Source organism: Arvicanthis niloticus, chromosome 6 (assembly GCF_011762505.2).
Source record: "Arvicanthis niloticus isolate mArvNil1 chromosome 6, mArvNil1.pat.X, whole genome shotgun sequence".
Lineage (NCBI taxonomy): Eukaryota > Metazoa > Chordata > Mammalia > Rodentia > Muridae > Arvicanthis > Arvicanthis niloticus.
Genome location: NC_047663.1, coordinates 19,852,041 through 19,994,419, shown reverse-complemented (window position 1 = coordinate 19,994,419; position 142,379 = coordinate 19,852,041). Strand labels below are relative to the sequence as shown.

The window sequence follows — 142,379 nt, the reverse complement described above, 5'->3', positions numbered from 1 at the left end:
GGCTTGGGACCAAACCTTTGGTATCTCATTCACCTGTGAAATGGGGCTCATAGTCCCCACCCTTACAGACAGACCCTGTGATGTGGTGCAGTACAGACATTCACAGCTCACTGGATTCTCATCTTTCTACCCTTCCTTCCAGCTCCTCGCAGCCCCACAGTCGGGAAGACTGTAGTGTCCACAGTCCAGGTTGCTCTCATTTCCATGGTCCATGGCGGCCACCTGGTCCTGAGTGCCCCTGACCACAGAGGGGTTCTAAGTTCAAGGCAATTCAGAGACATGGGGTCGCCTAGCTTCCCCCAATCTTCACATGCAGAGGAAAGTCCATGGTGGGGAAAGTGCCCCCCACACTCGCAGGGCTCATGTCACAGGGAGGAATCCATCACCACCAAGGTCACTGATCTTGTAGTGACCACTTTCTAGAGAAGAAGAGTCCCAGTGTCTTTAGACGTGATGGGGGGGGGGGGCAGCATCAAGAGGAGCTGAGTTCCTGTGTTTTGTTTGGTCGGAGTTCGGGCTTTTTTTTTCCCCCTGCTAACTTTATTGGAATCAGATTTTATATCACTAAGCTTTTAGTCAGAGCATTTAATTAGAGAATGAATCTCTCTGTCCTAAATAAGTGCAATTTGGTTATAAAAATTCTTGCAGCTAAATCGTGATGGAGAACGAGCCGGCAGCTTATTGGGAAATTACCCCTTGGGTTTGTTTGCATGTCTACTACCACCCAGGCTTCCTGGACACCTGAGGATTGGGCAGTACCCTATAAAAATGACCAGGATCAGATAATTAAAATAGCTGGTGGGAAGCGGAGCAGGGGCCACAGCTCTTTGTGCAGGGAAGACGTCTGGCTGGCTGACCCCAGCACACCTCCAGGCATTAGAGAAAGGGCTGAGTCTTGACCCTGATCTGCTGGAATGGGAGAACAAGAGGGCAGCTCTGGGTCCCACTAAAGTTCCCACCAGGGGTTCACACACGCCAGCACGGTCGGTGCAGTGACAGGTGAGAAGTCAACATGGCTACCACTATCCAAGAGAGATGACAGCTTATGCTGGGACAGGAATATCTTGACCCTGACCCTGTTAAGTGGCTACTTTCCCAAATCCCTTTTGTGGCAGCCCCTAGCCTGGCTGCTAAGCTACTCCCCAGCTCTCTCCAGCCCAGGGTGCCACTCCAGTTCCAATATCTAATATCCAATATCTCTTTCTTCCTAAAGAGGGATACTCTGTCTGCAGCAGGACTTAAGGCCAGAGGTCTTGAGAAGGACACAGCGCTGGGTCAGGGTCACATTAGGCTTGGATCTGACATGTCCCCTCACAAGAGGCTCCAGTGTGGAAGGTTTGGTCCATAGTTGGTGATGCCATTGAAGAGTGCTAACATCCTTAAAGTTAACCCACACCACAGGGCAGCGGTGTCGCACACCTTTAATCCCAGCACTCAGGTGGCAGAGGCAGGTGGATCTTGAGTTGGAGGCCAGCCTGGTCTACAGAGAGTTCCAGGATAGCCAGAGCTACACAGGGAAATGGGATCATAGCTTAAAGGTAGGGCCTTTTGGAAGGATATATCTTATCCCCAACACACTCTGTCCCCTTGTCTTTTGTCTCTCCTAAATGCCAAGGGGTTCAGCCTCATCCAAGTCCCAAAAAAATGGAGCCAGTCAACTTTGAATCCCAAAATGTTGGAAACTGAGCCAAAACTATATATATATATATGTGTGTGTGTGTGTGTGTGTGTGTGTGTATGTATATATATGTGTGTGTGTGTATATATATATATATATATATTTATCTTGCATGTATGTGGATGTGAATGCACAGAAGCATGGAAGTGGAAGTGGAATGGGGTTCATGCGGCAGTCATAAGACAACTTACTAGACTCAGTTCTGTCCTCCCATGTACGGGCTCCCAGGGATTGGACGCAGGTCATCAGGCATGATGCAAAACTCTCTTAGCTCAGCCATTAAACCATCTCACCAGCCCAGGTTTGTTTCTGTTGTTTTGAATTTAACTAGACTAACAAGGGAGGCTCCTGGAAACCTGTTCAAATTTCAGTCCCACATTTATTTATTTATTTATTTATTTATTTATTTATTTGAGACAGGGTTTCTCTGTATAGCCCTGGCTGTCCTGGAACTCACTTTGTAGACCAGGCTGGCCTCAAACTCACAAATTCGCCTGCCTCTGCCTCCCAAGTGCTGGGATTAAAGGCGTGGGCCACCACTGCCCAGCTCCACATTTTTAATGAGCATGGGTAATTTGTTTTTTTGCATGTATGTCTATGCACCACATGTGTGACTGATGCCTATGAGAACCAGAGAAGGTATCAGATTCTGTGGAACTGGACTTACAGTTGTGAGCTGTCATTTGGGAGCCGGGAATGGAACTTTGGTTCTCTGGAAGAGCAGCCAGTGCTCTGAGCTGCTGAGCCATCTCTCGGCCTCCTAGTCCCATCTTGAACTAGAGTAGACATGCTGTTTCTGAGACTGTGCAGCTGGCATGTAATGTTTATGATGAGGAAGGGTTCCAGGAATTCACATTGTATCTCGAGGGCCAGGGATTGAGACAAGATCTTGTTATCTACCCCAAGTTGTAGTCCAGGCTGGCACTGAACTTGAAGCAATTCTCCTGTCTCAGCTTTCTTTTTGTTTTGTTTTGTTTTTTTTTTCCTTTTTTAAAAAAATTAGATATTTTTTTAATTTACATTTTAAATGCTATCCCCTTTCCTGGTCCCCTCACTCTGGAATCCCCCTATTCCCTCCCCTCTCCCCCTGCTTCTATGAAGGTGTTCCTCCACCCACCCACCCACTCCCGCCTCCCTGCCCTGGCATCTGTCTCAGCCTTGTGAGTGCTGGAATCATAGGCTCTCACCAGCAGGCCTGGCTGGCACTGCATTTTAAATCAGAGAAGCCGGAGGCTATGAGGAATCCAGGCTTAGCATTCATGACAGGAGGCTACATCTTTTTCCACGTCCAGAGCAAATGAAAATGCAGGGTCCCTTTGTTTGAAAAGTATTCAGAACTTCATGGGCAGAGGTGTATTTAAGGACAGAGCACTTGTACAGTGTACGTGAATGAGGTCTTAGCTTTCATCCTCAATACAGAAAAGAAAATGGAATTTCAAGAAGCCTATTGGAGCCCAGCATGCTTGCACCTATGTTTGGTCCTGGCACTTGGGAGGCAGAGACAAGTGGGTATCTGTGACTTTGAGGCCTGCTTGGTCTGCATAGGGAGCTCCAGGTCAGATAGGGCTGCATAATGAGACTCTGACTCAAAACAAACAAACTAACTAACAAACTAACAAACAAACTAACTAACAAAATGTCTAAAGGAGAGAATCAACCAAGCCCATGGCTGTGGTCACTTCCTTGTCAAGGTGCCCCTGCCTCAACCATGGACACTGTATATCTCCTGAGCCCACCAGACCTCAGCCTGAGTGTTTCTGGGCCTCAGTTTCCCTCTCTGTGAAGTGAGGGGAATCCCTGGGCCCCAGTCTTCCTTCCAAGCTAACTTTCTGGGACCACCTCCCAGGATCCTAGTCTCCCCCTCTCCTATCCCGACCATGGAAGATGAGTGACCATATGACTCAGTTTATACAGGAGGTACTGGGTCCCCTGTTAAACCAGTCTTTTGCGCTGTGACTCATCCTATCTTGTGTGTCCTGGAGCCAGGGCTGGAAGGCCTGTCTCAAGAGGAAGACAGGGGCCTGGGAAAGGAGGGCAAGAACTGCTTGTGACAGCATGACTCAGGCAAGAGAGGCAAAGTGGAGGGATGGGAGGCTGGGCTGCTTCTGTGCTCTCTCTAGCCTTGTCCTTCCAAGGTTAAGCAGATACAGCAAGTAAAAACACAAGACCACCAGTAAAATTTCAGTTTCAGATACACAGTGAATACTTTCCCAGTGTGTCTCAAGTGCTGCAAGGGTCGTGTTTTTTGTTGTTGTTATTAATTGTCTTTATCTTTATTTTGTGCATGAGACATACTTACGCTGAAGGAAACTTACCTTTAGAGTTGGGTGTGGCACCACATGCTTCCCATCCCAACCCTCAGAAAGCAGAGGCAGGAGGATCACTAAGACTTTGAGGCCAGCTTGGTCTTCATAGTGAGTTCCAGGCCAGCCAAGGCTATGTCCATCCATAATGAGACCCTGTCTCAAGAACAATCAAATGAATAGTGAAATTCAATTTAAATGGGCATTCTATATTTTTATCTGGGATGTCAAGATCCTGGGGACTGGGGAGCCCCCACTCAGATATAGTCATGGCTCTTCCATTGGGACAGAGCAGTAATCCTGGCTGAAGAAAGCCTGAGAGACTGTTGAAAAACTAGGGGGAGGCTGAGAGAAGAAGAGCACACTGAAGGCTGTACTGGTCTGGTCCTGCGGAAAGCACAGAGGAGGGTAAGGGTGTGTGTGTAACTTTCCTGGGGACAGCTATGCTTCCATCATCCAAAGCAGGACATCCTGGCACTGCGTAGCCTCATGCCAGCGCCAGCATAGATTTGGCATCTGGGCACCAGGCTGAAAATGGACAGTATGCATTAATAATAGTGACAGAGTTAGGACTTCACGCACAAGTATGCACATGACTTGGGGCCATACCCAGTCCCTATTTATAAATTCTGACCAGGCAAGGGGAAAGACAAAAAAAGAAAAACAAACAAACAAAAAAAAAAAAGCAGAAGTCACAAAGGAAAAATTGATGATGCAATGTCACAAAACACAAGTGACAGCTAGGAGGCAATGGCTGCAAAATATGTAATACCCAGAACACCAGAGCACTTTGTCCAGTAAAAGGAAAGCAAGGCAGAGGGTAACTGTGTGCATCCCTCTGCGTGTGTTGAATAATACTGAGTTTAGGTCAGTGGTTTCTGGGTAGAACAAACTGCCCTTCATCATGCGAGTGAGGCTCCTTTAATCCATGGAAGGCCTGAATCATACAAAAAGATGGGCCTGGAATTTCCCTCTACCATTAGTTTTCTTGGTGCTTGAACCTCCCAGCGACTTCTAAAGACTTAAGACAGGGACTGGAGGTGTGGCTCAGGGGTAGACCGATTGCTGGACATACTCCAAGATTATAAAAAAAAAAAAATTAAACAAAACAGAGGCGAGGGATGGAGCGATGGCTCAGCAGGTCAGGTGCTCGTAATGTGAGGATTATGAACATCCATTGCCATGAGGGAGGAAGTGGAGACAGGTATATTCCAGGGGCCCAGGGCAAACCAGAAGGCTGAAATGGCTGTTTACTGGTTCTGTGGGTGACCGAGGCTGTATCAAAAGATTAGGTAAAACTGAGCACAGTTCCACGTACCTTTAATGCTAGCACTTATGAGGCAGAGGCAGGTGGATCTCTGTGAATTCCAGGCCAGGCTAGTCTACAGAAGTTTACACAGTGAGACCCTATCTCAAAGAAAAAAAAAAGTTGGGGAGAACTGAAATCCCTGTGTGTTTGTTGCTGGAGGGAATACAAAACGGTATGGCCACTTTGGACAAACATTCTCACAATCGCTCAAAAGGTTCAGCACAGAATTGAGGTCACTATAGTCACTATAAGACCTCAGATTTTCACTGCTATGTAAGAGGAATGGGAAGATGGACATGCAAAGCTGAATATTCATAGCGGTACTATTTGCAATAGCAGAAACAACCAAGGTGCTCATCACTTAATGAATGACATCCAGGAGGGACCAGTACTGACATCCAGTCAACAGTCCTTAGTATCCTGGATGGTGGATCTGCTCACCTGGAGAATGTGGTTAGCTGGCAGACACAAAGGGCTGCAGTCAGACTGCTCACTGCTACTTTTAGGAAGCACCTGGATCAGAGTCTGATGTGGCACAAGGGACATCTTCACAGAAACGGTGGGCTTCCTGGGATCCATACTTGGGTTTTCTAGAACCAAGTTATGAAGGACCTTTTTTATGCTGTGTGACTTTTGAGACTTGAACAAATATCTGATCACTCCTGTTAGGCCACTAATGTCAGACCAGAATCAACCAATTTTAACTTAGTGAACACCTGGGAGTGTAGGTGATTCAAAGACAGCTGTATCACCAAAAAGGTCACCCAAGTATTAGAGATACCCCAGGAAAGCTGTATCTCTAGAGCTCCCTGGTGACATGACCTTCGGATGTTGCTCTGTGAATCTTGTAATTTTCAGGATTTTCCTGTGCCTTGTAAGTTGAATTTTCCTCTTGGGCATCTGTCTACATTTTTTTTTTTCACTTCTTAAATCTTATGCAAGCTTTCTTTTTCTCTCTAAGAGGTGATGTTTCATTTCTGGGGAACTAGCTACACAACACCCCAATATTTCTGCTTTTTAGCAAAATTTTCATACTATCCTATTTTATTTATTTTATTAAATATGTTTTAGTAGCCCCAGAATATAATTTTGCATTTTCAACAAGCACTTACAAAACTAAGTTCTAGGGCTGGAGAGTCAGCTCAGCTGTTAGAAACACTTACTGCTCTTGTAGAGGATTTGGCTGCAGCACTCACATTGTGCTCTGACTCCAGCTTTAGGGATCCAATACCCTCTCGCCCCCAAAGGCTCCTGCACACACGATACATATAAAGTGCATGCATGCATGCATACATACATATATACGTATAGCTTAAATTTTTTTTTTACAAAGCTTACAACCTATCTAAGTTCTAAAATAGTAACTGAGAAGATGGCAAATTGGATAAAGGGGCTCAAAATCTGTAATCCCAGCACTTAAGAAGCTGAGGCACCAGGATCAAGGGCAGGAAGTTCAATGCTAGTCTAAGGTACAAAATGAGTTTGAGGCCTGAGAGACTGTCTCTAAAGGGGAGTGGGGAGGATGAGGCAGAGCCTGTTGGTTCATGTCTATCATCAAGGTCTATATGGGCTACATAGTGAGTTCAAGGCTAGCCTGGAAAATTTAGGGAGACTCCATCTCAAAATGAAAAGAGGCTGATCTCCTATGGCTAGATGGGAGGCAGAGTCAAGAAAATCATTTGGAGACTTAAGGGCCGGGTAGCATGAAGCACATACATACATACATACATACATACATACACAGCACAGAGGCAAAAACAATGAGAGACCTTGCATTAAAGACAAGCTGCTGGTGGTGGCGGTGGTGGCACAGGCCTCCGAATCCCAGCACTCAAGAGGCAGAGGCAGGTGGATCTCTGTGAGTCTGAGACCAGCCTGGTCTACAGAGCAAGTTCCAGGCTAGCCAGAACTACACAGAGAAACCCTGTCTTGAAAAGCAAACCAAGGTGGACAGAGAGACTGACTGGCTAAATGTTGTTCTGTGCTAGAAGCAAGCCTCTTCTGGCTCGCTCCCTCCTTCAGATGGAAACCAGAAGCTCTCACTCGTGCTAACTGAGAGCACTACCAGTAAGCAGTAGCCCCAGTAAGTCTGTGGGCGGACTAACGCTATGGTGCACATGCAGAAGTCAGGAGTCATGGTTTCTGCGAGTCATTCTTGTCTTTCCTTTTTCTTTTTTATTGCCATGTGAGTTAAAGGGATCAGGTTTGTTGATAAGTGACTTTTCCTGCTGAGCTTGCTGACTGCCCTCCCCCCTCTTTTTTTTTCTCTTGAGACAGTGCTGGGATGTAGCTCAGTCGGGAGCACTTGCTTAGCATGCACAAGGCCCTAGGTCTAATCCCAGCACGGCACAAACTAAACATGGCTCTCTGCACTTGCAATCCTGGCGCTTGGGAGGTGGGTGCAGAAAATGAGAAATTCTGGGTCATCCTCAGCTATCTATCAAGTTGAAGCTAGTCTGGAACACAGGGAACTCTGACTTAGAGGGAGAGCTGCAATGGTCTGAGGCTCTAACCCCTTCCTCAGCCTCCCCAGCATGGCTGTGTCTCACTAGAAGCATAAGCAACGGTCTGTGTTGGGGATACCTATATGAATGCCATGGGACACCTATGCTAATGTCATGGGCGGGGGCCAGAATGATGCTAGATTCTCCACACCAGTCTTACACACTTTCCGGGATTCCATAGCTCCAGCGTAAGAAACCCTTATGGAATTCCACAATCCTGTCCTGCTCTCTATGCAAGACTCCCACTGTCCTGAATTGGACATAGGGCTGACCCACCCCTATGGTCCTGGCTGGCCTCCCAGTAAAGGTCCCTGGCTTGGGGTGGGGGTAACCTACCTTCCGCTCTGAAAGCAAACACAACCTTTTCTCCAAGGCCCTGCCTTGGCCTTTCTTAGAGCCTGTCTTCTTGGCTCATCTCCAATCACCGGTCTCGGTCTGGCCCAGGCCCTTTGGCACTCAGCTGTCTGGCTCTTGTTTCTGGCTAATCTGTTCTACTGCTAAAATTTCTCTATTTACCCACCATAACAATTCCTCGAAGGTGGGGACAGCTGAAAACAAGGAAAGTACTTCCATTTCGACAGCCACCAGCCTGCTCCACAAGTACACGCCATTAGCTCATGTCCAATGGCCCGTATGCCCGAACGCCCTTATCTTGAACGTGGTTTTCAGCCCTTGCTAGAGGCTGTCTTTCCCGTCTAGTTTCAAGTTCCTCTTTCCTGCCTAATCAGCCACTTAAAATTCTTCCAGATTCAACTTAATGCAGCGCTATGAAGCTGGATTTAAATCTCTTCTTCCCCCACCTTGAGCCAATCTCCTGCCTCCTCCCTACACACATCTACAGTGCCTGGTACTCGCCACTGAACCTTTATTAGATTTAGCCTAAGCCACTCTCCCTATTCAAACCTGGGGACTATTTTCATCCTCACACCCATCTTTCAACTTGTTTGAGTCCTGGCTGCCGGGCGTGAAAAGACAGAGAATTTACAAAAGTCCGGATTCAGAAGCAGACACTCTTCCCGTGAACGACCTTGAACGTGTGCCCTCAGGGCAGTTCTCTTAACTGTCGGTGGATTTAGGCTCGTCTTGTCTCAGCTCTGGAACACCCTGCTGGGCGCCGCCAGAACCCGGGGATGGGGGGTGGGGGGTGGGAGGAAGCAACCGAACGAGCAAGCACTGCCCTGGAGGAGGCGGGCTATGCTGTCATATGATTCTCTAATCACATGATCGTTAGAAATGGGGTATAGGGAGAGAGAGGAAAGGGAGGAGGAATGTGAACTGAGTAGAAAAGAAACACAGCATTTCAGAAGAGTCCCGCCTCTACGTAGACAAGTAACCAATGGAAGCCCTGTATCTCCAAGAACTGGCTAATGGAAATTGAGGTGGGCGGGCCACCGCGCGGCCAAGCCCTAGTCCTGGAGCTGAGCGCCAGATGCCTCCCAGGGAGCGCGGACCCCGACGCAGGTAGGAGGACGCTTTGCAGACATCTCCCCGGCCACTGTCCAGAGGCCTGACCAGGCTGCTGTGCAACTGAGGGTCCTCTGGAGTCTCAGCTCAGAGACAAGAGAAGACCAGCCTCTTGAAACTCCCCTAGGGGTTTCTGATGCACTAATGAGGTTGTTTTTTCTTTTCCTTTTTGGAGGGCGGGGGAGCAGTTGTAGACACCCCCCCCCCAATAAGAGGCTTCCCTTGCCCAGCATGTCGGAAAGCTTCAGGCCTTTCTTTAGGACAGGAACCACCCCTCTCTTAGGCCACCACCTCTGTCTCCAGGTCCCGGCTCTTTCTCTTTCTGATGCTGTAAGTGTTCGCGGCGTGCAGTGGGTGTGGATCTCCCACCCTTGGTCTCCAGAGCTCAGAGGGGTTGGGAGCAGGACCTGGGCGTGATGGCTGAATCCCTGGGTTGTGTCAGCTTTATTTCCTTTCTCGGGGGCGAGAGAGCTAACTTCCGCCTCTCCCCGCCACTTTTCCCTGCTCCCTTTCATCTGGATTGGCTTACCTTTTAGGAAATTCATCTCCCCTTGACACTCGGAGTTAGGGGGTGCCACCTAGTGGAAGATGTCGGAGCTAGGGCTTCGAAAGACTCCTGTTCTTTAGCTGTGTAGTATAGAGGTGGCCAGGGGCTCACCACTCCCTAGCCCTATTGAGAAGAATCCAGTCTCCCCTACCACTTCCTGGTTAGGAGATGGCTTCTGGGATGTTCTTTGAGTTAAGTGAAAGGGCACTTGAAAAAAAACCTAAAGAAAGAAAGAGAGACAGATAACAGATTCTGAGAGAGAGAGAGAGAGAGAGAGAGAGAGAGAGAGAGAGAGCGCGAGAGAGCGCCACAGATCCTTCTAAGTAGCCAAGGCTGGCCTGGGATTCACCTTGTAGCCCAAGTTGACCTGGCGCTTACAACCCTCCTACCTCAGCCTCCCAAATGCTGGGATCAAAAGCATGCCTGCCATTCGTGGGTGGTACTTCCTGCCTTTCATAGCCACCAGTGTCCAGGCAGAGATTGAAGAATTGAGACACAGGGTACAATTTCTAAGACTCTCAGCCATAGATTAGAGTGTCACTTCCAGGACTAAACCCCAAGTGCAGATTCTACGAAGTTCTGTACCCACCCTGCTTGGGTCACCTGCCGGAGAAATGCTCTGCCCTGTCCCTCTGTTTGGACCTCTAGCCTCTGGGATTCAGAGTCCTTCCCTGGCAGGTGTTCAGGGACACCAGTTGGCATATGAATCCAGTCCAATATCCTGTCTCTTTTCCCTGACTTGATCCTTAGGCATGAATTTGAAAAGTGAAAGTAATATTATAATTACTGCTTTGCATAGTTGTTGCAGAGAAATACAATAAGGAGAGGGAAAATGGCTCTCTCGAGGGCCTTTGAATATTGCTGGGTTTGCAGCCCCAGGCACAGTAGTGTCATTCTGAGTTGCTGGGTAGGCCAGCTGAGCTGGAAAGAGGCTTATTAGGGAAGTGAGAGGCAGTGAAGCAGGGTACTGACTGGGTCTTCCCACTTGCAGTTGAGTTTCGATTTCTGAGCAGGGAGAGACAGAGGCGGTCTGTTTGAGGAGTCCAAAAGGGCCCTGGTGATGTCAGGAAGGGTTCATCATGAGATTAGCTTTGAGGCTGACCCAGCCTCTGTGTCCCCTTCCCTTGGGTGGGGTGGGAACAGTTGTGGGTAGGCAGTGGCTGGTCTGTAGGGAAGTCAGCCCAGACCCCACTGGCCACTGTACTTCTGGTTTTTACAACTTTCTCCACTGCTCGGTTTCCCATATGATCATGTGACTGATGACTGTCCCTCAAGGCTTTTGAAAGCTGCAGGTGGCAGTTCAGTACCAAGCCAGGGGTGGGGGCTGGCCATGCGCCTGTGTCTGCTAAAGTCTCCCCTGCCTCTCAGTTAGCCCACAGTCCCATAGATCAACGCCACAAAAGCCATATGCCTTCCTGACTGCCACAACTACCCCAACCCCCTCCACTCACCCAGAGTCTCGGGTGTCAGGACATAAAGTGTCGATTCATGGCCTCACGAATGGCCTAACACCTGAGACTGTTCATGCCAGGGTTCACGCTCACAGTGTGCGCATGTGCGGCACACATAGGTAGGACGCTGACTCACACATCTGCTTGCTTTTCTGTTCACTTGTTGAGAAGACTCAATAAACCCAGGGCCTTGGCTGGGGCACAGGGGAGTGCATGGCTTCAGAGTAGAAGGTGCCACAGGCTTCAAGATGGCTGCCAAACTTTGCTTGGCATTTGCAGGCAGACCATGTGGATCCTGGTGAGCTGGCTGGCCTTAGCGGCAGGGCTGGTGGCTGGAACACAGTGTCCAGATGGTCAATTCTGTCCCGTTGCCTGCTGTCTTGACCAGAGAGGAGCCAACTACAGCTGCTGTAACCCTCTTCTGGTGAGTGTCTCATGTCCCAGTTGGCAGCCCGGGGCTTCTGAAGGGCTGGCTACCTTGGATTGGCCAGAGGAGGACTGGCACGGATCCTTTGGTTGATGTCATCTCTTCTTTCCAGGACACATGGCCTATAATAACAAGCCATCGTCTAGATGGCTCCTGCCAGATCCGTGGCCACTGTCCTGCTGGCTACTCTTGTCTTCTCACTGTGTCCGGGACTTCTAGCTGCTGTCCATTCTCCAAGGTGACAGCGCCATTGGCTTGGGGAATTGAGGGGGGGGGGTTGCTTAAAATCTGGATTTACCTCTTTCCTTCACTCTAATAGTCCCAGGCAGAAGAGTCTTGCTCACACGGGCTTCTCCATGTCCATAGGGTGTATCTTGCGGTGATGGCCACCACTGCTGTCCCCAGGGCTTCCACTGTAGTGTGGATGGGAAATCCTGCTTCCGAATATCAGGTGCTGTGGGGCACAGGGGAGGGGGATATGTGGGGAGGGACATCGGGTGGTACTTGAAGTGCCCAGGATCCCAACTGCCTGGGTGGCCCTGATTCCTGAACAGAGGGGCAATTCTGAGAGAAGAAGATGACAGACAAGGATGCAGAACTCCAGGGGGCTTGGGGATATGGAGAGGCCATGCTGGAGTGATTTAACACCACCCCAGCTTCACTGGATGCCTTAGTTGTCTATCTGCAGTAGGGGGTAGCTGCTGGGATCCTGGGAGATCACCTAAGCCCTCGGACCGATCACTAAATCTCCTGTAGCTGGACCTGCAGTTCTTCAGTTATGGTACTGGGGATGATCTTTACTGACTGGATTAATGGAATTCTGGATTCTTCTCTCTGCAGATAACCTCTTGGGTGCTGTCCAGTGTCCTGGTAGTCAGTTCGAATGTCCCGAGTCCACCACCTGCTGCGTTATGGTTGATGGTTCCTGGGGATGCTGTCCCATGCCCCAGGTATGGGGAAATGATGGTGACTAGCCGCTAGAGGGGTAGACCTGGGAGCTGGGGCCAATGCTGATGGATTTAGGACCATCTGCTTTGTCTCAGGCCTCTTGCTGTGAAGACAGAGTGCATTGCTGTCCCCATGGGGCCTCCTGTGATCTGGTCCACACCCGGTGCATTTCGCCTACGGGCACCCACAGCCTACTAAAGAAGTTCCCTGCACAAAAGACCAACAGGGCAGGTGAGGAGGCCAGAAGCCACCCAGCCAGTCCCCAGGGGTGAAGCCACATTTGACTCTTGGCTGGGAAAAAGTTCCCTCCATCCTGGCAGCCCCTCCCTCATGCCTCATTGCTCTTTCAGTGGCTTTGCCTTTTTCTGTGGTGTGCCCTGATGCTCAGACCCAGTGCCCTGATGATTCTACCTGCTGTGAGCTACCCACTGGGAAGTATGGCTGCTGTCCAATGCCTAACGTGAGTGAATGGCTGGATCCCCCTGGGCCGGGACATATCCTTACAAGGGGACTCCAGGCACTGGGCTGATCTCTGAGAGCCTTAAGGCTCATGCTGCCCCCTAGTGGTGGATTGGAGCAGTGTATGCTATCTGCCTGGTTTCTCTCTATGCTCACTAAAGACTGAAGTTCAGAGACTTATTCTTGTCCCAACCTAGGCCATCTGCTGTTCGGACCACCTGCACTGCTGCCCCCAAGACACTATATGTGACCTGATCCAGAGTAAGTGCCTATCCAAGGACTACACCACGGATCTCCTGACCAAGCTGCCTGGATACCCAGGTACAGGACTAGACTGGACCCCATTTCATCTGCTCAATAAAGAGGGGTTCTCCTCAGTTATGGAAAGGGGATTGGGTGGGTTTTGATGGCTGCATGGAGGGGCTGGGCAGGTGCAGCCCCTCTACACTGGCCTGGCATGAGATTCACTGTGGCAGGGATAGCTACGTGCTCCATTCTCGACACCTGGTCCCATTGCCTTTGATAACTTGGTCTTTACTCGCCTCACAGTGAAGGAGGTGAAGTGTGACATGGAGGTGAGCTGCCCTGATGGATACACCTGCTGCCGCCTCAACACTGGGGCCTGGGGCTGCTGTCCGTTTGCCAAGGTACTTGGGAGCAGTGGGCACAGCGGTCCAAGCCAAGGGGGCAGCTAGCTTGGCTCCAGTGTTTATTGGCTTCTCTCTGTCTACCTTAGGCCGTGTGTTGTGAGGACCACATTCACTGCTGCCCGGCAGGGTTTCAGTGTCACACAGAGAAAGGAATCTGTGAACTGGGTGTCCTCCAGGTACCCTGGATGAAGAAGGTCACAGCCCCCCTCATCTGGCCAGACCCACAAATCTTGAAGAGTGGTGTCCTCTGTGATGGTTTCACTAGCTGTCCTACAGATAATACCTGCTGCAGACTCAGTTCTGGGGACTGGGGATGCTGTCCCATCCCAGAGGTAACGTGGGAAGAGGGGCAGCTCTGAGGGGGTGGAGATAGCGTCTTGGCCTGGGCAGGTGGGTGGTAAGGGTCTGGTGGCCTTATTCTTCTGCACTCTGCCTAGTCCAAGGTTGCACCCAGTGTTGTGACTTGTCCCCAGCGGGAGAAGCTATGAGCAAGAGAGGTAGACTCCCATGGTCCTCTGTAGGAACATTTTTCTCTGCCCACCCCTAGGCTGTCTGCTGCTTAGAACACCAGCATTGTTGCCCTCGGGGTTTCACATGCCTGGCTGAGGGGAACTGTCAGAAGGGAGACATTATAGTGGCTGGCCTGGAGAAGATGCCCGCCCGCCAGACAGCCCTGCTCCAAACTGGAGATATCGGTTGTGACCAGCATACCAGCTGCCCAGTAGGGCAAACCTGCTGTCCAAGCCTGAAGGGAAGTTGGGCCTGCTGCCAGCTGCCCCATGTGAGTCTCCACCCACTGCCCTGGGAGAAGGGAGCTGTGTTGTTGGGATCCGACTGTGATGCCGTTCCCTCACTCCACAGGCTGTGTGTTGTGAGGACCGGCAGCACTGCTGCCCGACTGGGTACACCTGCAACGTGAAGGCGAGGACCTGTGAGAAGGATGCCGGCTCCATCCAGCCTTCAGTGGGCCTGACCGTCAGTCCTAAGGTTGGGAATGTGAAGTGCGGAGACGGCCATTTCTGCCATGATAACCAGACCTGTTGTAAAGACAGCCAAGGAGGCTGGGCCTGCTGTCCCTACCTAAAGGTCGGTGCTGTCCCTAACCCTGGGGCTGGGTGTGGCCACGGGCTGTGTTCTGCTTTGTCCAGTACTTACTCTCCCTTGACCATCCAGGGTGTCTGCTGTATAGATGGGCGTCACTGTTGCCCTGTTGGCTTCCGCTGCTCAGCCAAAGGAACTAAGTGTTTGCGAAAGAAGACCCCTCGCTGGGACATGTTTTTGAGGGATCCAGCCGCAAGACCGCTACTATAAGGAAGGGTTACAGACTAAAGAACTCCACAGTCCTGGGAACCCTGTTCCGAGGGTATCCACCACTCAGGCCTCTCTAGCACCTCTTCCCCTCGAGTCTCCCGGCCTACTCATTCTGAGTGACCCCATCACCATGGGAGGTGGGGCCTCAAACTAAGACCTTCTTTTATGAAAAGAAGGCCGTGGCAAAAGCCCCGTATCAAACTGCCATTTCTTCCGGTTTCTGTGGACCTCGTGGCCAGGTGCTCTTCCCCGATCCACAGGTGTTGTGTGAGCTTGCTTGTGTGTGTGTGTGTGCGGTGCGCGTGCGCGTGTTGCTCCAATAAAGTTTGTACACTTTAACAGTGTCTGATTTGATGCGCCAGGGCCCTCCGGTACCAGCATTCCCATAGGAAAAAAAAAAAAACAACCACACATAGGAAAAAAAAAAATACACACACACACAGTTTCAACCTCACCAGCTTTATATTTTTTTTGTTGTTGTCCAGAGTGTTATCACATCCTCTAGTCCCCAGGACCGCCCCAGCCACCAGCCCTGTGACACCCAAGCAGCACCCCTCCCCTCCCAAGGGTCCACAGAGATTGTCCCTCCCTTCCCAGCCCTCACCCTAGCAGCTGAGGCTGGCTCGCCCCTCCTGCTCGCCCACAATAGATCTTTCTATGTACAGCCTCGTTTATCCAGGCACTGCTCCCCCACCCCAGCCCTCCTCCCCAGCCCCTCCCATAGGGGACCGGGTCCCTCCCACCTCCCTCTGCTTGGAGGCTAATCCAGGGTCCCTTCCCAAGACACTTCCCCAGCACATACCACAGATGAGCTCAGTAGACCCCTGAGCTCCCGGCTAAGAGCGCGTACCCCTCCGCCGCAGCATCCCGGGGCACGCACTCTGGGGACCTGCAGGGGCAGTGGGTGATCCCCGGGCCGCACTACTTGACATTGAACACCATTAGCGGCCGCTCCTCCCGCCGCTGCCACGGGCTCTTCTTGTCGCCAGCCTCGTCGCCCACCTCCGCCCCCAGCTCGTCCTCCGGGCTGGTGAGCGAATCGCGCCGCAGCTCACTGGCGCTGCTGCGGGAACTGTCCCCACGGCTGCGGCCCCGACCCCTGGGTACCGTAGCTGCCCGGCCTTCGGGTGCCACCACCTCGTCCAGCAGTGGCGTTAGCGAGTTGTCCTCTGGCGAGCAGAGGCCGGTGCGGCTCTCGCTGCTGCTGGGCTCTGTGTCTTCGCTGAGCGCCAGGCGCGCGGGCGCGGGCGGCGGCGGCGCGGGCGGCTGTGCGCGCTCCCGCTCCTCCCTCGCGGGCCGGCGGCGCGCAGGTCGAGCCTCGTGCACGTCGACGCCTGAGTCCAGGCTGGCATCGGTGCTGCGGCCGCCGCCGCCCGCCTGCAGGTCGATGTAGGAGTGGCGCACTTGCGAGTTGGAACGTCCGTCCAGGGACACGAACCAGGCGCGCGGGTGAGGCTTCACGCCCAGTTCCAGCAGCTTCTTCTCGGTCAGAGCCTGCAGCTCGCCGTTCAGCTGCGCCATGGTGGACTCGTTGAACAGCACCGGAATGGTGACCGAGCCGCTGACCGGTGCGGAGCGCCCGCCGCCCCAGCCCTCGCCGCCACCGCCGTCGCCTCCCGCACCCGCGTGGCCCTGCATCAGGGGGCGCTGGGGGTCGGGTTGAGGGAAGGGGCGCGCGGGGCCGGCGGTCGAGCCCTCCGGCGGGGTAGCCTCGTCGCCCACTCCCGAGGCGCCCGCCTCTCCGCCCAGACGCACATAGTGTGCGGGGATCACCAGGGTGGGCATGACATTGCGGTACACGTTGTCCTTGAGGTGGTCGATGGAACCGCAGAAAATGAGCTGGCCGGGCTGGCTGAGGGACGGCGGCCGCGCCAGCTGGTCCACCGACTGTGACAGCAGAAAGTCGGGGGTCTTGCTCTCGGCCGCCCCCTTGTGGCCCATATAATGGTCGAAGGACGGCGGCGGCGAGGGAGGCTCATGCATGAAGGCAGCGGCCCCCGCTGGACCCCGCCGGTATTCGTCCAGGCTGGGCTCCAGCCCGCCAGGACCCTCGACAGAGCGGGCGCCCTTGAGCCCGGCACCCTCAACGCTGCGGGCACCAGGAGGCTCGGCGGCCGGTCGACTGGAGGAGCGCGGTTTGGCACGGAAGAAATCATCCCTGGAGGATGCTAAGTCTCGGGAGCTGGAGAAGGCCGAGTGTAGGGAGCCTGGGGGAGGGGCCTCGGGGTCTCCCGACGACGTGGGCTCCAGAGGTCCCCCGCAGATGAGATGGAGTTGAGACATCGACGTAGCCTGATCTCGTTTGTTGTCCGAGGGGCCGGAGAGCTGCAGCTTGCGGTGTTGTTGTCTTGGCTTCAAGCAGCGTCTTCTGCAGAAGGGGAAAGAGACAGGCGCTCAGGAATGCTGAAAGTAAAGGTTATCTCCGTAAACCCCCACAGCCAACACAAGGGATGAAGACAGCATTGGGTTGGAGATGGCAGATGCCTGGGACGTTCAAGAGAAATGGTGGGGGACCCAGATGATGCCTGGAAGCTGCTCGTAGAAAGAGGATCGTTCATCCGGGAGCTGCACCCACTCAGCTTCATGGGGGTAAACTGGCATGCACACTAGCTAGGAGTGCCTGCTCTGGGGGTCCCCTGGGAGCGACAGCTGGGCTGGTTGGAGCCGCTGTAGATGGTCTCTCTGCAGAGGCAAGACCTGCAGATCCTGCCATCTGTCACCCCTTTCCCTAAAGCCACCAGTCTCTGGAGTCTTAGCTCTTGCATTGCCATTCTTTCCTGGGAGCACTTTGAGGATCTTCTAGAAGCATCTTTGGGACCCCAGTGCAGAGCACAAGCGCAGGCCTAGGGATCTGGTGAGAGAAGGCAGGGCGGGCCCCGGGCGTACTCACCGGCAGTAGTAGATCAGTAGACACAGCAGAATGAGCACCAGCAGGGCTAGGGCTGCCAGGATGGTCAACAGGAAGATTGTGTGGTAGGTGCCGATGTCCTGAATGCCTGAGGTGATGGTAACCAGCCCTGTGCCAGGCAAGGGCTTAGGATGCCCTTTTTGCCTTTCACAAGGCCTGAGCTCTCCCAGACTGAGCTCTCCATAATGCCCCTCCCCCACTGTCCCTCCCCCGCTGCCCCACCAATCTCACCAGATGTAGGGGAGGCCATGGCAGCTACCCAGTACCCTAGCTGCGGGGAGACAAAAGTCCAGTAGAGCTGTCGGCCTTCCTTCCGAATCACACCAGTGCCATTTCGTACCCACAGCCCTGGAAAGAGGTCAGAGGACTTCATCAAACTCAATGTTCTGCCACCTCTAACAGAAGCCCCCGCCGCTGGCACAGTCACCCAGCCCCTAACACTTACCACTCTTGGGGTCAAACCTCCAGGCTGGAATGCTGGTGCCCACAGCAAGGGCACGAGGCTCTGAGGGCACTGGCAGGGACAGGTGAATGGGGCCTGAGAGAGGCACCTCTGTCCCATTGCCCGTTAGCAGATGTACGCTCACAGCAGCCAGGGGTATCAGTTCCAGCCAGGAGCCATTGCCTGAGGGAAGAGGACCCTGGTACTAATGGCTGTGTCCTTAAAGAAGGAAGGTGTTGGCCGGGCAGTGGTGGCCCACACCTTTAATCCCAGCACTTGGGAGGCAGAGGCAGGTGGATTTCTGGGTTCGAGGCCAGCCTGGTCTACAGAGTGAATTCCAGGACAGCCAGGGCTACACAGAGAAACCCTGTCTCGAAAAAACAAAAAAAGAAAAAAAAAAAAAGAAAAAAAAAAAAAAAAAAAGAAAAGAAGGAAGGTGTCTCCCCTCTACATTAAGTACACGGCTTACCTGAGCTGGAGGCTTCGGTGCCCAGGAAGGCAGGGAAAGCCCGCATTTCCTGCTGGGTACTGGCAGGTGTGAGCGAAGCCCAAAGCTGGCTGTAGGTGGAGCTGACGGGCAGGCGCGCAGCTCTCCGCTGGAACTGCACCCAGGGCTGGGAGCGGGCACCTGGATGGAAAGCGGGCACAGTGGTAGCCTGACCCAGACCAAAGCAGAAAGCAAGTATCCGAAAAAAGAGAACCACTGGGTTAGGTGGATCGGAAAGGCCAGGGAGGGTGGGAATATAGAGAGAACTGGATAGCCACAGATTGTTAACTTGAAGGGATGTGATACCGGAAACCCCCAGTCCTGGTGACTGTGTGACCTTCCACAAATTACTCACTTCCTCTGAAGTTTCCTTATAAACATATAAATGATGAGGGTCGTGGCGCTGAAGAGAAGGTGATTTAGAGGGCGACTGCTCTGGGTTTTTATTCCCAGCACCTACATGGCAGCTCACAGCCACCTGTAATTCTAGTTCCAGGAGACCCAATACCTTTTCTGTACATGGTACACAGAAATACACTCAAGCGCGCGTGCGCGCGCGCACACACACAAACGCACACACACACACACACACACACACACACACACACACACACACACACGTCATGTCCTGAGCTAACAACATCTGAGTGCCGGCTTTGAGTTAGGTTATGGGATACAGAACTAAGATTCCCTGTCTTCATGCTCAGGTCTCTCTCTCTCTCTCTCTCTCTCTCTCTCTCTCTCTCTCTCTCATTATTTATCTATTCTGGTTTTGTGGGGGTTTTTTGGGTTTTTTTTTGAGACAGGGTCTCACTATGTAGGTCTGGCTCTCCTGACACTCACACTGTAGACCAGGCTGTCCTGGAGCTAACAGACATCCTCCTGCCTCTGCCTCCTGTATCTGCTGTTCTTTACAGTTTCTCTAGAACCTTCCGCCATAATAGAAAGAAGTGTTTTGCTTGGACTGTCATTTAGCACCTCACTGAATACATGTGGCAAGTGAGCCTGGCCTGGTGTACACACGTGTAACGTCAGCACATGTGTAACATCAGCACATGAGAGTTTGCAGCAGGGTGAGAAGTCTTGGGCCAGAATGCTGAACTACAGAGTTCTGAGATACTGTCTCAAAAATTAGAAGAAAAAAAAGAGAGAGAGAAAAGTGGCTGAGGAACAGAATTTACCTTTCAAAAATTATTTTTCCTTTATTTTTATGTGCATGAGTGTTTCGTCTGTATGTCTGTACACCACAGGTGTGCAGTGCTCTTAGAGGCCAGAAGAGGGTGTGAGATTTCCCCCTGACAAGTTAGTCTGTGAAGTACCATGTGGGTGCTGGGAATCCAATAGGACCCAAGTCCTTGGAAAAGCAACAAGTGCTCTTAAGCACTGAACCATCTCTCTAGCCCCAAATTGTTTCCATTTAGATAGACACACACTAGCTTACATTTCTCTCTCTCTCTCTCTCTCTCTCTCTCTCTCTCTCTCTCTGTCTCTCTCTCTCTCTCTCTCTGGTGTTGGGGCTGTGGGAACAGACATATAAACAGAATTCCAATCCTCTGTGGTCATAGGTAACATTTATTAAGTTTCAAAATATGCTGGGTGCTGTCCTAAGCAGGCTATGTATCATAACCCCTAATAACCCTAATAACCCCTAATAACCCCTGAGGTATCAACTCCATTTTACCGATGCAGAAATGAAACTAGAACTTCGGCAACATACCAGGGCCACCATCCTGAAGCCTGACCCTGTCACCCCACACCCCTCCACACAACTCTATCCTGTTCTTTTACTAAATGTTGGGAGCCTGGGCTACCATGTGGGGTGTTGTAGGGTAAGGGGGAAAAAAAGTTGCCTTTCTGGACATGGAGGAGAGAGGCCCAGAGGCCACAGGCTACAATGGTGTAGTGGCTGGGGTAGTCTGACCAGTATTGCCAACTCTCTGCACTTCACACCAAAAGCCGAGGAAGCCACGAGGGGGCGGTAAACTCTGAGGCAACAAAGATCCATTTGGCATTTTAGAGTCCCTGGGGGACATTGGAGGCCTCTGGTATGGGCTCATCCAGATGCAGATGGCAAACAATCAATCTGCCAATAATTCAATAAGAATTTAAACTGGGGAGGGCTCTCTCAAGCTCCAAACCTCACGGTGGCTCTGTAGTATTGGCCAAGCACCTTATACTGCATACCAGGCCAGAAAGTACCCTGAGCCCTCACTGCCCCACCTGCCTGCCTGCCAACTCCACCCACCTCTCTCTGCAGCCAGATGCCTCGACTTGCCCTCCGCTCCCTTTATTAGCTCCACCGGACTTCCCCCCAAAGGTGAGGGGCGTTTCTGTCACCGCCCACCTGCTCTGTAATGCTCCCCGGGTTTGCAATGGTGTTTGTCTGTCTTCCTGTTTGCCCATGACTACAAGGCAGGCTGTGGGTCTGTTCTTCCTCAGCCCCATGCCCAGCACCAGCCCTGTGCACAGAGCAGGTGCAGAATAGGAGATTAAAGCCTTGTGCAAACGGACCGTCGAGGACGGCTCCAGGCCACTGGATAGCTGTCCAGTTGCCCTAGAAAGCCCTCATGGTTTCAGAACAGCCAGGCACCCAGTAGGTGCACAACAAATACATGTAGATCCACTGAAGATAAACAGGTCAGGGAGGTGGGAAGCGGGAGAGAAATCACAAAAGCCCCAAGGAAACTATAAATATTTATTAAATACCTGGGTTTTTTTTTCCTCTTAACACATTTGATGCAATTTTTTTTACCTTAATTTGATGAAATAAGTATTACCCTTCCACATCTCATACATGCATTAAGTATGGCTCAGAGAGGTTAAGTAACTTGCCCAAGGACACCCAGCTACTATGTGAAGAAGCAGAGGTTTCTGCTACAGGTCAAGGGAGAGGAGCTATGGAACGAAGGGCAGGGTGGGGCTTACCTGGAGAGCCTAGGAGGATGTGCACAAGGTCCTCATAGAGGATGAGGGTGGCTGGCCGCTCCGGGAGAAGGTAGAGGCTAACCGATGCATACACTGCAAGACGGGTGGTCTGTCAGCTCTAGAAGAAGCATTCCCTAGGTACCCCCTTCGTCTTCGTCCCAGAGGCTCCATCCTCCCACAGCCCAGTATGCCCCAGCCCAGGCAGCAGCTGCTGGGGAACTGCCCCTCCACCCCCAAGGACTATTTTGGGAAGGGGCTGATGGTGGGTCAGCTGCTGTCCAACCCGCACCCCCCCTCCACCTGCCCCTGCACTCACGCGGCAACTTGTCAACACGCCATGGCACGGAGTTGGTGAGGAAACCTGGGCGGGCAGCAGTGACCAACACCCAGGTACCCAGGCGGTAACTGAGGGGTAGTGTGGCCACGCCCTCCGAGTCCGTGGTACCAGCAGCCAGTAGAGTGCGGTTCCCAAACACGTCTACTGAGGCCCGGGCCAGGGGCACCAGTTCCCCGCTCACATATACCTGTACCTTGATCAGGATCTCTGTGGGAAGACGGGATGAGGGGATGAGGAATGAGGAGAGGGGCTGCTGGGGGAGAGAGGTTTGGGGGCTGACTCCAGCGCGGTGCTGGGGATCAAATCCAGGGCCTCTGTCAGTGGGTTGTGCTCTCTGCCAAAGCCAGCAGAGGAGGAGAGAGGGCTATCCCCTTTCACCAGCGCTAGCCCATGCACACTTTCACATTTCTAAACTCGGGCCATGCCTGTAATGGGTGATGTCATCGTTATAATTGACAGCATTCCCACCCCCATTCTTACTGGGTCACAAAATAGGAATATATCTTAACAACCAGCAAAATGCTATGTTTGTTAAAATATGCCCTCAGCCCATTTTACAGATAAAGAAAGTGAGGTTTAGAAAGTGTTAAGTCCTTGTACTAGAATTAAGTGAGAAATCTGAACTCTGAACCTAGTAGTGTACTTCTAGAATATAAAATGTTTGTCAGTCGACCCTAAGAGACCAATGGTCTATGGAGAGGAGAAGAGAGTCCAAGAAAGAACAAGTTGAGGTGGAGGGGAGAGGGCAAGATCAAGTAACTTAGAGGAAGGATGGGACCTGGGTCTCCGCTTGAGTTCTCAAGTAAGAAAAAAAAAAAAAAATCGAGTCAGGCCACTAAAGAACCTGTCACTTCTTGCACACACTCCCTTTCCAGGGTCCTTTCCAAAACCTGTTTTCCTTCAAATTTAGGGACCAACCCCAGCTCCTAAGCCCAAAAGAGTATCTTCATCCCTCCCTTCCTGTCTATAGCTGGTCAGCTACAGTCAGTCACCATGGCAACGCCCTCATTCCTCCCAAGGGATCAAGCAAAGGAGCTGGGGCCCTGATGAGGAAGGGCTACATGGAAAAGCAGATCCAGGCCCAAGGGAAATAGTGTGCAGGGGACTGGGAGGGAAGCATAAACTTCTAGATTCCCAGGCTGTCTGTGACCCCCCCTCCCGAACCTCCACGTCTCCAGGGTAACCTGGCCACGCTGACCCTGAAGGTGAGGTGCTCGTGTTCGGATGGGTGACTTGAGTTACTCTCATGGATTTCAACAGGTTGCCTTGTCATCTAACCCTTCCACTCAACGCCAGCTTCTCCCTCAAGACGGGGCCCCGCCCCTCCCTTCCTAATGAGTGCCAAAGATGGAGAGGTTAAGCCGCTCAGGAGGCAAGTGGAGGATGCACTGGATGCTGGGGGAAATCCCTTGTAGAGACGGAGTCTGGAGCCTGGAGCTGAGAGCAGAAGGGGCGGGGCCGGGGGCGTGGGCAACCACAGAACCTCAAGGAGGCCTTTCCCTGACTTGACACTCAACAGTGACAGGTGTCTCTTCTCAGGCTTCCAACGCAGAATACCACGCCTGGTCCTGGCATCCCATCCAGCTATTCCCAGAGCCCACCTCCCTCTCCAGGATAGGCCAGAGTCTAGCTTTTCAGGGTGGGGCACCCACTCTGCCCACTCCCACGCTGGCTCTCCAAGGAGTGGCAGTCTCCTGCCCCAGTAGGAATTCTGAGAAGCTAAAAAAGTCTGACTGCTCCCGGCCCCCATCCTAGGCTAGGAACAGCTGGAGAGAGCAGCTGGGAAGAGGGCATCCAGGAGTCTGAAATTTTGTCGCTTGAGGGAGGCCTTTTGGCTAAAGGGCCAAAGCCTCAAAAGAGGGGAGGGACCTGGGAAACAAAACAGAGGTGGGCAGGTAAGGCCCGAAGGAGCATCAGTGCCAAGCTAGGAGGTGGGGCAGGTGTCTAGCAGACTTGTTTCCTCTCTTCCTCACAGCCTGGGCTCCCAGCCAGCTGCCAGAAAGAGCCCCCAATTCTGGCTCTATTCCAACCAATTCCCTGGGCCCTTCCTCCCCTGGGGTGCAGCGTCTTGGAGGAGGAGCTTCCTAAGAAGCTTGGGCCTCTTCTCCGAGAAATCAGGGGAGACTGAGGCACCGGAAGATCCCTTTCTACCCTCAAAGCTTGACATTCCATACAGCGTCGGCATCTCTCCACTTAGCCCTGCCTCATTTCAGAGGAAATCCGACCTCCTCCCTTCATCCGGACCCTACTTCCCTCAACTAGACCCCCCCCCCTCCGCCTTTCCTGCTAGCTTCTGGTGTGTGTGTAGGGGGGTGGCGTAAGGAGCAAAGAACACTGTTCCAGGATGGAGTCACAGGCAGAAGGAACAGCAATTGTGGGGTGGTGGCGAAGGGATCAGAAAGGTGGGAGAGGAAAGCAGGGATAAGGAGGGGAGAGGCCCAGCGCACCCAGGAGTGAGCTGTGGAGTCAGGGTCTCCAGCTCCCACCGCAGGGGTTGGCTCTACCCTCACCTCACACACCCATGTGGGCCAGGTTAGGCGTTAGGAGGGTCAGGGTCTCCTTTGGGGGCGGGGGAATAGGTGAAATGAAGAGGGGGAGATCTGGAAGCTGGTAGAGGAGAGGTAGCAAGAGACAGGCTGGACAAGGACCCAGACACCTGCCCTCTCAGCTGGTACTGTCCACAGCTCGCCAGCCAGCTCAGCATGGCTCCGTGACCACAGCCCTGCCATGCGCCCTGAGCTGGGAATCACAATAACGCCTGTTTTCAGCCTCCCCTCAATGCATCCCCTCCCTCTAGCATGAGCTGATCGGTGTTTATTTGGTGTACCCCAAATTCTAAACCTGGGGGTTTGGCTGGAAGCTGTCAGGCTCCTGGGTGAAAACCCTATCTGAGCAGTCAATCCCGCCCACAGCCTCACCCACTCCCCCTCTCCCCTCCCCCCTTGCAGCCCAGCTCTAAGCTCCCAGCCCCAGTCCGGCCAGGGTGGCAGGCGATGCCTGCGCCCCCACCCAGCCTCGGTCGCAGCTAGGGACCCGCGGGGGGCTGCGGAGCCGGCGCCTGCCCCAGCCCGCCCCTGGGCGGGTGTCTTCCGCAGACAATAGCTCTGGCTGCAGTGCCTCGCGGACCAGGAGGGAGAAAAACAAGTCGGAGGAGGCGGCAGCGCCGAGCCTGGAGACCCTCGCCCTCCCCATTGTGTTTCCCCAAGACCCCCCCGCAGCAAACAGTCCCCCAGTCTCTCCCCCAGAAGCACCGATCTCAGGTCGCCTTCCCCCCATCCTGGGAGCAGAATGCACCCCAAGTCACTAGCAACGTGAAAAGGGGGCCGGCGGTGGCAGCCGATCACGGGGTACAGGCCCACGATCGCCGCCCCTCGAGGCCGAGACTCACCCTGCGGGCTGGGGGGCTCCGGCGGAGACTTGCCGGGAGCTCGGGAGGCGCCGCCGAGCAGCAGCCCCAGCAGCGGCAGCAGCCGCGCGAGGACGCCGGGGCCATTCGGCGGCGGCATCGCGGGGCTCGGCCGGGCCCTAGCGGTCCATCGCTGCCGCCCGGCCCTGCTCGGCCGGCCCCGCTCAGCCCCAGCTCTGCACCGCTCTGTGCAGCTCCGGGTTGGGCTCCCGCTCCGGCTGCGGCGCCCGCTCGGCGCGATTGTCTCCGCCCGGAGCGGCCGCCAGCGCCCCCTGCAGTCGGCACCCGGCACGGCGGGCCAGCGGGCCAGCGGGCACCGCCCCCTCGAGGCCCAGCTCTGCCTGCAGCCCACCCGGCAGCCCCCACCCGGTAACCCAAGACTCCAGACAGCAATGGAGTGCAGCGATTAGGGGGCAATTAGCCGGGTTGGGGTTGGAGAGCTCTTGAGTTGTGGTGTAAAATTGAGGGGTAGGAGAATGGCTATTGCCTATTCCTAAGGGCTGTAGTTGGAAAGAGTGAGAATCACCTTCTCCCACATGGAGAACTCAGTAGTGTTAAGGAGGCTGCGGTCACCATCCAGTATTGGGAAGCTGACCTGTGGTCATGTCAGCGCCTTCACCCCACCCTCAATGACTTCCTTTCAGAAAAAGGCTAGGCAAGACAAGTTCCTTACACCCTTCCTGGCCTCTCTCTTGCTTCAAACAGGATGGTCTGAAGTTCACTAGGTAGCCCAGACTGGCCTTGAACTCATGGCCCTTTTCCTGCCTCTGCTTCCAGAGTGTTGGGAATTCAAATGTGAGCCTCTCTATTCAGCCTCACTTATCCTTTAAAGTGACAATCATAATAATCTCTACCTAGTAGTGTGGCTGAGATGCCCGGGTGTGTGTGTGTTGGGGGATGGAGGGGAGGGATGCCATGCACCTTTAATTCAGGCAGCCAGAGCTCTGGGAGTTCAAGGCCACCTTGATCTGCATAGCCGGTTCCTGGAACTCCAACACAAGTCTGACGGGAGCACCGGTGCAATAAATGGTGCTATTGTTGGCGGGGGGAGGGGGTTGCCCCCTTGGAGTAATAAGACCCCCTTCTTCTGCAGAAGACCTCTGGCTAGAGAGGTTTTGGAGAGGTGGAAGCAGACGCCTCTCCCACAAGAGAATCTCATTGGTTCCGGCATCATGACTGACAAACTGGATCTTCCTTCGATGAACACCACGTTTGAAGACTAGCCCCTTAACAATCTTTCTCTCCTCATTTCTGGCTGTCACCATCCCTTAGCTTCTCTTTTGCATGGTTCTCTCTGTCATGAAGTTACTTCTTCAGCACAGCCTGCTACCCAGGAGGAGACCTATGACAAGGATGGCTTTCCCTAGAGGACACAGCAGGCTTCTCTCCACTTAAGGGGGCAAAGCCACGAGGCCTTCCTTCTTCTTTTTTTTTTTTCGAGACAGGGTTTCTCTGTGTAGCCCTGGCTGTCCTGGAACTCACTCTGTAGACCAGGCTGGCCTCAAACTCAGAAATCCGCCTGCCTCTGCCTCCCAAGTGCTGGGATTAAAGGCGTGCGACACCACTGCCTGGTTCTTTTCCTTCTTTCTTTCCCCTCCCCTCACTTCCATCTGTTTCCTCTTCCTCCTCCTTTTTTGGCAGTGTCTCACTATACAGACTAAGCTGTCTTTGAACTCACTGTCCCTGCTCCCCCAATCCCTCCCCACCTCAGACCCTGGAGTAGCCAGCCAAGCCTAGAGGGGATCGAATGGATCTCCCCCTTTTTAATAGAAATTCCCATGTAACCATATTTCCCAGTCCTGTGCTTATGTAACCATTTTTTTTTTTTTAAACCTAAGCACAGGCGTTAGCACTGATCCTTGGTGAGCTTCATCCTGTTGGTCTCAAGCCGACTTCACAATCTGTCAGGGCTCCCTCAGATCTGCCTCACTTGCCCACTGTGTCATCCCTGCGACGGATGAAGCCAGTAGCTATCTGTGGGGCAGAGAGGCTTCTGCCGCCTCCATCCAAGGATCTCCTAATGTCTCTAGGCAGCCCAGAGTTGGCGTGGAGCTGAGACATCCCAGAAAGATCCCCCCCCACTGCACCCCAGTTTTAAAATCATTCAGATCTAAATCCCAGCCACTACGATCCCGCTCCTATTTCTCTTGTCTGTGAGGGCCAAGGCTAAAGTGCTTTGCTCGATCAAGATAGGTGGTCTGGGCCATCCAGTTGCAATGACTGACTGACTGACTTGAGAGGAAATTTGGCTGGTGTTCAAGGATCACGGCTTAATCTTTACTTAAATATTCAGTCACCTAACTAGAAACCTGTTCTGGAACTTGCCATGCGTGGATGTCAAAATCCTTGCTTTCAGAATTTACCACTTACCCCTCTGGGTACAAACAAGTACTGGTTCTGGTGAGAGGAGTCTACACACCTATCCTGTCCCTGGACACGTAGGTAGCATTGAGTTCAATGTTCAAGGTGTGTCTCCTCAGCCACCACCCCTGCCTCTCTAACAGACATGTGCCCAGGGCCCTCTCCACCCGGCTACAGCTACCGTGATTCCCCTCTTTGCCAGAACTTGCTCCCTTGTTGCTGGCAGAAATCTCTTTGCTGAACACTTGGCTCCATGCAGCAGCATGGCTCTTCCATTTCTCAATCAAGCACCAGAACCCTGTCACTGGCTACCTGACTACCCTTTGAAAACTGCAAAGTGGCGACTCCACCAGCACCCACTGATGTCCTTGCCTCACCACTCCACCCCTCCCTCTTCCTCCCCTCCCTCATCTCCTCTCCCTTCTCCTCATCCACACCCCTCCCCCCTTTCTCTGTCTTTCTGCCCACCCTCAGTAGATTGAACTCAGAATCTTGGACATAGTAGGCAGAGGCTCTCCCACTGAATGATGTCTCAGCTTTCTTTTTTCTTACTTTTTAAAAATGTGATAGAAAGGGCTGGAGAGATGGCTCAGTGGTTAGGAGCACAGATTGCTCTTCCAGAGGTCCTGAGTTCAATTGCCAGCAACCACAGGGTGGCTCACAGCCATCTGTAATGGGATCTGATGCCCTCTTCTGGTGCGTCTAAAGACAGTGACAGCGTACTCATAACTAAAAGAATAAACAAATCTTTTTTAAAAATGTGATAGAGATAGGGACCTTTATTAAGAAAGAATGGGAGTAGGGTATGCTGAGGAAAGGCATTGTCTTAGAGTTTCTGCTGCCTTGACAAAAACACCATGACAAAAAAGCAAGTTGGGAAGGAAAGGGTTTATTTGGCTTACCCTTCCAGATCACAGTCCATCTTTGGAGAAAGTCAGGACAGGAACTCAAGCAGGGCAGGAACCTGGCGGTAGGAGCTGATGCAGAGGCCATGGAAGGGTGCTGCTTACTGGCTTGCTTTCCCTGGCTTGGTAGTCTGCTTTCTTATAAAACCCAGGACCACCAGCCCAGGGTTGGCACTGCCCACAATGGGCTGGGCCCTCCCATTGATGGCTAGTGTGTTAGAATTGAAAGAGTGTCCTACAGCTGGATGTCATGGAGGCATTTTCTCAACCAAGGCTCCTTCCTTTCTGATGACTCTAGCTTGTGTCAAGTTGACATGCAATAGCAGCCAGTACAGGCATACACTCAAAGCCCTTTCTTTTGAGACAGAATCTAATGTAGCCCAGGCTAGCCTCAAACTCTTAACTCAATCAAGCTTCTGATCCTACTCTCTCCATTGCATGAATTTAACCTGTATGTGCTACCGCTCCTGGTTTACACAATGTCATGGACTGAACCTGACCAGAGTTTCCTGTATGCTAGGTGAATACCCTAACAGAGCTATATATCTCTAGCCATAATACACACACACACACACACACACACACACGCATTCACGATTACTTTTTGAGACATCCTCTCAGAATAAGCTGTCCATGCTATTCCTGAACTCACTCTGTAGCCTAAGCTGGCCTTGAACTCACTCTGTAGCCTAAGCTAGCCTTGAACTCATTCTGTAGCCTAAGCTGGCCCTGAACTCACTCTGTAGCCTAAGCTAGCCTTGAACTCACTCTGTACCCTAAGCTGGCCCTGAACTCACTCTGTAGCCTAAGCTAGGCTTGAACTCACTCTGTAGCCTAAGCTGGCCCTGAACTCACTCTGTAGCCTAAGCTGGCCCTGAACTCACTCTGTAGCCTAAGCTGGCCCTGAACTCACTCTGTAGCCTAAGCTGGCCCTGAACTCACTCTGTAGCCTAAGCTGGCCCTGAACTCACTCTGTAGCCTAAGCTGGCCCTGAACTCACTCTGTAGCCTAAGCTGGCCTTGAACTCATTCTGTAGCCTAAGCTGGCCTTGAACTCACTCTGTAGCCTAAGCTAGCCTTGAACTCATTCTGTAGCCTAAGCTAGCCCTGAACTCACTCTGTAGCCTAAGCTAGCCCTGAACTAACTCTGTAGCCTAAGCTAGGCTTGAACTCACTCTGTAGCCTAAGCTGGCCCTGAACTCACTCTGTAGCCTAAGCTGGCCCTGAACTCACTCTGCAGCCCAGGGAGGCTGTGAACTTGTGATCCTCCTGCCTCTACCTCTAGAAGAGCTGGGATTACAGATCCAGATCGTTCTCTCCATTTTTATCCACAGCCCTGACCAGCACTGACTACACCTTTATTTCCTGGTTTACTTCATTCATCTTCTTGAACGTGGGTCCCATGGGCTAGAGACTTAGCTTTATTTACTGCTCAGCCCAGCTCTGGAATAGTCCAAGCACATGTTAGGTGCTCAACAACCATTTCTGGCACATGTGAACCAACAAACCCCACCTGACTCCAGAGGACAGCCTGACCTCTACCCCCCACCCCTGATCCCCACAACTGGAAATCTGCCTTCTGTACCTCATCACCTTTAAAGTGGAAGATCTGTCTCCTCAGAAAGATCAGCATCAGGGGGCAGCAGGGGACATCTGCTGTCCCCTCCCTGGAGTGATAACTGTCCTCCCCAAGCTTAGCCCAGCTGGCTTCTTCCGCCTCTCTTCCTTCAAAATAGCACTTTAAAGGCCTTTGTTGGGGGAAAGAGAGGAAAGCGGTGAAGGTTATTTTCCCAAGTCTTGGACTATTTGAAGTCTGTCCCTCCAAAACTATGCAAAATGAATAGCTTAAAGCTGCACACTGGGGAGCCAGGCATTGATGGCTCAAGTCTTTAATTCCAGTACCTGGGAAGTTGAAGTAGATGGATCTCTCTGAGTTCAGAGCCAGCCTGGTCTACACAATGACCTCTTGGTCAGCTAGGGCTATGTAATGAGAGTCTGTCTCAACACAAAAGAGATACAAAGCTGCCTACCAGGGACCCTGCAGTACTTCTCTGGGGCTCCTTATCCCCAACTTACTGCCCACTGAGTCTCATGGGAGGCTCTTCTGATTCCTCCCTCTCTCGATCACCCCTGCCACCACCCTGCTCTCTGCTCTGGGACAGCCATTTTCTGCCCTGTCAGTACTGACTCTGTTCAAGCTGCTACTGAAAGGTCCGGGACTCCCCAGAAGGGGGGTCCACTTAAGTCACAGGATAGCATGCACCCAAAGGACACACGAGAGACCGTCTTGCTGTAAAGCACGTGAGGTGGTTTATTAAATCAGAGCTCTGGGCCAGCCCATATCCCCATATCTCACATAGGGGATAGAGGGACTGACCTCGTGGCTCAGGGGTCTAGCGCTTATATATGGGCGGGGTAGGGAAAAAGGGAACTTTCTCGCGGGTGCACAGGATTGGTTGTTTTACTTTTTTTTGAACACTAGTAGGCTGTACCATGGGGCAGGGTGTAGTTCTTCCCTTGGCCAGTCAGTTTCTGGGATGTTCTTAACAGGCCTTTGTACTGTAACTTCCCCTCCTCTGTAACTAATTAGATGGACCCAAACCTGCTGGCAGGTGCTTTTCTGCCCAAGGTCTAAGGCGAAAAATTTACACATATTTCATAAGATGGCCTTTATAATTTTTCACTCTACACTACCAGCCTTAATCCCCACAGATATCCCTCGAGCTCCCACTTATTCTCAGACCCGAAGGCAGCATGGTGGACATTGGTGTCAAGCTCTTTATTAGGTAGTAGGAAAGGGGACACACCCAGTGTGCTGGGAAGCGGAGGCCCCATGGATTAGTTCCAACCCATGGAGTTCTGAGCAGAGGCAACTGGCTGGAACAGGAAGCAGACACTCAGGCTTCCCACAGCCCCCACACCCATTCTGCTGTTATTCCTCATCCTCTTCCTCCAGAGGTGGTCGGTTCCGCTTGAAGAAGCCAGCCTAGAGGGGGAGGGGCACAGGAGCTGAGGTCAGGGCACAGGGACAGGTTACCTGCTCCATCAGCTGCCTCAAAACCCATGCAATGGAGCTGTATCCCCAGCATCTGAGAAGTGGGATTTTTAAAATTGGGAGATGCTTCCTTCATCGATTAAAGAAAAAAGTTATATTTTATTTATTTATGCATGTGCATGTTTGAAGATCAGACGACAGCTTTTAAATATTGGTTCTCTCAGCTGGGCAGTGGTGGTGCATGCTTTTAGTCCCAGCACTAAAGGAGGCAGAGGCAGGCAGATTTCTGAGTTCGAGGCCAGCCTGGTCTACAGAGTGAGTTCCAGGACAGCCAGGGATACACAGAGAAACCCTGTCTCAAAACCAACAACAACCAAAAGGTTCTCTCCTAATATGTGGGTCCCAGAGTTAGAACTCAAGTCATTAGACTTGGTGGCAAGTGTACCTTTATCTCCTGAGCCGTCAGCAGCCCCTGTTTTGTTTTGTTTTGAGACAGGCTCTCCTGCAGCCCAGGCTGTCCTAGCACGCTCTGTGCAGCGTGTACTCCCAGACATTAGGATTACGTTTTTGTCACCATGCTTGGCTTTAACCTTTTTCCCTCTCTACATAACTCATCCTTATGTTTCCCAGCACACAGAAATGAGTGACCCTCTTAGGAACCAGGGCCAGGGTCTAGACAGGAGGTTCTCAGCCTGTGGGTCCAGACTGCTTTGGGAGTTGAAAACCCTTTCACATTTTAAGTCCATTGGAAAACATCGGATATTTACATTACAATTCATAATCGTGGCAAAATTATAGTCATGAAGTAGCAACAAAAATAATTTGATGCTTTGGGGTCACCACAACGCAGGGAACTGTATATGAGGGGTCGCAGCGTTAGGAAGGTGGAGAACCACTGGTCTAGATCCTTGAGCTTCTCCTCTCACTAAGGGGAAAGACAGTACTGAACTCGGTCATAGTCAGCTTCAGTAGTTTGACACAAACCTAAAGTCACCTGGGAAGAGGGAACCTTAAAAATTACCCAGGTCAGTCAGGCATGATGGTGCACACCTCTTATCCCAGCAGTTGGGAGACAGAAACGGGGGATCTCTGACTTCCAGTCTAGCCTGGTCTACAGAGCAAGTTCCAAGGCAGCCAGGACTACACAGAGAAACCCTGACTCAGAAAAACAAACAAAAGAAACAAAATCACCCAGACAGATCAGCCGGTGGCCATATGCCTTTGAGGCATTCTCTTTTTATAAAAATGTAACTTAAATTTTATTTCATATGTTTGAGCATTTTCATTTTGCCTGCATGTGTGTCTGTGCATGTCTGGTGCTGAAGGAACCTGAAGAGGCAGCCAGATCCCCTGGAACTGGAGTTACATAGGGTTGTAAGCTACTACGTGGGTGTTGGAACGGAATGCTGTCTTAGCCCATCCTTACAGTCCCATGAGACTTTTTCTTAATTGCTAACTGATGCAGGGGCCCAGCCCACTGTGTGGTGCTCTCCCTGGGCAGCCGGGCCTGGGCCATATAAGAAAGCAAGAAAGGAAGTAAGCCTCCGAGTCTCTATTCACTTCTGTTCCTGCCTCCACTTCCTGCCTTGTTTTATCTCGCTTACTGCGAAGTGTAAAATTAAATAAATCTTTTTCTCCCCAAGTTTCTTTTAGTCATGGTGTTTTATCACTGCAACAGAAACCTAACTAGGTCAGGAGGTGAGCCCTGCCCACAGCAGTCAGGAAACTCTGAGGGCAGGTCTCAGTTCCCTCAGACTTCCTGACAGCAGGGGGTTGTGGGGGAAGGAATCTGAAGGCCTGTAGATTTCAGGCGTTCTGCTGTGGGTGGGGGGAACGGTACTTGCCCAGCACAAGTCCTCAGAGAAATGGCATTCTAATAGCGGATATGGAGATGAGACAGGTCTTGTACCCCCATCTGCTAGACTATGGCCACCTGGGAAGTCTGTGCCTCCTTTTCAGCCTCACCTTCCACATGGCGAAAACTAGCAGGGTCAGCAGCAGCAGACCGCCCAGCACGCCCACCAGCACCCACCAGACAGGAACGGCCTTCTCCAAGGCCCGAAGCAGCTGTGTCTGCACCTGAGGGCAAACTGGATGTCACTTCACCGGGCCTGTGACCGGAATGCCCAGCCAAACCATCTCCTAGTAACCGTATCTCGGTCCTACAGAGGCCCCGCCCCTCTTCCTCGGACCTTGTCCTTCAATCCAGGGAGGTCCCGCCCCACGCTGGCTGGGAGCTGACAGCAGGAGAACTAGGGTCTCTTACCAGAGCTTGCCCGCTGGGCAAGCTGATCACCGGCACCGAGTAAGGTAGGGAGGAGACGTTGAACCAGGCGTGCGACTGCAGCACAAACTGCTCTTGCGGCCTCTGTAAGGGGCGGGGATGACGGTCGCTTACCGCAGCTACTCCAGGCCTGGAGATGGCCGCAATCCAAGCCCGGGACTCCCTGCTTTTGAGTTCCGCCCGGGTTTTACCCCATCCCCGCCCCAAGGCAAATCTTCCCTAGGCCTGTGTGAACGGACTTAAACCCAGAGCAAACTCCCAGCCCCGAGTCCAAAGGCCCTGCCTCCACAGACCCCGCCTCCACAGGCCCCGCCCCAGTCCCCGCCCACCCACGTCCAGCCCCACCTGGCGGAGGCTGGGTAGCCCCAGCATTGCTTGTACTGTGACCATGGCCCGCTGCCCGCGCACCATCTCCCGCAGCTCACACTCCACCACGGTACAGGGCGCTGAGCCGTCGCAGGTCTGAGGGGGATGTGTCATAAGTTCACAGGCCCTCCTGCTAATCATCCCCCATCAATCAAGGACCCAACACGAAGAGCCAGGAAGCACTGGTCTCTGGCTGAGCTTCATTCGATGGTTTCCTCTATATTCTGTTTGCTCAACAGTCCAAGGATATAGGGACGAGGCCCAGAAGGCAGGGGTCATCCATAGCCTGCGGTACTCGGTGTTTTTGTGACATTGGTTTGGCATCTTTTTTTCCCGGTTTTCGAGACAGGGTTTCTCTATGTAACCCCGTGGCTATTCTGGAACTAGTTCTGTAGATCAGACTGGCCTCCAACTCAGTGATCTAATTGACTCTGCCTCCCGATTGCTGGGATTAAAGGCGTGTACTACCATTGGCTCGCTTTGGTATTTCTTCAAACGAAAACAAAAGGACACACACACACACACACACACACACACACACACACACGGACACACACACACACAGAACCCACGTGTCCCCTCTATCCCAGCCAGCCCAGCATCTCACCAACACCACTGTCCTTGCTTCCCACCTCCTCTGGCTTCTAAGGGCCCCAGCTGGAACCCACTGAGCCTTCTCACCACCAGAACTGGGTCCTGCTGTCCCGGAGGCTTGGGTCCCTGCAGGGATGCCTGTCTGCGATCACGCTCATGATGGACCAGGGGAATGAAAGAAGGGCTGGGAGTGGGTAGCCTCTGGTCCACCTTGGGGGACAAGGGAATAATCAATTCACTTCCAGTGTATGCACCCACACCCTGTTCTGGCTGTCGGTCTGGTGTCTCTTAAAGCCCCTTCTCTCTCCCAGAACCTTACCTTGAGAAGCTTGGGGGCCGGCTGTGTGGAGCATAGGAGACCCCCCTGCGGCTCCACATCCAGGATGTAGAGTAGGTCCGAGGGCCGGGACTGGCCAGGAAGGTGGATGACGAGTCTGAGGCCATTCACAGTGCCAGGGCCATTGTTGTGGAGCTTGTGGGTAGAGACAGTGGGGTGGCTGGTGGCTCAACTGCCAGGCTGTAGTCCCCTAATCCCCCTTACCCAGAGGCTCCTCCCTACCTCATAGGTGTGTTCCACCCTGGAGACCCAGCTGTCCAAGCCATTCTGCTCCCTGTCACCTTCTTCTGCTGCCACCACCAGGGAGGCAGGGAAGGAGTTCCTGCAAGTGCCCAAGCCCCCAGAGTGCATCTGACTCCCTGACAGACCTCTGGTGGATCCTCCAGGACCCCACAAACTTTACCCTTTGTGAAATCCCTTCCACATGCTAATCACGGGTTATACCAAGCTACACGCCCACCTCCTCCTACGAACCGTAGGCCCCCCCCTGCCATTTCCTCTTCTCATGCCTTGTCTCTCACCCCCGAAGCTCCACTGTGGCTTCAGCTTGGACTGCCACAGACAACAGCAGAGCCTCACTGTTTGGATTCTGGCTGTTCTTGCTGGAGGGAAGAAGGCAGCAGAATTTCAGATGGCTCAGGGAAAGTTAATCCTACCCCAAAGAGCATACCACACTGGTTAGACCTGGAAATGGATGTCCACCAGGAGCCCAAGACCCAGAAACAAGTCACTGAAGAAGAATGGGAACAGGGCTCTTGGAAGGCCTTCCGGTGTGGGAGGGTTTCTGTATGAGGGTCGGATGGAGGAAGGCTGGTAGGCAGCTGCGCGACCCAGCTCAGTACCTTCTGATCTGCAACTGGAAGGACACAGACTCTCCAGCTTCTTCCAGGTTCTCAACGCTCACCAACATCGTAATTCCTATCTGGAAGAGGGAAAATCCAAAGTCACCACCTGAGTGTCCACCCTGGGCCCATTCCTCCTGCTCCAAAGCCACCATCATTATCCTCCACCTTCATGCCCCCAGGAGCTTCTCCACCCTGGGCTGTAGCTAGAGTTCCATCATGAAGCCCTTACCTGGGTGTCCTTTTTCATGGGGTTACCCAGCTCACAGAGTGCTACCCTGGACTCATTCTCCTTCTTCTGAGCACAGACAAGCCTCTCAAAGCCCTGGAGGTGCACAGACAGGTGGGACGGAGCAGCGTGGGTGTGGGGTGTCCTATATGTCTACAGAAGACTTGCCGGTCAGTCGTGGGGGAGGGGGGATTTCAAGGGACTGCCACCTTCTATTTCTGTACTGCTCTACTGCTGCGTCATTTTTGCTATTTTTAAAGGATTATCATTTTGGAAATAAAAAAAATATATTGCCCAGAGTGACCTAGTTGCTAAATTATATCAACAAAATAAAGCCAGATGTGGTGGTGCACACCTTTAATTCCAGCACTTGGGAGGCAGAGGCAGGCGGTTTTCTGAGTTCGAGGCCAGCCTGGTCTACAGAGTGAGTTCCAGGACAGACAGGACTACATAGAGAAACCTTGTCTCAAAAAAAGGGGTGGGGGTGGGGCTGAAGAGATGGCTCAGCGGTTAAGATCACTGACTGTTCTTTTAGAGGTTCTGAGTTCAATTTCCCAGCAACCACATGGTGGCTCACAACCATCTGTAATGGGATCCAATGCCCTCTTCTGGTGTGTGTGAAGACAGTTACAGTGGACTCACATACATAAAATAAATTTTTAAAAAAATGACATAGAACTGATCTCTGGCTTCCACAGGCATGTACACACATGTTATATGCATCCTTGCATGGCTGTATACATATGCACATATCTGCATGCACAAAGTCTGAATTTGACTTAATTTAAATGTTTTTTTTTTTTCTATAAGTGCCTGGCAACATTAGAGGGAAAGATGAAGTCTGCAGATTGTACATGTGGTGTGTGCTCGAGGATGTGGAAACCAGAGGTTGATTATTGGGTATCCTCAATAGCTGTTTATTTATTGAGGCAGGGCTTCATGGGTGTGGCTAGCCTGCCTGGCCAATGAGCTTCAGGGATGTGCCCATCGCCAAATCCCAGCACTAGGGTTCCAGGCTCACACTGCCATGGCCGGCTTTCCCTGCAGGTTCTGGGAAGCCAAAGCCAGGTTCTCTACTTGGGTGAAGAGAACTTGAACAGCTGAGCTGTCCCCAGCAGATGTGAAAGTGATTTTGATGAACATTTGCTTCCTGAGCCTTTTCGGTGATTTTGAAACAAACGGGATTCTAGACATTTGAACCAGTGGTCCTCATATGTACATTGCACCTATATGTGTCTAAAAGCTGAAAAATGCATACGTCTTTATAGCCAAGGAATTAGTGCAGTGTATCTTTGGGTGGGAGGCTGGAGTCAAGGCTGCTGGCTGCCTGTGCCCCAAGGTGGCACCTCACCTCAATGTTGCTGAGAGCCCGCATGTAGTGGGCACCTGGAGGCAGGTGCACAGCCAGCTCCGCCTCATAGGCCCCCTCGCCGTCATTGGCTGCTTCAATCTTCAGCTCCAACACGTTGTCAGCACCAATTAGCAGTGGGGAGTCCCCCCTGTATGGGGAGTGCTTGGTTTAGGACTGAAGGCCAGGGGTGTGAGAAAGGACTCAGGTAAGGAGTGGGTCCCCCGGGGCATGGAGGTTCAGGGTAGGTAGAATAGAAGACTCTCACGCTGTAGCTGTGAGCCGGAGCTCAGGCACACACAGGTCGTCTTCCCCACAGTCCAGGATGATTCGAGTCTAGGGGATGCAATAGAATGTGGGTGTAAGCTGAGGGCTTATGAGGTTTAGGGGTCACCTCAGAGCTCAGAGAGCAACCATAGCTCCAGGGGGGCCTCTTCAGACTTTAAAGAGTAAGGGCTGGAGCAAACGAAAGGGATTTCAGATGGTGCCCAAGTTCTGGTGATAGTTGGCTTAGGAGTTACAACAATGTTTGGGGGACACTGGGATTTGGGATGACTTCAAGGTTTGGAATGCACGGTTTTAAGTCCTTCCCCACCAGGGATCTTGCTCGCCCCCTGTTCCTACCTGCTCCTGGACATGGGTATCTCCATGCAACACCACAGCCGGGGCTTTTCCAGTCTCTTCCGGGGGCAGCGACACGTTGAAGCTTAGCACAATTGGGCTCAGCTTGTCCCGGAAGTCGGCCTCATCCTAGCACATGGCAAGAGTCTGGCTATCTGTTGCTGTGCCCACACCCTTTGCTGGAGTCCTGGGGCTGGCTCCAGGAGAACCCTGTACACACCCAGCTCCTCCCATTTTAGCCTGAGCATACTCGAAGGAAGGCCCTGGTGGTGTGGCAGATAGGTCTGGTTTTTTCACCCAGGTCCAGGCTCAGGGTGAGGCTAGCCTGTTGAGAGGCCAGCAGGAGCACCCGGCGGCCCTGAAGGGGCTTCTGTAGGTCCAGCTGCAGCTCTGCCTTTAGATCTGCAGGGCAAGCAGGAAGGATTCAGGTCTCCCTCTAGTGGGACACCCAAATCTCCCTTCCTCCGACCCATGCCACTCACTCAGCTTCTGAGGAATGTTATGTCCTGTGACTCCCACACACATCTGGATGTCAAAGCTGCAAAGATGAGGGCAGGTTTGTGGGTTAGGGCCTCTTAAGGTCCCAAACCCTGCCAAGTCTGTGCCCTCCACCTCCTCACCAGCTGACTGGTGTTTTTGTCGGTTCCAGGACACAGTTCTTCAGTGTGGGATTCAGGAAGTCTTGAACCATCAGGATGGCAGTGGCCATCACCACAGGCTGAGCTCTGATGGGATTGGAGGAGGCTCAGCACTCTGTTCTTCCTGACTCAGCCCCTCTGATGTGGCCCCTCCCCCCTAGCCCGTGCTCACCTGTACACAGCCACCTTGCTAGCCCCATATGCGCCCACAACCAGGTCTACAGGTGGAGGGAGAAAAGTCAAAAGGCGCCATCAGTGTAGGGCAGAGAGCAAGTCCTTATCTTCCAAAAATTCTTCATACCATCAACCCCCTGGAAGTTCAAGTTGTCTTGTAGCCAAACCCAATCATCCCAGGTGTGTACACAAATTAGAGCCCCATCTGGCACCAGGTCAGACACGCACCCCCCAGCCGAGCGTTTCTCCACAAGTGCTCAAAGGCCTATCTTGACTGGCTGGCTGCAACCCACAGTCACCTGGGTATCCGTTGTCGTCGATGTCCACAGCGCCACGAAGGGAGAAGCCAAAGCCAGAGCCTGTGGGGAAGGGGCTGTCCAGGACCTGGGAGGGGCGGGGACTCAGCCCTTCACTCTGACCCAGGTATATCAGCACTTGGCCCTGATCACTGGGACCCCCGTAGGGGGCAGCCACAGCAACATCTGGAAGGAGAAAGCAAGTGTGGCTGTTTGTGATTGAGTCTCCCCAGGGGATTCTGCCAGTGTCTCCAGAGCTGCTTCTCTAGCCCTGTTCTCTAGGTCCTGGAAGACCAAGAAAAGGGTGCAAATCCTCCAGGTACTAACAGATCGTTACAAAGTTCCAACAGTCTTCACTGTCTATCAAGGGAAATGCACTGAGAAGATTCCATTTACTCAGCCCAGTGGTGGCCCAGGACTTTGGTTTTAGTGATCTGGAGGCAGAGGCAGGTGGATCTCTGTGAGTTTGAGGCCAGCCTGATCCAGAGTGAGTTCCAGGACAGCCAGGGCTACACACACACACACACACACACACACACACACACACACACAAAACCTTGTCTCAACAAACAAACAAACAAACAAACAAACAAAATATTCCATTTATTCCTGATAATTGGGTGTTTTATCCTGTTTCCTGTTATTATTGTTAATTTGAGACAGGGTTTTGGTTTTCTAAGAAAAGGTCTCTCTCTCTGTAGCCCTCCTGTTCTGGAATTTGTTATGTTAGACCAGGCTGGCCTTAAATTCTCAAGAGATCTGCCTGCTTTGGCCTCCTTAGTGCTGGGATTAAAGGTGTGTGCCACCATGCTCCTGACACAGGTTGGCATATGTCACACGCTGGCCTCTAGTTCTTTATGTAGCTGAGTCATTTGTTCTGACTTTGAGCTTCTGGTCCTCCTGGCTTTACCTCCGTTGTCTAGGAGGACCGGCATGGGCACTGTCAAACCCGGTCTATCTATGGTGGGCTGGAGCTTCGTGCATGTTAGGCAAGCTCTCTGTAAGCTCAGCCACGTCTCTGCCCTGAGTTCCAGAAGATTCAATAACTGAGCCTAGGCTGAGGTAAAGAACTTCCTAATGCACATGAGGTCCTCCATTCAATCCCCAGTGAGGGGGCGGCGGTAGGCCTGGTACACTGCGGTGTGCATTTGCTCCCAGCACTCAGGAGGCAGAGGCAGGCAGATTTCCGTGAAATCTGGTGTATATATTGAATTCCAGGCCAGCCCAGGCTACATAGTGAGACCCTGTTTCAAAATACAAAACAGAACCGAGAAATAAATAAATAAATACGAACTGAACCCTATTCTCCAGATGTTAACCGTGTAAAACTATCACAGCCACATCACTGGCTCAGTGACACTAAAGACTTTAAGACCTTCCCTGAAAGTGTGTCTTTTAGCATAACCTCATTATATTATTGTATGATCTCTTTGCATAAGACTAAGTTAGATCCATGTCTATGTATCTTAACTGTCCTCCCTTTGTTTTCTGATTTTGTTTTCAGCATGTCTTGTTGTTTTCTAGATCATTGTATACTTGATTCAAATAAAAGTATTTCATCCCAGTCTTCAGGTTGCAGAGGCAGGTGGATCTCTGTGAGTTCAAGGTCAGCCTGGTCTACATAGAGAGTTCCAGGCCAGCTACACCTATACAGGGAGACCTTGTCTCAAAAACACAACCGACAGAGACCTCTGACTACAATGGTATCCTCCAGTCCCATGGCTCCTCTGTCTCCGTCTTTGTCTCACTTGGTCTTCATGAATTTTCTAACCATTTGGTTTGCTGTTCATTTCTTCAGTTTTCTTGCCCCATGGCTAGTTTTGGGGCAGCCTGGCCAGACTTTCTCTGCAGCTAATTCAGCCCAGGGTAGCAGGAAATGCAGAGCAGATGGGGCTCCCACTGTAGCCTTCCTCGGAACCCTTGGGGCTTCTCATCCATCTTGTGGACTTCCTCATAGTACTTCTTTTTAGTTATCTCCCTTCTTCCGGGCTGTCAGCCCACGGCCATCAGTAAGGGATCCATTGCACAGTTTCTTCCTGCTTTCCCCGTGTGACCTTTGAATTAATATCTCCTGCCTCTGGATGGAATGTCTGCATCCACAGGCATTAGAGGGACCCTGCTCAGGCTGACCCCTCCAGTTCTTTGAAATACTACTTTCCTTTGTATCCACACACTCCCCATCCTTCCAAATTAAAGATGACCCTCCCATGGTTCCCATCCCCGTTGCATGATGGCCCTGCTTTTCCTTTCTTAGTCAGATTGAGAAGAGAGCTGTCTGCATTGCCCACCGAGTGCTTCACCTCTATTCATATCCTGCCCCATCCGCTGTGGCCTTCTGCTTTATGTCCCTAAGCTGCCCTTCACTGGCTGGCTGGTTTTTTGAGAGAGGGTTTAATGTATCCCAGACTGCTCTCCAACCTCATCTGTAGCAGAGGATGATGACCTTGGACTTCTGATCCTCCTGCCTCCACTCCTTGAGTGCTGGGATTGCTGGTATGCACCACCATACCTGGTCTTGGTTGGTTCCTGTCACCGCCACCAATGAGCTCATTCTTGCTAAAGCAGTCCCATTTAACTGCTCCTTTCAGGAGGGAGGGTCCCTCAGACCATTCCTTCCTCCTGTTCAAACGTTTTGTGTTTTGAACAAAACTCTGCTTTGAACTCTGCTTTGTGGGCCGCTGATCTCCTGGTCTCTCTCCCATCCATCTGAACATTCTGTCTGTTTCCCAACATCACCTCTGGGTGTTTCCCTAAACGCCTTTACTTCTCCGAGTTCCACACTGGACCTCTTCCTGTTTCACAGCCCCCAGATCCCATTGCTCTCCCAAATTCTCTATCTTGCCCTGGCCTCTTCTCATGGAAGTGGGGGAAGTCAATGATGGCAGTTCTCAGTATTATTTCTGCTTAATATTCCCAAGCCCTTCAAACTCAGCTAGCCCAGAACTGAGCTACAAAGCCCCTGCTCTCGCTCCTGCCCCACTCCCCTTCCTGTCTGACCATATTCCATATTCCATTCCCCACCCAGCACTAAAAGTCCAAGCCCTAAACTCTGTAAAGTCACCTCATCTCTAACTCCATTCTGCATGCAGGGGTCACCATGCTGGCCTCTAGACAACTGTCTCAACTGGATTCCTTGAACTCTGGTACCCACGTTCCACTCAGCAGTCAAGCCTTTTCTAGGCCTAGGTGTCCAAGGTGTTTCTGTGCCTCAGCCTCTCTCACACTGGGATTACAGGTGTACTCCATCATACATGGCGTAAGTCCATCTTTTTGTGAGGGCTTCTAGTCCTCTTATGGCCAAATGCAGCCCCTCTACTCACCATTATAGCCGTCTCGGTTGAGGTCACCCAGGGGTGCAATGGCAGATCCAAATCTCCCATAGAGCTGAGTGCCAGTCAGCAGGAGAGTGGGTGTGCTCAGAGCTTGGGGGCCCTTAGGCTGCAGAAACAAATATACTCGGCCCACCTCGGCCAGCTTGAGGTCTGTCCTGCTCTCCATGTACAGTGGAGCCCCCACCAGTAGATCATGCCGCCTGTGGACCAGATGGGCAAAGTTAGGTACAGCTGAGCAAGGAAGATGCTGGGAATGAGGGCGATTCTTGGGCACCCTTGGGAGAAGATGGTAACTCCCGCCTCTGGCCATTAAAAACCCAACTGGGTAAGGGTGGGACAGTCCCTCTTCTTACCCGTCCCCATTGACGTCAGTGACTGCCACCGAGTGCCCGAAATATGAAGCCAGCTACAAGACGAAGAGCATTTCAGCCTGTGCTTCTGCACTCAGCATCTTCTCTTAGCCATCACTCTCAAATCCCATGAACTAGCTTGGGTGTGTGGGTTTCGGTTCCCTAACCTTGGCCACCCCCACGGGGTTACTGCCCCCACCTGCTCTCCATGCAGCCGGTGCAGGGGCTGGTAGTAGGAGTCCAAAATTTCCACCTGCATGGAGGGACACACCGAAATGTATCTTTCATGTTCCCTCAGGGGGTTCTCACTCTCACTGAGAAAAGGCAGGGCACTAGGGTCAGGGGGCTCGGAATGCCAAGCAGTCAGAGAGCTGCTACTCACCGCTCCTAAGGTCCAGCTCCAAGTGGGGGCACCAAGTATATATTCTGGGGAGAGCAAGGCTCAGCAAATCAGACCCTCAGTATCCACTTACTCAGTTCTCGCACCAGGACCCAGGGGAAATTGTGCGGAGGTTGCTCCTGCCCAGGGCTCCACTCCCTCCCGCCCGCCCCCCCCCCCCACCCACCCCCAATAACTGCATTCCTTGCCTGTAGTGTGCGGATCCCCATCGAACTCGCCCACAGCTACCGAATATCCTGAAGACACAGCACAGTTTAGCAGTTTCCGAGTAAAGGAAGGAGAAAGAGCTCAAGGGTCATGAGTACCGAGGTCATTAGTACAAACTGCCTTGTGCAGCTAGGAGAACTGAGGCGTGCCCGAGATCTCGCTAGAATCCACAGCAAGAAGGGCGAGCCAGTGTGGATGGGAACTGGACATGTGTGGGGAAGAGGCAGGGATAGAGGGCGGGGTGCCTTTGTGCTGGGGTTGCCTAGCTAAGATTGGCATAGAGGCTTGAACAGAGGCAGGACCTGACTCAGGGTTTTGGGAAGCCTAGAAAGGAGCTGCCAGGGTTACCCCGGTAACCGTGGGAATACACTTCGCTGCCGTAGTCATGGGTGAAGCGCTGGTTGGGAACATGCCACAAAAGGGTACCCGGGCGGTACCTCGAGATGATAGTCTCAATTGGAACGCGAGCCAGGAGACCTGGGAAGGGCACAGGGACAGGACTATGGAAGCCCAGAAACATGAGTCTACCCAGACTGCGAGATGGGAGTGGGTTGGATTACTGGGCACATACCTACAAAAAAGTAGCCTCCAGGGGCTCCAAGCACTAGCTCCCCAGCCTGAAAAAGAAGTCCTGGTCGTGAGAGGATCTCCTATGGAACAACCCTAAACCGCTTTAAATCGCTTTCCCAGTCGTTGCCCCCTTTCTCGCACCCCGCCCCAATTCCTCATCCCATTCCTCTTCCCCTTGCCTCCCAAAGGGTGCTCCTCACCAGGCCTCCCCCTTTCCTGGAGCCTTTATGGTATTGCCTGCATGGTATTCTCGTATTCATTTATTTATTTTTTTTTCTTGTTTTTTTTTTTTCGCTTTTTTTTTTCTCGTATTCATTTATTATCATCCTCCACACCCCACCCCGTCTCCTTTTAAGAGCAGTCTCACTTTGAAGCTCAGGCTTGCCTCCAACTTGCTATATAGCTCAGGCTGACCTCAAACTCGCGATCCCCCTGCCTCAATCACCAAGCTGAGCGCTCTTATTTGCTTTTGCCTATGACTTGCCTGGGTCACCGCCAAGCTGAAGCCTGCTTCACAGTGTCGCTTGTCAGTTCCTACAAGAGGCAAGCGGGGGATCAGCCAAGGGTGGAGGCTCCCTGAACTCGCGCTTAAGCCAAGAGTCCTGTGTGGGCAGGCGAAACTATGCAGAACGGGGAGGGCGCGGAGGCGGGGCCCAGGGGGCGTGGTGTACTGGAAGGGCGGGGTTCCCAGAGCACGAGGTTGGTGGTGGTAGTACGGGGTTTGCAGCAACTAGTGGGCAGAGCGAATGGAGGACCAGCACTTACTAAAACCCTTTTCGTAAACGGAGTTCATGGTGTTGTCGCGACAGGGCGAGTACTCTGCGCGAGCCCCGCTTTGGACCTGAGCCAGGAAGCAGCCTCCTACCGGAGTCTTCTCTGCCTCATCGAACTTTTCTAGAACATTCCAGTGCTGCCAGGGGGCACAGGCCTAGAGCAGAGCCACAGGAGAGTGGAGGAAGGGAGCTTATTTGGGCTTCCCCCAACATGTCCCTGCCCTGGACCTGCTTCCCTTTGACCTGTCCTCAGTGCCCACCACAATGACGTCATTCCAGCTGATGACTGATGCCCCAAGTCCTTGCCCGGTCTTGAAGGTATAATAAGTTTGGAAGCTCGAGTTTCGTGTCTCATCCCCTGGAGGGCACAAGAAAAGGTGGAGCTCTGGAGCCCGGCCATCTATTTCCACCTGGCTCCCCCTTTCCTTCCATGCTTGAGACTCACTGAGGTCGAAGAGCAACGGGTTGCACGTGCCGCCACTGGCCTTCCAGGGGCACAGGAACACGCCTCCAGTCTCCTCTTGACTTGCGTTTAGGGCCCTGGGGGCGCCCACCACGATGGACACGCTGTGTAGAAAAGCTGGCTGAGCACAGGTTGTGGTCTTTCTATCCTGCCCAGTGCCCACTACCCCAGCAGTACCTGGAAGGAGGTGTGGCAAAGGAAAAACTGGACCATCTTTCCTCACAGATAGTCCATTAAGACCAACCTCTTCATTTTAGCTGAAAGTGGGCTCTTAGGAAATTAACCTGAGACTAAACCAGTTGGTTTGGTTTGCTTAGGAAGCCTTTAATAATTTCCCGTACCCCCACTCCCTCCCAACAAGAGTCAAACAAAATGTCTGCCTGTCAAACTTGTAGAGAGATCCCTTAGTGAGACCTGGTTAGAAGGGGGAAGGCTGGGGAGAGCTAACTGGGATGTGTGGTGCTGACATGGTTGAGGAGCCTAGCAGATTTCTGTTTAAATCAGGCCCGCCATATGTAAAGTGGCGGTAACTGCAACCAATTCTGCTGTTGGAAGAGGAAATACAATAAAAGTATGAGAGGTATTTAGTGTGCCCTGGCAACATGTCTTTGTAAAAGTGCGTGTGTTAATAAACATACAGGATGCTTATTAAATTGTGTCCATGTGACCAGACTTTGGGGAAAGAAGCAGGAGACAGAGGAAGACAAGACAGGAGTTGAACTGAAACACTCAGGAGCTCTGAAGCCAGGAGGGTTTCATTTGGTTGTTTTTGCTTGATTTGTTTTCAGACAGGCTTTCTCTACATAGCGTTGGCTGTCCCGGAACTCACTGTTTAGACTAGCAGGCTGACGTTGAATTCACAGGGTGCTGCCTACCTCTGCTTTCCATTAAAGGAAATTAAAGGTGATCGGAGTGACACCCAGCTCAGGAGTTCTATTTATTTATTCCGACTGAGTCTTGTTATGTGGCCCTGGCTATTTAACTTGTGGTAGTTCTCCTGCCTCAGCTTTCAAGTACTGTGTTTACAAGCAGGTGCTACCACGCTCAGCTAGAGATGCACTCTTTAGAACCATCAGAATTGAGCCAACCCTAGGTTCCTTCCCCTTCCTGGATAGTCTCTGGATGAAAGCCATCTCAGGAAGGGAACCTGATTTTTGATAAAGTGGCTCTCTTCGGTAGAAGAAATAATTTCTTGCATCTGTCTTTGAGAACAGCCATTCCTATTCCCCAGAGCTGGGCGTTCCAGTGTCCATCTCAATAAGTCACTCAGGATAAACATAGCTACGCAGATGAGCCAGGACTCTCTAATCTTAGCAGTCTGACCTCAAAGCCTGATCCATACTGACTGTTAGTAATCAATTACTTCTTTCCAAACATCTGTAAATTGGAAGGAGATGAGACGTGGAACAGAGGAAAGCAAGGTGTACCGGGTGGGCACTTGTAGCTTTGCCAGTCAGTTTAGGGTGAGGAGGGACGGAAAGCGGGTCACATCACTGATGCTTGGGGAAAAGGGAAAAGAAGCCATCATCTTTTACCTTTTTTGCTCTGTGCTCATCCCCTACCCCCCACCCCATCGCTATCCCTCCGCAGTACCCTCCCTGGAACCTGTCCCTCCCCCCGCACTCCTGACAGGAGCTTCACTCAGACAGACCCTAGAATCAACCTTGCTCAATTAGATACCACAGGAGCAATGTTAGGGGGCAGACCTCTCAATACCCATGTTTCCTTTAGCGCTCACCTCCCATGGTTGTTCTTATGAAAGTCTACTGCAAAGCCAAAGTGGCTGCCATTGGGCCCTGCATAGATGGAGAACTTCACAGAGTCCAGGTTCAAGGCCCAGGCTGGAGGAGCAACACCAGGTCCCAAGAACAGTGGTGTCCACTGTAGAAGCCACAGAGTATGCCATGTGCATGAAGCTCTGGCCATCTTCCTTCTCTCCAAATGTCCTAAACAGGAATGGGCCAGCCTTCTCCCCTTCCCTGAAGTTCCCACCACCGGAAGTTTCAGCTTATCAGACTGGAACTCATGGCTGAGCAGCAGGCATGGCAGAGGGCAATAGCCTCTCGACCACATGGTCTATAGGACTCCTAGGAAGGGGGAGGGTCCACCCTGGGATGGATGCTCCTCCCTTCTCTCCAGGAAAGCTCAACCCTCACCACCACCCCAGTCCTGTTGATTCTGTTTCTCAGCCACGTGCCCTGAGGTCCTCTTTCTCCTTCTCTGTCACTAAGACAGTCCAGCCACCATCCCTCTCTTCCTGGGAAAGTATAACCATGAACTCACTGGCCTGTCTTGCTTCCCCACACAGCTCATAGCTGTATAGCTTCTGCCTCCTCCATGGAGCTGACCATTCTGCTCTTGAACACTGTGACTTGGCCAGAGGGAGAGGAAGGAGTAAGGAAGCTGTGCACCCCTGATAAGACCCACGGCTGTCATCATTTTGAGTAGGACATTTATCCACTTCCTCCCCCAGGAGCCTTTGGGCAGCCTTGGCCAGCGGCATTTGGCCATCGCTTTCCTCAAGTCTCCATCTTGAACCAAGTCTTAGTGCGGTTACACTGGTGCCTTCAGTAGTGGGCAAATGAGTGATGAATGGATCTTGGCCTACGTCCAGGGTGATGAAGAGGCTAAGAGAACATCATTCTGAGGTTCGATGATGTTCACAGTCCCTGAGATTGAACACCAGCTGTTCAGGTAAACAGCTTCGCTCCTTTTTGGTTGAGAGTATCTGAGTAAATGAGTAAAATAAATAAAATAATAAAAAACAGATGATAGATAGATAGATACGTCCAGAATTGATTCTCCTGAGTCCTCAGGTTGGCACCTTGGCATACACGCACATAGGCACAGTACCTGATGGCACTTTTTTGCTGGCTTGAGTACCCGAATCCTTTGAAAGTAAGGGTCCTTTCTGCTGTCCCTTTCTGCTGTGGTCTAGCCCACAGCCCAGCATGTAGTGTTGCTGAAAGGCTGAATCCGAAGTCTTCCTAAGGGATGGAAGGAGCAGACAAAGTGAGGAGGGTCAGATTCTGAGTAGAGAGGTCCTTCTCTATGGATGAGGGTGGGGGACAGTGAGCAGAAGAACACCATTCCCTGCTGGTCTTGCACACTTTTTGCCCCAGAGCAGTGGGATACAGGAACATAACCACACCCTCCTTTAAGTCTTTTTCTCTCCCTTTCTGCCGTGCTAGAGACAGCCCCATGAACACAGGACAAGTGCTCTACCACTGAGCCATGTCCACCAAGCTAGATCTACCTTTATTTCTGATTAATTAACCACTGCCTTATCCCACTTCAACACCCCATCCAACTTTGAGGAACTCCTAACTCCTCCCTTCCTCTCATCCCTCACCTCAGCATATGTTACCCCTCACTAAGCAAAAAGCTCCTTGGATTTTTACTCAGGGCTTTCTTCACTGGTGTATTCCCAGTGCCAAGTTCATGACAGTATGCAGTCGTATACCAGTGTCTGCTGACCCTCTGTCTCCCCACTGTTCCCAGATGGGTGCTTCCTGCATTGCTGGTCTAGTCTGTGTAGACATCACGTGGTAGGCAACAACTTTTGAAAATTGGTTTTCTTCTACCATGTGGTCTCAGGAATTGAACTCCATTGAGCCTCCCCCCCCCCCCGTCCTTGTTCCTTTACCCCCACTCTTTTGTGGCCTCTTTTTAAATCAAGGTCTCATTTAGCCCAGGCTGGCCTAAAACTTCAGATCTTCCAGCCTCCACCTCTAGAGTGCTGAGATTCCAGGAATGCCACCACTAACCCTGGTTTACGCACTGGAGTCGATTCTGTTTTGTTGTTTTTCAAGACAAGATTGCTCAGTATAGCCCTGGCTATCCTGACACTCTGTAGACCATGTTAACCTCAAACTCAGAGATCTGCCAGCCTCTGCTTCCCAAGTGCTGGGATTAAAAGTGTGCACCACAGTGGCAGGCTTATTTTTTATTTTCTTTAAACAAACAAACAAACAAACAAACATGTATTATTCATGTGTGTATGCTTATCTGCATCATGTGTGTACAAGTGTCACAGAGGCCAGAGGGTTTGGGGTCTGGAGTTACATACAGTTGTTAACTGCCTGATGTGGATGCCAAGAATTGAATCCAGGTCCTTTGCAAGAGCAGTAAATCCTCTTAACTGCTGTCTCTCTAGTTCCATGCACTGGAGTTTTAGAAAACAACTTCTATTGTTTGAGGTATAAAAGCTACAAAGACAAGAGTCAAAGATTTCAAGTTAGGCCAGAGCCCGTTAATCTCAGGGGTTGTGGGGGAGGAGACAGCAAGTAAGCCTTGCAAAACAGAAATTAGGAAGCAGCTCTAGAAAATGGATACTACTTGGACTATTTCAGGAAGACAAAAAGTAGCCTCAGAAGAGTTCTGGGTACACTGTCCATGGGTAGAATGCCAACAGGCAGCAAAAGCAGGAGTCAAACACAAGTTGCTTTGTCTTGTTGACATTGCGAATAACACAAGCAACCAGAGCAGGAGACCAGAGCTCAGGAATCACACGGAGTAAGTAGAGGGCTAAGTGAAGAGTCTTTAAAGGGCCAGGTGGGGTACAAGGGCAGGAAAGGCAGGCAGAAACTCACATCGCTGAAGGGAACTTGAATGCCACGCTGAGGAATTTGAACATCCATTTATCGGAGATGGAATGTCCTAAAGATTATCTTATTTGAGACAGGGTTTCACTCTGCAGACCAGGCTGGTCTGGAATTCGAAGAGATCTGCTTGCCGTTATTCCCTGGGTGCTGGGGTTAAAGGTGTGTGTTAACGTGGCCAGCTGTGTAAAGATGTTAGGAAGCCATAGATGGAATCACCAGGTCTAGCCAGAAGGCTCGAGAGCAGCAGAGGGCTGCAGGCTTGATGGGGAGACTTCCATCCTCCTTGCACAAGGTGGTAGGAGAACCAGCTGCACAGGCCTGCTAGCATCCAAGTACAAGATAAAATTAGGAAAGAGATTGTGCTGGCTAGTTTTGTCAACTTGACACAAGCTAAAGTCATCTAAGAGGAAGAAACCTCAATTAAGAAAATGCTTCCCTCAAAAACAAACGAACAAACAAAAAACAAAATGTTTTCCCCCTCCAAAAAAAAAAAAAAAAAAAAAAAAGACAAACAGAAAGAAAGAAAATGTCTCCATAAAGATTGCGTTGTAGGAGGCAAGGGCCCAGCCCATTGTGGGTGGTGCCATCCTTGGGCTGGTGGTCCTGGGTTCTACAAGCTGGCTGAGCAAACCACGAGGAGCAGGCCAGTAAGCAGCACCCTTTTATGGCTTCTGCATCAGCTCCTGCCTCCAGGTTCCAGCCCTGAGTGACTTCCTTTGGTAATGAACTATGATGTGGAAGTATAAGCTGAAAACCCTTCCCTTCTAACTTGGTCATGGCACTTATCGCTGCAGTAGACATCTTAAGACGGACAGATTCAATGAACTGTGTTCCAATTTAGAATATAACACTGGCTGCCTGTGGCTACAAGGAGTGGAGAAAGACCTTGTGTTAAGACTAGCTGTGTAGGGCAGAATTCTGGGTTAAAGGTGGTGATGCCTGAACCAGGTACTGGTGGTAAGAGTAAGACAGCAGAGCTGGGCATAGTGACACAAGACTGTGATCCAGCAATTGGGAGGAAGATGACAGACACACCAAGTTTGAAGTGAGCTAGAGCCTTACACCAACACACCAAGGCCATGCAAGGTAACAAAAAAAAAAGAGAGAAACAGCAGCTAAGTACACAATCAGTAGCCAGAAGTGGCCAAAGGTACTCCAAAGGCTTGGTCCCTGGCTGGCTGATAGGGCAACCTGGGGTGGGAGGATTGCATTGCTTTGGTGCCAGAACTGGGTTATCTTGCTGCTGGAAGTGGGTTGAGGACTGGCAGGCAATATCCCAGTTTTCCTATTCCATCAGTCTGTGGGCCCAGAATCCCTCAAGGAACCCAGTTCTGTCTAGGCATCATTTAATCAACAACCACCAAGCATCTATGATGGCTTGGCATTGAGCCAGGTAATGGAATGCTTAGAGGTGGCTTTTTTTGTCCGTTTTTAAGGAGATATACGAGTTAGCTTGCTAGGCTGGTGAGATGGCTCAGTGGTAAAGAACACTGGCTGTTCTTTCTGAGGTCCTGAGTTCAATCACAGGGTGATGCATGACCATCTACAAAGGGATCTGATGCCCTCTTCTGGCATGTAGGTATACATGCAGACAGGAGCATCCCTACAGAAAAAAAAAAAAAAAAAAAAAAAAAAAAAAAAAAAAAAGAACAAAGAAAAAAAAAAAAAGAAAAAAAAAAAGCAGCTTGTCCTCTTGGTGCTTACAATTTTACTTGAAGTACTGAACGTAAGATGAATGACACCTGGGTTCTGAAAAGCTGCTAAGCTTACATGGGGCAGGGGGTTAGATTCTAGCCAGGGATGCCAGCTAGGAAAAAGCTGCAATAACCAGATGAGTTGGTATGGGTGAGGTGGCGTTTTCTGTGGCAACAAGAATAGAAACAGTTGAGAAGTCCTGGATTAGTCATCAAGGGTGTAAGAGGGAGTACTTTCACGTTTCAAGACTAGATGGCTGAGCCCTTATCAGAACAAGACAACTGACTTCACAGAGCAGTCAATGCAGCCCTTCCTTGCCACCTCCCTTGCTCTCAGAAACACTTTTCACTTCCTAACACTGGACACAGACGTTTGGTATTTTAAGCACAGTTCTGAGCACTTAGCTTTAGAAGCTAGAGAGCAAACTGCATCAAAACAAAGGAGGAGACAGACATCGCACAGCTCTGACAGACTGAGGAAGAGGGAAATCTATCATTAGACACCTTCCTTGCCAGCTCTCCCTGCCCCTCCTGATGTGACCTCCTGGTGTGGATGAAGACTTTTGCCGGCTTCAGGTTTACAGGCCAGGCAGAAGCACTCCATTACTGTGGTAGTCAAGAGTTGAAGATGGTAACTGGTAATACAGTTTCACCTGGAGGTCAAAGGCTAGGCAGATGAATCTTATAATTTCACTGCTCTTAAAAAAACAGTGCACATTCCCAGTCACCTGCCTAAGACTGGAAACACATGCAGCGGTCTCCCTCTTAAGGTAAATTAATCCTGATCCTTGGGTATCCTGAGCTCTCAGAACAATTTTCAACATTTCAAGCTGGCCTAGAGGGTTATTATTTGTGTCCAACAGGACACTGTTTACAACCCACACCCCCACCTGTCCCAGCCCATGCAGCAGCAATCAGAACAGACTCACTAAGTTTCCACAAAGCACTGGTTTATTAGAAAGTTCCTCCCCTCATTTTACAGCATATATATATATATCTATCATATGTGATAAAGTTAAATACAATCTGTTATGCTTGTATGTAAGCTCAGGTTATTTTGTTTTTCCTTTTTTGTTGTTGTTGTTGTTGTTGAAGTTTTAAAACCACTATTCTGAAAGTTAAAGAAAACTGCCTCCAGGAAGGCGGAGGTGGCCAGGGCATGGCTCCATCTACAACCTAATGGGAAGCAGCATGAAATGTTAATACTGTTTTATTTAAATATTTACACGGGCTGAAAGTAAGAAGAACCAGTCCCTTCACTTCAAATAGATGCCATTTTTCTAGGGCTAGTTACCAAAAAAGTGATACTTGTAAATCAACAAGGAGCACAAAGGCAGGAGGGGCTCAGCCAAGGACGTGCTTCATTTGCCCAGCACTTGCTTCTCTAACAAAGCCCATTCCTTCGGGGATTTGAGAAGGCAGGAACAGAGAACCCTGGTCTAGGCAAGTAGGGTTTATGTCAGTTGACTGCTTAACCAGTTCTAGTCACAAGAAGAGCACTAACAGAGATGAGACCTGCATTACAAGCACCTTTGGGTCATGGTAAGGAGGGCTGAAAGCCTGAGGGAAGGCCAAAGGGGAGAGGGATGGATGGACTTCTGGTCAGTGATATGGGAGAGAAGAAGAAATCGAGATGGGCAGATGGCAGAGAACTGCGAAGCCAAAAATCTTGAACTACCTATAAATGTGCTCACCTCTCAACATAGGAGAAAACTGTCCCAACTCTATTATCCTCTGGTCTACTTCTATTTTAGTTTCTAGCCAACCCAAAAGGCACATTTAAAAAATTGTCAGAGGGGGCTAAATACTAGGAAGGCAAATGAGACTGCCTGGAACAAGGTACCCAGGGAAACCAAAGGGTCCCTCTTCCCAGACAATCACCAAGTGTCACTGCTTCCAGAGAATAAAGCTGTTGAACCAACCCTCCCCTCCACCATGGAGCCCACTGCAACTGAGCATCCTCCTGACACCAGCAGCTGCCTGGTGTCCGAGCCAGCCACTACTGCAAGTCATTTAACACTTGTCCCAGAAAAAAAAAAGTTAACATTTTTATAGTTCATAACTTCAAAAAATACAGGAGGTTGATAAAATATACATGCTTAGTCATTTTTGCATCTAGCAGAAAACAAACAAATACTTTATTTTTTCTTTTTTATTTTATAACCTTTAAAGTTTCTTAATTCAACTAGGGCAAACATATTTACAGAAAGCCACCAGAACAAGGATCACTTAAAGAGCTGGATGTAAAAAATATTATTGCAGTATACTACAAATACGGAACCTTTTTAATATGAGCTACAAAAAGCAGCATTTATGTTTATAGAGTTCAGTGCAATTTTACATTAAAAAATCCTATAAATTAAGAAGAAAACATCAACATAACAGAAGAAAATATATCCTTCAGACACGAGCTCCTTTCTGGGAAGCACATGGGTGACCCTATGTTCAGCATAGCTTCTACTCATGACAGGATCTTCTTTTCTGGGATATGTAGATGCCTCTTCTGGGATGAGGGGCATGAGGACAATAGTGCCAAATGCATGGCTCTGTTTGTAAGGAAAATGAATCAAATTGCAGCCTGAGTTGCTTTTGGTTCTAGGTTAGACTCCCTCTTCCACCTCACCTGGGATAACGTGTCACAAAGGGATAGTCAAAGACACTGCCGAAAAGCGGTGGAGTTTTCACCACTGGAGAGACAGCCTGGCCTTCCTTGTGGCACTGAGAAGGCAGGACCAGATGGGCCCATGGCAAGTGCTTTGGTGACAACCCATTAGAGGAGGAAAATGTTTGAACTTACAGAGGGGAAGTGCAGAGGATCAGAAAGTAGAGGAAGGAGGAGTACTTGACAGTCTGGACATGTTGCTGCAGAGGAGTGTGGGTAGCACTTACTGGTGTTCCCTAGCTTAGAAACACAGGAGGGAGGGACTAATAGAAAGGGGGAAATATCCCTGATAGTAAACCCAAAGCAAACCTCAAATCTAAATCCATCCCTGCAAGCCAAAACTCATTTCTTTGGCTGTCAAGACACTGCCCGTTCCAGCTTTTACTTGCTGGTATAAATGGCTCAACACCCCCAAGGGAAGAATAGGTCACCTTCCCTGGCTCAACATAGGATTCTGACTCCCCAACTCAAGTCCCATGGCTGGGAGGGTGCTGCAGGTCCTGACCTGAGAAGATGGGGTGAAGCAGTGGGTGAAGATGCAGGGCAGTGGCAGCTGCCGCAGCAGGCCGTGGAGCAAGCAGGGTAGGGTAGAGGGCAGCGTGTGGGACAGGATGAAAGGTGAAAGGCCCAGGATGGATAGCCGAAGCAGGAATTATATGGATAGGATGGCTAGCAAGAAAGGTGGCAGGGTGGCCAGGGATAATTGAGTGAGTGAGATGGGACAAGGAGATCGGGGCTAGATGGGGCTGGGGAATATGGTGTACTTGGGCAAGTGGCTGAGGGTGAGGGTGGGGGTGAATGCCAATGGCAGCAGCGGCAGCTGCAGCATGGTGTTGTAGGATGGCATGCTGAACAGTTGTGATGGAGGTGGCAGAGGCTGTGGCTGGCTGCTGAATATGGATGGGCTGCAGGGCTGGTGTGGCTGGAGCTAGGGCGGTTGAGGCTGGAAAGGCCTTTACTTGTTTGGCCAGAAGTTGCTGCTGGATGTGTTGCTGTGCAGCCTGCTGGAGTTTGCTGTACTTCTCCATCTCCTCAGGGGTGAAGGTGATGGGTTGGCTTTCTAGAGGAGCCAAAGAAGCATCTTCAGTCCCATCTGTGGATTCAATGCTAGGTTCCCCGCTGGGAGGTGCATAATTGGGGAAGTGCTCAAGGTCTGGGGCTATAGGCAGCAAGCTGGATTCCACAGGGCCTGGTTGACTGCCACTATCCAGAGACTCCAGAGTATCCCCATCACTGGGGTCAGGGAGGTAGTTATGGGAGATGGCTGGTTCCCCAGGGTAGCAGTCAGTGTGTGCTGGGGTGCCTAGTGGAGCCATAGAGTGATCAGCAGTAGCTTCTTCAGACTTTGGCTCTTCTGGGGGAGGGTGTGATAAGGGACCAGATGTTTCCTCTGAGGAGAACTGATGCCCAAATGGAACATCACTACTCCTTGGGGACCCTTCTTCTGGCTCTGAATGTTCCTGCTCTTCACCCCTTTCCAAGCCAGACTCTTCACATTTCTTATTGGACTTCCGGGTAGCTGGAAGCTTTCCTATCATTGGAAGAACAGGCTTATTACCAAGAGATGGGGGGAGCTTAGGCCCAAAGTAACCTTGTGGTGGGTTCTTGTACTTGAGCCCTGCCTTATTAGGGGTGGCCAGCACCTCCTCACACACACTGGGTTTCCTCTCCACTTTCCTGGACTGGATCTTTTCTAGCAGCAGTCTGGCAGTAACAGAATTCTTATCTTCAGGACTACAGTCACTTTCTGACCCCCTTCCTGTGCCAGTATTGCTATTCTGGGAGGGCAGGCCTGCTCCTTTACTGTCATCTCCTCTGCCATCTTCTTTCTTTCCAGGACCTTCTCCCCGACCTGATCGGAAATAGTGGGGAGATTGAGATCGGTAGATCTTTGAACGAATGAAATCCCGGCGGCCAGAGCGCCTTTCCTCTGGGCTCTCGTGACCCCACGATCCCTTTCTGGAGCCTGATCTCTGAGATGGGCTCCTGGTGCTGCGGCTCCGGTCCCGGCTATAGCTTCGGCTTCGCTGCCAGCTATGGGCTGTGGTGCTGCGACTTCTCCTCTTGCTTCGACTGCGACTACAGCTGCTACTGCGGCTTCGACCCCGCGATCTTGATCGTTCCCTTGTATGACTCCGAGATCGGCTTCGGGACTGGCTGCAACTGAGACTATAGTCATCATCAGATGAGGAGTATTTGTGTCGTTTGGACCTGTGTTTGGAGCTGGCATAGTCTGAATCGTCTGAATCATGAGAGCGCTTAGAGTGCCTTCGTGATCGGTCACTATAGTCACTGTAGCTATCATCAGAGTAACTGTGCTGTCTACTATAGCAGCTCTGGTCTGAAGAAGCGTCAGAACTGCTTGAATAAGAACGCCGGGAGGAACGATGTGAAGAATGGCGCCGGTCAGATCGAGAGCGGCTACGAGAATGCTCACTACCAGAGTCTTCATCTTCCTCCTCTTCCTCCTCCTCCTCCTCTTCTTCCTCCTCCTCCTCACTGTACTGGGATGGGGACTTCTGGTGCAGTCTGTGTGAAGAAGCATCATCACTATCCTCATCTCCACTACTGGGTTGGCTCCGATGGCTAGAGCGGCTGCTACGTTTGGTGCTAGCTCTCCGCTGGCAGGAAGAAGTTGGCGGTTCACCTTTGTGTTTCCTCCCACCGTGATCTTGGACACTGCTACCACCTCCACCATCATCCTTCTTGCCACTGTTTCCTTCTTCAGCAGGAAGGGATCCCCGCTGGGAATCATCTTTAGCTCGGCGCCGTCTTCTTGGTGGTGCAGGGCTGCCACTTCCAGGAGGTTCTGGTTTGGGTCCTCGTTCAGAATCCGCTGTGGCTGATGATTTGTTCTTCTTTCGTTTTCGTTTCTTGCGCTTCTTAGATTTCTCCCCAGACTCCACCTTAGAACTCTTCTCTTCCATGTCAGCCTTGTGTTTACGTTTGTGTTTACTGGATTTTTTGTGTTTCTTTTTCTTTTTGTGTCTGTGAGACTTGCCTGATGGTTCTTTCTTGCTAGGATGGCTTCTTCCGGTGTCTTCAGTTTCTGATGCATGGTTACCCCCAGGCTCCTGCTTGTTCAGGCTACTACAGCCAGCCCCTGAAGCAGGTTCATCCACTCTGCCTTCTGAAGCAAGCACTACATTCTGCTCCCCCTCCTTGCTTTTACTCGGTTCTCCAGGATCAAGACTCTGGAGCTGATCCTTTGAGGAGCCTCCGACATCTTTTGGCTTTTCTGTCCCTTTAGCTTTAGCATCTTTGTTTCTTGAAAGTTTAAAGTCAAAGTATAAAGGATTACAACTGTAGGAGATGGAAGGCTCTGCTTTGGTGAAAATGAGTAGTTCTGATGGCCACTGGAGGGCGGTGCTCTCATCCTTGCTCAAAACTGGGAAGAACGGACCGGTGGGATGCTTGGGTCCCTGGCCTGCTTTTGCAGCTGGGGTGGCCTGAGAAGTTTCTTTAGGATTGGATTCACATACCTGGCTCTCTGAAGTCTCCCTACTCTCACTTACCTCACCTTCAGCCCCTCCGGAGCCTTTCTTTGTTTCAGTTTTGCCTCCAGGCTCTGAAGGCCCAGCCATAGTGGCTTCCTTTTGAGGCTCTGAAACTTCACTAACTGTTTTTTCTGCTCCTTGGCTTGCTGCTGACTTACTGCAACCTTTAGGTTTGGGAGAACTACTTTTCCTGTTCTCTGGGGCATTCTTTGAGTGTGTACTATGATCACCTTCCATTTGTTCACTAGCTCTCATAAAGAGTAAGAAGGGGAAATTAGGTTTGACCTTGCAGTGTGCTGGGGGGATGTAGTGGTAATATTCTGGTTCTGTAGTCCCCGTTCCTTCTTCCCGCTTCATCTTTTTCAATTTGGACAGTGTTGAGGCAAGGGACCCTCCATCCTGAGGGTCTTCATCTTCTTTCTTTCCATCAAGATTACCAGTGCCATCAGCATCTCCCACCTTCTGCACTCCTTGGTCAGAACTCTTCTCATCAGCCTTTGTTCCATCTTCAGAGGTCCCTTCTTCTGCATGGTCCTTGAAAACGGATGCTATTGATTCAAGTTTGACAGGAGCTTTCTTGGCAAAGGAAAATGACACCCCCAATTTCTGCAGTGGGGGTCCCAGATTATTCTTAATGCCAAAGCTGATACCTTGGGAGGCTAACCCAGGAGTCTGGGACAGTCCAGTGGTATTAGTGATCTGTACTGATGTGAAGGGGCCCCCTTTATCTGTGGAGAAGTCAGATCCAAAGCCACAAGAAGAAACAGCACTGGCACCACTGTTGGTTGACGACTCGTCTTTATCCTCCTCGCCACCGTCTTCGTCTACAGCCACCGTGGTTGGTCGGAACATGGGCCCGCTTCCGGGTGCACTATACAGTGGTTGAGAAAGTGAGAGAACAAAAGAGAGGATTTGAGTTATAGATCTTATAAAATACTCGTCGTCTTTGTCCTTCCACTCATCATAGGTCGGTCTCAAAGATGCAGAATGGCTGTCCCTAGCAATGTGCTGATGAATGGAACTTAGTGAACAGAGGAGAGGTAGGCAAAGTTTCATTTTATTTAAGTACCAGGCTAATTCCCAAGGCCAGCTAGCTATTGCTATCCTTTTAAGTTATTTGTCCTACAAAAAGGATTATCTCACAACTCAGGTTTGGTTTTGTTTTTTCAAGTTTTTTTCGAGACAAGAGTTCTCTGTGTAGCCCTGGCTGTCCTCAAACTCAGAAATCCGCCTGCCTCTGCCTCCCAGGTGCTGGGACTAAAGGCGTGCCCACCCCCGCCGGGCTACAGCTCAAGTTCTTTACCAACACCATCTCACAGTTCTTTAATCTGTTACCAAGCTTTTATTTTTTTAATTTTTAAAATTAAAATAGTTTTCTTTGGGGCTGATGAGATGGCTCAGTGTTTAAGAGCACTGGCTGTTCTTTCAAAGGTCCTGAGTTCAATTCCCAGCAACCACATGGTGGCTCACAAACATTTATAAAGGGATCTGATGCCCTCTGGCATGCAAGTGTGCATGCAGACAGAGCAAGTCATGAATTGGAGCAATCATGTATTCAAAAAATTTTTCCTTTTCATTTCATTTTATGTACACATTTTGCTTTTATGTATGTCTGTATACTACATGTATGCATTGTCTTTGGAAGTCAGAAGAGGACATTAGATCCCCTGGGACTGGAGTTACAAAAGATTGTGAACTAGACATTGAATCCTGGTTCTCTGGAAGAGCATCTAGGGCTCTTTAACCACTGAGCAACCTCTCTAGGCCCTCCACTTTCAAAACTACATGTATTTATTTAGTGTGAGTGTGTGTGAGAGTGAGTGAGAGAGGGGGGTGGGAGGAGCAGACAGACAGACACAGGTGGGTACATGACACTGGATTGTACTTTACCACACACATGTATACACCTACACAGAGAGAGGCTACATGATAATAAAGTTTAGTTTATAAGTTGACACACCAAGAGATTAACAGTAAGAGGAGTTATAACAGTGTACCATAATGCACACTATGGAATGTGGACTTTGTCTTCCCATCAATGGACAGGGAGCATGGACATAGTGAATAAAGGGATGATTCATCTTTCAGGCATTGTAACACACAGCTTAAATTTATTAATAATTCTATAATTTTCTTTTTAATGCATTTCTTTTTTAAAATGTATTTTTGTTACATTTTATTAGTTGTGTGTGTGTGAATGTATGGATGTTGGACAATGATGTGTAGAGCTGGTCCTCTCCTTCTGCTGTATGGGGTCCGGGACTCGATGAGGCTTTCAGGCTTGGCTGTTTACTTGCTGAGCCATGCTGTTGACCCTGCTGAACTGCAGACACTATTATACTGTAGGGCGCTCAGAATGATGTCTGTAACAAGCAGCCTCCAATGTCCCACAACAGAGCTACTACGGTGCTTTAAAGCCAGTGTTTACTGACTATCTTGCTTTGCATGGACTATCTAGGCACTTCCTGAAGTCTGAACTCAGTAACTAAAGACAATTAGTTAGATATTCACTAGCTGTGGGCTGTATTCAACTTGGGGCCAAAAAATTCAGATACCGTGGTATCTAAATTTTGTTGTATGTGCTGTTGCTGTTCAAAGATGGAATCCAAGCAGACATAGATAGTAAGACATATTTATATTGTGTCATAGTCTACCTCCTATCAATGAACAAATGATGTTACATGTATAGGACCCAGTATACTGGGCCAAACCAGTGACCTACATACCTATTGTTCCTACTTGGTCACCTTTTAACTGCTAATTTATAAAATGAGAGCTAAAAGTTGCTTCTGAAGAAAAACAAGTGCTATAATATGTCCTGAACCAGAAGGTAGCCCGATACACATCTTTCAGAGAGATATCTTTAGAACATGTCCAAGAAAGATGCATTTACTATAGAAAAAGTTACAAATTGGGCTGGTGAGATGGTTCAGCAGGTAAAGGGTGGCCATAGAAGCTTAGTGACCTGAGTTTACTCCCTAGATTCCATGGAAACAGATAAACATGTAGATTTTATGTGGACTGCACAGAGTTGTCCTCTGTCATCCACATACACCATAGCACATGAATCCATGTATAAACACAGTAAGCAAATGCAGTTTGTAAATTTGTCAGATGCCGGGCGGTGGTGGTGCATGCCTTTAATCCCAGCACTTGGGAGGCAGAGGCAGGTGGATTTCTGAGTTCGAGACCAGCCTGGTCTACAGAGTGAGTTCCAGGACAGCCAGGGCTACAAAGAGAAACCCTGTCTCGGAAAAAAAAAAAAAAAAGAAAGAAAGAAACTGCAACCAAGCATGGCAGCACATGCCTCTGATTCCAGGACTCTCCAAGCAGAGGCAGGAGGATCTCTGAGTTTGAGGCCAGCCTAGTCTACACAGTAAGTTCCAAGAGAGCCAGGGTTACACAGAAAAACCCTGTCCCAAAACCAAACCAAAACAACCAAACCAAAACAAAAAACTCACAAAAAATCCCAAAAAACAAACAAACAAACAAAAAACCCCAAACAAAACATCCCCCCCTAAAAAAAATCAAAAGAAAGAAAAGGAAAAAAAAATTGCAATCATGTTATAAGTGGTTTAATTCAATGTTAGAGTTCATAGTTTGTTTAAGTACTTTTTTCCCTCTAATTCCCACTTATCTTTGGTTCCTTTTCAATATGGAAAAACACAAAACCAAAACCAAACAAATTAAACACAAAATGAAAATCTGAAGTATAGGCTAAGACCAAACCAAGAAATGAGGGGAATGGCAAAGCAAATATTCTCTCCTCTGGAGATTGACCCAAACACGTAGGTGTACACATATTCCCCACGCCAGGACACTTTTGGAGGCAGAACAGAAAGGTTTCAGAAGCCAAGGCTCTGTCTCATACTCTTCCTCGTCTTTTGTTTGTTTTCCCGTGTAGTCCTGGCTGTCCTAGAGCTCACTCTGTATACCAGCATGGTTTCGAACCTCTAGAGATCTGCCTGTCTCTGCCTACCAAGTACTAGGATTAAAGGCATGTAACCACCACTGCCTGGCCCCCTCACTTTCAATGTGTGTCTTTTATTTTTCCTGATGGTGAAGATGGAACTTGGATCCTTTAAAGAGGTGCTCTATCCTGCCCTACACCCAATAAACTCTTTTTTGTTTTGAGATAAGGTTTCTCCGTATAGCCCTAGCTAAACCCTTTTAATAATAAAACTTTTTTTTTTTAAGTTTTTGTTTTGTTTTTGAGATGATGAAACTCATTATATAGGCCAATTTGGTTTCATATTCACAGAGATCGACCCATCTCTACTTCCAGAGTGCTGAGATTAGAGCATACACAATTACACCCACTAACTGTAGAGTTAAAAAGTTTAAAAGGCAGTGATAATACTTGACTCAGAAAACATGCGCTAGGATGTTGTAGTGGTAAACTAGAGTGCTGTGCTTTTCAACACAGGTGTTCTGGAGAACTTGTAACAGAAACAATGACGTTATTTACTTATCACTCAGTCCCAATGTGGCTGTAGGCATCAATATGGCTGAGGCATCTTTTAGTTGTGTCTAATGGAGTAAGCCAGTCACTCTTCAGGACAACTCCAAGGAGTTCTCCACTTCATTCCTTTCTCCTTTTTCTTTTCAGACAGATTCTCAGGTGTCTCAGGATGACTTCAGACTCATTACACAACCAAGCATTGCCCTGCACTTCTGGTCAACCTGCCTCTACTTCCTGAGTGCTGGGATTACAGGTATGTGCCACCATTCTTCTGTGGTACTGCAGAATCAAACCTAGGGTTTTATATATCCTTATGTAAAGTACTAAGATATACACCCAGCCCAATTAGAAAACTTGTTTTAGAGCTTTTACTTTATTTTTACATATGAGCATTCTGTACTGCATGTACACCTGCACGCCAGAAGAGGGCAATAGATTCCTTCATAGATGGTTGTGAGCCACCATGTGGGTGCTGGAAACTGAACCGGACCTCTAGAAGAGCAGTCAGTGCTCATAACTGCTGAGACACCTCTCCACAGCCATTTCCCACCACCAAATTTAAACATTTTTAAGATATACATTTTTTGAGATCAGGTCTCATCAGGTCCACATTGGCTTTAATCTTAGCAATTCTCTTGCCTCAGACTCCTAAGTGCTAGGATTATAGGCATGAGCTACTATACCCAGTGTTTGAATTATAATTTTAAATCTGTAAGTTTAAATCTTTTTTTTTTTTAAGATTTATTTTATTTATATGAGTACACTATAGTTGTCTTCAGACACACCAGAAGAAGGCATTGGATCCCATTACAGATGGTTGTGAGCCACCATGTGGTTGCTGGAAATTGAATTCAGGACCTCTGAAAGAGCAGTCAGTGCTCTTAACTACTGAGCCACCTCTCCAGCACTGTAAGTTTAAATCTAAAGGATTCTATTTATCTACAGAACATTCCAGACATGAAATTTCCCTACCATTCAGCTTGTTTTCTTTGCTCTGCCAACTCATGGAGCCGCCGAAGGGCTTTTTCTTGTTTCTTCTCATCTTTGCGGGATCTTGAAGAGACATTTCGGGCAAACTCTCTCTGCTTGAGATCTTTTAGTCTCTGAGTTAATAGAAAGAAAGAAACGGAAGGTGAGCAATTTTAATGAACACACAGTTGTGAAGGCAAAGCCTTTCTAATATTTAACCTGAACCAATGTTCTAACACGGGCATGGAATCCACTATTGTATTTAGATGGTTCTCAGAAACAAAATGGCTGATTACTTTGAGCATGACACTTCGATTATGGGCATTTGTAATTAGGACAGCAAGTCATTTGCCTTATTGTACAAACAAAATGATTTCAGAAGCAACACGCAAATTTTAGACTATTGGGAAGAAAGAAAAGAGACCAATCACCTGCTCTTCCAGGATGCAGAACCAGACAAACACATGTGAGATAAATCGTAGTAACACAGGCCAAAGTGAACAGAAAGGGGTTAGGCTGGTACAGAAATTTACCCAAGGTGTAAGATCTAAAAAAGCAATGTACAGCTTACATGGGAGGTTATCAGAATCAGAGTAAACAGAAATACTTTCTTTACCCACCATAAAAGTGTGGGGGTTTTGTCTGGTTTTAGTGATAACAGAGGTTTCCTATAATTATTAAAGTCTAGAGAGGTCTTCCAACCCTGGCATGTTCAGAACTCAGCCTGACCACTTTCATCCAGCCTGTCTGCTAAAATGGAAAAAATTATGTAGCTTTCCATTCCTTCATAGTCCTGAGAGGAACACCAGGGAAGAAGGAGAACACAGGAAAGTAGAAGATTCTGTTACTTAAAATTCAAGTAACAGAATGGGCCTTTTGTTTTCAGAAGCTACTGTGTAATTTTCCTCCAAACAAAAGAAAACAAAAACCAAAGAACTGTCATGAGACAGGCTGGTGACAGAGTCTGACATACCCATCTGCAATGAAGACAGTGCACCACACTCCAGAACATGAGAAGTGAAGGCAAGGCCTACCCATCAGCCTGTGCTCTCCCAACAGCTTAAGACAAGGGAGCTGACCCAATATAAAGTGGACATTGCTTTAGAAAGGCATGGTGTTCAACAGACAGAGGAATTTTCTTACCTAATATTTATGAAATGTGCTTCAAATCTTTTGGAATTGGGAGGGGAAAAGGAAGAAAGACACATACACACAAAAAGATATACAGCTAAAGACACTATAGAAAAACTCACTCTTGTGATCTGGGCTCCCAAATTAGAAGGATTTGCTCTCAAAACATCAGCTGAAAACGTGACATCACAGAGAAAAAAAGTAAAAAATAAAACAAGAGTGGAAGAGAAAAAAATAAAGCAAGCATTACTACATAAGCTCTCAGTGGGTCTACAAATGATATACTCAACCACCAGGGACAAAAGCAGCCACGCAGCAAGGGCTAAGGGGAAGCAAGAGTGGAAACACACACATGTACACACACACATGTACACGTACACGTACACGCACACGCGCGCGCGCGCACACACACACACAGACACAGAGTAATCATGTCTAGATAAATAAAACCACCATTTTTCTGTAATAAATTCCATTTCCTCAAGAGAAATGGTCAGAGAACTTCAGGAAAGACTGCTACTGTCTAAAAACAGTGAGTGAGGCTGTACCCATTCATGTTTAGTTTAGAGAACTTCAACAAATCACCAGCTAACAAAGCTGGTGCCGGCATAGGCCCCATACAGATTTAGATTTTTATAAACTCAAGTCATTCCCAACCTCTTTTGGTACTAAGCTCACTATTGAACCATCTATATCCCCAACCCTCTGTTACTTTTAGAGAAGGCCTCACTGAGCTGCCTGGACTCATCTTAGTCTGTGGCCCAGGCAGGCCTTGAACTTCTGACGCAGCCTTCCAAGTAGCTGGGATTACACATCTACACCACCAGGCTCAGTAAGGATCAACTATCTTAAGAAGTATGAATTTCAACATTTTTCTTTTGAGAGGAATGGGGCAGAAAGGATCCACTGTGACTATTATGCCATTTTTTTTTATGGATAAATATTTTTTTCTCCTTCCTAAACACTTAATAGGCACTCTTATCAAAATTTAAATAGAATGCAATGTTTTTCTCATATCTCCCTACACCCCTCCATCACGTTCTTCTATGTGCATCTCACACAAGACAGGCATTTGTTGAACTATAGGACATTGTTAAAAAAAATCATTTTCATCAAAGCCTGAAGTCTCCAGATTGTGTCAAACAAGGATTAGGTTTTTTTCTTCCTCTCCCTTTCTTTTGTTGGTCTTTGAAACAAGGTCTCATTGTATAGCCCTTGGCTGGCCTAGAACTAAGAGAGAACCACTTGCCTCTGCCTTGTGAGTACAGGGATTAAACGGGTGGACCATCACGCCTAGCTCTATTCATTCTAGAAGAGGAAGGAACAGGACCAAACCCACATCATTCTCAACATATTCTACCCGAAAGTTCTTACACAGTGCACAGACAGACAGACAGAGAGGAGACAGAATGTTGTCAAGGAGACAAATCTCAAGTGTAAAGCTTCCTTCTAGGTAAAACATACCTGAGCACTCTATTAAGTCCAGCAAATATTCCTTCATTGCCCTCACAAACTTCAGTCAAGCCTGGAGTTTCAGGGCAGAATGACAGCTTTTGTGTGTATAAACCTTGACAGGACTTGGCACTCCCCCCAAACCCCTGCCATGTGTCCCAGGGAGTGACTTGTGTCATAAGGCTGAATGAGACCCTCCCTAATCTACTGAGCCATCTCATGGGCTCCAAGTCTCAGATTAAGATTCTATTTTCCTTATCTGGCTCCAACTTTCTTTCCTACTTGAGGTCAAAGAATTCCCTTCACCAAGTATCTGCCGTCCCTGCTCCACCCCCTCCTAAGAGCCCAGAATAGCATTCTCCACTGTCAGCACCTTGCCCTCGTTTTTATCTATGACTGTCAAGATTCTGTTCTCAATACAGCTGTTCCTGTCTTTCAGAAAGGTGCAAGTGTAAAACTTCAGTCAGAAAGACCCAGGTTAATCTACTAGTAACTGGTCAACTGAGTTTGTACCTCACAGCCTCAGCTGTCCTCATTATAAAATTAGAATGAGGTATTAATAGGTTTATGAGATTAAATGACAAACCAACCCCTTTTCTTTTTAGTATTTCAGCCCCAGGCCTTACTCATGGGTAAGTGCTCTACAACTAAACTGTCTGCAGCCCTCTTTTGACTTTGGTTTTAGAAAGGGCATCTATCACCAGTCTGCCCAGGCCGGCTCTGAAGTTATAGTTATTATCTGTCAGTCACAACAAAGCACCTGGCAGGTCACAACTGCTTTTCTTTCTTTTCTTTTGTTTCGTTTCTTTCTTTCTTCTTCTTTTTCTTTTTTTCCCCCCCAAGACAGAGATTCACTATGTAGTTCTGGCTGTCCTAGAACTCACTCTGTAGATCAGGCTGACCTCAAACTCAGAGATCCACCTGCCTCTGCCTCCCTTGTGCTGGGATTAAAGGTGTGTACCACCACCCAGTTACTATTTTTATTTTTAAAATAAACTTTATTATATAAAAAAATCTTGCAAATTAGAAAAAAAAAATCACACACCAAATTAAATACTATTTAAAGGAAATCTCTTTTTAAATAAAAACTTCCTGACCTGGCAATGGTGGGGCACACACACACCTTCAGCTCTCAGGAGACAGGCAGATAGACATCTGAGTTTGAGGCCAGTCTAGAGTACAGACCACCTGGTTGCTTTTCTTTTAAAAGTCAGTGAACTGAAGACATACTTTTCATGCATTTTGTGTTGCCATGAGCAGAGCTGGAAACAGAACAGAACACAGGGATGGTTCCTATACTTCAGTCTCTTTCTGGATATATGGCTCTGACCTTCTTCAACCTGTAAACATTCCTTCTCCTCTCATATCAACAATACTATACACCAAAACCCCAGGCCTCTTTTCCCTACTGTTTTATGTCTCCCTTTCCTATAATACAGTGCTATATAACAGTGACCACCTTCTGTCAAACTGAAGCAACCCCTCAAGTATTTGGCCAGTGCACCCAATTCAAGCCCCAGGGCTTAATGATTCTGGAGAAGACCATCCAGGATAGTATTCAATGGTGACAGGAAAATAATGCGGAGTTTCATATTTAACTGGCCCGCTAGAGCAGTGGCATCTCAGTTCAGAGTACAGCACCTTTACATCCACCCACCCAACTGGAAACTCAATCTAGGGGCCTTATCCAGGCTAGGTAAGCACTCTACACTGAGATCCACGTGAGGTTCAACCTGTCCGTGAACCCTGGCCTTCCTTTCCCAGGGTTGGACTTGTTAGGTATGCACCAGCACCTGGTTAAATGTTCTCCTCACAGCACTGCCACTTACAAGGTTTTAGTTGGGTTACTTTTAACTTTCAGACTACAACAGAACACAGATTATCTTAGAATTACTATCATAGTATATCACTGAGATGAATTTAAATTTACAAAGAAAATCCAGTTGAAACAGTAGAACATGAACATGGTAGGCAGGTTTTTATTTAAATTGGGGTTGTGTGCTAAGATGAAGAACAATTAGAAATACATAGTAAGAAAATATGCAGTTTACCTGCAATACTAGCTTCTGAGAGGTTTGTCACTGACCACGTGTAAAAGCAGATAGCTTTCCTAAGTAGACACTTTCCAGAGTTAGTTCGGTTGTGATTACTGGGCAAGGAACCTACTCTTAGTGGCTGAAAAGATCAAAACATGCTTGAGTTTTAGAGTCTGACCAAATGACTCCATTCACTAGTAAGCAAGACAGTCACAAAGAAAACAGCACCCATTGGGCTGGAGAGATGGCTCAGCAGTTAAGAGCACCAACCTCTGTTCTTCCAGAGGTCCTGAGTTCAATTCCCAGCAATTACTTGGTGGTTCATAACCATCCGTAATGGGGTCTGGTGCCCTCTTCTGGTGTCTCTGAAGAGAGCAATGGTGTTGTATTCATATGCATAAAATAAATAAATCTTTTTTTTTTTTTAAGACTGTTTAAAAAGAAAAAAAGAAAAGAAAAGAAAGAAAATGGCACCCAGTGATCCCTTTACACTTCTGTTTCCACAGAATAACTACCTGAGAGGAGAACTGTGTTGAGTCAGTATTTATGAAGCTTTAGGATTCAGACATACTTTATGATTTCCTAAGGACAAGCGCTATAAATAAAACAGACATGGAATATGTTCACAGGTGTATGATCTAGATAGTTTGCTATTTTTGTTTAATTTCAGCCCTAGGATTATCTTCCCTCATCCAACTGGTTATATGTCTGTTCTGATCCCCAAACACACACACACCACACCACACCACACACACACACACACACACACACACTCCACATAGAGAACTTAATGATAAAAACAAATCCGAGCCAAACTAACAAAAACAAAACAAAACATCAGCAAACAGTGAAGCCTAAGAGCAGAAACTCACCGTTTCTCAGAACACACTTTAAGCCAGAGACCAATTACTTTTGACTACCAAGGGAAACCCAAATACTTTGGCTCTCTGGCAATACTAAGTATGAAAACAACCAACTATGAATAGGTAACACTGTCAAAGACCCAGCCAGCCAATACATAGTGTTAGGAAACTATGCATTAGAAGCCTCTATTCTGTATAATTCAATTAGTGAAATCACTACTGGCTGTGATGGGCATGCTGTTTCAAAGTTCAGAAAACTACTACTATTCACAGATGAAACAGATATTGGTATTATTAAATAAGATTTCAGTTTTTTTCAGAACATGTAAAAGTGCAGAAGTTTTGATACTAAAGTCATTTTAGATAAAGAGAAATGCTGAAAGCATGCTTTCCTCTGAGAGGAAAAGTAAAGGAAATGCTGGCAGCTGATTTAGAATGCCAAATGATGGCAACCAGATCACATGATCACACACTGAGACTGCAAGGAAGTGAGCCCAACACAGAGGGTCAGAGACAGCTTCGGTGTGCCCAGTGTCAGTCAGAACTTGGGAACATGGGAAGGAACATCAGGTAGGTCTGAGTGATAACTCAAGTGTTTAAAAGAATCCGTGGAGGAACTAATGACTAACAGGCTGTAAAGGATGATGTGGAGCATACAGCTGTTTGGAGAGTGAGTGAGAGACAGCAACTACTAAGCTGGAATCAAGGCTTGCTGAAGTATAGTGCCAGCATCATCTTGGACTAAAGATGAGTCAAAGGTTGACTTACTGAGCAGCTCAAGGTGTTTTTCTGTTTAAGAGATGGGCCTCAAAGCATTGTGGGTTCATATCTGTAATCCCAAGTCCAACCATAACTGTCTAATTAAATAACAGCAGCAACAAGAGAACAAACCAAAATCAGTAAATCACACAGAAACGCAGAAGACACTTGACTGTCATGCAGCAGAAGCTAGCTCCGAGGTTCTGCTTCAGTAACTACAAGAGTATGTCATTGTATATGACTCAGATTTTTTTTTTTTAGGTGGAAATCAATTAAAAATTAAGTGGAAAAACTAACATCATCAAGACTAAGCCAAACAGATACGTTGAGGGGAGCTGTGATCTTCTGTTCATTGTGTTGCAAGACTCCCTGGTGACACAAATAGGAAGTTACAGACCAAAGTATGTGAAATTAAGGTGCTTTACTTTTTTCTTGTCGTCCCCCCCCTCAGTCCTGAAGAACAAACAAGGCTTTGAACACATTCACTCTGAGCCTCCCTCCAGCCCCACTGTTTACTAGCAAGCGCTGCTATAGGTTCACTCTAGGAAAAAGGTTCCTTGCAGTCTGAATCTGAGGCTTTTACATCTATTAGCAGACAGACATTTTTAAGATATGCAAGATAATTAAAAGAGCAGGGAAGTGGGGATGAAAAAACCTTAAGTTTCATATTTAACTGTAGCTTATAACTAAGCCAACAAGGCTAGGACATGATCAATGTTTATTGCGCACTCAGACATGTCAGAACTTAGTAAGTAATCATATGTGGATTATTTCTTTAAGCACGACTGGCTTTATCACTGGAAATTTCAAAAGGTAATGAAACAGTGTACAAGAATTAGAACCACAGTGCCTACACTTTTACACTTAGAACGTTTAAGCAGAGTCTCAACTATTTTTATAGTAATGACTTCACAAAAATCTTAGAAGATCTGAGAAGCGCTAGCAAACAGAGGCATTTAAAAGCTTCCTTTCTCCTTCTCTAAAAAAGATCACAAATGAGAGTAGCCATGCTGCTGCTTTTTTCAGAAACTGGACCTTAAGAAAGGTAACAGTATTTCCCAGGACCTGCCTCCATTAGTTTACCAAAAAAAGCTTTTTTCCAAAGTTTTCATGGTGAGAATCTGACAGAGGATGCAAGCCAGCATTGACTGCCAGGGTATAAAGCACTTACCTCTTACCTTAGAGTCCTAAGAATCTGCTGTCTTGCTTGAAGGCAGCACAAGGTGCCTTTATGAGTTTAGAGCACCAATGTGAAAAAGGAAGGCCTGGATATAAGCCCATGTCCACAGAAGAGGATAAAACACGTGATCCTATCTCCTATGAGGTACTACCTCCTAGTTAGCTGTGCTGTAGCAAAGTCAACTGATAATTCCTTACAATTCTGAATAGAGGCCAGGAAAGCTGAGAGAAGTGGGCACGGGACTCTAGAGGCCAGCATGGTTTTATAGTGAATGCCCTCTCTTGAAAAGAGAAAAAAGACAGAAATGAAGGAATGAAAGAGTGCAGAGAATAGCTGGAATTATAAAAGCCATTTAAGACTCTTTTGTTGATATATTTATAACATGTTGTCCTGAGATTCTATGAATTGTAGAAAGACAAGAATATGAAGATAATATGGTCTACTTTTCAACAAAACCAAAACAAAAGAGCCAAAGTCATACATACTACAACTATTTTTTTGTTTTGCTTTGTATTTAGAGATAGAAATTTCTTTCTATGTAGCCCAGGCTGGCTTCAAATTAAAAATCTTCCTGCCTTCACTTACTGAGATCTGAGACTCATGCCATGATGCCTAGGTCTTTTAATATATGTAAAGTGTACTTCTGATTCAGGTGAAGGAATGAACTGACATGCATTTGTGAATGACACAGCTAAAGATCTTTCCAAGTCATGGCTCTCAAACACATTCTGTATTTGTGGACAGTATTTTTGAGTTCTCTGTAAGAAATTCCTAATTTTATGTATTATACATGTATGTATGTATGTACGAGTGCATGCATGCATGTATGCATTTTTATGCTTGTGCATATGGAAACTATACGTTGGGTGTCAGTTGTCTTTATCACCTTCCATCTTGTTTTTTGAGACATGATCTCTCACCAAACCTGCTAATTAGAGACCCTGGGATATTCATGTCTCTGCCTCTCCAGCACAGAAATGATGGGTACAGGCTGCCTCCTGCTTTGTACATGAGTGCTAGGGATCAGAATTTACAATATCACACTTGTGCTACAAGTACTTTACAAAGGAGCAATCTGCCAAGCATCAGGATACAACACTGGGGAGAAGAGTTATGTGTCTATGAGGTAGGTGTATGTGGAGGCTCAAAGTTGATGGAGGGTATCATCCTTAATCATCCTCCCCTTATATACTGAGGCGGGGTCTCTCACTGAACTCTTACCATTTTGGCTAGTCTAGATAGCCAACTTGCTCCTGGGATGTCAGGTATGCTACCACTCCCATCTAAGAGACCTGATCCAGTCCTCACACTTGTACAGCAAGTACTTTATACCACCTGAATCATCTCCTCAGATCTCTGAATTCTTAATTTTATATTTTTATTTTGATTATCTAAAACAGTTTATCATTTTGTATCTAGACAAGCTCTTTATAAATGTTTATGATATAACCGGAGATATAAAATAATTATGATCTGTGCTAAGCAAATATGAAACAATAACATCATCTATTTCAAGGTTTTCAAGAGTTAACCTCAGTACTAGAAACTGTAATTCTGGGCCAGGTAATTCTTTATTTTGAGGTACTTCTTGTGCACTGTAGAATATTTAACAGTATCTTTGGACCCCACTCACTTGACCTCAAAAATACCACTGCTTAGTTAAAGTAACCTGAAATGTACCGAGACAGCAACTCTGAAGTGCCCCTGAGGAACAGGTTCTCTTCAGGCTGATAACTATTGTAATTGAGTAGAGTAGTGAAACAAATCAGTCAGCATATACAGAAAAATAAATGAGAATGGCAAAAAAAACCCAAACCAAACCAAACCAACCAACCAAACAAACAAACCAATGAATCAAGCTGCAACAATTCTATTACACTTAAGTTGAGAGCTGTATCACTGAGGTATGAATTTTATTAGTTTTGCACTTTCTTAAATATTTTGCTTTGACAAAAATTCTTTCCTCTTAAAATGCAACTTTGAGGCTGGGGAGATAGCCCAGCCATCTTGTTTGGTATGGTGGCATAATCCTGAAATCCTAACACTGGCTGGCTATCTATGGAGGGCCACCATAAACTGAAGACCAGCTTCTACATAGGAAGTTCTGGGGCATTTAAAGACCCTATTTATTTGTTTGTTTGAAAGCAATTTAACTAAAATGACTATCAAGAGCCTAAGAGGTTGGTCCTGGGTGCTATATAAAGCAAACTAGGCAATCCATGAGAACAAGTCAAAAAGTTGCACTCTTCCACAGCCTCTGTATCAGTTCCTGCTTCTAGGTTCCTGCCCTTACTTCCTTCAGTGATGAACTGTTACTTAGGATATAAACCCTTTCCTCTCTAAGTTGCCTTTGGTCAAGGTGTTTCATATTTCCTCAAGGCAGAGACTTACTAAGACAAAGTGGCTTGGTTTCTGTTAAGATACAGTGTGACTAATTTTATTTTTCTTCAGGATTTAGTTACTTTTCAAGGCATATGGAGTAACAAAATGACACTAATAGGAAATAGTAGCAAATAAAACTTGAATTCTTATATATGCAGACATTCAGAAGAACACAGTCTAGGATAACTTTTCAAAAGTTTAACATGTTGAGGAAAGGGGAGAAACTGACATAAACTCTCCCAGTGGTCCTCAGATCAATTGCCGTATTGAAAAAAATGAGAAACTACTGAAAAGCCACCAGCATTACTTCAGGTTTAAGATAGTCACAACTTGTTATGCTACTTAAAATGGTGATGGAGTAGCAGGGATGTCATCTAAGTTAGGACAGCTCCCATGGAAAAAAATCAAGACTATCAGGTACAAAAATAAAGACTGGCTAATGTAAGAAGCCAGTCACACTTATAAACATCTGCAGTTGTTAACATTGAAGAGTCTTTTTCCTTGATCCTTGATTCCTTACCTGCTTGTGTGCATGATCGTAAGAGTTGATGTGGTTGTCAAATTCCTGATGTTTCTGATACTGTTTATCACAAAGTTCACAGTAAAAGTTGGCTCTGAGATCTTCTAAGGCTTTTGCAATTGCCTTTTCTTTGTCAACATAATCCTGTGAAGAACCACAAAATAAAACAAAAAATAAAAAAACAAACAAAAAGCCAAATTCAGGAGAATTTAGACAGCTACTACCCAAGCAGAGAGAAAAATAGCTTTCCATAAAATTCAATGACACCAGTAAATGCACTAACAAGTGTTCAAGAGAGTGAAATTTTATTTCCCCTTTGGCAATACTGTAGACAAGGTTCTATACAATTCTTTATTTTGTCCTCGAGCAAAATATAAGACACAATTTAATCAGGCTCATTGGTATTGCTTGTTCAAGACACCCTGACTGACAAGACTGCCTTGAATTCAAAATTATCCCTAGTGCATAGAGATTACTAAATTAGCCAGGGTCATACAGCAAATATCTGTGTCATCATGTGTCTCCATTTTATTCATCTTTAAAAAATACTGTTACTTTGGATGTTTGCTTGCATTTATGTCTATGCAATACATATGTGTTAATGCCCACAGCCCTGGAATGGAGTTACAGGAGCTGTGAGCTGCCACGTAGGTACTGGGACCTGAATCCAGGTCCTCTCCGAGAACAGCAGGTGCCTTTAACTGTTAAGCCATCCCTCGAGCCCCTTCACACCTCCTAGTTTTAAACTAACAATTCGAATGAAGCATATACTAAACAGGATCAAGAGAAATAGATCTATGCAAAAGGACTCAAGGTTCAACATAAAGAAAAAAACCAGTCAGTGAAACATATCCTATTAATAAGGATGTGTATGTGTGTGGGGAAGGGGGTTGTCACATTATTATCTCAATTAGTTAAAAACAAACAAAAATCTGGCAAAGTCTAATCTCTCTTCCATGGTAAAAACTTCAACAAACAGGATAGGAAAATCCAAGAAAAGCCTTTAGCTCTCCAGCTGTGACTGACCCTGCCCTGCCCTGGGAAAGCTTGGGAGGAAGAGTGTAACTGAAGCCAACCTAGACTACATGAGTCCAGGAAAGTCTGGACTACTTTAGTTGGATTGTCTCTCTCTACCCCTTAGCAGCCCCCCCCCAAAAAAAAAATAGAAAGAAAAAAAAAAAAAAAACCCTCAGCTAATATCACTATGGTGAAAGAATTAGAGTTCCCTCTTAGAATCGGAAACAAGGCAGAAATATTCACTTGTCTGTTTTGAAGATGGAGTCTTATATATTCCAGGCTGGCCTCAAACTTGCTATGTAGCCAAGGATAACCCTGAACTGCACTATTATGTCCAGTTTATATAATGCTGGGGCTCAAACTCAGGCCTTCACATGTAGGCTTGGCAATCACTCTACCAACTGAACCATATTTTCAGCCCCACTCTTACCACATCTGATAGAGTTTGAAAAGTCACTATTATTTTGCTTTTGGAGACTTGCTATAAAGCCCTAAATGTCCTGGAACTCATCCAGGTTACCAGAGATCCAACCGCTACTGCCTTGCAAATGCTGGGATTAAAGGAGTGAGCACTGTTGTTTTTCTCAGAGAAAATCATGTTTTACCTTATGGCTTCCAAGATCTTTGATTCTGGTGTAGTTTTTAGAAGGGAGTGTCCAGATATAAAAATCTTTTATGCACTCAGCTTGGAAGCCCCTGGGTTTTCCATTTATACTTAGTACAATACCCACCATAAGCCAGGACAGTCTGCAATTTACTGGCCTCAAACTCATACTGACAATTAGCTATGTTTGTTTGTTACTGTTTTTGTTGTTGCTGTATTTTTTTTAAAAAAGACTTATTTATTATGTATGCAAATTCTGCCTGCATGTACAACGGCATGAAAGAAAATGGCACCAGATCTCATTATAGATGGTTGTGAGCCACCATGTGGTTGCTGGGAATTGAACTCAGGACCTTTGAAAGAGCAGTCAGTGCTCTTAACCTCTAAGCCAACTCTCCAGCCCTGTTGTCTCAAAAACAAAAAAACAAAAAAACAAAAAAAACAAAAACAAAAAAACAAAACAAAAAAAAAACCCCAAAGAGACAGAGACATGTATGTCTCTGGCTGTTCTGAACTGTGCAGAACAGGCTTGCCTTGAACTCACAGAGATCCACCAGCTTCTGGATTACTGAGAAAAAAGATGTACACTATCATGTCAATTTTGATTTTAACCCCCCCTCCAATTGATAAAAATTTCTAGGTCTATCTTTTTTCTTTTTTTTCTTCTAAAATTCAAGTTTTGTAGCTTTAAAAACATAGAACTATTGTAAGAATGTGTTTTCATTTTAAACCCAGGTGTGGATATGGAGCTACTTCAGATTTGCTTCTTGCCCTAATGATAATTTCTGTGATTGTGATGTTTGGAATTCTGGGGACTCTTCAGAGGGTATATAAATTCTCAAGCCCCAAGAGGTGGAGTGGGCTGTTGGTTAGATGCTGTTGGTTGTGGTTTTCTAAGTAGTTGTGTGCAGAGAAGAAACAATAAAAATTAGATATCCTGACTGCAAAGATCAAATTTATCCCAAGGAACTCGATGTCCCTAATCAGCAGGAAGTGGTACAAGGATAAAAACACCCCCTTTCTCCCTCTATCCTTTTCTCTCTCCTATCTACTATTGGAGGTTGAAAGGGTGGAAGAAAAAAACACCCCACAAAGTAGCCAACAGTCAGGCTACAAAGTTTCAAGTTAGAAATGGTTTTATTCTATAGCTCACGTTTCCTAACATAAAGTAACCTTTTACAATTCTTCTGTTTCTATTTTTGTTGTTGTTGTTGTTATTTTGTTATGAAACAGGGTTTCTCTGTTTTGCCTTGAACTCAAAGAGTTCAACTCTGGATGTCCTGGAACTCTTTGTAGACCAAGCTTTCTCAAACTCAGAGAGAAACGCCTGCCTCTTGAATGCTGGGATAAAAATGTGTGCCACCATACCCAGCCTTCCTGTTTTTATTAAACTCATAGGAAGAAACAATGGCCTGGGTTCAAGTTTTACTAAATCAATTACCTTGGTATGTACAGCAAGAGCTGAGTATGCAGCTAGCTCAGTGGTAAAAGTCTTGCCTAGGGTGCTTAAGACCTTGACCCTTGACCCCAGGGGTGGGGATCTGCTGGATCTGCTCTTTGACACCTGTTCTGCTTAGAGATTGTAGGCTTTTTTTTTTTTTTTTTTTTAAATACACTGCAAGAGGGGAATGGGCTGCCTGAAGATGTTAATTTTTTTCTACCAGCCCTTCTGCAGGAAAGTATAAGCTAAGGCATGCTAAGCTGTGGTGTTAACATTTATGACATAGTTTATTAGGGTCCAGCTATAGGAGTATCTATTATGTTGTCTACACAGAAAACTCCTTTCCCCCCCTAAATTTTCCCTGTGGACTTAAAAACTAAAATTTAAAGTTTGTTAGCTGGTCAAAATGCCACATTCAGAACAATTTCAGCATTTATGTTACCTTATCTGATTCTGGCCTATTAATTTCTTCCTGACTCTCATGTTCATATTTTCTCTCTCTCTTTCCCCTCCCCCTCCTTCCCTCTCTCTCTTAAACTTTCTGAGATAGGGTTTCTCTGTGTAGCCCTAGCTGTCCTGTAACTCAGTCTGTAGACCAGGCTGGTCTCAAATTCACAAGAGATCCGCCTGCCTCTGCCTCCTGAGTGCTGGGATTAAAGGTGTGCGCCAACCACTGCCTAGCTGAAGTTACTCTTTAATCTTTTTTCAGGGGTTCTGATAGTCTAAGGATTTTTAGCTGTAAGCCATAAAAAGATTCTTAGACTAGGGTGCAGCTCAATGGCTGAATATACAGCCTAACATATTTGAGGCCTCACTTTCAATGCCTGGTTACTTAACTAAAAATTATTATGTTTTTAAATTTAATTTTCTATGTAAGGGTGTTTGGCTTGCTGTGTACCATAGAAATGGGGAAAACGAATTCACCTTTTAATTTTACATTAAAACATACTCTTTTGGGCTGGAGAGATGGCTCAGTGGTTAAGAGCACTGACTGCCCTTCCTAAGGTTCTGAGTTCAATTCCCGGCAACCACATGGTGGCTCACAAACACCTGTAATGAGATCTGATGCCCTCTTCTGGTGTGTCTGAAGACAGCTACCGTGTACTCATATAAAATTATATATACCCTTTAAACCTAACCCATGTTTATAAAATAAAAAAGTAAGCTACATCTTGAGACTCAACATTAAAAAACATTCATTTCTTGCTTATTTTACTTGTTACATGTAATTATTTTCATATAATTGTGTGTGCAGAAGTCTGTGAGACCAGATCCCCTGGAAATGGAGTTGCAGGAAGTTGTGACTTGCCATGTTGATTCTGGGACCAGAACTCAGGTCCTTTGAAAGACTAGTAAGTGTTCTTACTCTATAGGCCATCTCTTCAGCCTCAAAGATTTATTCTTATTTATGTAGGTGTGTGTGTGCTTTGTGTGTAGGAGTAGGTTGTGTGTGTAAGTGTGCAAGGGGACCAGAAGAGGTCAATGAGTTCCCTTGGAGATGCAGTTACCGGTGGTTGTGGGTTCTAGAAACCTGCTCAGATCCTTTAGAAAAATAGTCTAATAGTCCATATTATTCCTATAGAATAGAATAGTTATGCTAACCAACCAAACAAAAACCCAAGGCACCAGAAAAACAGCACAAACGCTGATCTCTTGCCTTTACAGGCACTGTTTTAATTTGTGTGGGTGGATGTGTTATTGTTTTGAGATAGTCACTTACACTATAGCCCAGGTTGACCTAAAATTCATTACGTAGCTGAAGCTTGCCTTGACCTTGAAGCAGTCATCCTTTTTCAGTCTGCCAAATTTTTGGATTATAGATCCATGTTACTATACTGGCTCACTACTTAAAAACAGAAATAGGCCAGTATAATGGCTCAGTGGATAAAAGTACTTGGCACCAAACCTGAATGCAATCTGTGGGACCTATATGGTAGAAGGAGAGAAGTCATTCCGTGATTGTCCTCTGACCTTCATAGGCCTTCGTGGCATGGACATGGACAGACATGGACATGGACTTGGTCAGGCACAAACAGAGCAAATGACATGTAATTAAAAATCTGTAAAAATGTTTAAAGACACACAAACACAAAAAGTTATAATAAGCTCTAAAAAGCTTATTATACAATCTGGAGGGAAGAGAAAGTCAACTAGCCTAGTAATTTTGTTCCATAAACAAACTGTGCTCCATAGGGGCTTCCTGCAGTTTCTACCCATGACTATTCTGGTTTTAATAACAAGCAGTGGAAATGCCAAGTTCTTCATGTACAATCATTTTAGAGTCTTAACACAGACAAAATAAGCTCTAGATCTGTAACTCTTCTGTGGTTTCTAATTCATTTAAAAATGAATTAGGCTGGTCAGGCAATGCATGCCTTTAATCATAGCACTTGGGAAGCAGAAGCAGGTGGATCGCTCTGAGTTCAAAGCCAGCCTGGTCTACAGAACAAGCTCTATTCTAGGACAGCCAAAGCTATACAGGGAAACCTTAGGGGAAAAACAAACAAACAAACAAAATGAACCTAGCCAAGTATGGTGGCACACAGCTTTAATCCAAGCCCTCAGGAGGCAGAGGCAAGGTCATCTCTGAACTTGAGGGCAGTCAGGCCTATAAAGTTGAGTTCTAGGATAGCCAGGGCTACACAGAGAAACCCTGACTTGAAACCACCACCACGAACAACAACAACAACAACAACAACAACAACAACAAAAAAAAAAAAAAAAAAAGTGAACCTAAAGATCCTTAGAAGCACCAAACAGCAGCAAGCATCTTCCATTTTCAACTTCATCTGTATGAGTGCTTGCCTGAGTGTGTCAAGTTCCTGTGGAAGCTGAAGAGCATAGGAACCCTAGGGCGAGAGTCAAAGATGGTTGTGAGCTGCCATGTGAGTGCTGGGGATTCAACTCAGGTCCTCTGGTAGAGCAGAAGCAGCCAGTACTCTTTTTTTTTTTTTTTTTTTTTTTTTTTTTTTTTTTTCGAGACAGGGTTTCTCTATGTAGCCCTGGCTGTCCTGGAACTCACTCTGTAGACCAGGCTGGCCTCGAACTCAGAAATCCGCCTGCCTCTGCCTCCCAAGTGCTGGGATTAAAGGCGTGCGCCACCACCGCCCGGCGCAGCCAGTACTCTTAACTGCAGAACCATCTCTCTAGACATTAAAAAAACTTTAAAAGTATTTGTTTTGTTGTGTATGTTCAATATATGTGAAGCATGTTGAAGTATGTGAGTGCAAAGAGGTTAGAGAACAACCTGGGGTGTCACTCCTCACCTCCTATCTTGTGTGAGGAAGGTCTCTTGTTGTCACTGTCTGTTCCCACAGGAGCACTGGGGTTACAGGCATGTACTGCCACATCTGCTATTTTATAACATGAACTCTGGTTGTCAGGTTTCTTTAGTAAGTGCTTTATAAATGGAGCATCTGCTAAGCATTGTTTTTTGTTTTTCTTCTTTTTCAAGTCAGTCTTACTGTGTGACCCTAGTCACTGTCCTCAATTTTTGGCAGTTCCCCTGCCTCCTCTTACTAAGTGCTTGGGATTACAAGTATGTGCCATCATGTGTAGAACCTTCTCTGCCTCTCAAATGCCAGGAAGACAGGCATACGCCGCCATCCCTGAATACCCTGGATTTCAGGAGTTCTTATAGGTATGATATCACCTTAGTCTTGGTTGTTTTTAAATCTTTAAGTTGGTAAAATGATGATTATCTTAATTTTACTCTATGTTATTTATCTTAACAATGAAAGGAAATAACAGATCTTTGGTTTCCAAGACTGACAGAAGATTTTTAGGTCTCCTTTCTCTATTCCATACTACTGAGGGATGGTTAGATACCTGGGCTAGTACTGAGACTCTGAAGGACCTTTAACAGATATATGTCTGACTGAGTAGCAGGCTATGGCTCTACTTCCCCTTTACATGGTAGAATTTTTTTTTTTTTTAACTTTTAAAACAAATCCCTTCTTTCTTTCTATTTTCACCTTAAGTATCACAACCAAAAAACAGCTTTTACAGGATAATCTTTATTTTCTTCTTAAGATTTATTTATTATGTATACAGCATTCTGCCTGCTGGCCAGAAGAGAGCACCAGGTCTCATTATATATGGTTGTGAGCCATCATGTGGGTGCTGGGAATTGAACTCAGGACCTCTGGAAGATCAGAGATCTTAACCTCTGAAGCATTCTCCAGCTCCTTCTATATGATAATTTTAATGAGATCCATTTCCTATCTTTTAATTTGCCCATTTTATTTCTGAATACTTAACTTACATGTTCTAAGCTGCAGTTTATTACAAATAGTCCTTTAAAAAGGAAATTATTCTGGACTAGAGATGGGTCAGTATTTAAAAGCACTCACTGGTCACTTTTGCAGAGAATCCAGGTTTAGTTCCCAGCACCTACACAGTGGTTCCCAATCATCTGTAATAAAAGTGCCAGGAGATTTGAAGCCCACTTCTAGACTTTGAAGGTACCAGGTACACATGTGGCACAGACATATATGTAGATAAAATACCCACACACACGGGTCTCATGTGGTGAGAAGAACTGAGTCCCCAAAGTTGTCCTTTACTCTCCTTACATATACAGTGGCAAGCACCACCTCCATACCCACCCCATTAAAGAAAAAAAAGAATTCACTGTGATGTCCACATGGAGAGAGAGACAGACAGACAGACAAACATCTACTTTAGGGTGCAATTAACAATGAACAAGAAAATTCTTCATTTGTCACAATAAAACACCTTTGCTCAGGACAGGGGAGACTGCTGAGCAGGTAAGATGCCCTGCTACCAAGCCAGAGGATCTGAGTTTGCTCTCTGGGTGGAAGTTGTTCTCCGACTTCTATGCATATTGTGCCATTACACATAAAATGAATGTTCCCCCTCCTTAAAAAACCATCATCCACTTTCTTTTTTAAAAAGGAAAGCCTCCTCTAGAAAAACAACAACAACAAAAGGGAAAACCTCCAAGGACTTAACCATTTTTTTTACTGCTATTACCTTACTTTCTGTATACTACCTGGGACTAATACTTTCAAATACTAATGTAATTTTCCCAACACACATATGGAGTAGGTATTTCAGTTTTTACCGAAGCTATAAAAAGATTATCACAAATCACTATTAAATGTAAACCAATGCTATATGAACTTTTCTCTTCTGTATGAACATTTTCAGAAGACGGCTCTGTTTACATTACCTTATACTTCTGCCTCAGCTCTTCTGTGTCTTCTTTCTCTACTTCTAGGACACGACGCCGTTCGGTAGCATCTTCGGCATAATCCAACTTGACAAAAATAGATATATTTATTCTTATTTCCTAAAGTACCCTAGGACAAGCTATGAAAATGTCATTTGCACAGCGTAATGTTTAATAGCACAAAACTTGTGTTTTTCCTCAGCTAGTTCTTGCTTTACTGTCATGTCACAGAAAACAGAAAGCAACGTAAATTCCTTAATCTCTTTCCTAATGTATGCCATACTACCAACTGCTGATTACAAGACTTCAATTCAATATTTACTTCCAAACAATTAGAATGAAATGAAGACAGTATTTCAGACAATAAAATGAAGGTACTGTAGCTAGCGTATGATGTAACCCTGCACGGGCAGAGCATCGACTACAGCAGTGCTTTAAGCACAGAGCAACACTGTCCATTAAACGAGTGCCAGAGCTTGACCTGGTCTCTCTGCACAACACTGGAAAACTCCTCTACAGGGACATTATTTAAATCCTCAGAGCTTCAAGAGCAACACAAAATGAAAACATCAAATATACTTTTAATTGATCAAAGAAAATTAATTATGCTCCATCTGACAAGTATATGCTTATACTGACATTTAAGTTGGTAGCTAATGCCAATTTTATATATTCCATAAAATTAATGTCTTAATGAGATCAATTTACCTCCATTTCCATTCGACCCATGCCCATGACATCATACTTGACAACGATTGGAATAGGGTCTGTCCTCCCTGTAACAGGAACACAGAATTAAGTTGAGACATAAAATTTGGCTAACAGGTCACTTTAGACATTAGGTTTGGGTGGTTAGATCTTGCCTGAAGTGCAGAGACCAGAAAGCTACAGTGAACCAAACAAAGCCATTCTCACAGCTTCCCTCCGAGCCTTCCTTTCCTGGATCAGACCCAACAACCCACTCTGTTGGCCTGGCTGGAGAGAATTCCAGGTTACTATGGCAAAGCTACGTGAGTGGGACACGTCAATGGGAACTTTACAATTAAAAACTTTACAAGTTCCTTTTTTTTGTTTGTCTGTTTTTTTGTTTTTGTCTTTTTTTTTTTTTTTTTTTTTTTTAATGAGACAGGGTCTCATGTAGTCCAGGTTGGCCTCAAACTCATTAAGTAGGTGAGGATGACCTTGAACTCCTGATCCTCCTGTTCCGGAAATCTTCCTGTCTATCCCTTAAACTGGTGATGAGTCTCTTAACTACTTGAATGGAGGCAAGGGAAATGCATTTCAGACAACAGAAGAAATTATAAAACAGTATGTTTAACTTTTGCTTTTCAAAAGACAATTTCCAATCATAAGAAAATTTTTAATAAAAAAGCGACAGGTACTTGCCCTTAGGGACAAGACTGGTTTTACGTTACAACTGGCTGAGGATGGTAAGTGGTAAGCTGTGAAAAGGACTAGTTGCGAAGAAAATTGACTTTCAACTAATTGATCTATGCTGGAGAATTTTAAAAAGTAAATGTATATTTAATCCACTCATAACCAGCCAAACAAAGCAAAACGGGGCAGACAAGCACTTTACTACCACAGCTGTTTACATCACAACTTGCTCTGATCATTGTGATGTAACGGAAAAGGACTTACCTTACCCAGTGCTCACCTTTAGTGAAAAAACACAATGTTTACTTCCCTCATCATTTCACTCAGACTGGTGTAAACAATTGTTTTTGTTTTGTTTTTCTTTTACACACACACACACATACATATATATAGATATATATTATACCTTTGGGCAAGAAATTTTAGTTCATCAGGCTAAATCTTGAGTATTATCAAAGAAAATAATTTTTAAAAATTGGTTTGAGTCCTGAAGCGTGAAATGAAAATTACCAGCAACACTTGTGTCTGGTCACTATATATTTATGGAATTAATATTTTTTTGTCTTTAAATCATACACAAAAACAAATCTGAAAATTTAACTACTTGTCAACAATATCCCATTATTGACACTCAGAAGTTTAACTGCTTATCAATGAGATCCCATTATTGTTTTTAAACAATAAATAGGAAATGAACAATTATCATCATAGTCTTTTTTTAAAAGTAAATAATAAAATGGCTTGCCAGGAAAACAAACCCTTCTAGAATACAGTCTTCTAGTAGATATGTCCAAGACTGCCAGCCAGCCCAAGCACAGGTGCCACACTCATTCCCCTCTGCCCAATGGTATAATAAGTGAGCAGTGACTGCAATCTCTAGCAAAAGGACCAAGGTAAAGACAGGTTATAAAAATGACTTCCTAGGTGCAATATCACTTTCATAACGTCTCAATCAGGGATTTACTGGTAAAAGCAAATAGTCCAATGAAACAATTAAAAAAAAAATCAAAGAAATTTATTTTAGAATTTGATTGGTCAGAATTTATTTTGAAAGATTCAACCAAGTTTTGGTGGCTCTGTACCAAATTGTTTGCCTCTGTAAACCCCTGTTTATAAATTCTGCGTTAGTACTTTTGCCTTCTAAGGCAGTCAAAGTTTGTTTAACTTATTTATAAATTGCAGTAGCAAGTGCTAGTGCCCATTACACTGGGGGTGGGGGAATCAAGGTTTTGACTACTAGAATTTAACATTTTAACTGATTCTTTTTGGCAGTTTGAACATATACCCTTCTTAACATTACCCTTTAATGAACAAGGATCAGACAAGTTGCATAAGGAAAGGAAAGGAAAATGAAAAGACCAAGCAGAAGGATGAGGCTACAACAGAGAGAGTAAGCCTAACATATTGGTGCACTGATGACAAAAGGAGTAATTCAGTCTGAAAATAAAAATTACCACTGCTAAGTTTACCATCACCACAACAAGTCCAGGATCATATTGCTGTAAAAAAGAAACACGGTTTGTTAGGCAGAAACCATTAGGGTAGGAAACAGGCCTTCTAGCAGGCAGACAGGACAGGGGTAAAGTACCAATTGGGCTTTTGTCCCTCCCCCGATTTCAGTGAGGACGGAGGAAGGACATTTTGTGCTACAGCAGCTGTTTTTGTACTGGTCAGATGGGGTGTGAGATTTTTGTACTGCTACTTGAGAACACAATCTCCTCTTCAATAATAACCCAGTGGTGGGGGATGGGTCAGGATGTCAGTCTAGCTTCCAATCTTTCATTTAACGGATTCATTCTGGCAAATCAGTATTCTGAGTCCAAGATGGGACTCCTTAAATAAATTACGGTAAAAATCAGATGGAATCAACCAGACATTGATCTATTAATTGGTTTTTCACTAAAAGAACTATATAAGGAACCTGAGGAGACAAGGTTTCAAGACCACTTTAAAATAATTAATAACCAGAAGTGTAGAAAACAACTATAGATCTTCAGTGTTTAAAGAACTGAGTTCCGTTAACAATGAGTAAAACTAAGTGGCTCAGCTCATGTCTTTGCTTCCTGTTAAAAAAAGACTTTCTAGACTCACCAGCATCTATCCTTCTGTACAAACTAAATCAACTCCAGGAAGAATAACTCCAGGGGGGGAAAAAGCCCCAAAATGGCCATCATTTATAATTTCTCCAGAGTTAACTCACAGAAAATATCTAAATTACAAACCAACCTGAAGATGAAATTACTGCACGCATTAAGAAGACCACATTATTAAATGATATTATTATGCTATTAAGAAGAATACACAGGTCAAGGGAACAAAATCACAGTGGGAGACAGACTCCAAAGAATATAAACAGAAAGAGGTTGCATCATGTTTTTTTAAAAAAATCCTCCTAACTTATTTCTGCTCAATAACTGATCCAATCATGAAGAATATCACTCAGAATAACCAAATAACAACCAACTTTTTAACTTATTATTTGTTTGTTTGTTTGTTTTTAAAGACAGAGTTTTTCTGTGTAGCCTTGGCTGTCCTAGAGCTTACTCTGTAGACCAGGCTTGCCTTAAACTCATAGAAACCCACCTGCCTCTGCCTCCCAACTGTTGGGATTAAAAGCATGTACCACCACGGCCCGCTTTTTTTTTTTTTTTTTTTTCTTTTCTCTTTTATTCTATGTGAATTGATGTTTTGCTGGTATGTATGCCTATCTATAAAGATCCAGGAGTTACAGACAGCTGTGAACCACCCACCATGTGGATGCTGGGAATTGAACCCAGGTCTCTTGGAAGAGCAGCCAGAGTTCTTAACCACTAAACTATCTCTCCAGTCCCTTGATCAATGTTATTTAAAAGGCAAGCAGTAGTAGCAAAAGTGTGTATTCTCTTGAAGAGCCAACTTCTTTTTAAATGAGCTAAATTCAGTTCCTTATTTTCAAAATATAGAGATTTTTATTTAATTTCTATTAAATTATTGAGGACATTTTTGTTGTGTCTTTCACTGGACCCAATGTTAAGGAGAGAATCTACTCCGCTTCAGACCCGTACCTGCTGAGCGACCGTACCAGCCAGATAACCTTATTTTCTAAATAAACGTAAATGATGTTTTGCTAATAAACTGTTTGCTAATTATTTTGTTTATATATCTACGTATTTTGTTTTTGTAGTGGTGAGAATAGAATCCATGAATACTCAAATGCTGACACTAAGCTACCCCAGGACTAATGAGTTATGCTTTCTTTTATTTTTATTGTGTATATGTACTCATATATGTATAATTGTACCTTGCATGTGTGTACACTGACATATAGACACTAGAATTCAACGTCAGGTGTCTTCTTTGATTCTTCACCTGAGACAAGTTCTCTCGGTGAACCTAAGAGTTCTCAGAGGGGCTAGTGGGCCATCGAGTCTGAGAGATTGTCCTACTCTACTATCTCCATGTTTATAGATATGAACTATGAACCCAGACTTTAGATCTACATGCTTGCAACACAAGCACTGTCTGATTCATCTCCCCAGCCACCCTTATGTGGATATCTTTTAATCAAAGAACTCCAAAAAACCCAAGCACGGTGGCTCACATCAGGAATTACCAGCACGTGGAAGGCTCAGGATGAGAAATACAGCAAATCCCAGGCTAGTGTGGGCTAAATGAGTTCTAAGCCAGGCAGAGCTGGAAAGGGAAAGGGAGTCCTGGTCTCAAAAACAAAAGCAATGAATACCACAGCCACAACAAAGAATGTGCTTATAACATACTACATACAGCTCAGTAATTACTTTAGCATTCACTGAGTGACATTATTAACTCAGCCAATATAAAGGAATTAGGAAGATTTAATAACAGTCTGTATGTTTCACTTCAATTCTAAAGTCTGAATGGTAGAAAATATTTGGGGAGCTACATAGCTGATAATAGTAGTATCTTGATGAAATCTTGACAAGCAAATGAATTCTTGCGGTTGTATCTTGCGGTTGTATCTCCTACTACTGGCTGTGCTGCATGTTCCATAACCATAGTGAGAAGTTCTTACTATTGCAGGATTATTTTAAAACCCCCAAAGACTTTCCAGCTTCCTGCAAAGCACGTTCCTTGTGCTTTTCACAGCTGCCCACCCCAGCACACACACTTTCATGAATTCCTTAGTACAGATTTTTAGGGATGTCCCCCTAAAAGGCTGGGCTATAAAATTCCATTTCTCCAAGAGAAGACAATCACCAAACAATGAGTGTCTAAAACCAGAGGACAGTATAAGTAGATGAATATCACCTCTATTTTCGAGACTGTCATAAAGATCAAAAGAGGTAACAAATAAAGCAAGTTTCATAAACAAATTGCTATACATAAGGCTGCTGAATGCTACAAACTCATCACAAGGATTCAAAACCACCTGTATGTGCAAGTGCCAAGGGTGCTTGTGCTATGTCCAGGTGTACATGTTTAAGAAGGCCACAGGACAAGTTTGGGTATTGTTCCTTAGGTGCTATTCAGCTTGTTTTTTGAGAAAAGCTCTCTCATAGAGCCTACCATGTAGCCTAGGCTAGCTAAGTCAGTCCAAAGGATCTGTATGTCTCTGCTTCCCTCACACTGGAATCACAAAGGTGCCATATCCACTTTTTTTTTTTTTTTTGGTTTTTCGAGAGACAGGATTTCTCTGTGTAGCCCTGGCTGTCCTGGAACTCACTCTGTAGACCAGGCTGGCCTCGAACTCAGAAATTCACCTGCCTCTGCCTCCCAAGTGCCTCCCAAGTGCTGGGATTAAAGGCGTGTGCCACCACCACCTGGCCCACATCTACTTTTTTGTACCTGGGTTCTGTGGTAAGACTGGTAGAAACTATGGGGACTTATAAGACATGGACTAATGAGACTTTAGAAACCAGAGTGAAATGTTCAGATCTAAGGTGACATGTCAGGCTGACAACAGCTCAGCAGAGGAAAGCTCTTGATGTGAAACTGGACTACATGAGTTCAATCCCTGGAACCCAGGTAGAAGGAAAGGAGAAACTAACTCCACAGAGTTGTCCTGTGACCACACTCAAACACATACATAGCACTCACGGACAGGCACAGTGGTAGCAATCAGGAGACTGAAGAAGATCCCTGAGTCCAGGCCAGTAAGAGTGTGTGTTGGGAGGTGTGGGGGTAATAAAAAAAAAAAAAAAAAAAAAAATCAGGTAATATTAGGGAGGCAGAGGTAGAGGAAGGCAGACACCTTCAAGTTTAAGACCAGCCTGGTCTACATAACGAGTTTCAGGACAGCCAGGGCTTTATAAAGTCTCAAAGGAACAACAACAACAAGACAAAATCAGATTTGCAAGTCATGTTGACATATACCCACAATTCCAACACTCTGGAGGCTGTGGCAGGCTTTTCATTTTGAATCCCAGGGTATATAGTGACACTATCCATACCTTTGGGGCTTGGGGGGAAACCTACGTGCTTAGAAGACATTAAACGTTTTCTAAATAATATACCCTGCTATTTATGTTGGTGATAATCTTTTTGTTCTTTGTTGTTGGAAATAGGTTTGTGATGTGACTGGTTTTGAGCTTTTTATTCTCCTAAGTTTCCCAAGTACTGAGAGTAATTTGCTTTCAGTCTCTTTCTTTTCTTTATAACATAGCTTCTACATAAAATATAGTTTTTAACCCGATAGTCTTATAGTCTTCCCAACTCTGGGGGTACGGTTCAGTTGGTAGTGTTTGCCTAACACACACAAAGCCTTTGCATTGATCCCAACACTACATAATCTGTAATAAACGTAATGTCAACTACAGTGGCAAAGGCAAAAGGGTCAGAAGTTCAGAGGAATCTTCAGCTTCATAGTGAGTATGACTCAAAGAAGCCTTGGCCACATGAAACTATCTGAAAAAAATATCAAAGTGGGAGGTGGACAGAGGTTGGGGGGTAAGTAAGCAAGCAAAATGGGTCAGCAGAAAAAGGTGCTTACTACCAAGCCTGATAATCTGAGTTCAGTATCTGGGAATCACATGATAGAAGGAGAAAAACAACCCCCTCAAATTGTTCTTTGACCTCCACATACATACTGTATACAGATAAATGCAATTAAATTTTTAAATAAACACAGGCTGGACCTAGGCCTCCCCATACATATGTAGCAGATGTGAAGCTTGTGGTCTTCGTGTGGGTCCCGAACTACTGGACCAGAAGCTATCCCAAAAGCTGTTGCCTGTATGAGCTTTTATCTAGCTTGGGCTGCCTTGTCTGGCCTTAGTAGGAGAGGAAACACCTATCCTTCCAGACTTGAAGTGCCAGGGTGGAGGGATCCCCAGGGGAACCCCACCCACTCAGAGAAGGGAAGGGGATAGGGAAAGATTGTGGGAGGTGGTGACAGGAAAAGAGGCAGTGATCTGGATGTAAAGTGAATAAGTAAAAAGTGATAACAATCACTGTTTCTTTTGGAAGAGAGACCAACAGCCCATAGATACCTTTGTTTCATATTTCTATCTACTAGCAAATGCATTTGGTCAGATGTGAAATGGTTGTTTGCTTCAATATTCTCATAACATTTCTGCTTGCTAAATTGTTAAATAAACTGAAATCCTAAGTTAAATTGTTCAATTTTCTAGTATCACCATTATTAACACTCACAATATATTTGTTATATCTGTTTCCCTCTAAGTCATAAGTAGGTATGGGTTTACATGTTTATTCTCATCCCCAGTTATGTTATATAGCTCAAGTCAGCTTGCTTATGAACCTCCTGCCCCAGCCTCTGGAGTGCTGGGATTATAGGACCACCCCAACCTGCTCAACTCATAACTCACCTCTCTTTTCCTCATCTAGTTTACATGTATACAGAGAAAATCTCTTGTAAGCATCATCTGTCAATAAAAAAAGCTTATGGCCAATGAGCTGAGGCAAAAAATAGGAGGTGGGACATACATCAGGGATAGGGAGATTTTGGAAAATACTCAAGACTAGAGAGATTCACCCAAGAATGCTGAGATGTATGTAAATCAGCACATAGCCGAACTCAGGTTAGAATAAAAGCAATAGTAAGTTAAGAACAAATCAGAGAGCAAGCTGAAGCTTATGGCCTAGGCATTTATTAAAATAGTCTCAAAGTTGTCATTTCTGGGAATTAAGTAATCAGAATGAGAAGCTGGCATTTTTACACATTTGTTCATTCACTCACATATTTATTTATTGATGGTAGTGGTCATGGTGGTGAATATCATGGTGTGCATGTGTGACCAGAGGTCAGAGGACAACTGGTATAAATCAGCTCTCTCCTCCCACCATGTGGGTCTTGGGTACTCAGCTCAGCAGGCTGAGCCTGACAGCAAGCACATTTACCTACCAAGGTAGCTCGCTTGGCCCCGATCTGTCTTCAGGTATTAATGTTGTGTTGGGCTATTCTAAGGAGTCAGAAAACATACGTAGAATAAACCATGCAAAGTAAATGCAAAAACACATCAATTACAAGTCTTTAGAAACTTATAGTTCAGGAAGGATAAAAGAAATACACAAATAATAAAAATTACACAAAGTAGAACACTAAAAACTCCACAGAGAAGAAAAATAAAACAGAAAAAGCATCACGGAAGCACTCAGTACTCAGAAGGAGGACAACTCAAATTTGAAGCCCACCTAACTACAGAGCAAGACCTTGACTCAAAAAAAAACAAAAACAAAACAAGGAGAGCTCATGAGACAACTCAGTGGGTAAAGGCACTTGCCACCAATCCTACAACCTGGGTTTGAACAACAGGACCTACATGGTAGGAACTCCCAAAAGGTATTGTCTGATCTCCATACACATCATGATATTCTGTCCCCAATAAATAAATTCATGTAAATTGCGCACATGAATTATAAGGGACCAAAGTTTTAGTATTTTCTTTTGAGAGATCAGAAAATCTTTCAAACAAACAAACAAAAAATGTCAGGCATGATGATATACATATACCTTTAATCCCAGCTCTCAGGAGGCAGAGACAGGCAAATCTGTGAGTTTGAGGCCAGTCTGGTCTACAGAGCAAGTTCCAAGATAGCCAGAGATGTTCCAGGCTACACAGAGAATCTCTATCTTTAAAAACAAAACAAAACAAAAACAAGCCGGGCAGTGGTGGTGCCCGCCTTTAATCCCAGCACTTGGGAGGCAGAGGCAGGTGGATTTCTGAGTTCGAGGCCAGCCTGGTCTACAGAGTGAGTTCCAGGACAGCCAGGACTACACAGAGAAACCCTGTCTCGAAAAACCAAAAACAAACAAACAACCAAAACAAACAAACAAACAATAACAAAAACAAAAGAAAAAATCCATAAAAAAAAATCTGTGAAAGGTTTCTTTACCTACTTTAGCTTCCTAATTAACTAGATTAAAGGCACAAATTTTTTTAATACAGAAAGAGCTCAGCAGTAAAGCACTTGACCAGTCTAATAAACAAAGTCCTGGGCTTAATACCTAGAATTACTAAATAAAATCCATAAATATAGAAATAACCTACTCATGAGGAGTCTATTAAAATAAAAAAATGCCAAGTTTTAGCATGATTCTACAACTTATTTGCTATAGGATTTTTTTTTTTTTTTTTTGTGGATACATTGTTATTTGAAATGGAAACTTCCTGTCAAGTGTGGTGGTGAAGGCCTGAGAGACAGACACCCAAGAACTGGAGGCAGAAGTTCAGGGTCTGCCTAAATAATACAGAGCCATAGAAGAAACTTATCTCAGAAAATAAGAGTCAATTTCCTGATCTGAAAAATGGGAATTTTATTTCAGAGAGAGGAGAATACTCTAACATTTGCAAGCTAGCTAGCCTAGCAAATGCAGAAGCAAACTACCTCTGACCTCCATACACAAAGCACAAACATAAAAGTATCATCATCATCATCCTCAAAGATTTTAAAGATTAAATCAATAAAAATAATCTGTAGAAAAGTTTCATTTATGTTGAGCATTGTGGCACATGCCTTTACTGCCAGCATGTGAGAGACAAAGGTGGGTGGATCTCTTTCAGTTTGAGGCCAATCTGGTCTACACAGTATAAGTCTTAGGGCAGCCAGTCCTGAATACTGAGACCTACCTTTAAAAACAAACAAATAAAAAGGTGGTTTTGCACTTAGTTAGGCAGAGTTGTGGTGGTGTACACTTGTAATTTTGGCTACTGGGAGGTGAGGCCTGACGATTAGGAATTCAAGGTCTTCATCTACTCTACAGCAAGCTTGAGGCCAATCTAAGTTAGATGAGACCCTGCTTCATAAACAAAATCCTTTTATTTAGTTATTCTTCCAAATTAATTTACCTTTATAATATCCAAGCTGCTTCTCAACTTTGTGTGTGTGTGTGCACATGGAGGTTAGAGGCATTGTTCCTCAGTGCCATCCTCCTTGTTTTTAGAGACAGAGTCTGGATCTTTCTTTGACCTGTAGGCTGCGGCCAGTTTCTGCCTCTCCAGCTGGGATCACAAGTGTACACCACAGTAACTGGCTTTTTTCATGGGCTCTAGGGATCAAACTTTGATCTTCACACTTGCATGACAAACACTTTACTGACTGAGCTATTTTCCCAGCTCCACCTTCTTTTCTTTATAACTAAAAAAATTGTAAGTCGAATGATAAAAACAAAAATTGCTTTCTACTTTCAATTTTAATTTAAAATTATTTTTATGCCATGAATTTACTACATAATTAATGTCTATTTATATATCCTTTAAATTTTAGTTATTAGTTTTCATTATAGATATGTGTGTGTACTTCTGTATGTAGGTATGTGCACGAGGCCAGCAGTGTCTGAATCCCCTCGAACTAGAGTAACAGTTTGAGCCACCTGATAGAGGAGTCCTGGGAACCAAACTCCAGTTTTCAGCCAAGAGCAGTATACATAGGCTCTTAACTACTAAAAGCTACCTCTCTAGCCCCTTGACACACTCTTTAAATATGATAACCCCTAATAAGCCAGGCAGTGGTGGTATGCTTTTAATCCTAGCACAGCCAGGGCTACAAAGAGAAACCCTGTATCGAAAAATAACAAACAAACAGACAGACAACCTCTAGAATGAAAACCAAGCAATCTTTTCCATTATGTGCTTTTGTCTACCATTCACCACTTCCTTCCGGCTACTGTTCTCCCATCCCTTTCCTTCTAGTACTGTTTTTTGGTTTTGCGTCTTGAGATAAATTCTCACTATCTAGTTCTGCAAGTCTTGAAACACACTGTGTAGACTAAGCTGGCCTTGAACTCACAGTGATACACTTGAGTCTGTTACCCCAAGTGCTGGGATTAAAAGTATGTGTCACTAGCCCTGGCCTTTCAGTTTTAAATGTATTTTGAAGATTTTATATGCATCAGTGTTATGTGCACCCCGTACATGGCTGATGTTTACAGAAGTCAGAAGAGGGTGTTAGATCTCCTGGAACTAGAGTTACGGATGATCATGTGGGTGCTGGAAACTGAACCCTGATCCTCTGCATGAGCAACAAATGCTCTAAACTGCTGAGCTATAGCTCTAGGCCCCCATCACTGCTATTTTAGCTCTAAAAATTAGACCTTTTGGGGCTGGAAAGATGGTTTAGTGGTTAAAAATGCATACTACTCTTCAAAAGGACTGCAGTTCAGAACCCAGCACTTACTTCGGGATGCTCACAACTATACTTCCAGCTCCAAGGGATCCAACACCCTCTTCTGGCCTCTACTGGGAGCCCCCGACATGCAGCATATCATCTCAAAGAAATACACACACAAACATAAATACAACTCTTAAATTTAAGATTTATTTTATGTGTGAATGTTTTGCCTGCATGTATGCATGGGTACATGTGTACCTGGTGCGTGAAGAAGGTTAATGGCTTTAGGTCTCCTGAAACTGGAGTTACTGATGGCTGGAACCACTATGTGAATGCTGGAAACTGAATCCAGTCCTGAACAAGAGCAACAAGTGCTCTTAACCACAGAGCCATCTTTCTTAACTCCAAAGATAAGTATTTTTTTTAAAAAAATTGAACATCTTACTGAAGACTGAATTCTAATTATTTACTATCTTGGTTTATCTTTTTTAAAATCTATATCAACTAAATTCTACTAAGAAGATAAAAAACAGCCAGATGTGTTGATGTTCACCTATAATCTTAGCACTTGATTTAAAAATTCAATGCCAGCCTGGATTATATAGTAGGATCTTGCTTAAAAAACGTTAAAGGCAGGCTGGAGAGTTGGCTCTGGGGTTAAGAGCACTTGTGGTTGCAAAAGACCAGGGTTCGATTCACAGCACTCATGTGAAAGCTCTCCACTTCCTCAAGCCAAGCACAAATGTGACACACAGACACACAGAAAGGTAAAACACTCATACACATAAAATAATAAAATAAATCTAAAAAAAGTTAAAGGCTGAATATTATAAAATTTATACTTTTATATAATACTAAATCATACCTTTATATAATACTACATTTATTATTATATAATACTAGTTTTATATAATACTAAGTGTATGCTTTTATTTACATAAGTTTTTAATAATACCTTTATATGATTTTATATACTGTTATAATACTAATTTTATATAATGCTAAATTTATACTTTTATATATACTAAATCTAACTCAGAGATTACTAAGACTAGGCTTATCTTTGATAAATATATACTAAGACCTACTTATCCATCAAGAAGAATCAGTGCTTCCTAAACTACATAAGCTCTGTGTGAAGTAAGCTACGGAGACAAGCTGGTCTCCAGCTCCAGGCCTCATCCCCGGAGTCTTGACTCTTTACCTTCCAGAAGCTGGGTCAGAGGGAACCACCATACTAGGCACAAGCCTTCCTGACAGTCCACACCTTGCTTCGTGAGTCAGAGGAGCTATGCTTCCTGACCTCCCCCAATCCACTCCTATTTTCAGTATCAGCTTTCTCTGAAAGGAAAAGGGGCATAAAGTAGATTTAAGGTCATGCTTATACTTAAATGACAGATACTCAGTAGCTGTGGGACTTCTCTAAAACTATTCCAATTTATAAAATGACCATACTTAACTTGGCCCGGTACTCATAATGCCAGCACTAGAAAGATCAGGAAGATCACTGAGAGTAGTAGGTCAGCACAGGCTACACAGTGAAATCTCATCTCAAAACAAACACATTGATGCACACCTGTGATTCCCAGCATTCAGGAGGCTGATCCAAAAGGACAGGAGTTCAAGGCCCACTTTGGCTATCCTGAGTCTGAAGCTAGTCTCAGGTATGTGAGATACTGTCTCAACTCATTCTCCTGAAAAAATACTACTATTTTATTAAGCAGGACAATGAGAAACACAGATCCTAGATCAACATTTGGCCTATAATATGTACTTAATATTATTATCATTTTCCTAAATTTCACAGGGAAAAACCAGATTGTACTTTTACAAATATGCCACTGAAAAAACTGATCAACAGGGCTGGGGATCTGGTCACTTAGCAGAGCACAAGAAGTCCCAGGGTCGCCAGGCATGTCTCTCTAAATTCAAGGCCTATAAAGTGCGTTCCAGAACAGTCAGGGCTACACAGAGAAACCCTGTCTCAAAAAATACCCCCTCCCACAAAAACAAAAAAAGTTCTGGGTTCAATCCCTAGCACTTATAAAACCAGGTCCATACCATAATCTCAGAACTCTGGATGTAGAAGAATCAAGAGTTCACGGCCATCCTTGTTTACATAATGCCTTTGACACCAGATTCTTTGAGACTTTGTCTCAAAAAAGTGGAAGGAGCAAGGTCTGGTGGCACATGTTTTTATTTCCAGCATTTTGACCTTAATCCCAGCACTTATGAGGCTGAGGCAGGCAGATCTCTATGAATCAAAGACCAGCCTGGTCTGCATGGTGAAGTCTAGGACAGACAGGGCTATGTAAAGATACCCTGTACCAAGTACTACAATCTCCACCTCACCCCTGCCAGTGCCCAAAAGAAAAAAGAAAAGAAGAAGGCAGGAAGGGAGGGAAGGAGGGGAGGAGGGAAGGAAGGAGGGAAAGAAGAAAGGAAGGAGGGACAGAAAGAAAAGAGGGAGGGAAGGAATGAAAACAAATGAGGGCTGGGAAGATGGCTTTATGGGTAAAAACACTAGCTGTGTAAGCCTGACAACCTGAGTTTAAGCCCCAGGACCCACATAAAAAGCCAGGTACAATGGTGGCTACCTGTAACCCTACCATTCCTAATTCAAGATGAGAGGTCGAGACAGGAGAATAACTCAGAAACTCTTTTGGGCCAGTTAGTTTAGAGTACATAGCACATCTGAAGGAAGGAAAGGGGAAGGGGAGTGGGGAGAGGGAAGGAGGGACTCTGACTTAAAAAGGGAAAAGCAAATAACCAACTCTAACCTCCACATTCATGCCATGGCACATTGTACCTGAATACACTGTGTGCATAACACATGCATATACACATTAATTAATTAATTAAAACAGAAAGAAAATTGACAAAAGTACAGTCTAGCAAAATGGCCCAGTGGGTAAAGGCATCAAGGCCCCTGATAACCTGAGTCTGATTACAATGACATACATGGTAGAGAAAACCAACTCCCCAGAGCTGTCCTCCAACTTTCATTTGCATATGCACCTACACATAAACTATAAACAAATAAATGTACTGTTTTAAACATTTAAAATATCTACCTATGGCCCAGGCACTTAGGAGGCAATGGCAGGAGGACTGACAGGTATGAAGGCATCCTGAGCTACAGAGCAAGATGCAATCACAAAACCAAACACAACACAACAGGACAGTGCTCCCAACCCAAATGAAGCACTTCTACACAAAAGTAACTGAAAATCATTATTCTCAAGAAGACCAAAGAAATATTAAGGATGGTCACATTCTTAATGTTGTTCAAGAAATGGACCATACCTACAATCCCAACACACAACTTGGCTGGCTGAACCAAGACTGGTGTGAGTTAGTAAAGAAACCCTTCCCTCTGCAACACTTCAAAGGGGCCCATGACATGGCTCAGTGGGTAAAGGCACTTGTCACCAAGCCTTATGACCTGAGTTCAATGTCTAAAACCTACATGGTGAAAGAAGAGAACTGCCTCCTGAAAGCTGTCCTCTGACCTTCACGTGTTCACTCAGACATGTACCACCAAACAATCACATAAATAAAAACAAGGCTTTAAAAAAGAAGGGTCTGGGTGCTGGAGAGATGGCCCAGCAGTTAAGAGTACTGACTGCTCTTCCAGAAGTCCTGAGTTCAATTCCCAGCAACCAGATAGTGGCTCACAACCATCTGGAATGGGATCTGATATTCTCTTCTGGTGCTACAATGTACTCTTACACATTAAAAAGGGGGAGAGGGAGAATGGAGAGATCACTCCCTACTTAAGAGCACTGACTGCTCTCCCAGAAGATATAGGTTCAATTTCCTGTCCTACAGTGGGACTTCCAACCATCTGTAACTACAGTCTCACAGGATCCAATGCCTTCTCTGGGCCTCTGTGAGCACCATGCATGCATGTGGTACACAGACATAAATTCAGGCAAAACACCCAATACATAAAATAATAAAATAAAAATTAACAATAACAGAAAGTCACAAAAATATAAGGCATGGCATTGAACCTGACCTAAAAAAACAAAACAAAACAAAACAAAAAACCTTCAAAGGTCTCAAATAGTTAAAGAAGGCAGATTTTTTTTTTTTTTTTTAAAGAAATGCATCCAGTCTAATGGTCACAAAATACAACTGTAAGTCATTCTTGTTTTGTTCTAAATTAATTATATCCTCTACTTCTATAATACATAAAGGTTCAAAATGTTTTTCACAAGCTAGGTTCTCTCCTTCAGAGGGCAGATTACTTTTCTACAGGTCTTTATTTTTAACAGTAACAATTAGTATGTGCCATATATAGTAAGAGTTTTAAAAAGCATTTAAAACATTACAATTAACAAAAAGGAAAGATCAAACAATACAATTTAAATACAAAACCAAATCCAGATTACAAAGTATATCCCAACAAAAGAAGTTTATTCTAGAGTCAACACACTCTCTCCTCAACCTTGCCAGTGCCCACTATCAGCAGGGAAGGCCCAAGAAGTTATGGCCTGCCACTTGTAAAAGCCTTAAATGGGCTGAAATAGTATTCAAATTCTTGATTAAAAACAAAAAACAACAAAACAAAAACCTTGAGGACACCAGGTTTAAATTTTAGTAAATGGCTACATGTTCAATATATTAAGAATTGTAAATTCAAATAAGAATAAAAGTTAATAAATGTATACAATTCACAATAATGTGAGAGTCTAGAATAACATACACTGAAAGTATATGATACCAAAAGGGTATTTTCATTTTTATTAGAGTAACAGGGCTTTCTTCTTATAATTACTTATAGCAAAGACTTAGAACAGTGAAAAAGAACAGCTACAAATTACTTAAATCTGCCATTACTATCTATTCTAGGTCAAATTCTGTCAACTACAGAAAGTTACATGACAAAATCTGGCATAACACCTGTACATTGTTGAATCTGATACTAAGAAATAAAGTTATTTACAAAATCAACTTGATCGTTAATCTTTAAAAGATTTTTGACTGGCTATTTTTAAAAGGTCAACAATGTAAATATATTTATCATCACTAAACTACGAACTTCAAATAGACAAGTGACCCCATCCTGGCCATCACAAAACAGAATCCAGAATCAGTCTGGGCTATATAAGTGATACCGTATCCGTTTCAAAAGAACAAACAAAAACAAAGCAAGAGATTAAAACAAAGAAGCCTGGGGTGTAGCTCTGCAATAGAGCATGGACACAGGATATAAAAAAAACCCTGAATGGACATTAAGCAAACAAAACAAAAAAGCAGAAAAAAATGAGAGGAACAAAGATGCTATGATAGAAGAATTAGTTGTATGTTTTAACACAATTAGACTAGAAAAGAGGCTGGGCATAGTGGCAAAAATATGTAATTCTAGCACTTAACAGGCTAAGGCTGCAGGATCACAGTTCAGGGCCAACCTCAGTTACAGAGGAAGTTCAAGGCCAGCCTGGGCTAAAAGGAGGTCCTGTTCCAGCCTTACTCCCAACCCCAAAAGAAGAAAAACAAATTAAAAAAAAAAAAAAAAAAGCTGTACTTTCAGCATTTAAGAGGCAGGATGATATACACAAAAATCAAGACCAATCAGGTCTACACATCAAGTTTCAGACCAGCAAGGGCTATGTTACAAGATTCTGTCTCAAAAAATATACCAAAGCAAAATTAAACTTCAAGTAATCTTGTTTGTTTATGTTTTTGCTACCTCCTCACAGAGTTTCTTTGTGTATTCTTGGCTTCCTGGAACTGACACTGTAGACCAGGCTGGCCTCAAACTCAGAGATCCGCCTGCCTCTGCCTCCTGAGTGCTGGGATTAAACACAAGCCCCCAAACCACCCTGGTATCCCTTGTATTTTTCAATAAATGTATTTGAGTTATTGTGAGCTCATTATGTGCCTGTTACCATGGAGCTGGAGATATAATCAATAAGCCTGCTTCATCTGTCTCCAGGAACTCACTGGGTATGGTACTCCACCCCAGCTATATTCCCAACGCCTGGGAATTGGAGCCAAGAGAACCATAGGGACTTGAGGCTACCCTGAATTACACAGTAATATCTATCTCAACAAAACAAACTTCTTTTCAAGAAAGTAAAAATGTAAAGAGAATCCAAATTCAACAAAGTCTTTTTAAAAACCTTAGACCAGTGGGCAGTGGTAGTGAATGTCTTTGACCCCAGCACTTACTGAGTGCGGAGGCAGGCCTATTCCTGAGGCCACCCTGGTCTGTGTTAAGTATCCATTTACCTACCCTTTCTGTCATGCCACACACGCGCTTTCTCTCTCTCTCTCTCTCTCTCTCTCTCTCTCTCTCTCTCTCTCTCTCTCTCTCTCTCACACACACACACACACACACACACACACACACACGGGTGCAGCTTAGTGACAGAAAAGAGTTGATCCCTGGTACCACAAAAAGAAAAAAAAAAAAAAAAACAAACAAACCACAAAAACACAAAGAGAAAAGAACTTATTTCCCTCTCCATGTTCTAAAAATAAAATTTCTGACACTCAACATGAGTTACTTTTGAATTCAAACATATTTCCTAACTAATCCAGGTACACAGCCCTAGGTGGCCTAAAAATTGCTATGTAGTTTAGGCTGGCTACAAACAGAAACTCAGATCCACCTGCCTCTACCTCCAGAGTGCCAGGATTAAAGGAGTGCACCTAGCCTGCCTATAACTTTGACTCTGGACCTTTACAAAACCTATGTTCTCTACCATACAAATTGCTCTAAGTCATCCACACAGCATATCTGCATTTCTGCAGAGCATTCTTATGCCATTTAAAAATTAAGTTTAATGGCAGTCAAATGTTTGTATTATCTCTCCAAAAGAAAAGGTTGATGTTCAGAAAAAAAATTAAAAAGATATTTACTGATAATCTCCTATGTACCATCCATGAGTACAATTTGTAAGTAAATTTTGGGTGTTATAGGATATTTGAACCTGTTTCTAGATAGGGTGTGGCTCAGCTCTTAGCAGATACCTTTAACCCCAAACAGTGAAGGTAAAGTTAGTTTGTAGAAGGAAGCACCCATGTTTGAAAATGCTGTCTAATTGAATGGCAGGCAAAATGATGACTTAGAGAAAGATCTGACAGAATAGGATATGCCCAACTCTCACCTGCAGAGAGGGAAGGGAAGCTACTAAGGGAGGGACAGACAGCACAGGAATGCAGTGGAGCTCATGGAGAGCAGTGCAGGAGAGTTGAGAGGGAGAGTAGGGCAGCAGAGAGGGAGGAGGAGGAGGCAGTGTTACTGGGAGAGTTTTACAGAGACAGATTGAAGAGAACGAGCTAGACACAGGGAAAGACGGAAGGAGCAAGAGAACGGGAAGGAGCAGAAGATAAAGACTACTAGAGTTAGTTTGAGGCCAAGCAGAGCCATTCAGAGGCCAAGAGAAAAAAAAGCCAGACTGAATAAATCAACTGGGAGAGGAGTTTGAGCCAGCCAACCAGAGCTCAGAAATAACTAGAAAGGGTGAGCTTATTCAGCAGCAAGTCCAGAGGCTGAAAATATTCTAGGCCTAGATTATACTGTACAGAGGCTAGAAGCTTCCAGGACTAACTAGTCCTAGGTTAGCAGACAGAGGCAGTAAACCTCCCAGACAACAATTTTAACAAGAGAGAAAAAGTTACTTTGACTTTTTTTTTTTAAGAACTTACAAGCCAGGATGGTGACAATTGCCTTTAATCCTAGCACTAACTAGAGAGACAGAGGCAGGGGATCTCTGAGTTCAAGGTTGGCCTGGTCTACAGAGTGAATTCCAGGACAGCCAGGGCTACACAGAGAAACTGTCTTAAACAAAACAAAGCAAAACAAAAAAACAAAACTCAACCCAAACAAAACCAAAAAGACGGAATAAAAATTTTAAAAAGCAAAGTTTTAAGAGCAGGGATAGGAATGCAGCCCACTGGCAGAATGTCTGCCCCGTGCACTGGTAGAACCATGCATGAAGCCTCCAGTTTAATCCATATCACAAACCAACCAAAAGTAGCTTGCTAATGTTTTTGGTTCAGTTTTTGTTGTTTTGGTTTCTGTTTGTTCGTTTGTTTTTCAAGACAGGGTTTCTCTGTGTAGCCCTGTAGACCAGGATGCCTTTGAACTCAGATCTGCTTGCCTCTGCCTCCCAAATGGTGGGATTAAAAGCATGAGATGCCACTGGTGCTGCTGCCTCCACCACCCAGCTTGGTTTAATTTTTTGAGACAGTTTCACCAGGTAGCCCAAGCTGACCTTAAACTCCTGCCTCACCTCCCAAGTGCTGGAATTACAAGTGTACACTAGCACATCTCCCTGGCAAAAGCAAGTTTTTTTTAATAGAGCATAAAGAAAAGCTAACACTGATTCCTTGTGGTCCACCACTGTCACCTCCACATGCAAAGACTCTGTAGCATTCCCTGTTCTCTTGCTCACCTGAACACACTTTGGCTTTCATGTGACAAGCCATTTACAAAATTCAAAGGACTACTGGCACAATTACCTTCAAACCTCCCTTTATATAAGGTCCTATGAGGTCAGATGGAGTTTCATCTCGTTTCTGAGCTGGCAATATCATATCTGCAACTTTTCCCAATCAGAAAGAACTAAAGTAATAAACACAGTTGGTTACTTTCCAACTAGCAAGAGCATAGAAGCAGCCATGTTAATATTTTAGATTTTACCGAAAGGACTGGTATAGTTAAAAGGAAACGTGTAATGGAAATTCCAGAACCAGATCTAAATTTGAGAAATGGCCTCCACTTGGACAGTCCTAGAAAATTTTTTCTTTCAGTTTACATTTTATACAGGTTAACTTTCCTCTCTACCATCACATCCACTCTGATTACAAAGCAAAAGAGTCACAGGAAAATCACTGCCTTCAGGAAGAACTTAGAAGGTCAAAAGCTAAAGTTGGCTGTAATGATTCTCTTTATGACACAGTAACCACATAAATATTACTGAAAAGCATAAAGGGAACCTAACATGTTTCTTCTTGTCCACCATTGTCATCTCCACATGCAAAATCCAAACAGGTTGGGTCACCATAGTACGTATGACCCTATAAGTTTTAATGACACAACAACTTATCCTCACCAATTATTGGCAAATATGGAGGCTATACAATGACGTTTAAGATAAGGCTGAAGAAAAAACAGGCTATTCTAGCAGGGGAGAAGATGAGAGAAAACCAAATACTTGTTTAAAAAGACAACAAATACATCTGGATACAAGATTTGCTTTATAAACATTATTTTTTACTCTTTTTATTATCATCGTCGTCGTCATCATTTTGGTAAATTTAAAGAACTTACCCTGAAGAGATTTTCCCAATCCCTGGCCCAGCTTCCACCCATGTTTCTGGAGTAAGCGGTGTCCAATATTATCCTGACAGACAGAACAGAGAGACAAACCAAAAATATTCCAATAATATATTCTTCCCTTCCTAGTAACATTAAAATAGGTGATGAACAAGAGATAACTCTACATATACGCATGCAAAAAGGGTGCTAATAAAGGATATATGTGCCCAGTAAACGGGACATTAATGTAAAAAGAAATGCTGGCTAGTATTTTATGTGAGAAGGAAATGTGGGGAAAGGGCTCTTTCTGATAGTGTGCTGGGCAACTTCTATATAGAACACTTTAAAGCGAGAAAGGGGGGAAGAAAAAGGGGAAGAATCCACTTATAAAGTTTTAAAACTAACATTAAAAAGCATAAAATCAAGGTATTTATACAATCGTATCCACCACCTAGACAGCACCACTTTAAGATTTTTAAAAATTTTTTTAAAGAAAAGAAAAGAAAATCTGCATTGTGTTTAGTTACTTTGTTTATGTGTCAGGCTTTCATGACATAAAGTAAGCTGTAAGTGTAAGGCTACCCCAGCACAAGAAATGGAGACAACCACCAAATCCAGGCTAGGCTTGATTGGCTTTAATATATATAACATATAAATATAACCAGCATGCAGCCAATATTAAACTGAAAACACTGAGGTTAGTAAAACAAGAAGTTAAATCGAGTAAACAAAAAATAAAATGAGCTCAAGCACAGACTGAGTGATGCATTTCAACGTGGAGTCTAACAAAAACACTAAGATGTTAGAATGAAACAGGCCTAGCAATAAGTCAACAGTAAAGAACCATTAGTGCATGTGGGGTCGACATACATAATGTCTCATCTGGAAATGGTCTGTCAATGTAAATCGTATGAAAAGATGCCAGAAACAACAATTAAATGTCAACTACTGTATGAAGAGTCAAGAAATCAGAAACTTCCATAGCCCTCGGCTCACTTCTCTACTTTTTAAGACTACTGTGAAGTAACAAGACCAAGCTAAAGAACTACTGAACACCAGAGGAGAAAAATGCTACCAATCCAGAAAAGAGAGAAAAGCTGGGCTATAGCTCAGAAGAGCAGCTGCCTAGCACTCACCAGGCTGAGTCCATTCCCCAGCACCACACGTACAGTTAGAATAAACCACAAAATCTTTAATAGATAGTCCGTGTAACTTACAACAGTAACCTGTCATTTTTGGAATCTTGTTATACCTGAAATCAATTAATGAAGCCTTATAAATTATCTATCTATTCTGTTCTTTCTCTCTTTCTTTCATTCTCTTTCTTTTTTACCTTTTGCTTTTCTTTCTCTCTTTCTTTTTTTTTTTTTTTTTTTGAGATAGGGTTCTGTGTAGCCCTGGCTGTCCTGAAATTCACTCTATAGAACAGGCCAGCCTAGAGCCCACAGAGATCCACCCGACTCTGCCTCCTGAGTACTGGGATTAAAAAGGCTTGTGCAACCATTTCCAGCCTCAGGTTCTTCCACAGGTTTAGAAGAACAGCATCCAGCTGAGAGTGGCTGCAAATTTACTGGTGGAGAAATCATAGTATGATAGCTCAGGCAGGGTCTCATTAACATAGCCTCTACTTCCCTTGGGCTAAGATCACAGATATGCATGCCTATGCCTGGTTTATACAGTGCTGGAGACTGAACCTAAAGCTTCAGGCACACTAGGCAAGCACTTACTGACTGAATTGTATCCCTAGCAACCAAGATACTTTTATGGTTCTGCTTTTTCCAGATAGGTCTCTATGTAGCCTATCAGACTAACCTGGAACTTGTGATCTTCCTGCCTTGGCCTTCTAATTAAGTAATGCTTGGATTACATAACTGTGTGGGGTTCCAAGGTGTTTTGGAAAAACCAACGGTGAAGGCAAACAATAAAATGCCGTTTTTTAAAATGAAAGGAACTACTGTGATATATAATATACTCACACATATACATGGTACAGGTAAAAGGGCACTAGAAATTATTTTTGCTAAAACTGGAAAGAACTAGAAAAGGTGGCTCTGTGCAATCCCCAGTGATGATGCTCACAGTATTAAGTATCACAAAAACTTTACTGGACACTATTGCTGGGCCTCTTCTCTCCTGCACTGCTAAGAAAAGCATCATCTCACTCAATCCTGAGTATGTCTTACTATAAATAACTTCACTATATTAAAAAAAAAAAAAAAAAAAAATCAGGCCAATCATGTTGAATCACATCTATAATCCCAGAACTGGGGAGGTGAAGGCAGAAGGCACGTGGATCAGGAGCTCAAGGTCATTCTTAACTACATAACAAATTTAAAACCAACCTGGGCTACATAAATCACAAAACAACAAAAAAGGCCCAGGAATTTAGGATAATTGCACAGCACTTGCCTAGTATGTGTAGGGTCCAGATTTGAGCCATGCCACCTCAAAATTTTTAAATTAAAAAATAAAAAAATATATGAAAGCAGAGCACAACAGAATACTTTATTTTCCCTACTATCAAACAAGTTTAACTACTTGTAAGTACCTTTGGAAATGCCAAGGACAGCAAAATGACTCTTAGAGTATATACTTGAGATTTATATGGGGACACATTCCTTGTAATCCCAGCAGCAAGGAAGCTAAGGTAGGAGGGTCACCTAGAGTTCAATGACAGAATTAAAAAGTAAGATCTTATCTCAAAAAAATTAAATAACAATTGTAGTTCGTTATTGTTTACTCTCTTGCTACACGAATGCTCTGTGTATGGCACAAAGATTTATGTATTAAGTAATGCTGACAAAAATTGTTGTTTCTCTCCCATTTTGTTATGATCTGTTTTTGTTTTTGTTTTCGTTTTTAAGAAATTAATGTTTGGTCACAGGAGATGAGACATTATGTTGACTGTGTTATATTATGAATGCACTAAAATAAACAGACAGATGAAGCAGTATGCTATTTCCAAAGCAGTGCAAGTGGAGTGAAAGCATTTCCATACGAACCTGGCTTTAAAAACTGGGCTGTCAAAAGAACAGTTAAATGTAACACAAAGTAAGAAACTGTCCGATCACTAATGGTCGCTTTATTTATTTTTTTGTCTTGTTTTCAATTCACTGCTTGCAAGTAATGTATTTATTAAAGAAGACTGAAAGCATAAGTAAAATCACGAGTCAAGAGCAGCTGAGAGATTCAGAGCAGCGTGTTGTGACTGACAACAGTGAAAGGGAGAGCAAATGTTAAGGAGAACAAAGGAAAGTTTAGGTCATACACATTAGCACACTTTTACAACACCACTCAAGAGGCTGGCTGTCACCTCGGAGAAAGCTACTGATATGGAATAGTGGCATCACTCTTCTAAAAGCTAATGTTAAACTGTCCTTTAACTAAATATACTTTCTTCAACTTGTCTAAGCAGGAGCAGAGAATGGAATGTTCCAGATTATAAACTATGGAACACACTGCTGAGTCCTTCTGACTAAAACAGACAACAAAACAGCACATACATCTCCCTACCAGCCTCTTCAAGTAAATGAATAACTAATAAAGACAACCTGAGCCTCTCCTCTTATTCTGAACTACCTGCTTTTGACAGAAAAGGCTTTGCTGTGTGGCTTGTTTCAAAACTTTTAAGTATGATCTCTTACCAAAAAGGGGAAAAAAAGGTGGTGGCTATGAAGAAGAAACACTGTATATCTGTCCAACTTGTTAGAAACCTGTAAAAAGCCTGTTTAAAAAATACCTGTAAGTTTTTTTTTTTTTTTTAATTGGTAGGTGTGTGTTCGGGTCCGTGTCCCTGAGGTCAGAAGTGTCAGATGCCTTGTAGCTGGCGTTAACAGGAAGCCATGAGCTTCCTGATGTGAGCGCTGAGAATTAATTTGGGTCTTTGTGAGAATAACACTCATTCTTAACCATTTAGTCATTTCTCCATTCCACCGAATAAATTAAAAAAGAGAAGAAGAGAGAAGGGAGTGAGGCCAGGTGTGGCAGCACATACTTTTAATACAAGGAAAAAAACACTTTTACAATAAAATGACACTTGCTAATCTCTAAACTATAAAAATTTTCACCATCAATAAACATGGAGCTTGCAGAAAACAAGTAATATATTTACTTTATTTAGGACTGTGATTTTGTGGTTTTCCTGTATTAAGAGTCCCGGCTATTTATAATGGTAGATTATAAAACTTAAAAACTTAAATGGTAGACTAAAAACTTAAAAGCTCCAACAAGTAATCGTGACAAATATAGGAAATGAGCACTAAATATAATTATAAAATTACTAACAATTAGAAAAAATATCTTGTAAGAATCAGCAACTCTTTACTATTTTTGTCACTACAATAATTACGAATTTATATTTTTTTAAAGTAATAAAAGTAAAATATATAAAGCCAGGCATAATGGCACATGTCTACAATTCCAGCACTTGAGAAAAAAATCCAACTTATGTACACAATGAGTTCCAGGGCCATGGTATAAGTTAGACTTAAAAAAGTAAGAGAAAGCCAGGCATGATGGCTCACCCTTTTAATTCCAGCAGGTGGATCTCTATGAGATCAGCCTGGTCTACAGAATGAGTTTCAGGACACCCAAGAGCAACATAATAGAGAGATCTGTCTCAAAAAAAAAAAAAAGAAAAGAAAAGAAAATGAAACTAAACAAAGAAAGAATGTCGCGTGCCTACAATCCCAGTGCTGAGAGGAAGAGGAAGGAGGATCAGAGAGATCAAAGATAATTTGATCAAAAATATAATTTGAGTTTTAAATTATTTTATGGAAACAAAAATTTATCTTTTACTCTTTTCAAACAATGTACAATTAACAAAGATCTGTGGTGATAACAGGCCAAATTATTTACAATTTAAATGTACATGTAAGAATTACAAGGAGGCGGGTGTGGAGAGATGGCTCAGCAGTTAAGAACAGTGGCTGCCTTCCAAAGGTCCTGAGATCAAGTCTCAACAACCACATGGTGGCTCACAACCATCTGTAATGGGATCTGATGCCCTCTTCTGTTGTCTGAAGACAATGACAGTGTACTCATATACTTAAGTAAATCTAAAAAAAAAAAAAAAAACAAAAAAACAAGAATTACAAGTATATTTGTATTTTAAACTAAGAAATAAAGCAAATGAAATTTTCTTAAGGAGGATACAGAAAGATAATTTTCTATCTGATTCAGTTTCCAGAGTTGTTCAAAATAGCAGCTTTATGATCTTCAGCTGAAAATGAAGTCCTAGTGCATTCACATGAAGCTGACCTAAAACTCTTTTTTTTTTTTTTTGGGGGGGGGGGGGGGGAAGCAAGATTACCTCAATTGACTTGTTTCGGTTTTCTATTTCTAAATTAAAAAGTAAATTAAAAATCTGTACTACCAACACGTGTTCCTGTCTATTATGTTAAAGTTTTTAAATGGGAGGATCTTCAAATGCAAGAAGTGCTTTATAAGTAACCACCAATACACTGAAATGTAATACCAATGTTAAAAAAGCCAACAAAAACCTCAATAACTACTTAAGATGGTCCTCAACATTCTTATCTATCAATTAAACTCCAAGTACAAAACCTTCGCAGGAACTGCTCTCTGCTCCATCTAACTATATACCACACTACAGGAATCAGAACCGTTTGGCAACAGCACCACAGTGCATGCCAAAACACAGATAAAAATGTATTTTATTGCAAGGGCTGACTACAAGTTTTGATACTAGAAAACAAAGCCTCATATTCTCAAGAGAAAACCACTTCAGATACATCAGTAACTAGATAAATATTAATCCCACACTCAATTTTCTTTTAGTTGTCAACCAGATTTAATTTATACAATAATTTAGCCCATTTTCAGCAGGACAAAAATGGTAAGTCTCTTGAGTGGGTTGTAAGCTTTGCTGATTGTGTATTAGAGACTCTATAAGCAGAACCATCGCTACCAGGTGAACCCATGCAAAGAACAGATTTGTAAAAAGTCCCCAAACAAAAAAATCTATAGCTCACTACAGATGACAATGAAGACTAGAGAGAAAAGCCATATAGTAATGCTACACCATTCAGCTCCAAGAAGCATACTGTTTATTGTGCAGTCCACATAAGGTCACTGCTAAGAGTCAAATTAGCAGTCTCACAGAGTTACATTTTGGAACTAGTGGAGTCCACAGATCTACACAGATATGCAATATAACAATACTCCAGGATATACATGTACTACTAAATCCTTACATAAGTAAACTAAACACTGGCAACTAGATATTTGGAAAACTTAACACTAACTTATAAAACTCACTCAACCTGACAACTCCTAAAGTCAGGATTTTTATCAGTCAGTTAGAAAAAAAGCAACTAATCTGGTGGAAAGTTGAACTTCCAATAGTACCAACGTCAGCATTTTTTTTCAAGTCTATGATGCAGGCATTTTTTTCTTTTGTCCAACTTCATTATCCCATCTGATTTATCATCTTTAAACTAAGATATGGTCATAAAAAATCATATATCCTAAATCAGATCCTACATCGTACCAACTGATTCTTGTAATTACAACAGAATCTAAGGCTGGGCTATGTAGATTTAGATTACACTTAGTTTTCCCAATATTTTAATTGTATGGTGGTCATAATTGTGGCTTGAATGTCAAAATCTCATAACTAACAACTTTTAAAGTTGAAACTAAAAAAAAGTTGTTTGCGATAAGGAAAAATTTCAGAGTTATCTGCCAATTCTAATATAATTTTCTTAGAAAATATTTCACTCTTGACCAAAAGGATATTTTATTAGTTGAAATAAAGAAAAATAAAACTTTACAGCAAACATTATCAAGTACTTTATGAATCTTTTTAAAATAAATTTTGTACTTTATTAATTTTGTTTTTAACATCTGCCTACTAAAATTGAACAACTGTACCATCTCACTAACAAATCCAGACTTCAGAAGTTTGGTTAATGAATAATTCATTAATATCTTTGCATCTCATTTCACATTTTGCTGATTTGTATCAAATATGCTCTACTATGAAACAAGCAGCCTTAATTCCATACTCATAAAAGTCCTTCATATAGGCATATTATTGACACAAACCTGTGCAGACCTCCACAGTCACCAGTTGCTGCAGATGACCTTGCTTATGTATTTAAATTACTACACTTTAGTTCCTGCAATGATCTGTAGACTCCCAAAGCTGTGTATTTCCAGCCACTTTTGAGTTGCATGCTGTAGCAAAACAGTCAGCACCTCTCAAGATATTGCTGCAGAGAAAGATCTTAATTCAGCAGAGGCTCTTTCTGTGTTAAAAGCAACATTCCCGCTTAGAACAAAACAGCTAGAGATAGCCAGCCAGCCCCAAAACTAAACACATATCTGCTGGGCATTTAGACAGAGGACTTTCATCTTTGGATGAGAAGGAACACTACCTATTTTGATATCAGTCATGTAGGTATTCTTTTCAAACTTCAAATTTTATTTCCAAATGATTAGTAGCAGAAATAAAGTTCTTTGTTTTCTGGGTCCCATTTTTCTTTTTCTTTTTGAGTCCTACTTCTATTTAACATAATGCATCCTACAAAGGTCTTCCTACTATTATTTAAACTATCGATTTACAATTAATGTGTAATGTTTACAGACTCCAGAAATAATTTTTCACCAGAGGTATAACTTAATATAACATATACATCTCTGACCACACATTTATTTTAAAAAGTAAAGATCTGGTCTGAGCACAGTATCATTTGTTATTGTAAATGGAGAAGATTAACATTCTTTAATAAACAAGACTTAAGCCGATTCTACTCTTACTCACTGAGATTACTCGGCAATGATTACACAAGCAGACTTGTCACAGTGCTTTGCTTACGAATACGACATGTCCAAGAAAAAAAAATCCTGGGCACTGTGAGGAAATAGTATCATTAGTCTCATGTCATAGGAATGGCTTTAAAAATTATAATGTGGACCTATACAGAATTTAAAAGGGCTAACTGTAAATGCTGTAACAGAACTATTCCTTAAGTACATTATGAATGAAGCAGCTACAGGTTCAGGCTAATTAAACTGACAAGTCAAAATGCTCAATAGAAACAGCACCTCTGTGACCCTCACAGGACAGGGGACTGGGAAGCTGTAACAACTTGGGAGGTTGTCCTTCAAAATGATGCAAAGAAATATTTTTACATTAAAATGGAAAACTAAATGATTTAAGTACAAACCATGTGTCTTGCCTATGGATTTCATTATAAAATTCTGCCTGATGATCATCTCTAATACGGAAAAAGGCACAAGCCTTGGTGGGCTTTAACTTAGTAAAGTGGGCTTGGCATTTTAATCTTATGTTAGAATGTAACTTTCAAATGGACTTTCAGCACAATATCAGATAGGAACTCTCCCTCTGCAGCATTATCACATGCGTCATCAGTTACTGCCATGCCTAGACTAGCATCATGCCAGCACAGTAAGACAGAAAGTACTATATGCAGTGTTCACTGGACCAGAAAGACAGAAATAAGAAGGGAAGGTAGGGAGAAAGAAACCCTAGAGAAGAAATTAAAAAAAGGCAGACCGTGCAATACAAACCAGATCATGGCTGCTTAGCTAATATGGGCCAACTGCTGTGGAAGAAAAATGTCGAACACCCCAAGTTGTGTAAATTTCTGTAAACATCTAAACACACACACAAACACACACAACACCAACCTAATTAGGAACATAAATATATGTTGATCCTTTACTATATCATAGCTTTGAAAGCAAAAGCTAAATTATCTATACTTTCTCAACTGCTTTGTTATTTCACAGAAGGAAAAGAAGCTAGTGTTTCTTAAAGGAATAGAGGGGCCTATCTTGACAGATGTAAAACTTAGGATTCCCTTTCTGACTCTGTATCTACTCAAGTTTTACCAATGCCTCAATGAAATCTTTTTAAGTATATACATGTAAGCACAAATTTTAAATACAATTTAGACACTTCAACAATGGACAGTTGTTTCAAAATAACATTATGTTTTATGTCCAAAACTTAAGATTTTTCTTTCCCCCCAGAAACAGGGTCTTCTCTGTATCGCCCTGGCTGTCCTGGAACTCACTGTGTAGACCAGGCTGGCCTCGAACTCATAGGATTCGCCTGCCTCTGCTTCCCAAGTGCTGGGATTAAAGGCATGTGCCACCATCACTTGTTTTAAATTAAGAGGCAGAGAAAATCTCCTTGTGCTATGGCTTGGTATCATTACTGTCATAGACTAAGAAGTGTGAAAAGACAAAAGTAACTAACTTTTGACCTGGAGAACAAAAAACAAAAAACCACCAGACATTTCTTAAGCTACAGAGCCAAGTTTCCCATGCCTCACAAGGGTCTAATAGTCTGCTACTTCTGTTTCTACTAGAACATTTCACACACAAGTATGTTGCCCAGAAATAGTATTAAAGGATCAAAATACATTTTACTCCTTTATTTGATTTACAAAAATACTACACCCAAATCTCTATCTTTAATATGGGCCCGAAATGACATTTTTTCCATCAAATCCTAACTTTTTCTATGTTTTCCACTGATTTTCTGATATTATTAAATCACACCCAAAAGTCCACCTGATTACTCTAGAGCATGCAAAAAAAAAAAAAAAAAGGCTCTAAACTGTCCATAAGTTGTAGGCAAGTTTAACTTCACTCATATCAAGCATCACACAAGCTCTACCTAACTAACTGGCTAAGACCCAAAATAAGCACAGGTCATCTTACCGATTCTATGGGCTTGTCAAGGGACGCTTGTTCAATCTCCAAGTGTCCTTCTTCATACTGATCAAAGTGATTACCCTGGAAAAAAAAAACTACAGTTATTTTTCAAAAGTAATCATTGAAGTAACTGGTAATCTAGCCAACTACAAGTTATTTTTATTTTTTATTTTCAGGATAAAGCCAAAATTGTACTATAAATTGAGACTTTAAAAAAAAAAAATCTACAAGGCCCAGTGAGATGGCTCAATATTGTAAAGGCAAGCTTGACCACTTAAGTTTGATCACTAGCACACACATGTGGTAGAAGAGAACCTCCTTCAGTCAAGCTGTCCTCTGACAGACACATGTGTGCCATGGAACAAACATACCCCACTACTGCCAAATAAAAAAAAATTATTTTCTTAAAAGCCTGCCGTCAGAGGATGTAGTTCAGAGGATGTAGTTCAGTGGCAGAGCTCCTAATCAGCATGCAAAGGTCCTAGATCAACCCTGGGGTGGAAGGTGCACCCACCCATAAAGAACAGCTCAGGAGAGGGAGGGTGGCTCAAAAGATAAGTCTTGCTGCCCAAAGATACAAGTTTTATCCCCAGAACCCATGGCTGTTTTGTGTATGTTTGTATGAGGGTGTCAGTTCTTGGAGTTACAGCCAGCTGTCATGTAGATGCTGGGAACTGAACCAGGGACCGCTGGAAGAGCAGCCAGCGATCTTAACCTCTGAGCCATCTCTCCAGCCCACCTTTTACTTTCATATACAGTATTTCTTTTTTTTTTTTTAATTATGGTTCCTTATTATATGTGCACGCTTGTACATTCATGAATGTGCCATGCCACATATGTGGGGGTCAGAGGCCAACTTCCAGGAGTTGATTCCTTATCCCACTATGTGGATTCTAGGGATTAAACTCAGGTGATCAGGCTTGTCTACAAGAGCCACTGTGCTGGCTTTGCTTTTCTTTGTTGTTTTCAAGATTTATTATTATGTGGAGTGGGCATGCTCCTTTAAACCCAGCACTTTAGGGGCAGAGGCAGGCTGATCTCTGAGTTCAAGGCCAGTCTGGATTACAGAGGTCCAGGACAGCCAAGGTACACAATGATACCCTGGGGGCGGGGAGATTATTATTATTTTTAATTATGTGTGTGTAAGTACAGGTGCCCAAGGAGGCCAGAGGTGCTTAATCTTCTTGGAGTTGTGAGCTTCCTGATGTGGTTGCTGGGAACTGAACTCAGTCAGGTGTTCTACAAGAACAGAACACGCTCTTAACCATGGTGCCATCTCTCTAGTCCTATTTCATTTTTCAATGTGGATTTGTTTTGGTTTTGTTTTTTTGAGACAAGGTCTCTCTATTTAGTCTACTGAGCTAACCAGTTGCAGTTCAGTAGACCAGGCTGGCCTGTGACTCAGAGAGATCCTCCTGCCTCTGCCTTCTGAGTGGCTTGAGCCACCATACCTGGCCCCCTCAATGTGGTTTTTATTACTAAATTAAAGCTTTTAGTAATTTATTTTTAGTTCATGTTATTTGTGTGTGTGTGTGTGTGTGCACTTGAATGAGCACTCACTCGAAGGTATGATAGAGAGCAAACACAGTCTTCCCGTGGAGGCCAGAGGATCACTGTGAAGCTGGTTCTTCCTTTCCACTTTATTGTAGGTTCTTCTGGCAATCAAACCCAGGTCATCAGGCTTCCCCCAAGTGCACTGGCTAAACCATGTGACTGGCCCAGATTCTAAGTTTCTGATGAATGATCATATCAATTATTAACAAAGCCATAAACATCTGACTTGCTCCATCTAGATGAGGTCTATGCCAAGTTTAAAGTGATTTGTCTTTGACACACCCCTTAGTCTACCTTTGACATGACTCTGGCTAGTAAATATATTACACAAATGTCTCTTGTCTTTCCCTGCTCTCACCAACTAAAATTTCTTTTTTGTTTGTTTGCTTCTTGAGACAGGGTCTCCTGTAGTCAACACTGTCCTTGGACTCACTCTAAGGAGCTGAGGGTGACACTGAACTTCTGATCTTCTTGTACCCATGTTTCAAGAGCTGGAGCCACTGACAAATGCTGCCACACCCAGCTTTACCTTTTCTCCTCCATTTATCAATATTGCTCAGAAACTAATACCTAACATAGTAGCTACAGCACTACCTCACAATTCAAATAACATAATGATCTATACTTTGAACTTTTAAAAAAAAGATTTATTTTATGTATATGGGTACCCTGACTTCATGCACACTAGAAGAGGGCACTGAATCCCATTATAGATGGTTGTGAGCCACCATGTGGTTGCTGAGATTAAACTCAGGACCTCTGTAAGAGCAGCCTATACTCTTAACCTCTGAGCCATTTCTCCAGCCCCAATTCTGAACTTTTTAAATTGCTATTACATATATTGATATGTGTCTGTGTGTAAGAGTATGCACATTTGTACCACAGCACACATATGAGGGTCAGAGGACAACTTGTGTGAGTCACTTCTGTCTACTATGTGCATCCTGTAGACCTAACTTGGGTTGTGATGCTGGTGACAGGCATCTTTACCCACTGAGCTATTTGCTGACCCTAATTTGGACTTTCTAAATCTAAACCATATAATAATGATGTCAGGGGTAGAGACACAGCTCAGTTGAAAACAATGTTTGCCAAATATGCACAAAGCTCTGGGTTCAATCTCCAACATCCCACAGAATAAGTGTGGTGGAATACACTAGTAATCTTAGATCTTAGTGCTTGAGAGGCAGAGGCAGAGGCAGGAGGACTGGAAATTCAAAGTCATCCTTTGCTACATAGCAAGTTCAAGGCCAGTCAGGGTTATGAGACTGTCTCAAGAAGAAAAAAAGTTGTAAAATGATTTTGATTTCACCTTCATAGATGACAAAAGGAAGGAAAGAGGAAGAAAAAACAGGAGAGAAAGCAAGTTTGATCGCTGTAACTCAGAAGCTAATGACAGAGAGTGGACTGCACAACTGTCCCAACCTCCACAAGCACTGTGGCACTCACAGCCCACACTCACCCATACAAACACAGGTTTTTTTAAAAAAAGGTCTTTTTTTTTTTTTTAAGTCAGTATCATTATGTAGACCAGACTGGCCTTGAACCCCAAAAGATCCACCTGCCTCTGCTTCCTGAGTGTTAGGATTAAATGCATGTGCCGCCACACCTGGCTAAAACCTCAAATTTTGAAAAAGTGGCATGAAACAGAACCATACATGACAGCTTCATATTTAAGCTATGAACAAACCCAATCCTCCTTTGTCAATAAATAAATAAATAAGACTTTATTGCTTGCCTCTTTTTAACACATTCCAAATAAGTAAATTTTACTACTCAGACAATGGAATTGAAAAGGAATATCTTAATAAGAAGACAACATAAAACCCATCTTTGAAAAAGAAAACTAGGCCAAACAATGGTGGGCTACACAAATGGTTTTGGGGAAAAAAAGAAAAAGTGAGAGAAAAAGAAAACAAAACTAGACATTCTGTATATTAATGGCACTGTTTTATTAGTATAAAGTTTATTGCAATTTAAAAAGTGAACAGAACTGGAGAGATGGCTCAGTGGTTAAGAGCACTGGCTGCTCTTCCCAAGGTCCTGAGTTCAATTCCCAGTAACCATATGGTGGCTCGCAACCATCTGGAATGGGATCTTCTGGTGTGTCTGAAGACAATGACAGTGTACTCATATACATATAATAAATAAATAAATTAAAAAAAAAAAAAAGCCAGGCAGTGGTGGCACTCGCCTTTAATCCCAGCACCTGGGAGGCAGAGGCAGGTGGATTTCTGAGTTCGAGGCCAGCCTGGTCTACAGAGTGAGTTCCAGGACAGCCAGGACTACACAGAGAAACCCTGTCTCGAAAAACAAAATAGTAAACAAAAACCAGGAAGTGTCGCACACCTTTAATTCCAGTACTCCAGAGGCAGAGGTAGGGAGATCTCTGATTTCGAGGCCACCTTAGTCTACAGCACAAGTTCCAGGACAGGAAGGACTACACAGAGAGGTCTTGTCTCAGAAAACCAAAATAAACAAACAACAGCAATAATAATAAATCTAAAAAAAAAAAAAAAAAGGCCAGGTATGTTGATGCATGCTTTTAATCCCATCGTCTGGAAGGCAAAACCCAGACAGATCTCTGGAAACTGAAGGTCAGCCTGGTCTACAAAACAAGTTGCAGGAAGATTGGGGCTATATAGTGAGATACTGTCTCCAAACAAACGCACACAACCAAAAAAAAAAAAAAAAAAAAAAAAACCTAGTATAATACAGTATACTACCCTTTTGTTGTGGGGTAGGGAGGTGTTGGAGACAGTGTTTCTCTGTGTAGCCCTGGCTGTCCTGGAACTTGCTCTGTAGACCAGGCTGGCCTCAAACTCAAAAATCCACTTGCCTCTGCCTACTGAATGCTGGGACTAAAGGCATGAACCACCGGTTTTATTGTGAGTGTATTGAACTTTCTACTCTGACTAATACAATACACAATAAGCATATTTGGTTACAGTTCTACTGTCAAACAGTCAATTTGCTTTTTATTAGAGGAAAATCAACACCATACCTTCTGGTATTTGCTCTAATATCAATGACTTCTTTCAGTATCTGTGTAGTTGTTTAAAATTCCTTTGGTAATCCCCATAAGTCTCTTTCAGTTAAGTCTAAATGGCAATGCTAGCACAGCAAGGGAAGTAAGAGCAGACAGAAAAGCAAAAGGACTACAGTGTTTCAAGGAAGAAACTGTAGCAGAACTCAAGAAACAGAAATATACCTCAGGCTAGAATCTATTTTCATTAATAATATTAGAATTGACTAAATCACAAGATTATATACACTAGATCCACAATTCAAGACACTACAAGTCTAGTGTGGCCTTTGCCTGTAATCCTACATTCCTAAGGCAGAAGCAGGGAACAGATGCAAGTTCAAGGTCAGCCAGGCTACAAGTCATTACTTGTCTCAAAAAAACAAGGACATCAAAATAAGATTTCATTAATTACCATGCTCAGAGAACAGGTCTGACTCCTATCACTTAGTAGTTAAAGGCAGAAATATTCAGAACTGGGGTTCTAGACCAGCCTGAGCTACATAAGACTGTCTAAAAAAAAAAAAAAAAAAAAAAAAAAAAAAAAAAAACCAAATATGAACTTTGCCACTCTCTTTCAGAAAATAAGTATTTTGTACCCCAGTACTAGGGACTGAACCCAGAAACTTAGGAATGGTAAGCAAGCATTCCGTTGCTAAACATCTCCAAGCCAGAAAAAAATAAAAATCTTTTGTTACTATTTTTTGTTAGAGATCAATTCTCTAGTAGCCCAGGCTGGCCTTGAATTTCTTATGTAACTGAAGCTAGTCTTGAACTCCTAATCTTCCTGATTCCACCTCCCAAGCCTAGAAAATCAGGATAGTTAAGTGTTTTTAAAACATTTTTAAGTCACTGGGTTAGAAGAATAACCTCTGGGTAAAAGCACTTGCTACCAAGTCAAGCAGAGTTCCATTCCTGGAATCTGCATGGTCAAAGAACTGTCTTCTCATCTCCACACATGGATGTGATATGTATGTGCCCACAAGCACATACCATACAAACAATTAATACATAATTCAGTCAAAACTTCTAACTTTGAAGGCTAACTCCTTGGCAGTGTGCTTGCCTAGTATGTATGAAGCCTGGATATAAGTCTCAGCAACACATAAAGTGGGTACGGTGGTGCACAATGGTAATCCCGGCAACGAGGAGGCGGAGACAGATGATGCTCAGTTATTATGACAAACAGTCCCAGGCTATGTGGGACCCAGTATCAAAACAATTTTTTTCTTTTGAATCAGGTTCATAATTATAATAATACCAGAGGGAAGTATGCTGATGAAGGGACTGTCAAGAGGTCAAGTCCCTATTTCAAGGACAGAAAAACAGAAAAGAGAAAGGAAAAGAGAAAGGGAAGGGACCAGAGTTGAGAATATAATCAAAGAATCCCTCTACAGTACTCTAATTAGAATTTGATAACATGACAAACGTACTCTACTAGATAATATAAGGCCTTGTCTAAACACACATACAAGCTCAAGAAAAAAGAAAAGTACAAGAACACCTGCTTTTTCTCTGATCTTTACCATACAAGAACAGCCTTGAATTACATGTAATTAAAATGGTATAAAAGCAAAAAGGAAGAGGGGGGTGGGATAGGTGACTTCTAGGAGGGCAAATGGGGACAGGAGATGGCATCTGAAAAGTAAATTAAAAAATATACAATTAAAAAAAAAAAGAACAGTCTTGAATAAGGATCAGACTAACAAGTACAATCGTCCAAGTTCACCCTTGGACCCTACACCGGGGTGAGATGATCGGAATGCATGGTCACAGAAGCCCTGTGTCACAGCAGCCCTGTAACCACAGTTCTTTCCGAACCCAGTCTCCCACCAGAAGATCTTTTTCTAAATAAGTATCTTTCTCTTTACTATTCATACAGAATTAAAAACGTAGCCTTTGTATAATCCATGTTTGTTTTTGTTTGTTTGTTTGTTTTGCCTTAATTATATACCCTGTGTTTTTTGTTAATTTTTGGTTTGTTTTTTGTTCTTTAAAAAAAATGGCCGGGCAGTGGTGGTGCACGCCTTTGATCTCAGCACTTGGGAGGCAGAGGCAGGCGGATTTCTGAATTCAAGGACAGTCTGGTCTACAGAGTGAGTTCCAGGACAGCCTGGGCTACACAGAGAAACCCTGTCTCGAAAAGCCACCAAAAAAAAAAAAAAAGTCATGCCGTGGTAGGACACACCTTTCTTTGATAGTTCAAGGCCTGTCTAGTTTACAGAGCAAGTTCCAGGACAGCCCGGGCTACACAGAGAAACCCTGTCTCGAAAAGCCACCAAAAAAAAAAAAAAAGTCATGCCGTGGTAGCACACACCTTTCTTTGATAGTTCAAGGCCTGTCTAGTTTACAGACAAGTTCCAGGACAGCCAAGGCTACACAGAGAAACCCTGTATTGAAGAATAAAACATGGGGTAAGGGGATAACATCTGAACTGTAAATAAAATATCCAATAAAAAAGAAAGAAAGAAAAAGAAAAAGACAAAAGAACCTCATCATGTAGTCAAGACCTGCTTTGAACACGTAATAGTCCTGCCTCAGTCAGTCTTAAATCCTGAGATTACAGAGTACAGCAAGGACACATACCAGTGTGCCTGATATGCTTTTATTTTCTGAATCACTTCTAGGGAACCTTCAGGCTATCTCCCTTTGGTCACTCTTAACATTCACTTGCTAAGAATCACATCAATTCATCATCACTATTTTGAAATTGGTTTCAGCCCTGAATCAATTTTTTTTCCCTCTTTCATACTTTGGGAATGGGAATAGTAATGATTTTATTTAAGTTTTAGTATCCCAAGCATACCTCAAGTTGATTTATTGCTAAGGGCATTTCTCCCAATTGAAAGGGGGGAAAGACAGAAAACTATTGGGAATTAGTTCTAATGCTTTGTCTTAACTCCCAAAATCACACGGGAATCTGCTTATCCAGATGCTAAGGGTCCCTGTCCCCAAGTGGTTTTTGACTGATCAATAAAGAGCCAGTGACCAATGGCTGGACAGGATGAAAGAAGGCAGAACTTTTAAGATTCCTGGCCGTGAGAGGGGTGTAGATGGACCACATCATGATGGGGAAAAGCTGAGAGGTCAGAATTAAGAGCCTGCCTACTCATAAGAGTCAGAGAAGTAGCTCCAGGGGCCACTCCCCTGCTTGGGTCTAGGGCAGCAAAGATAAAATATAGATTTTAAAAAGTATAAAAATATAGATTTTAACTAAGGAATACTGGAGGAAACTTCGTGTTAGCCACAGGGAGGTTTGGAAGTGCCCGGCCATTGAGCTAGTCAAGGCATATCAAAATTAAGCTGGAATGTGTGTATGTGTCTTTCAATCAAGAAGCCAGAGAACTCTGGTGTGTGGCTATAAGCATGATCACCCACTAGGAGTTCAGCGCAGATTAACCATTCACCACTACAAAAAACAGTAATAAAAATCTGTCCATTTGTTATCTCTTGCAGACCTGCACTGGAATAGCAACTCTAGTCCATAGCACTAGACACACGCACACAAACACACACAAAACCTGTTTCTGTGACCTAAATAGAAATGAACCTCTTCTCAAGTTATTATCACAAATGGCTCACAAAAGATGCTAGGGTCACAACTCAATGGTAAAAGGCTTTCGTGGCATGACTGAACCCTGTTTTTTGATGCCTCGTATAAGAGGAGGGAATGGAAGAGGGCCCCAAAAAGGAATCCTATAAACATACTACATAAAAGTAACAGATGACTTTCTTACTGCTATTTAACATTAAGAGCACTTAAGCAGATTCTAGAAAGTCCTTGAGCAAATGTTACATTTTCATTATGATCATTATTTTATTTCCCTATGCTAGTGGATGAAAAGGACACTCAGTCTGAATCTGCTAAGTAAACAACAAGCTCCCAAATCCCTCCCATCTCCAAACCAGCACTGAGGATAAAAAGGTGGGGTCCAGGCCCTGCTCCTTCAGGTCACCTGGGTAGGCCTACTCCTATCTCCTGGTACTGGACCAGCCCAGGGCTGTGATAGGATGTCCATATTGGGCTTACATCCTGGTCTCAGCAGTGTCAGTTCAACTGGCTACAGAATGAGAGGTGCATATATAGTAGACCAAACTGAAATACAGACTACAAGTGCCAGATTATTTTCAGTTCCCAGGAAAATCAAAACTCAAGGGCTGGCAAGATGGTTCAACAAGTAAAGGCCCTTGTGTTGCCAAAGCAGCTGAAATGCGTTTGACCTCTGAGACCAGCATAATGGCGAGAACTAGCTCTAACAAACTGACTTCTGACCTGCTCACACACATATGGTCTATGGGTATGCACAGACACACACGCCCCAAACACATGCACTTGTATAATCAATTTGTCCAAAGGACAAAAATCAGGATATATTTAGATTTAAAAAAAAAAAAAATCAGGATATCTGAGAGCAGTCAGTAATAATATCTTACACAAAATTTTTTTAATAAAAATTATTCTGATGAGGCCTGCCACACACCTTTAATCCCACCACTTGAGGCCGAGGCAGGCAGGCACATTTCTACTGAGTTTCAGGCCAGCCAAGGCTACATAGTAAAACCCCGTCTCTAAAAACTCAAAAATAAATAAATGATTCTAATCTTTAGAAAATATGCCTCTGAGGCAAATGTGGCAGCTCAGGCTAGGGTACACTACAGAGTAAGGCCCTGACCAAGGGGGGAAAAAAAAAAAAGAGGTATTTTATTTTCACATTCTTGTCTATTGCTGTAACCTTTTTTTTTTTTTTTTTTTTTTTTCCCCCCATTAAAAATCCAATACACATAAGAACCATTAGTCCTCTAGGATACAAATACTAAAGAATACTTGATCAGTAGTATTTAATCACATCACCATTAAAAGCTGCACAATCACAAAATGCTAGGCTTAACAGCACTTTACAGCTACATATCAATGTATAGCTAAAATTTTAATGAATCTTAAATCTAAAACGTTATTTTATTGTAAATTACGTTATATATTTTTCATTAGTTTATGTAAAACTTGAATCTGTGAACAAATGTCTTATTTTGTAAATGCAGAAAGAGGTGATGTCTCACTCAGAAACTGAGGTCAGATTCTAAAGAAGTCATTAAAGCTTTATTAGGCAAACAAAAATCAGTCTAAATTACCATGGTTTCCAAAAATAAAATGCAACTTGAAAAGCTACAGTTGCGTAGTACTTGCCTCAGCACCCACCACTGCCTACTTAAAACCCAGGATTACTAGTGCAGGCCTGCAATCCCAGTCATTTGGAGGCTGAGGCAGGAGGACTGCAAATTCAAACAGGACTTGCTGAGACAACAGAACAGTTAAAGGCCAGCCTAGGTAATTTAGTAAGACCCTGTCTCAAAATAAAAAATAAAATAAAGAGGGCTGGGGGTAGTGGTGCATGCTAACCATCTGCAATCCCACCACTCTGGTGGCACAGGCAGAATGAGTTCAAGGCTGTCCTGGGCTGCACAGTGTATCTGAGGCCAGTTTATGCTACTTTGAGATCCAGGCTCTAATCCTGGGGGTGGGGATGGGAAATACAATGATGGGAAAGAGTAGAGGGAAAAGTCTAATAACTGAAACGTAACAATGTATTCTTTGATAAGTGAAACTTGGTCAGATGCCCGTCCTGGAGCCCTTGAAAAACAAGATACAGATCTGGACAAAACAGAACAGAGAAAAACTGTAATTGTATTACTTGTCTAAAAGGACACTTATTTGTGTGACCTACAAATCTACCCTTCATAATTCATGACTCAATTATACTTGTATAAAATATAAAATCCAGGCTAGAGATACAGTTAGTAGTATCAGTCTTGCTCAAACGATACTCCCTAGCATGTGGGTCCTGGAAATCAAATTCAGGTGATCAGACTTGACCAAAAGTGCCTTTACTAACTGAGCCATCTTACAGGCACCTTATTTAATTTTTGAGACAGTGTCTAACATAACCCAGGCTAGCTTCAAACTAGCTTAGTAGCTTATATAGGCAAAGATAATATGGAAATCCTAATTTTCCCTCTACCTCCAAAGTTCTGGGATTATGGGAGCTCACCACCAGAAGTAGCCTGAACTTTTTGTTTTAAAAAGACAGGGTCTTGTTATGTTCAACTACTTAAAACCTTAAAACGCTACATTTAACTTCAGTAACCTAAACTTGAAACATGTTTCAAGATATATTACTCAAAGAGCATCTTCCCATTTCACTCCCTCTTCAATGGCTGGCTCTAAACCAAAGGACAGTACTGACAACTGATCAATTTTTTTTTCTTTTATTAAAACATCCAGAGATAAATATATTAACTATTCTCATTGTATTTTTTTTTGTTACTATTATTACTACCATGGTGCTAAGGATCAAATCCTTCACATATTAGGGGAATACCCTACCACTGAACATATTATACCCCCAGCCCTTAAATATTTTTAAAGGCATGTTTTTTTAGAAACAATAGCATAATTTACAAAAGGGACTGGGAATGTAACTAGTGTTGAGAACCTGCTACACACATATACACAAACATAAATAAATAAATAGAACATAAAATGCTAGGACATTTAGAATTCTAAAGTGAGTTAAGTCAGATCAAGTGCAGAAAATACAATTATAATGTGTGTACTGACAACAAAGAGCTCAAAGGGTCTACTCTGGTTTTAAAAACTTTTTATTATATTTACTTCATGGGGGCTGTCAGAGGCCAACTCTGGGGAACTGATTTGGTTCTTTCTTTCCACTTTATGGATCCCCAGGCACTAACTCAGGTTAGATTTGATGGCAAACTCCTTAAGCCGCTTCTAAGGCTGCTCCTTTTATTATTTTTTAAATTTCTTATTAATGTGTATATTATGTGAGGGGTCATACATGTTGGTGTCAGAAGACAACTTTTTGGAGTTGGATCTCTCCTTCCTCCTTCCAGGGATCAAGCTGAGGTTGTCAGGCTTGTGGGGCAAAGGCTGTTTACCCCTGAGCCATCTCATTAGCCCACAAATCAGATTATATATTACCTCAACTAAAGCACTGAAGAGTCTCCCTGCTTAGTTTCCAAAGAACAACACTCACATCCTAATAGCCAGTTTTCAACGTCTTCATTAAAATCCCGTTTGAGCCTGCTGAAATAGTCAAGGGCCATTTTCCTCAAAACTGTCTGTTTTCAATTTTATTAGGTCACCTTGAAATTCTCTTCTCTGAAAAGCATTTGAAGATTTTCATCATCAGTATGTCTAAATAATTTTAAATTAATAAAAAATAATACAGCTTATATACTTTATACCTGCTTCATAGGGCTTACTATAGGTAGGGAGGGAGGGAGGGAGGGAGGGAGGGAGAGAGAGAGAGAGAGAGAGAGAGAGAGAGAGAGAGAGAGAGAAAGGAAGGAAGGAAGAAAGGAAGGAAGGAAGAAAGGAAGGAAGGACGGACAGCCAGCCTTCTCAGGCATCAAATGTCCAAACTGAATTACCTCAAACTTCAGTGGACCTGAGATAAATCCTTAAAACACCTTGAGATGCTGTGTCGTGCGGCAGCTTACCCAGGAGGCACATGACCACAAGGCTTTTTCAGCAACTCCCAAATCCCTTACTGCTGCAAAACTTCTCATAGCATTCTACACACAAGACTATTAAACAGTGTTGATTTTAAACCAGTTAAATATCTTTGTCTATTATCAACCCAATCATCATCTCCAAGAATTCAAACCCTTCAAATTGCCTTCTGACACGGCTAGAACAGCGTTGAGTAAGCTCAAAGGAATATAAAAACTTGAGTTCTGAGGCTCATTCCTTGACCTAAATTGCTGTTGCCAGGAGATGCGGTAGTAATGCAGTGATTTGCAACTGAGGATGTATTTTACCTAGAAATTGCCAAAAGCTACTAAATCCTCTATCTCCAACTATTTCTGCAGGAACAGTATCATCAGCTAAAAGCCGAATTATTCTAATTCCGCCTTTGTTGTTGGGATTTGGTTTTTTTGGTTTTTGTCGTTGTTGTTTTTTTCTCTTTAATGCCTGCCATCCCACGGACATCTTTCCCAGATCAACGTGTGTAAATGAAGAAAGAAAAATCAAGGTTTAGGGACAAGTTATCTCCCGCTTGGAAAGGCATTATTATGCTTCTTAACAAATCTTGGTAGGTTTCGAAGTTAAGTTTACACCAGTCCACAGACCTATACCTTACTGTTTCCCAACCCAATTAACGGCCTGTAAACAACAGCAGTTATTTATGCCCAGAGAAAGCTCAATGGCTCGCCTCAACAACAAAAAAAAAAAAAAAGGCGTCTTTGATAAGTAAGGGTACCCCTTTCCAGGGTGAAGACTAGGTTAGATAGACGATAAAGGATTTGTTTATCACAATGAGAAAACGGAGAAAAGATTCCCAGGATGATCGGGGCGAGCAAAAATCCAAGGGTTCCGTAGCCCTGGCCTGAAAACCGCTGGCCCAAGCCTTCCCAACCCCAGCCCTCTCCCCTGGGGGCCAGCCCTGCGCCTGCACAGGCCCCGAGACAACCAAAGCGCAGCCCCACAAAGCGGCCGGCTGGAGTGCGGACAGGCGGAGGCAAATGGGAGGAAACCGGAGTTTAAGAGGCAACGCCAATAGTGATGAAGCCGGAGACACGGCCTCAGCTCAGGCTGGGAGGCCCCTACAGAAATGAGAGGCAGAAAAAGAGAGCCGGCTTGCAAGGCGCAGGGGACAGCAGGAGGAAAGAGAGCCTGGAGAACGGGAGGGAGGCGGCCCCGGGCTCGCTGCGAGCCCTCCGGAGGGCTCCTCGGCGACGCCCGTGTTTACCTGAAAGTCTCGGTCCTCGTTGAAGCGGGAGAAGCGGTCCGCCATTTTGCCGCCTTCACTCCTCCTCAGGACGACGCTCTCCGGTTCGCTCCTTCCCTCCCGCGACACCCGCCCCCTCCCTGTTTCCACGCCTCCTCCCACGCCCACCGGGCGCGCGCAGCTGGCAGTGGAGGGGGGCGGGAGGATATTGGGGGGGTGTTGGGAGGGAGGGTACAAGAACGCGTCCCGACCGGAATACCGAAGGCGCAGGCGCCTTGCGGGCCCGGAGGCGGAACCTTCCCCACACCGCTCGGTTTCACGCCCGGCCCCGAGCGACCTCAGTGGGCCGCGCATGCGCGCTCGCGCCGGAGCGCCGCAAGCGCTTCCGGAGGGAAAGATCAGCGGGGCAGGACGTGTGTGCGGCTGGGGAGTGTCCACTTCTTCCCTTGATGGTGTACAGAAGTCTTTCTTATGTTCTTGTTTACGGCCAAGCCCATCCTGTATTTGTAATAATGTACAGTATAATACTGTACAGTAGCATGAGATCTGACTTTACAGCTAGAGTACTTTTAAGTGGTATTTTTGGTTTGTTTGTTCTGTTAACAGGGTTTCTTGAAGCCCAGGCTGGACTTTAGCTCGCTATTTAGTAGAGGCTCACCTCCGAAGTCCAAGGAGGGTATTTTTAAAATTGATACATAATAACATTACTTAAGAGATAGCAAAAAAAAAAAAAAAAATCAAAAGGCTTTCATTCCAGGCAGGAAGTCAGATAACCAATAAAATGACCTAATAGTTGTAAATATTATTCAGTGTCTAAAACTAAGTATAGTCCCGCTTGAGGCTGAGGGAGGATTAAATCAAGCTTATCCTTGACTACATAGGGAGTTCAAAGCTAGCCTGGGCTATAAAAGACCTTTCCTCAAACATCAAAATCTAAGTGAAATTACAAGAGGGGTAAACTGTAATGAAAAGAAAGACCTATTTTAAAGCTACCTATAAATTAAGACATAACAAGAGGTCCGTGTTTGTAGTCGTTGGATCCTCTGAAACTAGAATTACAGTTATGAACCACTATGTCGGTGCTAGAAACAACCCCAAGTGCTCTGCATGAGGAGCAAGTGCTTTTAAGTGCTTAACCATCTCTCCAGCTTTTGTTTTCTTTAGTTTTTTCAAGGGGCGGGGGAGTGGGAGGGCTTGTTTAATTTTACTTAGTGTAATAAGACTGCTTTGCCTGCATGTATGTATGTATCTGTGTATCTATGTATGTATCTATGTATCTATGTATGTATCTATGTATCTATGTATGTATCTATGTATCTATGTATCTATGTGTATCAGCTCTTAACAGCTGAGCCATCTCTCTAGCCCCCCTCCACCTTATTTTAAGACAAGGTCTCTCATTAAACCTGAAGCTTGCCCTAGTCAGCTAGCAAGCCTCAGGGATTTGCACCTGGCACCAGGGACGGTGAGGGTGTGGGCAGAGCTGAAAGTCCAAGGGCTAGTCACAAGGCAGTCCAGAGAGCAGTTGGATCCAAAATCATTTTCTTCACTCAGGTAGCAGCTGGAGGCTTTCTCTAAAAATGCTAACCAAACAGATCATGGACTTTTAACATGCCGGCTCTAATCAAGAAGTAGATAGTATGCTGAAATGAGAGGATCTGTTGAAAACCAACTGTCTTAGTCATTGTTTTAGCGATGTGAAGAGACACCATGACCAAGGCCACTCTTAGAAAGCATTTAATTGGGGACTTACAATTGCAGAGGTTTCGTCCATTATTATCATGGAGGGAGCATGACAGAATGCAGACATGCACTGGAGCAGTATCTGAGAACTATGTCCTGACTCATGGCAAGGGGGAATGAATGAGACTGGACTGGACCTGGCACAGGCTTTTGAAACCTCAAAGCCACCTTCGGTGACACACTCCTTCTGACAAGACCACACTTCCTAATCCTTCTAATCCTTTCAAGCAGCTCAGCTCCCTGGCAACTAAACATTCAAATATATGAGGCTATAGGGACCATTCTTATTTAAACCACCACACCAATAGTCCAGTCAGATTTCCCCTGCAAACCATCATAGATAACCTCTGTGAGAAACTGGCTTACAGAAGCAAGGTCTTCCTTAACCACAAAGGGATGGAAGAAGTAATTACTCCAACAGAAAATCACAGTCGTGACCAAATATCCCATAGAAAAGCTTACCATTCTGGAAGCCCCATTCACAAAGAATATTTGAAGATTAAGAAGGAAATCTTGGGGGATGGAAAGGAGGCTGGGCAGTTAAGAATGCTTTCTGTTCTTGCAGAGGACCCCAGGTTTGATTCCCAGCACTCACATAGCCTGTAATTCTGGTTCCAGGGAATTTGATGCCCTCTTCTGGCATTGATAGGCACTGCAGGTATGTTGTACATACTGTGTGACATTGTTCCTCAGGAGACATGAATAAGCATCTACTTACCCCAGATACAGAACTGAGAACAGACTAAAGTACAGATACTTCCCAAGTCCAACTTGGTGAACACATGAGTTTTATTGCGGTTACTTACTGGATTATGGGTGAGAGGTAACTATAGGCAGCTGCAATATCAAAAGCCTATCCCAGCATAGCTGTCAGGTCACAAAATCTGAGTACTAGGAGCACACTGCATAACATGCAGGTGGCTCAGCCAGCCCCAGCCTCTTCCATGTGCTTACCTTGTCTGAGAATCTTCTAGGTATCTGGTCCAGTCTTAGCATGTTGCTCAGCAGTCCTTATTGCACGTATATGCTTGTAGCAAGAGAGGTGAATCTCATCCATTTCAGGAACTTCCTGAAGCTTATGGGTTGTCTACAACCTGATCTGATGGTGCTTCCCTGCAGGGTTGAGGTTTTCAGAGGAAATTGCTATTCAGCAGTACATAGAGACACACGCAGGCAAGCAGTCATGACATAAAATAAATGAATCTTTTAAAAAGAGAAAGACAGAACTCTTGAAAATTAAAATATTTTATTCCATTCACTTTGGTTAGCTCTCCTGGTGTTAATGTTTTGAAATAGGGTCAATCCCAGCGCTTGGGAGGCAGAGGCAGGCGAATTTCTGAGTTCGAGGCAAGCCTGGTCTACAGAGTGAGTTCCAGGACAGCCAGGGCTACACAAGAGAAACCCTGTCTCGAAAAACCAAAAACAAACAAACAAACAAACAAAAAAAAAAAAAAGAAATAGGTTCTCCTAGATTGATGTCAAAGTCACTATGTAGACAAGAATGACCTTGAATTCCTGATCCTCCTGCCCAATTGCTAGGTTCACAGGCATGCACCACCGTGCCTACCCTGACATTGACAGCTTATTTTAAAGATTACATTTTTATTTTATGTGTATGGGTGTTTTGCCTTATGTATGTCGGCACTATGTACATGCCTGGTACCAAAGGAAGCCAGAAGAGGGTATCAGATACCTTGGAACTGGAACTGCAGACAGTTGTAAGCCTCTGTGTGGGTGATGGGAATTGAACCTGGGATCTTCTGGAAGAGGAGCCAATGCTCTTAACTGATGAGCTGTTTTTCTTCTCTTACATCCACTTTTTAAAGACAGGGTCTCCTGTACCCCAGGCTAGCCTCCAACTCATTATGTAGTGAGTTTATACTAAACTTCTGATCTTCTCCCAAGAGCTGGGAGTGTGCTCCACCACACCTGTTGTGTGTAGTGCTGGAAGTCAAACCCAGGCCTTCACACATGCTGGCCAGCACTCTGCAGACTGAGCTACGAACCCAGCCCATTCCAGCTTTTTTCACTCCGTGTTTTTTGTCATTCATTGACGACCTTCATATGAATCACTTACTATAAACAATGCTTATAAAATCATGAGCTGCAGCCAGCTCTTGTTCTTTCTATTAACCCCAGCTGGCCTCAAAACGCTCAGCTTCCCCAATGCCAGGATTACAGGCCCGCATCACCAGGCCCGCTTTCCTTATTGTTTTTTATCTGGTTGATTTTGAAAGGCTGAGACAGGAGGATTACAGCAAGTCAAGACCAGGCTAGGGTCCACGGAGAGTTCCAGTCAAGCCCTGGAAACATAATGAGACATTGTCTCAATCAGTAAGTAAATAGATGCTCTGATTTTGATACATTTATTAGTAGGAACTCTTTCAGCATATCACGTGGACCTTAGCTGCTGATATCCATCCCTCTTTTGTTTGGCTTTGGTACACTGTAAGCTTTTGTTTGGTTTGGTTTTTTTGAGACAAGAGTCTTATTATGTAGCCCAGACTGGCCTTGTTCTCTCTAATAACCCCAGCTGGCCTCAAATTTCGCAGCTTCCCAATGCCCAGATCATAGGCATGCATCACCAGACCCACTTTCCTTATCCTTTCTTGGTTTTGGTTTTTCTTTGAAATAGGGTCTCACTGTATAACCTTGACTCTCCAGGAATTCACTACATAAACTGGGCTAGCATCAGACTCACAAAGATCTCATGCTTCTGCCTCCCAAGTGCTGGCACTAAAAGACCATCAATGGACCAAGTGGTGATGGTGCACACACCTTTAGTCCCAGCACTTGGGAGGCAGAGGCAGATAACAAATCTCTTGTCAGGGGCAGCCCTGCTTATGCTTCTGTTCTGATTTTGCAAAAACTCTGAAAAATTGGCTTTTTAAAACAAAAGAGGGGAAGCTACACCCCCAGAAGGAGTCTCCCAGAAATACTCTCCATCATGCCTTATTCATTTTTAGTTTTCTAAATCTGGATGCTCATGGCAAACCTGCTTCTGATTGCCATTGGCATGCTGAGACCAATAAAAACTATGCTACAGTTATGTGGAAGAACCCTCTTGCCCTTAAAAATGGAATGGGCCGGACCCAGTTCTTATATGGGCCAGAAGATTAATATGCATGTTTGATACCAAAGAAGGGCACAGCTAAATGGCTGCCAAAAAGATTAATAAAATAAATAGATACCCCCACAAAACAAGGCCCAATTATAAATAAGATAAATAACAATTGATATCCAGGGAAGAGAAATCTCCCTGAGAATTCCCTTGTTTTTCCTTTCCAGGTAAAAATGAATCACCTGTGATGTTTGCTGTTGGAAGTTCTAATCCTGAGGCTGGCCTCCAGACTTACACTACTCAGACCTTCGATGGGCTATTGATAAGGACATCAAACAGCTAGAGATTGACAAAACTAATCTGAAGAAATCCCTCATTTCGATATCTGGAGTGATCTCCAAGAATTGCAAAGGACTTTATTGGACTTGATTTACTCTTTTACAGTAGAAAAGACTGTGTACAGCTCTAGACTGTCTACAGCCCTTAAAGAAGAATGTTGCTTTTACATAGATAAGACAGGGATAGTTAAAGAGAACATGAAAAAGGTCAGAGAAGGCCTTGAGAAAAGACAGACAGAGAGAAAGAGACAGAGAGAGAGAGACAGAGACAGAGACAGAGAGAGATGAGAGCTGGTACAAGAATTGTTTTTCAACCTCTCCATGGTTGTCAACCCTATTTCCTTCCATTTGGAGATCGTTAATTGGGTTACTTCTGCTTATTTCCTTTGGTCCTTGGGCCTTAAAAAGGCTTACTAACTTTGTGAAACAACAGATAGATAATTTGATAGCAAAACCTATTCAGATACATTATCATAAGTTAGCTATGGAGGACCACGAGACTCAAGATGAGGTTGTTACTCTATCCAGGGTGCTCCCAAAACCCATCTCCATTCAACCTAAGAGAGGGGACTTCCGCCCCTAGACCAAGCAGAGAGAGGCCACCCAGAACCCCCTCTGACTGTCGATCTAAATTCTTGCTTAGGTTGCCAGGCTAAGCACTGTAAGGGAATATAAATAAAAATTTAAAATATCTTTCTGGGTTCCCTGAGGGGCAAGCTTGACTGCATAGAGGTTAATGTCAAAAATATCCCCTCTTCAGAAAAAAAGACATCGGGATGGGTATGGCCCCCATGCCTCACTGGACAACGACAGGAGGACCAGAGCCATTACAAGGTCCCCTTTAATTACTGGAGGTCAGGCCTCTATCCCAGCCTTTGCAAGATTGGAATCACCACGGTCTTTCTTACTTGGAAAAGGGAGGAGATGTCAGGGGCAGCTCTGCTTATACACTGAAGGTCTAAAATCAGCCATAGGCCTGACATACATGCCTGCTAACACAAGGTCTCCGGTCTCTGTGGAAAAACACTGAAACAGATAGCTATAAGATATTGTAAACAGGCAGCTTTGGTGGAAATTTACCAGCCTGGATAGGAACAAGTAGTCATAGGTCTTGTGGACAGTCATAGACCTTGGGTAGCCTTGGTGGATAGTACCAACTTAGATAAGGACAAGTGAATCATAGGTGGAGTCATAGTGATCTGTCCCCTGAACCTTCACCCATCGGACACTCTGCTCTGGAAGATATCTGTACTCCCCCTGAACACCTACTCTCCTGCATCATCCCCTTCCCCACGTCCTGCCTTTTTGTGTATATAACCCCTGTGTGAAAAAAGTAAAATCAGCGGTTTGATCAGCCTATAGACAAGCCGCTCGTTCTTTGCATCTGCCTGTTTTGCCCCTTCTCTCTTTCAGGTGACCTCCCTAGACCCCTGTTTAATGCCCTGCTGGCCAGGGCAATCTCTGAAAATCGAGGCCAGCCCAGTCTACAGAGTAAGTTCCAGGATAGCCAGGTTTGCACAGAGAAACCCTGTCTCAAGACAACAAGCAAAGAAACAAAAAACCAAATCCATCCTCATTATTCATTTTGATACTCAGATTGCCCCATACTTGACCAAGAGGACAATTGTTGAATAAACACTTTTTAAATGCACCCCTATAGTTATGACTGTAATTGCAAACTGCTGGATTTTTGTTTCTGTTTTGATATAGGGTCTGGAATAGCCCAAGCTGGGTTCCAGCTCAGAACTTGGAAGTATGGCGCTAAGGGTGAGCTTGAACTCCGGCTCTTCCTGCTCCCACCCCACAAAGCAACAATGTCTAAGCCATTCTCTAGGCCAGACACCATGCTGTTTGAAAAAAAAATACAACTACTCATTTTTTTAAAGATTTACTTATTTTTTTTTTTATATGAGTACACTGTAGCTGTCTTCAGACACACCAGAAGAGGGCATCAGATCCCATTACAGATGGTTGTGAGCCACCATGTGGTCGCTGGGAATTTAACTCAGGACCTCTGGAAGAGCAGTCAGTGCTCTTAACTGCTGAGCCATCTCTCCAGCCCAACCACTCATTTTTTTTTTTTTTAAAGATTTGTTTTATTTATGTCTGCTAGTTTTCGACTGCAAGTATGTATCTGTATCATATGTCTGTAGTACAGAAGGCCAAAAGAGGGTTTTTGATCTACTGCAATTGGAAGTGCAGGTAAATTGGGCGGTGGTGGCACACGCCTTTAATCCCAGCACTTGGGAGGCAGAGGCAGGCAGATTTCTGAGTTCGAGGCCAGCCTGGTCTACCGAGTGAGTTCCAGGACAGCCAGGGCTATCAGGGCTATACAGAGACACCCTGTCTTGAAAAACCAAAAAAAAAAAAAAAAAAAAAAAAAAAAAAAAAAAAAAAAAGTGCAGAAGTGCAGGTAATTGCAAGCTACTCTGGAGGTGCTGGGAACCAAACTCCATTCCTCTGTAGGAGCAGCAGATGTTCTTAAGCACGGAGCCATCACTTCAGCCCTCATGCTAATCTTTTTACTTGAATTATCCTACTCAATAATTATAACCACTGGAATGGTTTGTATATGCTCGGCCCAGGGAGTGGCACTATTTGGAGGTGTGGCCTTGTTGGAGTAGGTGTGTCACTGTGGGTGTGGGCTTTAAGAGCCTCATCCTAGCTGCCTGGAAGCCAGTATTCTGCTAGCAGCCTTCAGATGAAGATGTAGAACTCTCAGCTCCTCCTGCACCATGCCTGCCTGGATGCTGCCATACTCTTGCCTTGATTGATAATGTACTGAACCTCTGAATTCGTAAAACAGTCCCAATTAAATGTTGTCCTTATAAAAGTTGGCTTGGTTGTGGTGTCTGTTCACAGCAGTAAAACCCTAAGACAGCCACCCAGAGTAGGGGCAATTGTTTTCACACATTTTCCACATAAGAAAGTGGTTTTATAGGACTCAGTAACTTGCCAATAAGAAGGAAATAGAGGCCATAGGCTGTGTGTGGTAGCACACAGTTTTAATCCTAGTAGCTGTGAAGCAGAGGCAGACAGATCTCTGTGAATTTAAGGCCAGCCTGGTTTACATAACAAATTTCAGGCTAGCCAGAGCTACATAGGTGAGGTCCTATCTTAGAAAAAAAGAAAGAAAGAAAGAAAGAAAGAAAGAAAGAAAGAAAGAAAGGTAGAAAGGAAGGAAGGAAGGAAGGAAGGAAGGAAGGAAGGAAGAAAGAAAGAACAAACTTGAATGAATCAAGTCTGGTGGCAAGCACATATAATCCCACCTTTGAGGCAGGAGGCAAGAGGATTGCTGTACATTGAAGCTAGTCTAGACCATGTATTGACTTCCAGACAGGCTAGCCTGGGCTACAGAGTGAGACTTATCTAAAACAAAACAAAAAAAAAGTTGAAGGGCAATAAATATGGGAACAAACTTATAACTCAGGATTGTTTTTAAAGTTTTTTTAATTGTGGGCCTGGAGAGATGGTTCAGTGGTCAAAAACACTGTCTGCGCTTCCAGAAGACACCTTCATCTGGAACTTTCCTCTGATAAGGACAACTATACTGTGAGACCTGTTACCCCTAGCAAGCTAGGTTTGGTCATTAAGACACTGAGTCCAAAAAAAAAAAAAAAAAAAAAAAAAAAAGGCATCATTAAAAGGAAGATGAATTCAATGTGGCCACATTGGAAGATGAACAAGTGAAGAGTTCCAGCACCTGCCAAGTCCAGCTTTAGGGTCCTCACATACTTTCATTTTAAACAGAGGACAAGAGGGTCACATAACAAAGCAGTGCTGGTCATGGTGTGGCCCAGCATTTGGACTAGGCATTTTTTAACAGACAATAAGCTGTCATTGTCTGAACACTACACTCTCCTACAGAGTGGTCTTAAGGTGGCACAAAAACCGAAAACAAACAAACAAACAAACAAACCCACCAACCAAATAAACAAACAAAAAGACTCAAACCCCCAATCAAAACCCAAAAAAAGAACTAGAAAAAATTATGAGGACTTGCAAAGACAGAGTAGTCTCAGTCCCTTACTTCATGGTCTAATTGAAGGCTCTTGCAAGCTGTGAATGGACAATTCGGGTTTATTAGCATCTGCTTGATGACAGCCAGGCGTGCCAACTCACGCTTTTACTCCCAGCACTCAGGAGGCAAAGGCAGGTGGATCTCTGAATGTTCAGGGCCACCCCGATCTACACAGAGAGTTCCAGGATGGCTGGGGCTACATAGAGAAACCTTCTTTCAAAACCAAAACTAAACTAAAACCATTTGCTTAATGTCTTTCTCCTCTATCAGCTGTAAACCTTCTGTAGTCTAAGAATCTCACCAAAGCCCCTTTGCAGAAAAAAACAAAAACAAACCAACAAAACAAACAAACAAAACCAGTGTCCTAAACTCCTTGAATGACCCTAGTGGCTCCTAGTTTTAGGTTTTACTATATCAGGGTATAATCCCATCAAAAGCACCTCCTGGAACTGCCCATAATAATCTCACTTATCAAAAGAGAGAGAAGTTTGGGCTCAGTGGTTAATAGCTCCATGACTGCTCAGAGGATATGCTGTCCTCTCCAGCTGGCCTCCACAGACAACTACACTTAAGTGCACATAAATAGACAGACAGACAGACAGACAGACAAGACATCCACACATGAAAAAAACAATAAATCTTTTTTGCTTGTTTGTTTTTCAAGATAGGGTTTCTCTGTGTAGCCCTGGCTGTCTAGACTCTCCCTCTGTAGATCAAGCTGGCCTCAAACTCAAAGATCTGCCTTCAGAGTGCTGAGATAAATTATATGCTACCACTGCCCAGCCAGATCTTTATCTGTCTATCTATCTATCTATCTATCTATCTATCTATCTATCTATCTTTATTTATTTATTAATTATTTGGGAATCTCACATCATGCACCCTGATCTTGCTCACCTCCCAGTCTTTCTATGTCAGCCTTCCTCTCCTGTGGTTCCCCACCCCAAAAAAATGAAAGGGAAAAAATAAAGAAAAATGTATTTTATTTTTTATTTCCAGGTGTAATGTGCATAGCTTTAACATCAGAAGTCAGAAGCAGGTGGCTCTCTGGTGAATTTGATGTCAGCTTGATCTACGTAGTTCTAGGCTACCCAGGGCTGTATAGTAAGACCCTGTCTCATAGGAGAGTGGTCTAGAGAGATAGATGGCTCAGTGGCTAAGAGTAGCTTGCTGCACAACCACGAGGACTAAAGTTTCAATCCCAGAACTTATATAACAAGCCAAGCATCTTGTAGATGCCTGCAACTTCAGCTCTAAGAAAGCTAGCACCCTCTTCTGGTCTCAGAACGTGTACACACACACACACACACACACACACACACACACACACACACACAATAATAATAATACCAACAACCTATTATAAGACAAATTAGCCTGATAGCTGGGGGCCAGAGAAATGGCCCAATAGTTAAAAGAGTATTTGGCAGCTATTGGCCCATGCTTTTAGTTCTAGCTCTGGGAAGGCAGAGGGAGGCAGATCTCTGTGAGTTCAAGGCCTGCCTGGTCTACAGAGCTCAGGACAGCCGGGGTTACACAGAGAAACTCATTCTTGGAAAAATAAAAACAAAAACACAAAACAAAAAACTGAGAGAGAGAGAATGTAAATAAAATATCCAATTAAAAGAGAGAGAGAGAGAGAGAGAGAGAGAGAGAGAGGCTAACACCAGGCTTTGTGATGAAGAGAGACTAGATGACTCTGCTTTAAACTTAGCCAGATTTATAGAGAAGGTGCCATTTTGAACTGAGAGCTGGGAGTACAGACTGGGGTAGAATGCTCCCAGTCAGGGACTCAGCAGCAGACAGCTGTAGAACCACTGTGGACTGGCCCTTCAGAAGGACTGTCACACTCAGTAGTGCCCATGCTTGCTTTATATATGTAAGGTGCCACCACACAGAAGTCCTCATGTGTATTCTCTCTCCTCTATGCTTTTGTTGTTTGTTTCAAGACAGGATCTTACTAGGTAGCTCTGGCTGTCCTGGAACTCATTATGGAAACTAGACTGGCCTTGAACCCACAGAGATCTGTCTGCCTCTGCCTCTGAGTGCTGGGATTAAAGGATTGGAAGCAAGCATAGTACCTTGGAGATACAGTAAAATCTTGTCAGGAGTATAATAGATTAGATGTCGGGGGCTGAAAAAAGAGCTAAGAAAGGCTCCTAATGGCTGAGGAAATAGTTCAGGACGTAAAAGCACTTAATGCTCTTCCAGAGGACTTGAGTTTAGATTCCAACACTAACATTTCATGACCCCCAGTGAAATTCTGTCTCAAAAAAATTTTTTAGATTAATCTTTTTGTTTGCTTAATTTTTTTTGAGACAGAGTTTCCTTGTGCAACAGCTGCACCCCTCCCCCAATTTTTAAAATTAATTTTATTTATCTATTTATCCTTTTTATCTATCTATCTATCTATCTATCTATCTATCTATCTATCTATCTATCTATCTATAATTTCCCCCCCCCAAAAACTGGGTTTCTCTGTTTAACAGCCCTGGCTGTCTTGGAACTTGCTTGGTAGATCAGGCTGGCCTTGAATTCCCAGAGATCCAATCTGCCTGCCTCAGTCTCCTCAGTGATGAAATTAAAGGCATGCATCACTACATCTGGCCTCTTTTTTAGTTAAAAACAAAAATAAAACTTTTTTCTTATTTATTTTGAGACTGGATTTCACTCACTAGCACAGAGCTGTCCTAGAAGTCACCGTGTAGACTAAGCAGGTTGGCCTCTGAACTCAAGAGATAAATTTCCAGCGCCCCCTAAGGTTGGGTGTCCCCTGCAGGGGAGGGGTGGGGTGTGTTACAGAGTCTGTGGTTGTTTGTAGGTCTCTTACACCACTATGTGGATCCCTGGGTTTGAACTAGAGTCCTCCGAGGAGAACTCGAGTCATCTGGCTTTTGTTTTTTGTTGTTGTTTGGTTGGGGGTGGGGGGAGGGAACTCGATACAGGGCTTCTCTGTATAGCCCTGGCTGTCCTGGAACTCATTCTGTAGACCAGGCTGTCCTCGAACTCAGAAATCCTCCTGCCTCTGCCTCCCAAGTGCTGGGACTAAAGGCATGTGCCAGTCTGGCTTCCAAAGCTAGCATTTATTCGGTGTTCAATCTCCCTATGTAGGCCATGGTCAGCCTAGAACTCAATTCCGCAATCAATTGGCATGTGACGACATCACTGGCGCCTGTTATGGCGCTAGTCGAAAGTTTAAGAACACTTTATAAGCTACACCAACCGGCCGGGCGTGGTGGCGCACGTCTGTAGTCCTAGTAGCTTGGGAGGCTGGAGCAGGATTGTGCTTGAGAGTTCAAGGCCAGCATCCTGGGTATAAGGTCTACCTGGTGATAGCAAGGTCATTACAAGACTAAGATCCTGCTTCCTTTTTAAAACTATTGTTTTACTTTATTAATTTAATATTTTTGAGCCATGAATGGCCAGCATACTGTCTTGAGAGGGCCTTTGAAAAGCTGGTACACCAAGGGTAAAGGAAAGCGGCCAGGAGACGCCATATTGGATAGGAAAGTAGGCTTTGTTAGGGTGTCTGCTGCCTCAGCTCCATCCAGGAAGAATGTTGGAGAAGTCCTCCACATGTTCTGCTTCGGATCTGGGGACTCAAAAGGGTTCTACTTGGGGAAGTCATGTTCTGGCCTGACCCTAAAACGTGACCCTAAGGGCCCCAGTAGGGGCCTACTGCTGCCTCCTGCTGGCCAGCCGGAGGCAGTGTAGTCACCTTCGCAGCTTCTTTCCTGCCCAGGGATTTCCCCGTTCTAATTCTTTGTCATAGAACATACTAACAAGTGCCCCAGCAGCCAGGCCGCCAGCGTCTGTGTTCTTTACTTTTGTTTTGTTTTCTTGTTCTTGTGTTTTATTTTTACCGAGGCGGACGTGGTGGCGCCCACCTTTAATCCCAGCACAGACGCTGGTGTATCCCTTTGACTCAGCTTAGTCTAACGTGAGTTCCAGATCAGCTAGGGGTACAAAGTGAGACGATGCCTCGAAAACTAACGGAATGAATGAATAAATAAATAAACAAATAAATAGGATTTTGTAGAGCATGCAAGGTCTTTCTGCTCACGGATAAGCACTAGGAAAACCAGAAATGTTGAGCATGAAGGCTTGTCTCTTCAACAGAAGGGATGGCTATGCCTGTTCTCCAGAAGGCTGGGAGTGAATGTTAATAGCTTTGCTATCTACAGGGATGAGTCACACGCAAATCCCCAAGATTATTGCGTTTATCACAAATCCTTCCTCCCTAGACCTTCGTCTTGAACATTGCTTTTCAGTCAGTAACCACCCTGCCCCCTTAGGGGAGATGCCATATGGACTTTGCAAGATTTCTGATATAGTCATGCCTTAAGTTTTATTGTACACCAGCATTGAGATAATTGTTACCAGGAAACTTTTTTTTCCAAAATTATACTGTACTTAGAGATATGTTTAAAACAGGGCTGAAGAGATGGCTCAGCGGTTAAGAGCACTGACTGCTCTTCCAGAGGTCCTGAGTTCAATTCCCAGCAACCACATGGTAGCTCACAACCATCTGTAATAGAACCTGATGCCGTAGCTGGGCAGTGGCTCATGCCTTTAATCCCAGCACTTGAGAGGCAGAGGCAGGCAGATTTCTGAGTTCGAGGCCAGCCTGGTCTACAGAGTGAGTTCCAGGACAGCCAGGGATACACAGAGAAATCCTGTCTCGAAAAACCAAAAAAAAAAAAAAAAAAAAAAAAAAAAAAAAAATCTGATGCCCTCTTCTGGTATGTGTGAAGACAGCTACAATGTACTTACATATATACTCATAATATATATATTAAAATAAATGGCCTGGTGTCAGATTCCAGAGATTTGGACTAGCATGGCTAACTAAATCATGCTGGGCTAGGTTTCCTTTTTGTATCTCATGGTTTGTTTCTCTGCTGGTGCCAGCATTTTCAGGGACCCCACCCCCACTCCCATTAGGTTTCCAGGGTTCGGAGAGCATGGCTCAGTTCTCAGTGTGCTTGTTACTCATTCAGACGTCAGGAGTGATTCCCAGCACCTACGTCTGCTGACTCACAGCCTCCAGTAACTCCAGCTCCAGGGGTCACAATCTCTTTTCTGGATTCCATGCTTGCACACACACGGCATACATTCACAGACACATGAATATATATAAACAGAATTCTTTTGTGTGTGTGTGTGTGTGTGTGTGTGTGTGTTCTTGAGACAGGGTTTCTCTGTGTAGCCATGGCTGTCCTAGAACTCACTCTGTAGACCAGGCTGGCCTCGAACTCAGAAATTCGCCTGCCTCTGCCTCCCAAGTGCCTCCCAAGTGCTGGGATTAAAGGTGTGCACCACCACTGCCCGGCTAACGGCTAACATAATTCTTTAGATATGGTTTTGAGGCTAGAGCTATAGCCCAGTCAGTAGAGTTCTTGCCAACCTCTCTCTAGGCCCCGAGTTTCTCCCTCAACACCACATGAGCTAACTAAAAGTGCAAACCTGTAATCCCGGCACCTGGGAGGTGAGACAAAGTTAGAGGCCACCTTGTGATGGCCTTGAACTTCTGACCCTGACAGAGGGGTCTTAACCAGCACTGCTCAAAGTCTGGTTAGACCACAAAAGCTACAACAAGCACTGAGCCCCAATGTTTCCCAAATACTGGATGTAAGGCGATCCATTCTAGTTCTGGGGCAGGAGAGCTCCACAGTGGTGGGGCAGGGAAGGGCTAACACCAGAGGCCATCCTTAGCTTCCATGTGGGTTAGGAAGGGAGGTAGAATACTCATCGGTTGGATAGGATGGTGAGAGAGGAGCTTCTGTTTCCTTTAGTTAATGGTAGACCAAGTTATTTATTTGTTTGTTCATTTATTTTGAGACAGGGTCTCCCCGTGTAACTCTGGCTGCCCTGGAACTTGCTGGTATGGATCAGGCTGACCTTGAACTCCTGAAGATATCCATTCCTCTGTGTTATATAGGACTATCATCCAAGCCAAACTACTAATTGCAACTCTTTGAGTTCAAAAATGCTAAGACCAAGCTATTCCCCAAAAACAGTGTTCTTCTTCATTCTCTGGCTCTCTTGATTCTTCTGCCTTATCTACCACCATGTCCCCTGAGCCTTCTAAAAGTAGCCCTGATTGGTTTTGGTTTGGGTTTTTAAATACGGGTTTTTTACATTCCAGGCTGGCCTCGATTTCACTAAGTAGATGAGGATGGTCTTGAACTTTATTGATCCTTCTCATGTTGGGATCACAGGTGTGGCCTCCGCATCTTAGTCTATGCAGGGCTGGGGATCAGGCACAGGGCTTCATGTATGCCACACAAGCTAACTGAGCTACATCCTCAACCCAGTTCCAATTACAGAAAGAGGGGCCTCAAGATGGCTCAAATGGTAAAGGTACTTTGTCACCAAGCCTGATGACCTGAGTTTAACCCCTGGAATCCACATGGTGGAAAGAGAGAACTGACTCCTACAGATTGTCCTCTGACCTTCCACTGATACACTGTGGCAAGCATATACCAGTGTGAGTGCACACACACACACAGTAGCAGTTTAATTTAAAAAAGAAAAAAAAAAAACCTTAAAATAAAAAAAAAAAAGGTTTGAAAATCAGAACCAGAAGTAAAAAGTTTAGATTCATAAATGACAACATCCACTCTACCTCAGGTAAGAGAATGGTACTGAATATATGTGGTGGTGAGTTTTGGCTACACCTCTTTGCCTCCCAGGGAATCCAGAGCACCTGCTCAGGAACTATCTTTGGATCCTTGAGTGAAACACACACACACACATTAGCTTATTTTAAAAAATGCCTTAGCTGCCTTGAAGACTGGGCACTCCTAAACCTTCCCCTGCTACCTTAGGCCCGATCAGGGAAGTGGCCACCTGAATTCTCACATGTCTGGTTGGCTTTGTCTCCCC

General features: G+C 44.7%; 4 protein-coding genes across 11 annotated transcripts; 1 reads left to right on the top strand and 3 right to left on the bottom strand.

The window, feature by feature from the left end:
- The first annotated feature begins 9,095 nt into the window (after window positions 1-9,095).
- Window positions 9,096-15,390, top strand: Grn (granulin precursor). 2 transcript variants are annotated; one of them, XM_034505963.2, is made up of 13 exons: window positions 9,096-9,255; window positions 11,536-11,680; window positions 11,796-11,921; window positions 12,050-12,134; window positions 12,524-12,633; window positions 12,727-12,862; window positions 12,982-13,091; window positions 13,288-13,411; window positions 13,640-13,737; window positions 13,827-14,072; window positions 14,288-14,521; window positions 14,602-14,826; window positions 14,914-15,390. In XM_034505963.2, exons 1-13 carry the CDS (start codon window positions 9,224-9,226, stop codon window positions 15,049-15,051), a joined length of 1,809 nt encoding a protein of 602 aa, XP_034361854.1. In that variant the 5' UTR covers window positions 9,096-9,223; the 3' UTR covers window positions 15,052-15,390. The 2 variants fall into 2 exon arrangements, with proteins under 2 accessions (XP_034361854.1, XP_034361855.1); XM_034505964.2 differs by lacking the exon at window positions 9,096-9,255 and adding an exon at window positions 9,262-9,407 and having other exon boundaries at window positions 14,914-15,275.
- A 104-nt stretch (window positions 15,391-15,494) lies between these two features.
- Fam171a2 (family with sequence similarity 171 member A2) lies at window positions 15,495-25,806 on the bottom strand. Of its 2 annotated transcripts, none has more exons than XM_034507517.2 (8): window positions 25,539-25,806; window positions 22,130-22,357; window positions 21,814-21,906; window positions 18,871-19,029; window positions 18,405-18,584; window positions 18,191-18,307; window positions 17,942-18,068; window positions 15,495-17,419 (listed from the first exon to the last, which is right to left on the bottom strand). In XM_034507517.2, exons 1-8 carry the CDS (start codon window positions 25,654-25,656, stop codon window positions 15,973-15,975), a joined length of 2,469 nt encoding a protein of 822 aa, XP_034363408.1. In that variant the 5' UTR covers window positions 25,657-25,806; the 3' UTR covers window positions 15,495-15,972. The 2 variants fall into 2 exon arrangements, with proteins under 2 accessions (XP_034363408.1, XP_034363409.1); XM_034507518.2 differs by having other exon boundaries at window positions 17,942-18,047.
- Window positions 25,807-31,581: 5,775 nt separating this feature from the next.
- On the bottom strand, window positions 31,582-47,695 carry Itga2b (integrin subunit alpha 2b). The gene is made up of 30 exons (XM_034504394.2): window positions 47,379-47,695; window positions 45,623-45,744; window positions 45,438-45,535; window positions 45,170-45,332; window positions 44,889-44,938; window positions 44,406-44,451; window positions 44,183-44,311; window positions 43,816-43,863; window positions 43,610-43,653; window positions 43,427-43,480; window positions 43,231-43,283; window positions 42,866-43,077; window positions 39,549-39,731; window positions 39,248-39,293; window positions 39,058-39,162; window positions 38,920-38,975; window positions 38,688-38,839; window positions 38,441-38,566; window positions 38,085-38,152; window positions 37,820-37,967; window positions 36,472-36,564; window positions 36,240-36,319; window positions 35,919-35,999; window positions 35,620-35,719; window positions 35,380-35,532; window positions 35,148-35,270; window positions 34,446-34,562; window positions 34,083-34,184; window positions 33,782-33,895; window positions 31,582-31,807 (listed from the first exon to the last, which is right to left on the bottom strand). Exons 1-30 carry the CDS (start codon window positions 47,564-47,566, stop codon window positions 31,754-31,756), a joined length of 3,108 nt encoding a protein of 1,035 aa, XP_034360285.1. The 5' UTR covers window positions 47,567-47,695; the 3' UTR covers window positions 31,582-31,753.
- Window positions 47,696-52,871: 5,176 nt separating this feature from the next.
- On the bottom strand, window positions 52,872-126,539 carry Gpatch8 (G-patch domain containing 8). 6 transcript variants are annotated; one of them, XM_076935721.1, is made up of 12 exons: window positions 126,350-126,399; window positions 113,006-113,080; window positions 106,291-106,308; window positions 103,301-103,373; window positions 95,216-95,352; window positions 94,078-94,168; window positions 84,939-84,983; window positions 82,816-82,883; window positions 82,108-82,194; window positions 73,852-73,995; window positions 63,532-63,662; window positions 52,872-58,968 (listed from the first exon to the last, which is right to left on the bottom strand). In XM_076935721.1, exons 8-12 carry the CDS (start codon window positions 82,840-82,842, stop codon window positions 55,068-55,070), a joined length of 4,290 nt encoding a protein of 1,429 aa, XP_076791836.1. In that variant the 5' UTR covers window positions 82,843-82,883; window positions 84,939-84,983; window positions 94,078-94,168; window positions 95,216-95,352; window positions 103,301-103,373; window positions 106,291-106,308; window positions 113,006-113,080; window positions 126,350-126,399; the 3' UTR covers window positions 52,872-55,067. The 6 variants fall into 6 exon arrangements, with proteins under 6 accessions (XP_076791836.1, XP_076791837.1, XP_034360417.1 ...); XM_076935722.1 differs by lacking the exon at window positions 94,078-94,168; XM_034504526.2 differs by lacking the exons at window positions 94,078-94,168; window positions 95,216-95,352.
- Between the last annotated feature and the right edge of the window lie 15,840 nt (window positions 126,540-142,379).

Excerpts from the sequence above, each read along its gene's own strand:
- Gpatch8 (XM_034504525.2), bottom strand. The coding sequence starts at position 126,394 with ATGGCGGACCGCTTCTCCCGCTTCAACGAGGACCGAGACTTTCAG. Across the intron at positions 82,884-103,300 it reads ATTGGGAAAATCTCTTCAGG|GGAGGACAGACCCTATTCCA; the intron begins GTAAGTTCTTTA and ends TTCCTGTTACAG. Across the intron at positions 73,996-82,107 it reads AGCTGAGGCAGAAGTATAAG|GATTATGTTGACAAAGAAAA; the intron begins GTAATGTAAACA and ends GGTTCTTCACAG.
- Fam171a2 (XM_034507517.2), bottom strand. The coding sequence starts at position 25,656 with ATGCCGCCGCCGAATGGCCCCGGCGTCCTCGCGCGGCTGCTGCCGCTG. Across the intron at positions 21,907-22,129 it reads GCGTGTTGACAAGTTGCCGC|TGTATGCATCGGTTAGCCTC; the intron begins GTGAGTGCAGGG and ends CCCGTCTTGCAG. Across the intron at positions 19,030-21,813 it reads CATCCTCCTAGGCTCTCCAG|GTGCCCGCTCCCAGCCCTGG; the intron begins GTAAGCCCCACC and ends CTTTCCATCCAG.
- Itga2b (XM_034504394.2), bottom strand. The coding sequence starts at position 47,566 with ATGGCCAGAGCTTCATGCACATGGCATACTCTGTGGCTTCTACAGTGG. Across the intron at positions 44,939-45,169 it reads CGTTTACGAAAAGGGTTTTA|GAACTGACAAGCGACACTGT; the intron begins GTAAGTGCTGGT and ends TGCCTCTTGTAG. Across the intron at positions 35,271-35,379 it reads CGGCCCCCAAGCTTCTCAAG|GTGGACCAGAGGCTACCCAC; the intron begins GTAAGGTTCTGG and ends TTGTCCCCCAAG.
- Grn (XM_034505963.2), top strand. The coding sequence starts at position 9,224 with ATGCCTCCCAGGGAGCGCGGACCCCGACGCAG. Across the intron at positions 9,256-11,535 it reads GAGCGCGGACCCCGACGCAG|GCAGACCATGTGGATCCTGG; the intron begins GTAGGAGGACGC and ends TGGCATTTGCAG. Across the intron at positions 14,827-14,913 it reads CCTGCTGTCCCTACCTAAAG|GGTGTCTGCTGTATAGATGG; the intron begins GTCGGTGCTGTC and ends TTGACCATCCAG.